Genomic DNA, 124,154 nt, shown 5'->3' with positions numbered 1-124,154 from the left:
AACATAATTAAAAAGGGGAAGGAGGGAGAGGGGGGTGGGGTTTGTTTTTAAGCCATAACAATATATGTCAAATAAAATATTTCCCTCATTAAAAAAAATAAAAATAAAAATTCAAGTATCTACACTAAAATAAATTAGTTTCGATAATTTCAACATTCGATCTACTTCCAATAGCACATATGTACAAATAAAGCTTGCAATTGCCGGATTTCCCACACAATGCATATAAATATATGTTGCTCTATAAATTGAGACATCACTTCACTTCAGGGCCCAATTGTATCAGTTTCCAACTACTACATTCTAGAGCAGAATTATATATTAGGAGAGGAGCTAAAATTAAAGATGGTTAAAACCATGAAATTGAGTGTGATGATTCTTCTTGCCCTAGCAATGGCAGCAACATCACTGGTGTTAGATAGAGCAGAAGCTGCAGAATACGTAGTAGGAGACGACCTGGGTTGGACTATTCCTCCAGATGGCGCTGCCACTTATGCTTCATGGGCTTCCAAGCATACCTTGGTGGTTGGCGATATTCTAGGTTCTCAACTACTACTCTAAGTTTGTCAGACTTGCTTTTTATCTTTTTATTTTAGTTCAACAATGTTATTGGAATATCATAGATCCTATATATCTATACTGTATTGTTTTTTGTTTTTAGTTTTTTTAAAAAAATTTATACAAATGATACTACTTTAATTTAATTTAAATTACATGGTGGGAGATTCTAACTCAGATTCAGAGTGGGGAGCATATCCGCTCTACCCAACGTGACTATGCCCATATATGCTATTGTTGGAATTTAGGAGATGTGATATGTGTTGCTCTGATACCACTTGTTAGGTTTGCACATTCATTCAAATTCTAGACTTTTCTATATCATTCAAGACCTTTCTATATTATTATTCAAGTACAAATGTGCATTACTTTTTAACAGCTATCTATAATATATTATTAAGAAAATGTAATTTTTTTTCCACCATAATTTATGAAATGTCACGTCACGGGTACCATTTTCAACCCAATGAAAGCTAACATAGTTAATAAACTCCATTTTCTTTTCTACATCCTACTTTTTTTGACGATCATGCTAGAAGGTTTAATTCATATTGAATGTGAAAAAAATCTAATGACTGGCTATTAGTCTATATCCTAGTAGAGAATCGTAAATCCGTTAATCTAATTGGCTAAAATTGCGTTCACATACAAGAAAAATTAACATTGTAGAAAAATCCATATACGTATAACATGTTTTAATGCTTCTAACTACAAAAATACGCTAGATACTCGTTTACTTATTATATAGGGCTGTTTGGATTTGCAGTGTTTAAGTTTGAAGCAGGAGAACAAGACTTGGCTTTCGTAACCAAGGAAGATTTGGCCAGTTGTGACACTGCAGATACCCTGCATGTATTCGAGAAACCAACAACAATTAAATTTCTTGGAGCCGATACGTTTTATGTCACCTCCACTTTGGCAGGGCACTGCTCCAAAGGGCAAAAGATGGCTTTTGACATCTCACCCTCTTCAACCTTTTCAACCAGTCCAAGTCCAAGTGCTGACCAAGAGTCCCAGCTCCCTCTCAACTTTGTTACTCAGATCTCTGGGATTGGCTTCTAGTTCGTTTCTCCTAGGCTTTGCCCTAACTACTAATTTGATAATTCAATTTAGATATCATATTTGTCAAATTAATTTTTTGTTTCAAGTTTTCTGATGTAACCAACTATTTCATTTCATCAGCCAGTTCTTAATATAAGAATGTGTAATCAGCTGTTTCATGATAATGAGAGGATGAATTACCTCTAAAAAGGATAAGTAAAGCTTCGTTTTATATGGAAATTGTTATGAAATTCACGTACGGAGTAAAATATTTGTGTTTCAAAAATAAGGGAGTCATTCTAACACGACATCAAAATTTCATCGCCAAAATAAGAGGGCCGAGTCATTGTATGCGTACTTGGCTCATCGATATTATTTAAGATAACCACATTGTGTGTGAGAGAGAAATTCCTCTCCTCTTTAGTTTAGACTATCACTTGTACTCAAAAAAAGATGACCACATTATCAACTATTTTTTATAAACTTTCAATCATACTCCTATGCACGGTAAAAAGTCATGTCTATATGACTTTCGAGGAAGGCATATATGACCGTTTTAAACGCCTAAAACCAACACTGATTAACACATGAGATTTTAGAACACATACTCAAATTGAGTTTAAGGTGAACTAATAGACAAGTCCCTTGACACATATGGCTACTTTTTGTCCTTTATCACAGTGCTCATGGTAGATGTGCTTGTAAAGTAATACATGCCGGGGTGTTCGAATTGATGCATATATGTCGTCCATACCACACATGGTAGGGATTGATCACATTACAATGCTCGAAATCTTCTTTTCCAACTTTAGCAATGTTAGTCTTTGACTAGAAATTTATATTGTTGAGCCCATAAAAGATACATGTTCCAAGAAAAGAAAGTGTCTGGAGGTATACTCCAACCAAAGTCGCCTCCTACTCTATATGTTGTAGCTTCAAGCGTAGGAAGCAAGATTGTAGTTGCTATCACCATTTCAACAAAAAAATGTAACTTCCATTAAGAAAATCACGTACGCAGTTTCCAAGTGAAGTTACAAAATTTGGGGAGAGATTCGAACTTATAAAAAGATGTGAAACTTATTGCCAATACTGCAACCTTTAGGTTTGTAGAATTGCAACAATTCACCGGATTCATGTGTGTTCTTATAGTTTGGTTTAATTAATGCTAGTCATTTTGACACATACTGCTTGAATATGAATATGGTTTGAATACTTTAGGTTAAGTTTTATTCTCCTCCATAAGGAGGTATATATAGGAATTTACATGAGTGTTTTTACAAGGAAATAGATACAGTAATCAATTAGGATAGTATCTCCTAATTATACAATAATTTGTCAACTATATGAAATAATAAAGTAAGGAATGCCCTTCTCAAGTTGGTGCATGCAACTTCTCAAGTTGGTGCATGCAAACTCACAGCATAAACTGACTGACCACACTCACAGTAGGAGGATGATAACACCGGTATCCCTTATGATGAGGTGAATAGCCAATGAAAACACATTTTTCGGTGATCCAATTTGCTTCGTTAGTGATCATGTAAGTGGACAAATACAACACAACTGAAAATCCAAGGTTCCAAGTTTGGGGTAGAAGGTATTTGGATAATATAAATTATCCAATTAACTTGCCTTCACTGGCAAGAAAGAAAGAAACAAATTTGTCACCCAAGTAAGTAAGGGCAAGTAAGGGCAATACTATTCATGTGAATAGTGACTGCCATAGCAATTTTTTATGCATTCCCACCCATTCCCATGGCAACCACTATTAACATGAGAATTGAGGAGAGAAATTTGTATGGATTTTGGTGTGGGAAGTGAAGAACATGGCTAGGTATTTATAGAAATTTTTTTTTGAATTTTTTGGTATTTAAATTGGCCGCTAACGTTAGCTTGCCCAGTTTCATGGGCCCACTTCTTGCCATGGTAACTTTTTCTTTGTGGGGGTTGTTTTTAGAGCCTAGGCCTCTTTTTGTCATAGCAAAAGGGGATGGGTGGAAGTGCTCTAAGGAGTTTATTTAACTTGAGTAGCCCAATTGGCTTTTGTTTTATGGAGGTGGGTAAAAAACCAATCCCAAACACTTTCTCCTATAAGAGTTCCTTCCTTGGGTCTACTTGCTTGCATGATATGTTTTGGGCCTTCTTTGAATTGTCTAAGATTGTTTTTCAATGCATTTTTCTTGTTGTTTGCTCTTCAGCTGTTTAATGTCAAGTTTTGGTCTCATTATGCATTGTTCTTATTTCTTCTGCAATTCTTGCTCTGCTATATTCCTTTCTTGCACATTTCATATTCTCATCAATGCACTTATTTCAGAGTTGCCCTTTGTTGCTCATCTTTCTAGGTCTTTTTTGTTTTGTACGTCTTGCTGTTGCTTCTGTTGTGTTGGGCAGTTTTAAAGTTATTGACACTTTCTTTTGTATGGCATGGCAGTTTGTGCCATTATCCCTTGTGGTTTCTTTTGCACCAGCAGTTGGTTGTTCTTGAAAACTTTTGATTGCTTATACTTCAACAAGTTTTTGATTTCTGCTATATTAAGAGGGAGACAAGTTTCGGTTTTTATATTTCATTTCCGTTTGTCTTCCTGTGGCATCACATCACTGATCAAGAAAATTGTTTGTTCCCAGAAAGATGTAGTGATATAGAAAGAGAAATTATACAAGCTTTTGCCGCTAGCAAGATCAGGACTGGACACATGAAATTGCAAACAATGAGATTTTCCAATCTGCTTGTTGCCTGTCATACAATTCTTCAATGAAACCATGCACAACTCCGTACCCTTGAATCATGATCCACCTTGTGTTGACATTTCACACAGGCAAAACAATACAAGAAATCCCATATATGATGATCAAATTTTCGACAAAATGAAAGTGTTTTATTGGGTATAAAAGAAAAAAAAAACAAGTACTCTACAACAATTTGCCTAAAGTGGCTCAACAAAAAAACAGAGATGGCACCTGAAAATAGATTCTACCAATTTGTCAATCTTTGCTCAACAACTTCTTTCCAGTTTTGTAAGTAAGATAAGCGTCAATGGTGGCGCACTCAATCTGTTCCGGCGTAAGCGACTCCTCAGCCCAGCTCGTCCATATCACATCCTGCGGCCTCTGCTCAACCCCAACCTTCAAAACCTCCCTTGCCAGATCCCTCGGGCCACACGCGAAAAGCCGCGGCTTTCGAAGCACATTGACAGCCAGCTCAGTCAGCTCCACCACATTCCTAATCTCAATCCCAAAATTCTCCTTCAACTTCACCAGATCCTCCCTGATCTGGATCCCGACAAATATCACATCCTTCATGATGAGAAATTTCTTGAGAGACGGGCAAACCGGGCCCGACTTGTGATCCAATCTAATGAGGACGCAGCCAATGCAGGAGAAGAGCTTGATGAGGACGACGCGAGCTTCCATGTTTCCAGTGCCTGCGTCGACGAAAGTCCATTCTGTATCGAACCCAACAACCATGTCTTTGAAGTCGCGGATGTTTTGGGTTATGAGGTAGAGGCAGAGGTGGATGGAGCCGTGATCGGAGTCGGAGACGATCTCGGTGACCACTTTCGTGCCATCGCTCATTACGTTGTGGAAGCCTCGCAGTGGGTCTCCAGGTTTGGAAGATATTTCCATCTTGTTGTTTGAAGAAAGTTGCAGAGTGGAGATTTGGAGCCCTGATGATGAAAAAAGAACTCAAATACAGGGAAAGGCTTGTTTGCCCAATCGGGCTTTTTGCAGTAAAACCTTTTTTATGTTTTATCTTCTAAGAATATCTCCCAATTACAACTTGTATATTTAGGTCCTGTTTTTTTACTTTTTTTTTTTTTTTTTTTGGGTAAAGCATTAAGTTTACATTTGGTCCTGTAGTTTCACTTCGGCTCCTGTGTTTCCAATTTTGTTAATTTTATCCTTGTAGTCTCAATTCAGAGCAATTCAAGGGCATGTTTCAATTTCCGTCAAATTTCTCCAAATTATGTTAAGTTTCGATAACGTGCCCCTCATGTGGAGAGGTATTTCAATTCATTTGAGCCATCTAATGGTAAAAAGAAAAGGATAATTGACAAAAGGCTTTTTATCACAAAACGTCCCTGACGTTTGTGAAACTATCAGATTGCATCCTTAAAGTTTTTTTGTATCACTAATGGTCCTTAACGTCAATATAGGTGCTCTCAAATAGTCCCTCTGTCAAAAGAATTGTTAAGTTCAGGGATATAATCGTAAAATCAATCCAAAATAATAAAAAGTCCTCTCTCCTCTATTTTTTTATTTCCTTTCCTTCTCTCTTTCTTTCTTCTTCTTTCTCTCTTTCTTTTCTTCTTCTTTCTTCTTTCTCTCCACGAATTCACTCTTCTCTTTCTCTGTCTTTCTTTTTTTTCTTCTTCCTCCTTCTTCTTTCTCTCCCCAAATCTTCATGTCTTCCTCTTTCTCCTGGTAGGGTCTGTTTGGCGGTGTCCACTGGCCTTTCTTATTCCTATTCCGATTACCATCGTCGTTGCTCATTTTCCTGCGAATGGGTTTGTGTCTGTGGATTTTTTTGTTCTCTTTTTCTTCAGCTTTTTTCCAAAATAAAAATAAAAATTGAACAAAGGTAGAAGAAGAGGCCAATAGAAGCCGACGTCGTGACTTTTTGCCCCAAACCAACCCTTGCACATTGTACCCAAATCATTCTCAGAGAATGAAGAAAAAAGAAAGATAAAGGAGAGAGAATGGGGAAATGCCCAGTTTTCCAGCTGAGAGAAGAAGAAAAAAAATGCCCATGACAAGAGGAAGAAGAAAAAAAGAAAGAGAGAGAGAAGAGTGAACTCGGGGAAAGAAAGGAGAAAGAAGAAGAAAAGAAAGAGAGAAGGGAAGGAAATAAAAAAGAAAGAGGAGAGATAAGACTGAACTCGGGGAGAGAAGAAAGAAGAAAAAAAGAAAGAGAGAGAGAGAGAGAAGGAAAGGAAACATAAAATAAAATAAAATAAAAAGAGGGGAGAGAGAAATTTATATATATATTTTATAATTTTAGATTGATTTGACGATTATATCCCTGGATTTAACAGTTTTTTTTTACAGAAGGACTATTTAAGAGCACATATATTAACGTTAGGGACCATTAGTGATACAAAAAAACTTTAAGGATGCAATCTAATAATTTCGCAAACGTCAGGGACGTTTTGTGATAAAAAGCCTTGACAAAATTGAAAACTACAAGGATATAAATTAACAAAATTAAAACTAAAGGGACCAAAGTGGTAAAACTAGAAAGCTATAGGCACCAAAACAAGATTAAAGAGCTATGGGTATACAGAAAAGCTAGATTCACCAAATCTGTACATCAAAGTTGTTCATCTAATAATGTGACAGATGTGATGATGGAATAAAAGCAGTTGAACTACAAAAGCCTCACTAATTTTCAGCCCTGTGTATGGGATATTTGTTGACATGCATCCTAGTGCATGCAAATAGTGAAGAATGCACTCTTATTCTTCATTGTTTATTTGTAATTCTAGACTTGAGCTTACAAAGATTGGAAATAAAAAATCTGCAGGCTTCAGGGATGGAAAACATTTTGACCAATTGGGAAAGAAACAGGAAGGTACTAACATGAAAAGCAACCCCAATTGCATGTCCCATGATTCTGACGAAGTGCTGATGGGGCATGACAGCCAAAATCCCTGTTACGAAGGATACTGCAGTGAATTGCAGAGCAAAATATGTAAGAGCAGCAGCACTTGTGAAATAGTAAACATAGGAGGACTTGTTGCAGTTAACAGCTCCCCAGAACAGAAGGCAAGCTGCAATTATTGAGGAAGTCATGGCACTGGTGTCTGCGATGATGAAGAGTTTGAGATATTTGCTTGATTCCAGAAGAGCCACCCCTTTGTCTGGACCAATATTGTTGTTGTAGCCTCCAGGCATTGTGAAGGCCGCTGTAAACGTCACAGTTGTGATAAGTGTTGCAACCATTAAAAGGGTCTGCCCCATTTGTTTGTAAGTTTGCACTGCATTGGCTTCTTCTTGGTCTGCTCTTGGGAGAATCCTGATGCTATCTAACCAAGAAGGCGGTGTCCGGAGATGTCCACAAATGCTTGGGACTATATTCTGCTAATAAATTGATTAAGAGAAACAATGTCCATAAGACTCAAAGTTGTAGTTTGTTAAGCATTAATAACCCAATTTGGGAGATTGATTATGTATTTAGTTACTGCTCTAGTACTCACTCTGGGAGATGTAATTTCTTTGATTGACCTATCAATGTCAAATGCTGTTTGGCCATATTTGTTCTTGGATCTCGGATTCACTCTTCTGTCCCACTTCAAGTAACTCAGAATCCAGGTTTTTCTTTCAATGGTGGCTAGATGCAAAGGCGTATTTCCATCAAAATCAGGCTGGTTTATGAGCTCCTCCAGCTCTTCTGTTTCTAGTATATACCTGACCACATTTGCGTGGCCACCAACAATGGCCATATGAAGAGCATTTCGTCCATAGGGGTCAACAAGTTCTCCCGAATCTGGGCAATGCCGAACAATCTCTCTAATCACACTGGTATGACCTTTGCTGGCTGCAACATGAATTGGTGAGAAACCCTGTTTATCCAAAACATATGCTATCGAAATGTCGAGTTCTAGTAATCGTTGAACTGTTCTATGGTCTCCAAGGGATGCTGCATAGTAAAGAGGAGTCTTGCCTTGGTGGTCAGCTTCTTTGATCAGCTGCTGTTTGAATCTTAGGAGGGCTTCCATGATATCTTACAATCAGACAAAAAATTTAGCTTAATCATAAAAAAAAAATATATATATATATATATTTGCAGAAGTGAGGAGAAAAAATAAATTAAAGAGGAACTAGATAGACGCTTATTTGTTTATGCAAATTCAACTGCCAGAGGTGTCTCTCCGTAGTGAAACTCCAATATAGAATTTGCAACGATATTTATATAATAGTAGTTGCTAAGGGCAACTGCATAATTAAACCATAGCTCAAACATATATATATATATATATATATATATATATATATATATATATATAACTGGGCTAAAGTATGACATACCAAAATGCTTCTCAACCACAGCAGCATGCAGGGCTGTTTGACCATCTGAACCACCATGAGCTGATGAACGACTCGATTGTAAAATTTGATTCAGAGTATCTAACAATCCCTCTCTTGCAGCCAGGTACAATGGAGACTCACCTGCCTCATTTTCAAAACAAGCCAATTTGGGGTCCATCTTAAGTAAAAACTCAGCCACTTTGTTGTGACCATTCCTCACAGCTTCGTGTAAAACCGTGTTGTTCCCCCTATTTCTGACTCTCAGAGTCTCAAACATGCTGCTGCTGCTCATGTTCCTGAACTCTACTTGTGACATGGACATGGACATGGTTTCTCTGACCAGATAAGTGACAATTGAGAAGCGGCCAACCCTTGCAGCCACATGTAAAGGAGTATCTCCATCTAAATTTGGATATGTGAGAAGGGACCTGCATCTGCTATAAATCTCAGCTGTAACATTGTTGTGTCCAAATTGCACGGCGATATGGAGGGCAGTGTTTTCCCGGGGTGTAAGTTGATTCAGTAGCATTGGATCATCGCTAAGAAGTTGTTTAAGGAAGCAAACATCCCCTGATTTTGCAGATTTGTAGAGCCTTGGATCCATGGAACTTTTGGAACATCCCGGTATTACATAATTATGGGGTTGCTTTATACAAGGCCTTGTTATTGTAGTAATTTTGACACAGCATTTACCTTGGCAGCTGGAAAATTCTAAATTCATACCATCTGAACAACCAAGATTTTTGTGCACTGACTTCTAAGTTCTTGTGGTCTATTTTGGTTCATGTGGAGGAATTGAAACTTGACAATAGCCTTCAATAACTGTGTAATTATGACAGTCACGTCTGCTTCAAACAGTAATCTGCGGTGGCTGACTTCAAGTCCTTCAACGGAGATTCTTTTGAACTGCTGTCAAGCATTGCCTGATGAAGTGGGTAAATTTGCGCCTTCTTCCAAGTCTTTCTATTGACTGAAAAGAAAATAACCATGGAATTTTATTTAAAAAATGAAAGAATTTCAAACTCTCCCCGAAGATATGCAGACTTTTTAGTCCTCGGTTTCAGACTTCTGTTCCTTTTTTACTGTTTCGTTTTTGTTTTTGTTTTTGTTTTTGTTTTCATTCTCTTCTTATTGACTGTTGTGTTCTGTTGCTGTGTACTTACGACACTTGCTTCCCCATGACCTAGGTCATAGACTCTTTAACGTGTACTCTACTTCATTCGTGGCTCCACTCCAAAACCAATTGGTAATGGGAGGAGTAGCCAAACTCCTTAGAGCACTTCCAGCAGTTTGCCCCTTGCCATGGCGGGGGGGAGGGCTAGGGCAGCTACTATTCATGTGAATAGTGGCTGCCCTTGCCATATTAAGCTATGTGTGTTTCCAGTAGTTGCCTTTTGCCATGGCAACTACTGTTCATTTTTTTGTTTTTTTCACAACTTTTTTTACTTAAACAATTATTTTGGATAATATTTTCGGGTAAGATTTTTGGGTTCCTACGTGCACTGGCGGATCCAGAAATTTTTTAGCGGAGGTGCAATATTGACTAAGTATGAAAAATGATTTTTCGGAATAATCATTTTCTCAAGATAATTTTTGGCGGCTTTTGTTCCTTACACATCAAATAAGAAAACTTGATTTTATGGGATTTTAGTATGAAGTATATATTGACTTAATGAGCCATCATTTTTAGCCTAAATCATATTTTGCACTAAAACCGACTTTTCATATTTTGATTTGGTGGGAATTTGATTTTCTAGTATTTTTATTTGAATGCAAATGGGGAGTACTTCCTTATTTACATTGTAAACTTAAGTAAATGGAGTAATATAAAAATAAATAAAAGTAAAAGGACAAAGAAATTTACGTAAATGTTGAAAATAAAATAAGGTAATCTGTACACCAGTCGAAAGTGAAGAGTTTTGATAGCTATTGATAGAAAAAAATTTCAGAATTTTTGGGTATTTTTTTTCATTTTTTTATTGCACAAAAATTGGCTGCCGTTGGATTGGAGGAAAAATTCTGATCGGAGAGCCCAGAATGCGGCACTATAGCACGCTGACATCAGCCTTGCCCTTGAGCTGGAGCTCGGGCCAGCCCAGTTCTCCATCTAAATTTGGCTGTGTGAGAAGGGACCTGCATCTGCTATAAATCTCAGCTGTAACATTTTTGTGTCCAAATTGCATGGCAATATGGAGGGCAGTGTTTTCTCGGGGCGTAAGTTGATATAGTAGCATGGGATCATCGTTAAGAAGTTGTTTAATGAAGCAAACATCCCCTGATTCTGCAGATTTGTAGAGCCTTGGATCCATGGCATTTTTGGAACTAGGCAGGCATTACATAATTGTTGGGGTTGCCTTATATATGGCCTTGTTATTGTAGGTAGCAAGTGCGGAAATTTTGACAGAGCATTTACCTTGGCACTTGGAAACAAAAAAAATATCCAAATTCATCTAAATCGGAACAACCAAGATTTTTGTGCACTGACCTCTAAATTGTTGTGGTCTATTTTTGTTCATGTGTAGGAATTGAATCTGCCTCAAGTTTAACTCAGTTGAGTTTATATTTAGACTACACCAGAAGCCTCTAAGTTGACTATGGATATAGACTACACCAGAAGTATAAGATTGAACATCACAACCCCATTTTTCAAAATTATAATTAAGTTGACAATCAAGTCTGCTTCATACAGTAGCCTGCCATGGCTGACTTCAAGTCCTTCAACCCAGGTCATTGTAAAACTAAGAAACTGCTCATAAGCTCTAAAGTGTATGTGACATCCTTGAAACAAAACAAAATACTAAATGAGCTAAAATGAATTTATTAGTTTAACTATAACTATCTGATGATATAATAATGCAAATTGATTTTGAAGCAACCACAACGGTTTTGAAGCAATAAAGACGACGGTTATTTCACCTCACATTTTTCAATTTATTATACCACTACATGGAATGCACTTTAGAAACATACCCAAAAACCATTTACTACATACAAAATGAGTGTTGAATTTCCTATAAATTACATGACTGACACTAACTAACTTAAAAGAAGCCCAATACAAAAAACACAAAAAAAAACCCAAAACAAGCCCAACCCAGATTTTTTTTATAAAACAAACTTAAGTATTAAAAAAAAACATGAAAACCAAGGGCATGTCTCCACGACCCTTCCTTTTCCACCAAATCTGTACAAACCATGTCATTGTTAATACCATGTCATAGAAGTACATTGTTAATACCATGTCATACAGGTACATTGTTAATACCATTTCATAGAAAAACATTGCTAATACCATTTCATACAAAAAGAAAAAACATTGTTAATACCATTTCATACCAAAAAAAACATTGTTAATACCATTTCATACATAAAAACATTGTTAATACCATTTCATACATAAAAACATTGTTAATACCATTTCATACAAAAAATACTGTTCATAACATTTCATACAAAAAACCCAAAAAGGCCCAGCAAGACAACTGATATCCTTTCCAGACACCACCTCCAATTGTCTACAATTTCACCAGGTACAATCGCAAAGGCAAAAGGAAATACATCTACAAGAAAAAAAGTACACTGTTAATACTGTGTCATAGAACTATATTCCTAGTAAAAATCACATCCTGCATATCATAAACTTCAAGTGCACAGCTATATATAGAGAAAAATATAAAGCATGCTTTGTTACTGAAAATCTGTTAATACTATCTCATAGAAGTACACTGTTAATACTATGTCATAGAAATCAATTTAGTTGCAGGGTATGAACAGTATAACAACTGTTCATACCACTTACTAGAAGTTAACAACTACATCATTTCATTTGCATAATAGGTACAATAAAAGTTTACAACTTCATACCACTCAAAATCAACTACATCATTTCATTTGCATAATTGATTGATCATTCATCACTCCACATACCATAAACATTGAATCGGAGTGGCTCCCACACATACTTCTCATGATCATTGTGCTTGGTTGTAACAATGACCTTATCTGCAACAAGAGAAGCACCAGCAGCCAAGGCTTCCATTAATTCCTTGGTGCCACCCTTGCAATGGTACCAAGGTTGTTCACCAAATCTAACAACAAGAAATAAGAACAAAATAATTAAGCACAATAGAATAATTGGAACAACACAGATAACAATCATAAGCACAAAGCGCATAACTGCTAAGGTGAAATAGTATATAGAATTTGAATAGTCTGCTATTTCACTACAAACTACAAGGATAATATGAAACCATTCACTCTCCGCGTCAAAATTTCAATAGATATATGCTGAACCAATAAGAGAATAACATAGATTTTCTAAATTGAACTAAGAAATCCATATTCATATTCATAATTCGAATGACCACCAAAGATTTAAGACACTATGGTCAGATATAATATATGCTGACTTAAATAAGGGGAATATATATCGATAGAGAAAGAGACGGAGAAAGTATGCGTATATGATAATGCAAATTACATCATTGCTATGTCAGCTTCTCATTTATGACAAACGTTTGTTGTAGATATGGAAGACTATGAAATATGAAACTAGCATATGTGTGAAATATGGAGATAATCAAGCAGAGCAAACATATCCTCAACCAGTTAGAAAATTAGGAATAGTAAGGTTCAAGCCATCACATACAAGGCACCACAAACGGAAAGGTAATATTGTGTTTGTAAGTACATTGAGAGAACAAGTCAGACAATATGAAAGCCCTCTAGTGGAATATATATATAAATGTAAAATTCAAACTTCCAGGATATCATACCGAAAATAGTCAATTTGATCATCCAAGAAATTAATATAGGTCTTTGCAGTCATCAAATAAGTTCATGTGTATAACAGATTCTAGAAACTTATTGCTTCAAATGAGAAATTGTTTTGGTTTCAAAACGCAGAAAACAATTCCTTATAGCTAAATCTTACAGCCAGAGATAGAGAAAAAGAGATAGAGAAATTGTTTTTATATATCCATTTTCCACATTTAAACCAGAGATAGAGAAAAAGAGAAAACACAAGTTGTAACCTCCGTTACCACCACCGCTGCTTCCACAAGACTGGGCCTCGTTGATGGTGATGTTACGACCGTCGAGGTTCTGGTCGTTCATGCCTTCGATCACGTCCCTCATGGCCTTCTCGTTGCTGAAGGTGATGAAGCCGAAGCTGAAGCCCCTGGATCTCCCGGTCTCACGGTCGTTGATGATCTGGAAACACAAAAAGAAACCAAATCTAATCAGATCCGTCCATCAAAACCAAAACGTCGGAGTATAATCAAACAAATACACAATAATAAACAAAAATGAAAAGGAATCGATCGATCTTCAATCTTTGGGAGAGAAAGATCAAGTAACATAGAGAAAAAGAAGATCAAGTCGCAGAGAGAGAACCTGCGTCAAACGGCCCTTCAATTCGATGATCTCACCGAACGAAGAAAAGGCCCTCTCCAGCGCATCATTGTCGGTGGTCCAGGCGAGCCTTCAGACGAAGCTTAGAATGATGAGGTTGAACAAAAACTGAGCTGGAAGAACAAAAATTGAAAATTGGGGTTGAAGATGAAGATGAGAGACTGGAGGTCGTGAAATGAGTTTTGATCTGGTGTTGATTAGAACTCCTATTTTATGTTAAAAGGGTAATAAAAGTATTTCATCTTAATAATTAAATTAAAAAATATACAGCTGTCGATTTTTGGGTTTATTTTGGGTGTGTTTATATACATTAAATAGTATAGGGTATTTTTATAGTTTTATGTCTAGGAATGGGTATTTCACTAAATTTCTATTAATTTTATTCCATTTTAAAGATTTTTTAGTCTGGTTAACCCACATGCGGGTCCTTATTCCATATAACATCACTTCAATTAAAATCCATTGTAGTCTTGTTGGTCATGTGTTGTTGTGGTGGTGGTGTTGCGGTCGTGAAGCCACCAGTACTGCTAAGGGGTTGATGTGAATATTAATATGACAGGGTAAGGTCATGATGTTGAAAACACATGAAGAAGATGAAGAATGTTTATTTTTTTGGGTTAAAATTTTTATGTTTTTAACTTGGAGTTGATGGTGTTTGGTTGAATTAATAATTAAAGGGTATTTTAGGAATAATGGAAAAGTAGGATTTTATTTTTTTAAAATTTACATAGTGGGTGAGGGGATAAAATGGGTGAGAAAATAGGACAGGTGGGTGGAAATAGTAGCACTCTATATGTATAACAAATGTTATATATATACAGAGTGAGCAAATTGTTGACACAAAGACGTTTCTAGTTGTGTTGGTTTGTAGGGCCTCAACTTCTATTCAGGGCTCGACTTCAAAACCTGCTTGTGTTAAAGGCTTGTCCGATGTCAACACCAACATTCAATATCCCATCTACTTTCACAACCACAAACTGAAATATTTAATATCTGAATATGATCTATGATGACAAAGACTCATCGTCATAATCATGGTGATTATTCAAAAGTTGTAACATCTCTGACCCAATTTAATCGATTTAATCCAATTTAATTCTTTTGTGAAATTTCAATTTTGTCCTTGGGAATAAGGGTACTTTGGTCACTTCAAGAAAAAAAAACATTCATTGTATGGCATTACGTAATAGTGTAAGTTTGTGTTAGCTTATGTGAGGCCCCAATTTAAGATTCGCACAGGACCTTCAAAATCTCAAGACTGGCCCTGTTTCGCAAAAATAATGCATCCAACTAAGTCAACCAAGATAATTGCATCGAATTAATGATGTTCCTGGAATATTGATACAAAATCAATTAGGTGTTAAAAAATATTTAATATCTGAATATGATCTATGATGACAAAGACTCATCGTCACAATCATGGTGATTATTCAAAAGGTGTAACATCTCTAACCCAATTTAATCGATTTAATCCAATTTAATTCTTTTGTGAAATTTCAATTTTGTCCTTGGGAATATGGGTACTTCAGTCACTTTAAGAAAAAAAACTTACATTGTATGGCATTACGTAATGGTGTAAGTTTGTGTTAACTTATGTGAGGCCCCAATTTAAGGTTCGCACAGGGCCTTTAAAATCTCAAGACCGGCCTTGGTTTACATCAATTGTTTTATGTTCCTTTTTGAATGTTTCGTTTTGGTTTTTTTTCTTCTTCTTCTTGACGTTGTTTCTGTTGCTGTGAACTTACGACACTAGCTTCCCCATGATTTTTTTTAGACTCTTAACGTGGACTCTATACTTCCTTCTTAACGTTGAAACTTTCAAATGAATCAAAGAGAGAAGTGGGGCTCGGTTGACTTAAGAAACAAAAGGTGCGAAAATTCTGTGGTGCATCGGCTGTACCGGTCATCCAAGGGCTCATATTTCATTTTTAAAATGAAGGGCTGAGATTGAATGATGACTTGTTTAGCCATTTTTATTAAGGAGCACGTGAAATACACGCGACTTAGAAAACAAAGCTTCATCTGTGTCCAAGCTTCATCTCATCTCTGCGATCTCTCTCTCGGAAATCCAAGCTTCATCTATGTCCCCAGATCGGAATCTGGGCGTCTCATCTCTGCCCACGCCAAGATGCAACAGCCATCGGAGAGGATATGGAGAGACAGCAGTGCTTCGAAGGCAAAAAAAGGTGTTAGTTCAGAAGACTAGGCCGAAGCTGACCTCGCCTACGTCCTCCGCCACTTCACTCGCGCTTTCAAGTACCGTGGCCTCGGAAACGAGGTCTCATATTCAATTCCACTCTTGTTTCCTTTCTTTTGTGGAAAAAAATTGATCATATTATGCTAAATTGTTTTTTGCAGTTTTTGGAGGTTAGAGATTTGGGGAACTTAATTGGGTTGTACACCGAATGGCACTCACGTTTGCTCCCATATTATTCTTTTGATCAGTTTGTTCATGAGATGAGGTCAAACAGGTTGCCGCCACTAGACAAGTAAAAGTACTGATCTCTCTATATCTCGTTGAGAGTATTTCTTGTTGTTTATTATCACCATATAATTTCTGGTTATTTTTTCATATGTTTGTTACATTAATGAAAGAATGTTGTGCTGTTCAACATTGGCAGAGAAGAACTGAAAACATTTTTCAGTGACGTTGTGCGTTTTGGAAATCATTCTAAAGATCAGATGTGGCACAATTTGGACCTCTATTTTAAGAAGTAATACTAATGAATCTTGTGACTCTATTTTCTTGGTCATTTACAATATTTAAATTGAGATTCTTATGTGTTCCATCTGCAATTTTGTATTATATTAGGATTGGTTCAAAAGTTACACAGCAGAAGCATTTCAAAAGGCAAGCACAGGCAGATATGGAACAATTGATGACTTTAGTTCAGTCAAAAGCAGTGAGTATTTACATGTAACTGTTGTATAGAAAATGCTGATCTCTTAGTTACAGCAGTATCTGTTAATGGTTTAGCTGTGAAAATCCTATATCTGTTTATCACGTTACTGTTGTATCAGTAACAATATCAAAACACAAATTCCTTTTCTCACCCTGCAGAAGATCTATATGTATGCACAGTACATCTTTTCTTTGGTTACATGAATTTTCTACTTAACATTGTACTTCTTTTGCAAGGAATTGGATGGAGAATGCATTCATTATCTCCTTTTCGCACTTCACGGCTTTCCCTGAATTAATGGCAGATATGTATTGTCCTTTAGAACTTAACTGAAGAGAAGAAAAATTTGTTTCCTGGTTTCAGGAATTATGACATGAGTTGCATTTGTTGGACAGACTGGATCAAGATTATTGGCATAGGCTTAAAGAAGATGGTTCAAATGCTGCCAGAAGAGGTAACCTACAGCTTGGTCTTTGACAAATTTCATTTGATTCTGATATTATGGCCTTGTAGTAAAAAAAAAAGAAAATTTGCTTTTAATTTGTGATGGATAGCTTTAGAGAGCTTCAAGTTCATGCAACAGATTTTTAAGTTTTGAGCTGGCATTATTTTTTTGCTATAATTTTACTTGTTTATTCTGTTTGTATCTTTCTTTCTGGCTGGACCTGGACAGTAAGGCACCATTTAACCTCTAATTTCTGTTTTTGTTTGAGTTCAGAACATGAGCTTTCCTAATTTTAAGAGCAAACTCCTCCCTAGTTCTGAATTATGCATCCATATTCTCGAGGGTTGCTATTGTATCTTTGTTGCTATAAGGACAATCAGAACTTTGCATAATATTGTCTAAATAACTTCTTGACATGTAGGAGACAGCCTTGCAATTTTAAGAGCAGATGTAAAGATGCAAGTGAAGTTTGTAAGCAGTTTAAAGAAAAAATCACTCTGGTCAAAGACTTTTGAAGAGGTAGAAGTCAGTTTGCTTTATTTAGCTCTTTTTTAGGTGCATACAGGAAGGAATTATGTACAATTTAATGCTTAGGAGTATTGATGATCAACCTTGATGGCTTTCTTGTCTACAGAAGCAGTATTGTGTGAAGTATTATTCCAGAAACCCTATCTAAAATCTTGTGTTTACAGGTTGTCCAGAAGCTTGTAGATATTGTACACTTTCTACATTTGGAGATCCATGAAGCTTTTGGCAGTGCTGGTATGCATTCGAAATATTTGATGAAATTTCTATTTATGGCCACTATCTGCCCAGCCTCGTTTATCCTTCATCTCTTTATTACTGTCATTGTTGTTATAATGGCTTGGTCAAACCAAAAAAAAAGAAAAACAGAAAAGAAAAGAGGTTATAATGACATTCTGTCCACCATTGATCATCTTGAAGCATTTCATAGGATAACAAACTGTTTTTCTTCTGAAAGAAAATTATTGATTAGCATCTCCTATTTTCCATTTCCATTTTGATTTACAATTCTGATTATTCATCTCTCCTACCTCTCTTTCTGGCTTAAATATAAAGTGTTTAAGCACAAGTTGCTCACGAGTTTAATAAAGTTTTTTATGTCTCCCCATCTCCCTTGCAGATGATGAACCTGTGGAAAGTTCTCGGAGGAACCACAAGAAGTTGGGGCCTTCTGGTATTTCATTACAATATGCGAGTATTATTACACAAATTAACACACTAGTAAGTTTCATTCACTACTTAACCTTGTTATGATGATTATCACTGCTCATGTTTTATAACTTATATCATTTGTACAATATCTTGCTTCTTTATCAAGTTTTATACTTGACCAGGCTGAGAATCTAGTCTTACACACCAGTTCAGTTTCTTCATGGCCTATACTGTCAGTCTACTTATAATGCCTGAAGTATTTTTTTATAAAATTACCCAGAAATTTCATAGAATTACCTTGTAGCCTTGGGACAATGATAAACCTAGACACCTTTTTGTGCTTATGATATATACATACACAAATGCGAGCAAAGTGCTTCTTAAATGGGATTCTGCACTGCAGGATCCCATGACATTCAAACTGCAGGTTTGTTTTTCTTGTCGCCACATTCAACATTGAACCTTAAGCCCTTTTATTTCATGAGAAACAAGTTTCATAAATAATAATCATCATGAAACATGATACAAATATTCAGTCAACAAGAGGTCCAACAACATTTTGATACAAATCTTTAAACCTTGAGCCGTAAACCCTTCTCTACACCTAAAAGTAGTAAAACCATGTCCTACTTGAAAATAAAACTTAAAAGAAATAACAGGACATTCAAATGGCATGGGATCTTCCAATGCGACATCTCGCACCTGAAGCTTGCTTTTATGTTTATCGGGGGACACACATTTTTACACAAATTATGACACATTTTTGTCCATTAGATTAAAATTCATTGAATGGCTGAGATTAAAACTCAAATATTAAATTGATTGTTGGATGAGGTTGGTAATGGTTCTTGTTGACCATTATTATTCAACGAGAAATCTGGACTTAGCACATGTGCAATGTAGGTATATTAGATTTCTTTATTTTACATTACTTTTTACAAGAGTGCAAGGTCTCATTAGGATTATATCTGGGATCTTAGAAGATTTTCAAAGTACTGGTGAAAATTATTTTTTTATTTTTTCAATCCAGATTTTGTTTTTCTATCCAGTGTGAAAGGTAGAACAGATCAGGGTAGGCTCAATCTCGAATCTTGTAGGTCATTGGTCTTGTGCTAATATCTGAATGTAACCAGGTGTCTCTGTCACGATCGAGTTCAGTGCCTCCTTTTCTTTATGAAATAATTTAATTAGAAGTTTTTGGGTTCTTCTTCAGAATTTGTTATAATATTTGTGTTTGATCAATGATATTTGAACTATTCGCTTTGGAAACAACCACTGCATTCTATGTTCCCATTTAAATATTGAATCCTTTTAATTTTATTGGGGTTTATATATAAGCTCGATTTGTTATTAAGTATTTGCTTGTCTTGAGTGTTTACTACTGAAAGATAACCATCAAAGGATTCTTTGAAGAATTATGAAAGGCATTTCATTAGAGAATATTGATAGAAAACCTTGTAAAGTTGACGTTTCACTGAACAATACTGATGCATTTGTTGTCCCTAGTATCTGTGTGCAATAGTTTGATGGTGCTCCTTTGCTTTGCTAATTGTAGGAACCCTCTGAGACTTTGCATGGTGATATGGTTGCTCCTAGTATATCTGCAGCAGGTAGTTTTCAGAAAGAATTAACCAATCAAGTTCCAAATAATGAAGGTAGTGAATCTAGTGAAAATCATATGACAGATGAACAGAGAGAACGAATGAAAGCTAGCAGATTTAAGGTCCTTGAGAAAGATGTAGCTAGGCGCCGCCAATTGCAGGTGGCTTGAGGTTCTGTTTTTCTTCTGTCGTGTTCTAAATTATGTTTCATTGTGTTGAGCTGTGGATGGCAATTGAACTCATGGATATAGGCATCAAGGCAGAACCTTCTGTCTTGATATTCTTTCTTTGTACAACAAAGTTTTTTTGTCATATTTACACAACTCGATCTCTTTAATAGTTGATCCATTACCAATAGTTACATGTGGGTTCTTAATTTGATGTAACAGTTTATTTGCAATTGCATACCCGAATATGTAATTGCATACATTTTATGCAATAATTGATCCCCCTAAAACCAAAAGAAGGGTTGAATGCAATTTCATACAATAAACTAAGAATTGCACATAGAGGTTACGAAATTGCATATTGTAAACTGAGAATTGCACACATGCCCTATCAAATTGTGTAGGTATATGCAATTGCATGACACTACGAAAAATAACTACGGCTGCAAGTTCAACAATGTTCTAGGCTTTCATTCATGCTACAAAAGATGTAATAGGCGTATATGCCCACAAAAACCATTAAACATGGCTAAATTGTTGATTTACCCCTTGAATTTGTACTCATTTTTCAATTTATCCCATAACCTTTTTTTATAGAAAATTAAGGGTATGAATTTTTCTTTTTCGTCAATATCCCCTTGTCGTCTAATCCTAACATTTCATCCAATTTGCCATTAAATATGAGGGCAAATTGGTTATTTCATAAGTTAAAAATAATTAAATAATTAAAACAAAATAATATGAAAAGATGTAAATATATGCCCTAAAGCCAAACATGTGATGTTAATTTCTGGATATTTCACCATCATTTATGGGCAAAATCGTTGTTTTCAACTATAATATATAGTCTATAATTATAACAGTAAAATAACAAGTCCTTGAAACATGATTAGTATGAGGGCTATTAAATGAGATTGGATATAAGAAGACCTCTCATATTTTCACATAATGGTTGATGTTTGTATATCCGAGATGGAGATCAGTGACCTCACGATGAAGCTCAGTGTCTTGGGTTGCCATTACCATTTCGAAGCTTTTATTGGCAAATCTGTAAGTGTATGGTTCAAATGGGATGTTCATGATTGGTATTGGTTGCTGTGATTGCCGTAACTGCTATATATTGGTTGCTTTGGCTAAGGATTCAGGAAAAGTGCAGTTAAGAAAAGTGTATTTTTGTTACACTGAAATATGTGTTTTAAGATACCATCAAAGTTTTTAAATAATCTCTCTCTACCTCCCTCTCATTTGTAGGAAGGTGTATGCTCACTTGGAATTTTCATGCATACTTGGTGAGATTCTCACCTTCTTCTGAGAGTCTAATATTTAGGGGCTAACATTTGTGTACTCTACAAGTTATAAATTGAGTTAAACGTATTACAAAATTTTTTAGGTGAAGTGTTTTCTTTGTTTCTGTTTCTTTTTTGAGATCTTATTTCTTATTTATGTGACATGTAGTCTTGGTTAGAGAAAATAGAAGATATCACATTTAATTTTCTATAGCTTTTAGGTAGTAGTAGATTATCCATATTGTCATGCAAATGAGCACACACAAAAAAGAGGCCCTCTAACCAAAAAGAGGAAATTTGGTGATATTTGCATACATTATAAGAGTGTGAGCCAATGAGCCTTTTAGTAAAAACGAAAAAAGTTAAAAACCAAAAGAAGGGCGGAATGCAATTGCATATTGTAAACTACAAATTGCAAACAGACGTTACGAAATTGCATACATATATATATGCAATTGCATATTGTAAAATGAGAATTGCACATAGAAGCTACGAAATTGCATACAGATATATACATATGCATATTGTAAATTGAGAATTGAACACATGTGCTATCAAATATGCGATATATGCCCACAAAAACCATTAAACATGGCTAAATTGTTGATTTAGTCCTTGAACTTGTACGCAATTTAAAATTTATCTCATGACTTTTTTATTTATTTATAAAATTAAGGATATGAATTTGTCTTTATCGCCAATGTCTCCCCTACCGTTTAATTCCCTAACATTTCATCCAATATGTCATTAAATATGAGGACAAATTAGTCATTTCATACGTTAAAAATAATTGAATTATGTAAAATAAAATAATATGAAATGATGTTAAATATATGCCATAAACAGATGACTAGTCATCATTTTATGAAATCAATTTAATGCAATGTGATGCAATGCACAATTTACCGTTGTCAATTTGCTTGAACCTCCATAGGATAGTTGTCAGTTAAGAACACCTAGAGAAGCTATTCTTAATCTAAACTTGAGTTTGATAAAAACAATAAAAATCCTATTACAAAATTATCAAGGGAAGCCAAAAGAAATATTCAAATGCATACATTAACACTATTTGTTCACGCGAACGCAAAGGGTTGCGTTCGTTGAGTAAAGTCGCCTGTACCTCGGAAAAACTAACTTACTTTTTTAAACAAACAGGCTACTTGTTCCACGATTGCAAGGGGTTGCATTCGTTGAGTAAAGTTGCCCGTTTCCCGGAAAAATGGACCCAACTAAATTACTTTTTCAAACAAACAGGCTATTTGTTCACGCGAACGCAGGAGTTGCGTTTGTTGAGTAAAGTTGTCCATTCCCCGGAAAAATGAACTCAACTGACTTACTTTTTCAAACAAATTGGCTATTTGTTCACACGAACGCAGGGGGTTGCGTTCATTGAGTAAAGTTGCCCGTTCCCTGGAAAAATGGACCCAAACTTACTTTTTCAAACAAACGGGCCTATTTGTTCATGCGAACGCAGAGGTTGCATTCGTTGAGTAAAGTTGGCCGTTCCATGGAAAAATGGGCTCAACTAACTTACTTTTTCAAACAAATGGGCTATTTATTTTGCGATTGCAAGGGGTTGCGTTCGTTGAGTAAAGTTGCCTATTCCCCGGAAAAATGGGCTCCACTAACTTACTTTTTTAAACAAACATGCTATTTGTTCCACGATTGCAAGGGGTTGCGTTCGTTGAGTAAAGTTGTCCATTCCTCGGAAAAATAGACCCAACTAAATTACTTTTTCAAACAAACAGGCTATTTGTTCACGGGAACGCAGGAGTTGCGTTTGTTGAGTAAAGTTGCCCGTTCCTCAGAAAAATGGACTCAACTGACTTACTTTTTCAAACAAACGGAGGGGGTTGTGTTCATTGAGTAAAGTTGCCCGTTCCCTGGAAAAATGAACCCAAACTTACTTTTTCAAACAAACGGCCTATTTGTTCATGCGAACGCAGAGGTTGCATTCGTTGAGTAAAGTTAGCCGTTCCATGAAAAAATGGGCTCAACTAACTTACTTTTTCAAACAAACGGGCTATTTGTTCTGCGATTGCAAGGGGTTGCGTTCGTTGAGTAAAGTTGCCCGTTCCCCAGAAAAATGGGCTCAACTAACTTACTTTTTTAAACAAACGGGCTATTTGTTCCACGATTGCAAGGGGTTGCGTTCGTTGAGTAAAGTTGCCCGTTCCCCAGAAAAATGGACCAAACTAAATTACTTTTTCAAACAAACGGGCTATTTGTTCACGCGAACGCAGGGGTTGCGTTTGTTGAGTAAAGTTGCCTGTTCCCCGGAAAAATGGACTCAACTGAATTACTTTTTCAAACAAATGGGCTATTTGTTCACATCAACGCAGGGTGTTGCGTTCGTTGAGTAAAGTTGCCCGTTCCCTGGAAAAATGGACCCAACTAACTTATTTTTCAAACAAATGGGTTGTTTGTTCATGCGAACGCAGAGGTTGCATTCGTTGAGTAAAGTTACCCGTCCCTCGGAAAAATGGGCCCAACTAACTTTTTTTTTCAAACAAACGGGTTATTTGTTCAGCGATTGCAAGGGGTTGCGTTCGTTGAGTAAAATTGCCCATTCCCCGGAAAAATGGGTCCAACTAACTTACTTTTTCAAACAAACGGGCTATTTGTTCCGTGATTGCAAATAGTTGCGTTCGTTGATTAAAGTTGCCCGTTCCTCGAAAAAATGGACCCAACTAAATTACTTTTTCAAACAAACGGGGAATTTGTTCACGCGAACGCAGGGTTTGCGTTTGTTGAGTAAAGTTGCCCGTTCTCCGGAAAAATGGACTCAACTGACTTACTTTTTCAAACAAACGGTCTATTTGTTCACGCGAACATTCAGTAAATGTTTGGTAAGAAAAAAAAGAGTTTACGAGAAAGAAGAAGACATGAAATATATATATATATATATATATTTTTTGTTTTAAGTCGAAGAAAGTAATTTTTTTTTTTTTTTAAGGAGAAAGCATATGGGTGTGATATATACTATTGTTAAGTTAATTGGATCTTTTCCCTTGTACTGTTCATGTGCTTCTTTTTTAAAACTATTTTAAATTTTGTTCTTACAATAAAGAGCGAATAAAATTACAAATATATTCACATAACTAAGACTCAAACCTAGGCCTTGCACCATGGGATATGCACTAGAAACCAACTCCACTAAATACACTTTTGTGTCAATGTGCTGTACGTTGGAGTATATATACAGTTGTTATAATATTAATATATATTATATAAAGTAAAAAAATTTCGGGGGTTCTCAAAAATCAGGGGCCCTGTGCAGTAGCCCCATTTGCACCATGGCAGGGCCACCCCTACCTACTAGTTGGGTTAATCCTAACTATCCCATATATGGGAGCTCAAGAGAGACCTATGTGCACTATGTTCAAACATGGCTTACAAACTACTCGGGTTCCTCATTGTTTGAACCTCATAGGAGCTCTTCATTTATGTAGATGGACATTTTTCTAAATTGTAATCCAATATTTAAACAAACTATGAATTTATGCATGGTTTATTCATTCTAATCAACATTTTATTTTCAAACTTTTCATTAACGAGTATTACATACCGCTTATATTTCATCATATATATATATATATATATATATATCTTATTATTAGTAAATTTTGAGTTTTATTTGTTCAATACATTCATTGATAATGTACATAACATTTATGAAAATTTTACACCAAAATTATGTATTTCAATGTATATGTTTGTCATTTTTGTTGATTTTTTTCTCGATACCTAAAACGATAACGATATATCCCCCAAAATATCCATAAATTGGAGGCCCGATGTTATCTACACGGCCGATATTTTAATCGTTAGCCTTGCCATTGTGAGGTGATGAAATTGGATTCATCACTATCCATGTTAAGGGTAATGATTAAAATATCGATCTCGAGTACAAGAACCTGAAAAACCATTTGAGTTCCAAGAACTTGAAAAAACATTTGAGTTCCAAAAACCCGAAAAAGTTTCACTTGCTTATTAAATCTACACTAGTTTGTGTATTTCGAGAAAGCAAGAGAGTGAAATTTGTTTGTACAAATGGTAATAATTGCATATATAGGGTCAACTATTGCATAAATGGTATGCAATTGCATATCCTGGTTTAGGTTAAAGAGACTATGCAATTGCACGTCTCATGATACAAAAACTAGACAGCGGTGTACAATTACCCTTTCCTCCATCTGTTTTATTTGCAATCAATCAACAACCAACATAACCAAAGGGCATTGGTTCATTTATGTTAATTCACTTCTGCAAAGCTTCATAACTGATTCAGTAGCAAAACCGAGCTAAACCTAATAATAAAATAAATATATTAAAAAATAAATTGAAAATTGAAATTGCAAACTAATTAAAATAAATATAATTAGATACAATGATTGAATATACAAAGTTACAACCTGCAAATCTATCCATTGTAACATGATATTTAAATCGCAATAAAAATTACATTTAAAACTAAAAATACTCAAAATGAACTAAGTTATCTAGCACTTAGAAGATCACGAGCAACATAGTCTAAGAAAACCTTTCTTTTGTTCTCCACGATCTTGATCTTAAACACAAGCAAAACATAAAGAAAATAACTTCATTAAAAGGCCTTGGGTTTTCATTTATGCAATTAAAAAAAAAGTCTTAATCAAGTACACCAAAAATCTGACCAACAGTAGCTCTATATTTTGACTACCTAATAAATTTTTGTTCACACAACAGATCCCCATCTTCCCTTTCAAGTTATTAAAGTTGAGTTTAAACATATCAGCACCCTTCATGTATTTGGAATTCAAGCAAACACAAACCAACATAAAGGGTACATAAATGATCTCCGGGTTTCTACATGGCACATCTTAAGAGACTGAAACGAGTGCTTCATACCAGGCACTAATGCTTGCAATACAGGCTTCAGATAACCAACAAATTACTGAAACATCTACTTGCTTGCCAAGTCCTGTGTGAAGTTCCCACCACAATTAAATCATACACAATCAGAGGCCTCATGGGTATTTATATATAATCAGATCCAGAGGCATTATAACAACCCAGAAACGCATAGTGGGAAAATAAATACAAAATTTGAATAATTAATTTCCGGAATTGTTAACATGTAATCAGGGTAGAGACCAAACTAAACAGTGAAGTTCATGAACAGTTAGAGAGCAGAGAGCACCAACGAAGCTAACTTTGTAACAATGAAAAAACTGAAACAACAATTCAAAATCACTAGTGATTTGCAATTTACCGCACCAAAAATCACCTCACTCACATCATATAAACATGATAACAAAATCCTTGATTTAATTACCAAAAAACAAAAATGAAAGATGGTTGGCTGACTTAATAGAGATTACTTACTAACAATCATAACAGAAAATAAAAATATATGCGGCAAAATTGGAGTTGTCTATCTTTTGGCACAAAGAGGGAAGACAAATCGATGTATACCTAGAGCAACAAGTTACTGAAAGACAAAAATAGAGCAGTTCGTTAAGTGCATAACTTTAATTTTCTAACTTCTTCAATCAACTGCACAATAATCTACCAAATTCTCATTTACAGCCAAAATTGTAAATCACATATTAAATTTTAAAAGGAACAAATAATTGGCAAAACCCAAAATTTCATTTACAGCCACACCGTTCAAAATTCACACAAAAGAAGAATAAGTGTTAAGTTGACACGATGGAAGAGAGATTACAAATGCAATGAAGTTGAAACATTGCCCCCGAAAAGAATGGCAAAGCCAGATATCGTTCTCGAAATCGTACACATCCAACATCAGTCCCCTCACTCCATTCTAAAAACAGTATCACACAAGTTAAGACAGAGGTTTGTATAATTAAGGAATAAAAGAAGCAATCACAGATAATTTCATTCTAATTTTAAATTCCAAGAAACAAAGTAAAAGAAAGGAATAACATTCCAAACGTATCATACTCTGCTGTTTTCAGTGACTTGATGATTTCGTTTTTAAGAAACTACAGAAACAGAAACTGTAAAGTTCAATTCTCATCTCCTTAGTTTCTCCTCAAACTCTTAGAAACCAAAACTGGCATAAAGAGAACTGAAAGCGCATTAACCCCATGAACATGAATGGAGAGAGAGATAGAGAGAGGTTTCACACGTGTGAGTGATGTGGGATTTGTTAAAGAAAGAGAGAGAATAATAGTAAAATAATAGAAGGAGCTTGTTAAATTATAGGGTCAGGGTCGTCAGGGTTGTTAACTACTTAAAGGCACTTCTCTCTCTGTCTCTCTCCTCCAACTCCCTATACACAGTGTCAGTGAGACTGAGATGAGAGGCCGTGTAGTGTAGGTTTCTGAACACTATTTGCTATTTTTGCTGTTTCTAGTTTTCCTTCTTGCAACACTGCAAAACAATCCTTTCTCTTCCACCAGCTGTCTGTCATTTTTTGCTATAATAATTTTTATTTCCACAGCCAATTGTTTTTCCCTCTTTTCAAGGCCATTATAAGATGACTTTGTAACAGTTCGATGTAACCATTAGCATTTGTGACAAGAAAGGAAATGAAGGCATGGCAAACAATGGTGCTATATATGTAACAGAAAACCCAACCCTTAACCGATTAGTAACAGAGTCTTCTTGATTGTAAAATGAAATCAACACACAAACTTACCGAGATGGAGGAAGCAGCTGGAGAAGACGAAGTGGGTTTCTGGGTTTTGGCTGAAATCTGCTCTTCAGATGGAGAAGACGAAGTGGGGGGAGCTTCTTCAGGCTGTGGAAAGCTGCGCACCTGTTATTTCGAGGGTTTAGGGTTGTGGCTGTGCAGAATTGTGGAGGAGGAGATAGACGAAATGGAGTACGCGTCCTAGGTTTTGAAGGGGTGATTTTTTTTCCTTAATTTAACCGGTTAACCAAAACAACCAGTTTCACTTGTTTTTAAAAAAGCCCACGTGACTGGCATGTGATCGGCTGTACCGGTTCAGCCGATACCATGCATCCGAACTAATACGATTTCTTCTTGGAGTCTCTTGTATAAGTATAGCATTTCTTGGGTGCAATTCACGTATTTTTTAAGAGACAAGTTTACTGGTTTATTGTTTCAGAAGCAGATTGCTGAGATTCTATATGACATATAAAAATACTTTCATTTTTCTGAATTTGTTTAATGGAGAACAAGAATGACAAGTTGTAATCTCTAAACCCAAAAAGAAAGAAGAAAAAAAATTAACGGCATGGAAAGCTATTAGTGTTAAAATTAAGACTAATGCACTTGTTGTAATAATGTAGTTAAGTTTCTGTCAAATAGGTCTTGAAACATTTTGGACAGAAACTTGTTCAGTCTTTGGTTGTATATTCATGCTACTTAATTTTGTATGGCTTAGATGAAGCCACATAGTCACTCTTATATGTGTGGCTTTCCTAGTTTTGGCTGAGTCATTAATCAACATTGACTTCTCATATTTAGCATAGAAAGAGTGCTCAAGAAGCCAGAGAGAAAAAGTTTTCTCCCATATCACATTTCTGGATTTTCTAGCTTGAGATTGATTTCACAGATATTTCTTCTTTGTTTATCTGCTCTCTTCTATCTTGTGTGTGTGTGTTAGTTGAATCATAACACCAAGATATCTCAAAATCCAACAATTTCATACATCAAAAGTGTATAATATTGAATTGTAATCTTTAAACCCTTAAACATGAAACTTTTTCTAATGTGACAGATGTGCTGAAGGAGTAAAAGGAGTTGAACTATAAAGTAGTGCAGAATGCACTTATTCTTCAAGGTTTGTTCTTGATTTTGCACAGGTGCTTACATAGATGAAAAATGAAGAATCTGCAGGCTTCAGGTAGGGAAAACATTTTCACCAAATGGGAAAGAAACAAAAGGGTAATAACATGAAAAGCAACTCCAACGAGGGTTCCCAAGGTTTTGACAAATTTTTGATGGGGCACGACAGCCAAAATCCCTGTTGTGAAGGATGCTGCAGTGAATTGGAGAGCAAAATATGTAAGTGCAGCAGCAGTTGTGAAATAGTAAACATAGAAGGACTCGTTGCTGTTAACAGATCCCCAGAACAGAAGGCAAGCTGCAAGTATTGAGCAAGTCATGGCAATGGTGTCTGTGATGATGAACCACTTGAAATAATTATTTGACTGCAGAAGAGCCTGCCCTTGGTCCGGGCCTACATCATTGTTGTATCCTCCAGGCATTGTGAAGGCTGCTGCAAATGTCACAGTTGTAATAAGTGTTGCAACCATTAAAAGGGTCTGGCCCATTTGCTTGTAAGTTTGCATTGCAATGGCTTCTTCTTGGTCTGCTCTTGAAAAAACCTTAATGTTGTCCAACCAAGAAGGCGGTGTCTGGAGATGTCCCCAAATGCTTGGCATTATATTCTTCAAGTAAATTCATTTAAGAGAAACAATGTCAAGATTGGCAGTTTGTAGTTTGTTAAGCATTTAGACCAATTTTATACAAGGGATATTAATTATGTACTTAGTACTCACCCTGGGAGGTGTAATATTAGCTTCTTTGATTGAGCTATCAATCTCAATTGCTGTTTGGCCATATTTGTTCTTGGATCTCGGATTTACTCTTCCATCCCACTTCAAGTAACGCAAAATCCAAGTTTTTCTTTCAATGGTGGCTAGATGCAAAGGCGTATTTCCGTCAAAATCAGGCTGGTTTATGAGCCCCGCCAGCTCTGCTGTTTCTAATATATACCTGACAACGTTTGTTTGCCCATTGAAGATTGCAATATGAAGAGCATTCCGTCCATAAGGGTCAACAAGTTCTCCTGAATCTGGGCAATGTCCAACAATCTCTCTAATCACACTGGCATGACCATTGCTGGCTGCAACATGAATTGGTGAATGACCCTGTTTATCCAAAACATATGCAATCGAAATATCGAATTCTAGTAATCGTTGAACTGTCTTATGGTCTCCAAGGGATGCTGCATAGTAGAGAGGAGTCTTGCCTTGGTGGTCAGCTTGTTTGATCAGCTGCTGTTTGAACCTTAGGAGGGATTCCGTGATATCTTATAATCACACAAAAATTTAGCTTAGATTAAAAAAAATTACAGAAGACTCTTACTGATTACAGGAGCAACATCTGTATGGAATGGATACTACTATTTTTATTTATGCAAATTCAACTGCCAGAGGTGTCAATAGTGAAAGTCTCATATAGGATTTGCAAGTTAATTGAGATAATAGTAGCATATATTACTGGGCTAAAGTATGACATACCAAAATGCCTCTCAACCACAGCAGCATGCAGAGCTGTTTGGCCGTCTGAACCACCATGAGCTGATGAAGGACTTGATTGTAAAATTTGATTCAGAATATCTAACAATCCCTCTCTTGCAGCCAGGTACAATGGAGACTCACCTGCCTCATTTTCAAAACAAGCTAATTTGGGGTCCATCTTAAGTAAGAACTCAGCCACTTTGGTGTGACCATTCCTCACAGCTTCGTGTAAAACCGTGTTGTTTCCCCTATTTCTGATTCTCAGAGTCTCAGTCATGTTGCTGTTCGCGTTCCCGAACTCTATTTGTGACTTGGACAAGGTTTCTCTGACCAGACAATTGACAATCGAGAAGCAGCCAACCCTTGCAGCCACATGTAAAGGAGTATCTCCATCTAAATTTGGCTGTGTGAGAAGGGACCTGCATCTGCTATAAATCTCAGCTGTAACATTTTTGTGTCCAAATTGCACGGCGATATGGAGGGCAGTGTTTTCTTGGGGCGTAAGTTGATACAGTAGCATGGGATCATCGTTAAGAAGTTGTTTAAGGAAGCAAACATCCCCTGATTTTGCAGATTTGTAGAGCCTTGGATCCATGGAATTTTTGGAGTTGGGCATTACATAATTGTGGGGTTGCTTTATACAAGGCCTTGTTATTGTAGGTAGTTTTGACAGAGCATTTACCTTGGCACTTGAAAACAAAAATCCAAATTCATCCCATATGAACAACCAAGATTTTTGTGCACTGACCTCTAAATTGCTGTGGTCTGTTTTGGTTCACGTGGAGTAATTGAATCTGCCTCAAATTCAACTCAGTTGACTACATATTTAGACTAAACCAACAGCCACTGAGATTGAACATCCCAACCCATTTTTCAAAATCGAAACTTGACCGGAAAAGCTTCAATAAGTTTGTGATTATGACATTCACGTCTGCTTCATACTGTTGTCTGCTATGACTGATTCCAAGTCCTTCAACCCAGGTCATTGTAAAACTAAGAAATGGCTCATAACTTCTACCGTCTATGTGGGAGCCATGAAAGAAAAGAAAAAACAAAATGAGCTTAAATAAATTTACTAGTTTAATTATAACTATCTGATGATGCAATGATGCAAACTGATTTTGAAGCAACCACAACGGTTTTGAAGCAATAAAGACGACGGAGATTTCCCCTCGTCTTTTTGTATTTTTGTAGTAGTTATCCAGTAGAAGTAGAAAGGAATTTCTGTATAGTCAGAGCCCTGCATCATTTTATGCAATGTGAGAAGCATGTAAATTGAAATTCTCTATATGCAGACTTTTCCTTTTGTGTTAGACTTCAGTACGCAGATCTTTCCTCCTTTGTTGTTTCTGTTCCTGTTCCTTGACTCTTCTGTTCTTTTAATTCCGTCACATCAGTTGTGAACTTGCGACACTAGCTTCCCCATGATTTGCGTTAAACGAATACCCAAAAGGCTATCAAACGTGGCCTCACTTGGGCAAATGGTTGAAATTAGGCCTGGGCACGGTTCGGGTCAGGTCCAGATTTGGCCGACCCGTGGAGCTGAACCGATGGTGACTTCGGTTCTCGGATCGGGTTGGGTCCAAGTGAAAACCCGAAATTGAGCCAAACCGGAAATGGACTCGGGTCTCGGGTCGGTTCTGCCTTTTGATCGGTTTGGGCTTGGGCCCAATTTTATATTTTCAAAAGCCCAAATTATATTTAATTTCAGCAAAAAAAAAGCCCAAATCGAATTATCTTTCAGCCAAAACCCTTTTTTTGTTGTCAAATTTCCAAAACCTAATAAGTTCTTATTAACAAGCCCAAATCACATTTTCACCTCTCTTTCAAATCCTAAAATTATGCAAATTCAACCTATAAAAATCCATCATTCCAAGCATGCAAATTCAATGTATAAAAGCAATCCATCATTCCAAGCATGCAAATTCAATGTATAAAAGCAAGCAATTACAAAATGAAACTTACAAACCATTACAAAATGAAACTTACAAACCATTACAAAAAATAACTTACAAATAAAGCAAGCAATCCAAATGAAACTTATGAAATATTACAACCCATCACAAAAATACACATAAAGTCTAAAGATAATATCCTTGCAAAAAATCAGCTGCCTCCATTCTTCCAAAAGCCTTAACAAAGCAACCTACATAACACTTAAAAGAATTAACACAAAGTTTCACCATAAACAAATCATAATTACAAATAGATTTTCCTATCCAAAGTCAGATTACAAACAGATTATAAACACAGTACAGATTATAAAAACATATTATAAAAACATATTACAAAAATAGATTATAAAAACATATTATAAAAACATATTACAAAAACATATTACAAAACCAGATTTAAACATATTACAAACACATATTACAAAAACAGATTTAAACATATTACAAACACGGATTTAAACAGATTACAAGAACCTCAACCACCAAATCAACAAGCCTAATTTAAAAGAAAAAAAAAACCATATATTTAATTTAGAATAAACCCTAAATTCAAAGGAAGATGATGCTAGAATAAACCATAAATTTAATCACCTTTCACTGATATGAGAGAGGAAGAAATCGCAGGGCTGAAGGATCGCAGGGCTGAAGAATCGCAGGGCTGAAGGATCGCAGGAGAGGAAGAAATCGCAGGGCTGAAGGTGGCGCGATCGAGAGAGAGAGAGAGCTGATGCGGGTCGAGAGAAAGAGACCTGAGGCGGGTCGAGCTCGAGAGAGAGAGAGAGGTGAGGCGCCGATCAAAAACGAAGAGAAGAAGATTGAGGCGCCGCTTGGTCTTAGGTCAAAAACGAAGAGAAGGTTTCAGACTGAGTGAGAGAGAGAGAGAGACTGAGAGAGTAGCGTAAGGGTTACAGCAAAAAAAAAATTGCGTAAGGGATCTGGTGCAAGCACCCTCACACTTCCTCTTTTTTTGGCCAATCACACGAGGCCACGTGTAAATTATATATATATTTAAATATTACCGGTTCGGTTCAGGTCCACCGGTTCTGAAAAAATTAGAACCGAGGGCCGAACCGTGGACCTTCGGTTCGGTTCAGGTCCAGGTTTGACTTTTTCGGTTTAGTCAAAAAACACTCTTTTTCAGTTTGGTTTGGGTTGGTTCGGTCGGTTTGATCGGTTTATCGGTTTTTATGCCCACCCCTAGTTGAAAATTGAAAATTCAAATGAATCAAAGAGAGAACTGGGGCTCGGTTGACTTGAGAAACAAAGCTAAAGTCTTCTTACGTTGAGTTTCAAAGGGAAAATGGGCAAAGGCAAACTTACGTGTTGTGTTGGTTAAAAGAGCCAATAGAGATATATATATATATATATATATTATTTATGGATATGCCCCATGTGCTTTCAAAATAGTCTCAGATTACCATCTGTTCTTTGAAATGTCTCAATATACCACCTATACTTTCAATAAGTATCTCACGCTAGCTATTCTGTCATATTTGAGGGAAGTTTCGTTAATTGATGTGGCTCCCACTTCTTTTCAATCTCTTAATAAGGGAGAGGAAAGGTTAGTCAGGTTGAGAAAAGAGTGAATTTAGGAGAAAATGGGGAATTTGGGAGAAGGGTTTAGGGTTGAGGTAATTTTATATTTGGGAATCTGGAGGTTCATATTTGGGAGAAAATGATGGATTTGATTCGGGGATTTCAGTAAGGGGAGTGAAAACAATGATTGAAAATTTGATCTTAAACATTCTCCCAAATATAAAATCCCCAAATCAAATTCCCCCTTTTCTCCCAAATCTGAACCTCCAGATTCTCAAATCAGGAATTCTCTCAACCCTAAACCCTTTTCCCAAATTCCCATTTTTCTCAACCTGACTAACGCTTCCTCTCCCTTGTTAAGAGATTGAAAAGAATTGGGGGCCACATCAGCTAATGAAACTTTGCTCAAATTTGACGGAATAACTAACTTGAGACGCTTATTGAAAGTATAGGTGGTATATTGAGACATTTCAAAAAACATGTGGTAATCTGAGACTATTTTGAAAGCATAGGGGTATATCCATAAATAAACCCATATCGTAGTTTCTTGAATTGGATTTTGCTTCCCTGGTCAAAAAGCTCATGAAGAAATTGGTCACTTCGAGGCTGGGAAGAAATTGGGGTTGGAGAGAGAGGGGAAGGGGGGGCGGGGGAAGAAATTGGGGTTGGAAGAGAGATTTGATATATTTTTTAAATTTTTTGTGTGAAAAGATATTTTTACCCATGCCAAGTAGGACCTGTCATTGCCATGTCATCATTTTTAACAGAAAAGTTGACTGAGATGACGAAAAAGACAATTTCTGAAAGTGGAGGCATAATTAAAGTACTACTGTAATAATTTAACAATATGAGGGACGAAAAGTAAAGTTTGGTCTTAGTCTAGGGACCATTGCTACAATTTTGCCTATTTTTTTAAGTGGCTAACTTTCGTAGACTCAGAGTTTTAATGACTTTAATCTCAGTGACATACTTTCATAGAATTTTATAGACTTTCATAAAGTGTGTCATACAATTTTACAGACTTTTGTTATTCTTAAATTTCAATTCATTACAAACCTTGATTGTGTGTGTGAGAGAGAAAACCCCCTTCACTTTCCTTAAAGGATCGGGTTTGGACTAGAGGTGGCAATTTCCAACATGACCCACACGGAAAATTAGTAGGTCAACTTGCACGATTAAATTTTCAAGTTATTTTCAAGTCAACCCACCATGACTCGTTTAATAAATGGGTAAGTTTTGGGTCAACTTGCCAATCCACTAAAATACATGTGTAAACCCACCAACCCGTTTCTTTGGTTCTTTATTTTCTTCATTTTTCTAATTTTTTTATTATTATTTATCTTTCTCAATCTTTCATATATTGAGATGTGGGTCTTTAATGTTTTTTTATTTATCTTAAGTAATTTACACATGTATCCTTGCGCGTCATAACCAATTCTCACATTATTTTGATCATGAAAAAAATTTCTTTAAATAGTCATCTCTTTCTTTACCTTTTTTTTTTTATATATATTTATTTACATTTTTACCTCGCTAGTTACTAGTTTCTACCACTTAGCGGGTCAACTCGATATGTCACTTGAAATCCGAAAATTAGAAGTTTACCACTTAGCGGGTCAACTCGATATGTCACTTGAAATCCGAAAATTAGAAGTTCAATCCGTATCGGGTTAGGATTGAGCATTGTTAACATGTATATGATCCTCACAAGACACGAACTCGGCACGACAAGAGCCATTGCCAGCCCTAGTTTCGACTTGGGGGGAGAAACAGAGAAAGCTGTTTAATTTGCTCCTCCGCAACAAACAATCACTGTTTCTCTGTAACCTCGAAACTACTTACTTGTAAAGTCTTTGATGTTTGCAACTCCTACCTCCACAAACCCAAAATCCTATCACAAATTTACAATGGTCTATACCCTTATTTCACTTTACACCCAAGGTTTCATCACTCAGAGACACATTCACTCCCTCTTTCTCTCTCTGTCTTTTCGGGAAATTGGCAAGGTTTCAGACCAACCTCTCTCTGGTGCTTTGCATGGCAATTTACAGCCCGAGGTGTACAATTTCCACTTTTTATTTATTTGACCCCAATTTAATGCTTTTCTTTCCTTCGCAAATGCATGCGCTGTTTACCTTTTCTGCCTGCCCTTTCTTCAGTTACAGCAATACTCTGGGTTTGTTAATCAGGAAATATCTCAGCATTGTTTGTTTTCTAAATTTAGGCTGAATGTTTTAAATTTGGTATTCTTGTAATGGTTTTATATCACTCTTGTATTGCTAATGATGCTCATCTAATACAAATATTGGAAAAAAGGAAGCAGGGGAACCCGCAAAGTTCAGTAATTTTTGCCCATTATGATATTCAATGACAATGTTTATTCATATGAGTGCCATGGATCATGCCCATTTAGAGTAAGGAAATGGATTTGTTAGGTTGGAGTGAAAATTAAAGGATTTAACCTCTCTCTCTCTCTCTCTCTCTCTCTCTCTCTTTTAAATGTACATTCAAAGTCCTGATCTTCTAATAATCTATTATTAAAGTTAACTAAGGGATTCACTTAACTCCGAAATGCTTTTTGCTGTAGTGATGCAACATCTAATTTTATCTGAATGAGACATACTGTAGATTTCTGTATAATGAATCAATGACTTCATGAGTTATAAGCTATGAATGTCAATCTTACTAATAGATGCCCATTGTATATGTTGTAATGATTTGCTGCCTCTCTTACTAGGACTACAATTGGTTCATGCTAAGAGAATAATATCTTTATCATGAGCTGTTGGATTTATTGTAAGCAACCATGGATGAAAAGAAGCATTTATTGCATTATTCGTGTTTCTTTGTTTTGGCTATAAATTATTTGTGTTTCTTTTCTCAAAGAAAATCAAGGAATGTGATTTGCAATGGCTTCTAAAATCAATGATCATGGCTACTGAAGTTAGCATTGCTAGATCATGGAGTTCATCACTGAAAGCCAATTATGCATTGTTTACATAAAAGAAGTTCTCTCGTTGGGATTTGTGTGAGTCCTGAATATGAAGACACCGGAAAAATTGAAATTTAAGTGATAAAATATCATTACAAGCACCATGTCCAACCAGAAGTAAATGGTAAGTTTACAACTTTCTCAATGTAAATGTACCAATGAACTGTATTCAAGTGAACTGTTGTGGCCACAACTACCACTATTGCTTCTTGGACTCTCATGTATAAGATTATGCACTGCTATAGCTTACATGCACAGCATTTCTTGGCAGATCTTATCTCAACCTTGGCATCAGTAAGACCATGTTAACATATAAATAGGATTTAAGCAGTATGCCTAACTTGCATTTGATTACACCTTCTACTTGGATGAATTACTATTACAAAATTATTTCTGCATCCTGTTATAGTATTCATCGTATTTAGAGTATGTTTTTGGATTATTAGTCACTATTATCATGAAAGGTAACAAGTTTATTTACTTGCTAAATATTGCAACTAGGTCATGACTAAATTCCGAAAGAATTTGCATACTGCGGGAGCGGGGTAAATGAATAATATGGAAATCTATATATCGGTACCCTTTATTTATTGGGGTCTCGCTCACTTAATCTCATTTCACCTACCACTTGTTGCAATGCATGAAGGCTTGAATTGCCAGGTTGACAGAAACTTTGCTGGTTGATGTGCTTTATAAGTTATCAGTTTCGTTCGCCTTCATTCAACAACAAAATTTCCGGTCTCTTTCCAAAGAGTGGCCTGGAGGGTTAATCGTAACCGGTGAGTTCCTTTGTTATGTATCTGGATAATCTTTTCAATTACCAATACTTTCACAATGTATGGCTTATTTTCACTTCATGACTTAAACCTAACAATTTGTCAACAACAGATTATATGTTGAAATAGGGAAAAATGCCTAAGCATTTCATCATATGAATTGCAAAATTGTGTCATCATAAAAAGTATATCTCCTTCCCTCACAATTTTATTAGAATGCATAATTTCAAGATACATTCAGAATTTGATCTTGGTATTATATGAAGGTAATCTGATTTGTTGTTCATCCCCAATTCCTTTGAGGGCTATAATCTTCCAAGCTGATGCATGTGGGCATACCTTTTCTTGCCCCAATTTAAGAGGGATCTTGACTTGTATTTTTCTAATTTTTTTGCTTTTTTTTTGTCCCCCCGATTCTCAGTGATTTTCTTACAATATACATGTTTGTTTCTTATGTGACTATCTCTTAGTAAACAGCACTGTCCAGCTTTCACATCATTAATCATATCTTTATCTAATCTAATCACTTAAGAATTCTATCTGAATTTTGTATGGTTATGATTGGATCTAGTTGACCACATGAATGAATTGTAGGAGCATTGGTAAATAAAATTTCAGCGTTTGACGTTGTGCCCTTTTGTATTAGTTTACTTTTTCCTCCTTTTTTAAATTCTTCATTGTCTTCTTGGTTACTTTGTTTTCTTTTGACCTTTTGTTCTCTATGCCTTTTCTTCTAATTATCTGTTGAATTATCCAGACCTAATATACATAGTTTATCTATGAAATTTAAAAGCTGCCTTGATAAGAAGATAGTTCAGTATGGTTAGGATGTGGCTTATTGGCTTGATCATGTTTGTGCTTGTTCTTCACTGGTTCCATTTTCATTTTTGTTTCTCTATTTTTGCTGCCTAGATATCTAGTTATAGGTTCAAACGTCTTATGTCACTGTGAGGACAGCTCTCGGGTACATTTACTTCCCAAGGGCACAGCCTGGGTTCAATTGCAGGCCATGTCCTCAGTTGCTTGTTTTATGTGCTGTTTATGATTTCAGAAGCATTTCTACGTGTTTCCTTTTAAGTGCTTTTACAAGTTTTGATAATTATTTAAAGTGTTCCTAGCTTTATGTTAAATGAACCAATGTACATGTGCTGTCATATACGTTTTCTGTATTCCAAAATTCCGTAATATCATTATAAAATTATTAGCTCAGAGAATGATATGCATGACTAGGAGAATAACTTGCAAGTGCAGTTTTACATGGAAGTATGCTGGGTCAATTTGATTTGGTTTTAAAATGATAATTGGTTATTGTAAGTGAGAATTGGAACTATTTTCCCAACATGAATATGGTATTAATTTTTAGTCAGTTTTGAGTACTGATATTGCTGTAAAAAGACAATTGTTTGTTAAGATTTTGTGTCAAGAGACATGGACAGGGAGCTTTATGTGTATCTACTATCGACATCTTGTGATGCCGTGGAGCATCTCCATTTGTAGAGTGTTTTTTTTTGGTCCAGACTTCAGATATTACAACTGTTTTGGAAATAGAAGTTTGGAAAAAGAAAGAACCTAAGCTGAAGTAGATCTCTCTGTTTTTCTATGCTCTGGATGTTGATATTTTTTCCTCCATTATAAGATACGACACAAAAACTTGACCTATTCGTATTGCAGGCGGATGCTTTTGGAAATCTGTCAAAGTGGTAGAATAGTGGGTTTCTCTTGAAGCAAAAGCCGTTAGAGCGCTTGGATAAAAGAGCCGTAAGAGCAGATAAACAATGGATAAATCTGTTGCGAAGTGTATCCCAAAACTTTCACGGAGGCAGAATGATAGTTGGTCTGATGTGGAAACTGTGGAAGATGTGCTTGCCAATATTCTTTCAAGGCTTCCAGTCAAGTGCCTCATACGTTCTAAGGCTGTTTCTAGACTTTGGCACAAATTGATTAGCAGTCCATATTTCACTAAATTGCATTTAATGCGGTCAAGAGAAAATGTGATCTATATACTTTATCCTTATATGGACGATATAAAAGAATTGCATTTGGTTGATGGTGATGGGGTAACCACCGAAGTAATCACTCTTCCTGGTTTTGAAAATGTTTCATCTCTTAGTATGATTTGTTCCTACAATGGGTTGATATGTTTCACCATTTACCCCTGGTTTCCTCACTTATATATGAGTCAACCGGTCGAGGAAGACTTGGAAATCCTAATCTGCAATCCCGCTACTCGTGAAATTCGGTTACTTCCAAGAGGTAGCCCAGCAGAACAGGAACTAGGCATTGGGGTTGCCTTTGGCCCAGGAACCAGTGATTATAGAGTATTTCGGTTTTTCTCCTCCATATTTGAAAAGCCAGTAGTCAGCCCTCAGTGTGAGATATTTTCATCAAGCACTGGAACCTGGAGAGGCATAGGTTTTGTTCAGCAATATCCTATGGGTGCAAATCACGTATTTTTTAATGGACAAGTTTACTGGTTTATTGCTTCAGAAGAAGATCATTCTACCCCTGGAAGCATTCTTTCAGTGGATATGGAGGACAGCTTTAAAACCATTGAACTTCCAGAAGAAGTCACTGCACACTCCTTCCTAATTATTCTTGAAGGTTTCTTATCGTTAGTTGCTGTCTATGATGATGATCTAATTATGGATGTATGGATGTTAAAGGATGCAAATGAATCTTATTGGGAGAAGAAGTGCAGTGCTTATATTGAACACGCTGTTGAAGAGTGCATTGACTCTGTAGCTGGAAGGAATAATGAATTTTTTTTCATAACTACAGAACATTATTTTATCTTTAATACCGACAGGACTACCTGGGAGCAACTTTATCTTCAGGAGGGGTTTGGACAGGATTCTCCTGTTGTTTTTACATACACAGAAAGCCTTCTCCCCTGTAAGTACTATAAATGCTTTCAATTCATAATATTTTCTAATGGTTGAAGTTCACTGACCATTATGTATCTTCTGCTTTAAACTAGTGGGTATTTATCTAAAAGCATTTTGATATTGCGAGATTTATGCAGTAGAATCTTATCTTAATCTGAACAAGTGGATGATCTTAACTTATAGATAGTGCAAACATTCTCAAATTTAGGCATGGCATGAACTACGCAGTTTCTTGGGTTTGTTTACTTATGAACTTCATCATCTTCTGACATGTCTTTGCATATGTTAAACAGGTAGCTGATTTCTGCATTTTGCAAGAGAGGAGGCAAATAAGCGAGAAGCATAATTTTGGTCATTTGCTGTTTTGTTTCCAGTTTGACAACATTTCTGGTGGGACTCTTATTTGTTTTGAAATTCTCTTTCTTTTGTTTTGTTATTTTACTTTTGCTCTTATGTACTTGTTGAGTAACAGATGTTTATGTATGGTTGTGTTGCTTCCTGGATATGTTGCCCTGTTAATTCTAACATGTGCTTGCTAGTTGTCTTTTCCATGGTAGTTCACGATGGCTAAGAATTCTACACGTCTGACATTTCGTTCTTTGGTTTCACAAGTCAGTTTTACAAGAGCGATAGGTTGTTTTTCAAGATCTCCCGCAAGGAAAACTAACAATATCCATCATGTTAACACCAACTAGTAATTCTTGTTTGCAAACCTATTAATCTCAATCAATTAGTTGGTGATCAACCGGGGTCCAAAAGAAGTCACCTTTCATGATAAAGTTTTCTAGATTACAGGTTAATAATTAGCCTTCAAAAGTTTACTTGAAGTGGTAACAAATTACTCAAGTATATGATGACATACTTGTTTCGGTATGACCCGTGGTCTTTTAGGAAAACTACTTCTTCTTTTCCACACTGATTGCTTCTAGAAGTTATAAGTGATAAAGAAGCACTCTCTTTAAACTACTGCAGAATGGGGAGGAATTTCCCTATGCAGAATGGTCGAGTACTGACTGGTCCCATGTGAGACTTGCAACTTCTTAAAAGTCGGGTCTTCCATATCACTAAGCAAACAGTAATCAAAGCAAAACACCCATAAATTTTTAGGGTTAATTATACTTTATTATTATGTGGTTACACCCTTAAGACATGTTAGTCTTTACTTTCTCAATTTTTACAATAACATACCCCGGTCTTTTAAATTTGTTATAATGTGGTTTTGTCGTTAGGGTTTTTGTCAGATCTCGCCATTAGGGTTTTTGTCAGATCTCTCCGTTGTCAGATCTCGCCTAAACCCTAGCCGTGTTCACAGGTTTTTTGTATTCTTTAAACTCCTCATATCGAATTTCTCGTATTTTTTCCCAAATCCAAATCCCTCAAATCTAAATCCTCGTATCGAATTTTCTTGAACCACAAACCTTGAATCAAATCCCTCATCTTGTATTCCTCATATTTCCATATCTAAATCCTCGTATCGATGTTTTTTTTGAAACACAAACCCTGAATCGAATTCCTCGCATCGTATTCCTCATATCCTTGTATTGTATCCTCGTATCCTAAATCAAATTCCTCGTATCCTCGTATCGTATTCCTCATACCGCCTTGTTCAGATTCAGATCTTCATACCCACATCCTCATCTACTCTTATCCTGAAACCCTAAACACATCTTTTTTCTCTTATTCTTAAATCCTTCCGCTGCCATAGATATCGTTTCCCAAACCAGCGAATTCACTTCCTCATCCCCCCTTAGTTCTTCGAACATGGAGAAACTGCTTCAAAACTACCAGTCGTCAGTGGAAAGCGACTGGTAGTCAGAGAAGCTGTTTCAAACCGACCGGTCGCCAAAATCCAGCGACCGGTCACCAGAGGAAAACGATCAGTTTTCTCCACGCTGTCAAAATCGGGAGGAGGAAATTGAACCGTCTTATGAGATTTTGCCCGCTTAAGCTCCAGTACCACACCACCCATTGAGATGAATCACAAGTTGTGTGAAGACATGGACCAAGAACAAACCAATAAGGAACAGTATCAAACGCCTTGTTGGAAGGTTGATATACCTGACACACACAAGACCAGATAGTGCATATGCTGTGAGTGTGGTTAGTCAGTTTATGCATTCACCCAATATTTCTCATATGAATGTTGTTGATCGAATCTTAAGATACTTAAAGTCAGCCCTTGGAAAGATTTTAATGTTCTCAAAACATGAAGATCTTGAAGTTTTCGGATATACATATGCTGATTGGGTTGGGTCCATTACAGATAGAAGCTCTACTTCTGGTTACTTTACATTCGTGGGAGGTAACCTAGTCACTTGGCGGAGTAAAAAATAAAATTTGGTCTCTTGGTCTAGTGCAGAAGTAGAGTATAGAGGAATGACTCAAAGAGGTTGTGAATTATTGTGAATCAGAAGACTCTTGACAGAATTGGGTTTCAAGCCAGAAAAGCCAATGGAGTTACTTTGTGATAACAAGTCAGCCATTGATATTGCCCATAATCCAGTTCAACATGATCGAACCAAACATGTTGAGGTGGATAGACATTTTATCAAAGAAAAAAATTGAGAAGAAGATCATCCGCCTACCATTCATAAAATCAGAAGATCAACTGACAGATATCTTAACCAAAGCTGTTTGTGGCAGAATATTTCATGACTCACTTACCAAGTTGGGCATTTGTGACATATATGCACCAACTTGAGGAGGAGTGTTGAAGTGAGTCTCCTAATTAATCAAGGAGATTTATTTTCTTAATTAATTAAGGGATTTACTTTCCTATTTTATATAGTTGTCAAATCATTGTATAATTAGGAGATACTTTCCTAATCCTTTACGGGATCTAATTCCTTGTAAAGCACTCATGTGAACTCTTATATATACCTCCCTATGGAGAAGAATAAAATAAGAATGTAACATATTCAAAACCATATTCATATTTTAGCAGTAGTCATGGGGAATGGGGGGAAAAGAAAATCGAGGGGGGGGGGGTGGGGTTGTGGCACTTGTGATCTGGGTGGTTGCAGGATGGGGTTCGTGGGGGTTGAAGGGTGGTGGTCATGGGGGAATGCAGGGAGGAGAGAGAGAGAGAGAGAGAGAGAGAGAGATTTTTTTTTAAAAATAAATATTTTATTCGTATTTCAATCAATTTAAAATTAACAAAAATTGAAAAATGTGAGATCCACAGTGCCACGTAGGCAACTAACGACGAGATTTGATGGAAACCCTAATAGCGAAATCACATTGTAACAAATTTAAAAGACTAGGGTATGTTATTATAAAAATTGAGAAGGTATGGACTAATATGTCTTAAGGGTGTAACCACAAAATACTAAAGTGTAATTAACCCAAATTTTTATCAATAAGAAATTCTGCAATGTCATTGGTATGATCATTTTGGAGATCATTTTGGCATGACACTCAAAGGTAAACCATCATATATCAAATGGAGCTGGCTTTGGGACAAAGAGGTTGGCCTTGTATTCATATAGCCCTTCAGCATAGCATTGCTTGAGAGCAAGGTGGTCCTTCATTGTTTGTTCTTAAATTTGCACCTGAGCTTACAGAAATGAGAAATGAAGAATCTGCAGACTTCAGGTAGGGAAAACATTTTCACCAGTTGGGAAAGAAACATGAAGGTAATAACATGAAAAGCGGATCCAACTGAGTTTCCCAAGGTTTTGACAAATTGCTGATGGGGCATGACAGCCCTAATCCCTGTTTCGAATGCTATTGCAGTGGATTGTAGAGCAATATATGTAAGAGCAGCAGCACTTGTGAAATAGTAAACATAAGAGGACTTGTTGCTGTTGACAGCTCCCCAGAACAGAAGGCAAGATGCAATTATTGAGCAAGTCATGGCAATGCTGTCTGTGATGATGAACCACTTGAAATCATTATTTGACTGCAGAAGAGCCTCCCCTTGGTCTGGTCCTACATTATTGTTGTAGCCTCCAGGCATTGTGAAGGCAGCTGCAAATGTCACAGTTGTGATAAGAGTTGTAACCATCAAAAGGGTCTGACCCATTTGCATGTAAGTTTGCACTGCATTGGCTTCTTCTTGTTCTGCTCTTGGGGAAATCTTGAAGTTGTCCAAACATGAATTTCGGGTACCAAGATGTCCCCAAATTTCTGGGATAATGTTCTGCAATTTCTACCAGATGAACAGTTGTAGTTTGTTAAGAATTATAACCAATTATACAAAGGATATTAATTATGTAGTTATCACTCACCCTGGGAGATGTAATACTGGACTCTTTAATTGACCTATCAATGTCAAATGCGGCTTGACCACATTTGTTCTTGGAACTTTGATGCACTCTTCCATCCCACATCAAGTAATACACAATCCAAGTTTTTCTTTCCATGGTGGCGAGATGCAAAGGCGTGTTTCCATTGACGTCGGGCTGATTTATGAGGCACTCCAGTTCTGGTGTTTCTAGTATATACCTGACCACATTTGCCTGGCCACCAACGATGGCCATGTGAAGAGCATTCTGTCCATATTGGTCACAAATTTCTCCCGAGTCTGGGCAATGTCGAATGATCTCTCTAATCACACTGGTATGACCTTTGTTAGCTGCAACAAGAATTGGTGAATGGCCCTCTTTGTCCAAAACATATGCAATGGACGTATCAACTTCTAGTAATCGTTTAACCATTCTATGTTGGCCAAGGGATGCTGCATAGTAGAGAGGAGTTCTCCCTTGGTGATCAGTTTCTTTGATCAGCTGCTGTTTGAACCGTAGGAGTACTTCCACGATATCTTACGATGACAAAAATTGATTTGAGTTTAAATAAGAAAATACAGAAGTTGTGAAACTAATACGCCCCTATGTGCAAAATATATACATATATATATATATATATATATATATATATATATGTGTGTGTGTGTGTGTGTGATTGGAATTTTATTCTATGCAACTTCAAATACGAAACGCATCTATCTGAAGTCAAAGTCCATAAAGAATTGCAAGGAGTTGGATATTATAGTAGTTGCTGAAAGTGTGTGCAAATTTAAAGCATCCATTGCTAAAACAGTTAGAACAGAACTGGGCCAAAGTATGACATACCAAAATGCTTCTCAACAACAGCAGCATGCAAGGCTGTTTGGCCATTTGACCCGCCATGAACTGATGATGCAGTTGATTTTAAAATCTGATTCAGAATCTCAAACATTCCTCCTCTAGCAGCCAGGTACAATGGAGACTCGCCCGCATCATTTTCAATAGACGACAATTTAGGGTCAATTGTAAGCAAGAACTCAACCAATTTAATGTGACCATTCCTCACAGCTTCATGTAAAACTGTGTTTCTCCCCCTATTTCCCGTTCTCAGTGTCTCAAACATGCCATTATTCTCATTCCTGAAGTCTGTCTGTGACATGAACGGAATTTCTCTGACCAGATCATTGAAGATAGAGAAGCAACCAACCCTTGCAGCCACATGTAAAGGAGTATCTCCATCTAAGTTTTGCTGTGTGAGAAAGGATCTGCATCTGCTATAAATCTCAGCCACAACCTTCTTGTGTCCAAATTGCACGGCGATATGGAGGGCTGTGTTTTCTCGGGGTGTAAGTTGATATAGTAGGCTTGGATTTTCATTAAGAAGTTGTTTGAGGAAGCAAATGTCACCTGACTTTGCAGATTTGTAGAGCCTTGGGTCCATGGAATTTTGGGAATTAGCAACTAGTACATAATCTGTGGATGGTTTATTCATGGCCTTGTGATTTTAAATAGCAGTTGTGAAAGAATATATAAACTCACCAACCCATCTTAGTCTTGCTGTTGACAATCAAAAGTGTGCAATGGTTCATTGACTTCTAGTTTCTTGCCGCCTTTGAAAATGGTGATGTGATTTTCAAGACAGGTGGAGGAACGAAATACACAGTAAAATTCAAGCCAAGCTGACCACCACATAGTTTTCACTGAGGCAGGAGCAAGTCAAAGTCTGTGAGGTCTACATGAAACTTTCCAAGAGGGTCATGTGGTTGATCAATTCAACTCCAGTCATTCTAAAACTAAGAAATTGGTCATAAGTATAACTAACTGGTGTAATGTAAGATAGCAACAGAAGTATTTAACCAATTAGGTTATTTATAAGCCAGAAGTAGAAAGCAATCATTTTAATATGCTGGAAGAGAGTTAAAAGTCAAAGCCCTGTATTATTATTTTCTGCACTGTGAGAAGCATGAAACTAAAATAATGTCCAGTCGAGGAAACTTTGATCCTTTTGAAGAGGTCAAGCTTGCTGCGCTTGCTAAGCTTAGGATTAAGCCTAGATGCTTTATATAAATATAGCTTTTCTATGTGACTCTGTAATATCTAACCCATCATCATTGCATCCCATAACATAAGTACGCCGATTTTTAAACATTTGATTATATCATGGATAGTTTCATTGTTTAAAGGAAATCTCTTTTGCCGATTTTTTAATCACAGTTAGATGACTAAGTGTTATCTAATTTGGCTAATTTTTTGCAAGGGTGATCCCTGAATGTTGACCTAAAAAATTAACATTCCTAATCATGAGAGGACGTTGTGCACTGGACCCAAATGAGTGGTTAGTGTCGTTTAACTTACTAATCTGTTAACTGTCAAGAGCTGATGTAATACTCTTTTTTTTTTTTTTTTTTTTTTGAAATTCAGCGATTTGGGGAGGGGGGCACTTTTCGAGATTTTCTATTTAAACCCCACACTTCTCTTTCTTCACCCGATGTTCTAAGTTCACCTCAACTTCTAATTTAAATTTTCACAATTTCTAAGAAAACCCCACTATCTTCCCAAACTACCCTTAAATACACCCCAAGTTGGGGAAAAAAAAAAAAAAAGAGTTTTTCTATTTAAACCCCAGGGGAGGAACCCCTTGGTCGAGCTAATGTATCTATATATATAAAGCAAAAGGCAGAGAATGGTGAAACATTCAAAATACATGAAAATACCCTTGGTTAATGCAAACATTAAGAATTGAAATTATTAATTAAATGAGGATAATATGGTAAATTCACACTTTTTCATATTAAAAAATTTAAAATTAAAAGAAAAATCAGATAATGCATCCTTTTTTTATGGAACACAACTAACCATTATCTTTTTTAATTCTAAAATAAATTTTAAAAAAAACCTCTCGCAGGCACGGAAGTGCGTGCGGAGAGGCTAGTACTTATTAACAGTATACTTCAAAGTAGAAACCCGTTGCAATTGAACTTAAGCCATGATTGATGCAGCGGCACTCGAGCAAGGATGTTGGAAAACACGAAACATGAACCACCAAGCCCCGTTTAGTCTAAGAATACCCGAAACTTGGCATAAAAGATAGAATAAAATACTCAAACCCGTTAATTCTAAGAATACCCAGATTATGAGCAAAGATGAGGGAACAATCTCTTTGTTTTCAATTTCAATTATCAACAACCACTCCCTTGAGAAATATGAGCATACAAGTATTTAAAGACTTAATCTCTCATTGCATACATTGAACTAGCACCTAAATTAATAACCCATTAATCCAGAAACATTAAGCCCCATCCAAATAATTACGACTCTAGCTATTCCATTCCAAACACATGGAATTTATTAGAAGCCAAAACAAAACGTTCATGCATTGAACTTATTAATGCTTTTGATTCAAATGCCCCATAAACTTTAATGGCTCTTTATCTGCATCAGATTTTCATTAAAATAATTAACAGCAGCCAAACATTTGCACTCTCTCTTCTAGGATCCATATTTTTCCTAATAAAGCAGCCAAATATGCCCTAAACAAAAGGTTTGGATCAGCAACCATATAATTTTATACACAGATGACAGTCTTTGAGTGGTTCGGTTAAAGAACTGGGAACAGTTGAGATTCTATTTGACATACAATTACATTCTTTTTTCTGAAATTCGTTTATGTATCTTGGAGTACAAGGTTCACAACTTCTAATCTCTAAACCCGAAAAGAGAAAAAGAAAAACATCAACTACATGAAATAATATTGAGTTACAAAATACATCACAATTGTATAATATTGTGGCAACTTGTAATCCCTAAGACCTTATACAGCAGAATTTTTCATCAAATAATGTGACAGATGTGCTGATTAGGAGTTGAACTAAAAAGTAGTGCAGAATGCACTTATCCTTCATTGCTTGTTCTTAATTTTGCAACTGAGCTTATAGAGATGAGAAATCAAGAATTTGCAGGCTTCAGGTAGTGAAAGCGTTTTCACCAGTTGGGAGAGAAACAAGAAGGTACTAACATGAAAAGCAGTTCCGACTATGAGTTCCAAGGTTTTGGCAAATTGCTGATGGGCCATGACAGCCTTAATCCCTGTTTCGAATGCTATTGCAGTGGATTGTAGAGCAATATATGTAAGAGCTGCAGCACTTGTGAAATAGTAAACATAAGAGGACTTGTTGCTGTTGACAGCTCCCCAGAACAGAAGGCAAGATGCAATTATTGAGCAAGTCATGGCAATGCTGTCTGTGATGATGAACCACTTGAAATCATTATTTGACTGCAGAAGCGCCTGCCCTTGGTCTGGTCCTACATCATTGTTGTAGCCTCCAGGCATTGTGAAGGCAGCTGCAAATGTTACGGTTGTGATAAGAGTTGTAACCATCATAAGGGTCTGACCCATTTGCATGTAAGTTTGCACTGCATTGGCTTCTTCTTGTTCTGCTCTTGGGGAAATCTTGATGTTGTCTAAACATGAATCTCGGGTACCAAGACGTCCCCAAATGTCTGGGATAATGGTCTGCAATTTCTACCAGATGAACAGTTGTAGTTTGTTAAGAATTATAACCAATTATACACAAAGGATATTAATTATGTAGTTATCACTCACCCTGGGAGATGTAATCCTGGACTCTTTAATTGACCTATCAATGTCAAATGCTGCTTGACCACATTTGTTCTTGGAACTTTGATGCACTCTTCCATCCCACATCAAGTAATACACAATCCAGGTTTTTCTTTCCATGGTGGCGAGATGCAAAGGCGTGTTTCCATTGACATCAGGCTGATTTATGAGGCACTCCAGTTCTGATGTTTCTAGTATATACCTGGCCACATTTGCCTGGCCACCAACGATGGCCATGTGAAGAGCATTCTGACAAAAATTAAGTCTCAGTTTAAATAAGAAAATACAGAAGTTGTGAAACTAATATGACCCTATGTGCAATATATATATATATAGGGGGCAGATCGGCTCCACATATATATGCATTTGTGTGTTTGTGTGACTGGAATTTTATTGAAACTTCAAATACCAAACGCATCTATCTGAAGTTAAAGTCCATAAAGAATTGCAAGGAGTTGGATATTATAATAGTTGGTGAAAGTGTGTGCAAAGTGAAAGCATCCATTGCTAAAAAAGTTAGAACAGAACTGGGCCAAAGTATGACGTACCAAAATGCTTCTCGATAGCAGCAGCATGCAAAGCTGTTTGGCCATCTGACCCGCCATGAGCTGATGATGCAGTTGATTTTAAAATCTGATTCAGAATCTCAAACATTCCTCCTCTTGCAGCCAGATACAATGGAGACTCGCCCGCATCATTTTCAACAGTCGCCAATTTAGGGTCCATTGTAAGCAAGAACTCAACCAATTTAATGTGACCATTCCTCACAGCTTCATGTAAAACTGTGTTGCTCCCCCCATTTCCCATTCTCAGTGTCTCAAACATGCCGTTATTCTCATTCCTGAAGTCTGTCTGTGACATGGAATGAATTTCTCTGACCAGATCATTGAAGATAGAGAAGCAACCAACCCTTGCAGGCACATTTAAGGGAGTATCTCCATCTAAGTTTTGCTGTGTGAGAAGGGACCTGCATCTGCTATAAATCTCAGCCACAACCTTCTTGTGTCCAAATTGCCCGGCGATATGGAGGGCTGTGTTTTCTCGGGGTTTAAGTTGATATAGTAGGCTTGGATTGTCATTAAGAAGTTGTTTGAGGAAGCAAATGTCCCCTGACGTTTCAGATTTGTAAAGCCTTGGGTCCATGGGATGTTGGTGTTGAGCAACTAGTACATAGTTTATGGATGGCTTTATTCAAGGCCTTGTGATTTTAAGTAGCAGTTGTGAAAGGATATATAAACTCATCACCCCATCTTAGTCTTGCTGTTGACAATCAACAGTTTGAAATGGTTCATTGATTTCTACTTTCTTGCCTTGTTTGAAAATGGTGATGCAATTTTCGGGACACATGGAGGAACGAAATCTGCAGTAAAAGTCAAGCCGAACTGACCAACATATAAACTACAGCAGAACATCACAATCCAATTTGAAAATATACATAACTTCTGTTGGGACGAGTTTTCACTGAGGCAGGCACAACTCAAAGTCTTTCGTGAGGTCTACATGAAGCTTTTCAAGAGGTTTATGCCCATTTCATTCTCTAATCTGTCATGTGGTTGATCAATTCAACGCCAGTCATTCTAAAACTATGAAATTGGTCATAAGTATAACTAACTGGTGTAATGTAAGATAGCAACATGAGTATTTAAACACCAATTGGTTTCTTTAGAAGCCAGAAGCAGAAAGCAATCACTATAATATGCTGGGAGAGAGGTAGAAGTCAAAGCCCTGTATGATTTTCTTCTGCAATGTGAGAAGCATGAACTAAAATAATGTGCAGGTAGAAAAGACTTTGCTCCTTTGGAAGAGGTCAATCTTGCTAAGCTATATAAATAATATACCTTTTCTAGGTGACTATGTAATCTCTGACCCATAATCATTAGATCACATAACATAAGGCCTCATTCCTCTAGAATTAGAATTCTCTCTAGTCAATCAGAAAGTTGTTCGGTGTTTTTTCCCCTCATGCTCGAGCAATTTTTGGGTGGTATTTCCTTGTGTCGTAATTTTACCAATAATATAACACGTATGCTTGTTGAGGAGTGCTAAAGCTCTAATTAGTTAGTAAGTTTTTTTTTTTTTTTTTGAAAGAGAAGAATTTCATTGAACTTGCATCAACACTTACAGTAGAATCAATTGGCAAAACAGAGGGCTAAGAGTGGCCTCATTAAAACCTTGCCATATAAAACCCCCAAAGGAGGAAAATCCAGTCAAGGAAAAAGAGTACCACAGCACCTCCAAATAAACAACAGAGGAAACCATTAAAAACACTGTTAAGTCTGCATCCTATCGCTCTCTAGCACCTGCTCCAGCCAAGGGGGGGCAATATCTTCCCAAAAAAACAGCAGACCTTTCTTCAATCCAAACTGGGCCAGTGCATGTGCAGCCCCATTGCCATCGCGAGGTTGAAACACCACATCAACCACCCCATGATCTGCCATTAATCATCTAATATCCTCCACCACATTACCCAAATTACTCCGCCATTCCAAAGCTCCCTTGAGCATCGCCACTGCTTCTTTGGAGTCAGTTGCAAGCACAAACTGAGTATAGCCTTTAAACCCCATCATCAATAACCCTTCCCTCAATGCCACCAACTCAATGCCTAATACATTCAGCCCAAGTGGACCAAAGGTAGCAAACCCACATATGAATCTCCCTGCATTATCTCTACAACAGCCCACAAACCTCTCATTTCTCCTTCACGGTCCAAAGCACTATCACAATTAAGAATAATGGTATGCAGAGGCAGTCGATCCCATTTGATTTGCCGAGACACCCCAGACAGCTGGGGCCGCGCCAAACAAAATTTGTAACTTCCATATGGCTCACAAAATCGTTCACTTTTTAGGTCATCATTTGAAACTGTTAAACCACACGCACTCATCTAGGAAGAAGAATCTGAAACGGATTCTTCTCAATCACAATAGTTGACTTCCTCTCCAAATATTTTGTATTTACTGCCATTCAAGGCTTTTACCGTTTATATCTTTATTGTGCAATTATAAATATTGTAATATTTACACAAAGGAATACAATCAGAATTCAAACTTCTACATGGTATCAGCCTAAACGATCCCTTTTTCTCTTCCAAGCGATAGCCTCTTCCCTCTCTCTCTCTCTCTCTCTTCAGCCGAACCCTCATGGCCTCTCTATCTTCCTCCTCCTCCCTTCCTGGTCCCCACTCCTCCCATTTCATCAAGCTCATCGACACCAACTACCTCCTCTGGCTTCAACAAATCAAACCTTTTCTCATTGGTCACGGCTTGTGGAAATATGTTGATGGCTCCTCTCCTCAACCTTCTCCCTTTCTGCCTCTACCTGCATCCTCTCCTACCCAAGAATCTGCTCCTCCTCAACCTAATCCTGCCTACGAAACATGGTTTCAACAAGACCAACTCATTGTCAGTTACCTCACCAGCACTCTATCTGAATCAGTGTTGTCTCTCACCATTGGTTGTGACTCCTCAAAAACAATTTGGGACTGCTTACAACGCCACTTCTCTCAGACTTCGGTGGCCAGCGAATCCATCCTCCGTTTTCAACTCATGGACCTGCAAAAAGGAACACAAACTGTGGACCAATACCTTCGTCAAGCCAAATCTATTGCGGACTCTCTTGCTGCCATCAATGAGCCCGTCTCCAATAAGGATCTTGTCACTGGCGTTCTTCGTGGCTTGGGTCCTGATTACAAAATGCTGGTAACTACTCTTTTAAATTTTCCCCCTCTTCCTGATTTTGCTGACCTGCATGCTCGATTGCTCTCATATGAAGCTCAGACTCCTCGCACCGATCCTGTTCACACCAGCCAATCCACGGCTCTCATGGCCACTCAGTCTCAACCATTTTTCTCTCACCGTGGTGGCTCTTCTAATCATGGCACTGGACGTGGCCGCAACGGTGGTCGTGGCGGTCGCGGCGATGGAGGTCGGGGTTGGAACTCACAGCAGCATCAGTTCCAACTGTGGTCTTCCAATGGCTCCTCTAGCCCCTATCGTGATTGGCAGCAGCCGTCCAATCCCGCCTGGGCCACTAACTGGCAGCAGCAATCCCAGTCCCCTCCCTCATGGCCCACTGTCAACAGCACCCGGTCCCAGGCACCTGGCCTTCTTGGGACCCCATGGTGCCCCACATGCAACACTGCTCAACACACTCACGCAACATGTCCCCATCGCTTCCGTGGCCCTGAAACTTTTCCTCCATTTGGGGGTGCACAATTTCTCCAACCTCCTGAAAATACCTGGAATCTCGACACCGAAGCAACCCATCATATGACTAGTAATGCCACCAACCTTCAGAACCCCCAATCCTACATGGGTAATGACTCCATTTATTTAGGTAACGGTGATTCTCTACCTATTTCATCCACCGGTACTCTTCCTATTTCTTTAGGCTCTTCTGCATATTCTCTTCGTAATGTTTATCATGTTCCTTCCCTCCATACAGTGGCGGACCTGTGCAGGCGCAAGGAGGCGCGCCCGCACCTCCGGTCGCTGGAAATCGCCATTACAGGTGCTGGAGTTGCACCTCTGCTGCAGACCAGCGACGCACAACAGGTGTTTGATGAAATGCGCAAAAGACTTGGGCGCTGCGCAGCGCGCGCGCGCTCCTTTTTTTTTAACGAAGCCTGGCCAAAACGACGTCGTTTTGGACCAGGCTGTTTTAAAACACGCTGCTTGTTTTTTTTTTAAAAAAAAAACCTGGCCAAAACGACGTCGTTTTGGACCAGGGTTTTTTAATTTAATAAAAATACCGAAAACTAAGCTGTGCGTGGGCTTTTTGTGGGATTTTTCAAATGGGCTTCTATTTCCTTAGTTAAATGGGATTTAATTGGGAGTTCTCTTTATTCAATTGGGTTTTGGGAATTCCTTAATTAAGTAGAATTGGGAATTCTCTTTATAAAAGACCAATTTAACATAACCCAATTTCATCAAAGTGTGTGTGCATCACAATAATTTTTTTTTTCTTATTTAGCTCTCTCTATACAGTTATGGAACGATACTTTCAGAGAAAGAGTTCAAATCCTCCTTCAAATAATCCAGCTAGTTCCAATCCTTCTTCAAATAATCCTGCTAGTTCAAATCAACCTTCAAATAATCCGGCTAGTTCCAACCCTCCTTCAAATAATCCGCCTACTTCACATCCTCCCTTGAATAATTCGGGTAGTCCAAAACGATCAGAGGTTACTGAGTTGGATGAAATATTGGCTACTCTTCCTGCAGACCCTGGACTTAGACCTCCAATGACTTATTATAATCCCAATTTTCGAGAACAAATCCGAAGAGCCTATCTACAAAGGGGTCCTTGTCAGCCTAAAAGCCAAAATGACATGCCTCAAACACTCATGGGTCCTTGTAATCGACGTTTTCTTGTGAATTGGTTTGATTCATTTGTTTGGTTGGAGTATAGTAAAGAGAAAGATGCTGCATTTTGTCTTCATTGTTATCTTTTTAAATGCGTCTTTGATAAACAAGGAAAGGCTGGAAGTGATGTCTTCACTGAGAAAGGGTTTAAAAATTGGAGGAAGGGACCCGAGAATTTTAGGGACCATGTTGGACAAGTTGGAAGTCTTCACAATAAAGCTACACAACATTGTACAGATTTAATGAATCAGAAGCAACACGTTGAAACCATTGTGATCAAGCAGACAGACCAAGCTCGTATTAATTATCGCATTCTATTAACTGCCGCACTTGATTGCACTAGATATTTATTACGACAACGTCTCCCTTTTCGTGGTCATGATGAAAGCGAAACATCTAGCAATAAGGGTAATTATGTTGAGCTTTTGCAATTTCTTGCCGATCATGATGAGAAAGTTCGTGCCGTTGTGTTTGAGAACGCTCCAAAGAATCTCAAGTATATTGCTCCTAAAATTCAAAAAGAGCTTGTCAATTCTTGTGCCGCTGAAACCATTGATGCAATTATTAGTGATATGGACGATGCATTCTTTTCTATATTGGTAGATGAATCACATGATGTTTCAATAAGAGAGCAAATGGCAGTGGTGTTGCGTTATGTGAACAAAAAAGGGCAAGTAATTGAAAGGTTTGTGGGTGTCCAATATGTCTCTGATACGACTAGTAGCAAATTGAAAGAAGCAATTGAGCAGTTGATTTCTTCAACAAATTTGAGTATGTCCAGGCTACGAGGACAGGGGTATGATGGTGCTAGTAATATGAGAGGTGAGCTCAATGGTCTTAAAACACAGATTTTGAGAGAATATCCTCAAGCATATTATGTCCATTGTTTTGCACATCAACTACAACTAGCTCTTGTAGCCGTGGCAAAGGGAAATGAAAACATTGCTACTTTCTTCACAACAGCTAGTAGTGTCGTTAATATTATTGGAGCATCGTGTAAGCGTCGTGATGCACTTAGAGAGCAACAACAAAAAGATATTATGAAAGCTCTTGAAATTGATGATCTTGAAACGGGGCAAGGGTTAAATCAAGAGACTACTCTCAAACGCCCTTGTGATACACGTTGGAACTCACATTATGATACTTTACTTAGTATTAATACTATGTTTCATCCCGTGGTGAAGGTGCTTGAATGGATTGTTGATGATGTCAACCAAGATAATTTAGGTGAAGCAAATAGGTTGTTAAAAGAAATACAAACTTTTGACTTTGTGTTTCACCTATATTTGATGAGATTTATATTGGGAGTCACAAATGATTTGTCAAAGGCATTACAAAAGAAAGATCAAGATATTGTGAATGCGATGATGTTGGTCCAAAGATGTAAGCAAAAGCTACAATCCGTGAGGGATGATGACTTTAATAATTTGCTTGGCGAAGTATCAAGATTTTGTGGCAACAATGATATTGACGTTCCTAACATGGATGATTTATTTGTACCACAAGGGAGATCACGACGTAAAGCTCAGAAAATCACAAACCGCCATTATTATCGCGTGGACCTATTTCTTACTATCATTGATAAGCAACTAGTGGAATTGAATAATCGCTTTACATAGGTAAATACTGAATTGCTCATTTGTATGGCATGTTTGAGTCCGGCTTATAATTTTGCAGCTTTTGACAAACAAAAAATACTTCGTTTTGCTAAATTTTACCCACAAGAATTTAATGACCGAGACCTCATGAAGCTTGAAGATCAACTTGGGCTTTATATTGTTGATATGCAGAGCAGCACAGAGTTTTCATCATTGAACGGAATTACTGATCTGGCCGAAAAATTGGTGAATACAGGAAAGAGTAGAATATAGAACTATGTGTATTTACTTGTTACATTGGCTTTAGTTTTACCTGTTGCAACTGCTTCGGTTGAGAGAGCTTTTTCAGCTATGAATATTGTGAAAACACCATTGCGTAACAAAATGGGGAATCAATGGTTGAGTGATAGCTTGGTTGTTTACATTGAGAAAGATGTTTTTTCTTGTATTAGTAATGAAAATATAATGCGACGTTTTCATGATATGATACCTCGTCGGCAACAATTGTAGGTTAATTGTAATGTTATTTTTTTAATTAATTATGAATAACATTAGTATTGTTTAAATGATAAGGATGTTTCGTTTTTTTTTTTTTTTTTTTTTGAGCTCTTAGTTTTTAAAAATTGCACCTCCGCTGAAAAATTCATGGGTCTGCCGCTGCCTCCATACTAATCTTCTTTCCATAGCTTGCTTTACTCGTGATAATTCTGTCTCCTTTGTATTTAATCCCAATTCTTTTCAAATTTATGACTTACAAACTGGTATTCTTCTTTTTCAGGGCCCATGTAAAGATGGTCTCTATCCTATCTCATTTCCATCCGCCTCCCCCGTCAAGCATGCCTTCGCTTCCATTAATTCCACTGCTTGGCATCGTCGTCTTGGTCATCCATCTTCCGCTGTTTTGTCTCGTCTTTCTTCTTCATTAGGTTTCAAATTAAATAAGGAATTTTGTAAGACTTGTGCCCTTGGCAAATCTACTCAATTACCATTCTCTACTAATGAAATTCATGCCCACTCCTCTTTTTTAATTATTCACTCTGATGTTTGGATGTCCCCTGTTCCTTCTACAACAGGTTTTCGGTATTATGTCTTATTTACTGATGAATATTCGCGGTGATCGGTTCATAATTGTATATCATTTTGTACCCTTCTAGCTTATGATTTGGTTATGTTTTTGAGTTAAACTTGTGCTTTTAATCTTTTTTGTGTTTATCTTTCAGTTTATTGAGCTTTAGGTAACAATGATGGCTTTGGATAGGAAATGATGCAATCCATGCATTTTAAGGCCTGATTTGGGTGAATGGAAGAAGAGCTTAAAGACAAACTAATTTTGGCTACAAACCCTTGCCAGCCCAGTTTCGTAGGTCAACTTCTTGGCCTTGGATCAGCATGCTCTGGGGCTCGGATGAGATGAAGATCTTCATACAAGTTGTTCCAATGGGTGTGTACTATGACATATCCAAATTTCAGCCCAATTTAACATATCTGGAGTCCTTAGCCCGTCCAACACTGAACCCTGCTCAGGAGGATTTGCAGCTGCCAGCTTTTAGCCATGTGCCTCCTTTTAGCCATAACTGACTTTGTACCCAACATAATAAGTGAAGTAGGGAGGCTTTGTACCCAACATAATAAGTGAAGTAGGGAGGCATTCCAGCTATGAAAGTCTAAAGGAGCAAGTTGGTACATGCTGGAGCTATTAAAGAGAAGCATGTGCATGCATGTGAAGCAAAAAGAATGAAATGAAATGAAATGAAGTCAATTCCAGTCTCTGTTCGGCAGCCAACTTGCAAGGCCCAAAACGCAAACTTCTACTGCTCCGATGGGAATACTTTCTTCATAGAAGTTGTTTCAATGGGTGTCTACTATAACATATCCAAATTTGAGCCCCATTGGATACGTTTTGAAACCTCTGGCCTTTCTACACCAAGTCTGGTTCAGAAGAATCATTTCTTTTCAGCAACCAAAAGAAAACCACATGGGTTGGCAGCAAAAGGCAGCCACAATTGAACACCTTTGAAAACCCATGTAAAGAAAGCTTCAAGAGCAGCAAAAGAAGTATGAGATGGAATTGATTCCAACCACACTAACATAGACAAGATGAAGTGAGAGTTATGGATTGTATTAAAAGAGGAATTGTGGTGTTGGAATTCATCATGATGTTCCTCCCTCTTAGCCCTATAAATAGAGAAGTCTTCAAGCTTCAAAACACACCCCAAGGGGGGGAGCTCTCAAACACTTCTCTAGAGCTCCCCTCCCTTCTCTCCCTCAAATTCTCTTAGTTTCCTTTCAAGTTGTCAATTGTTGTAACAAAATGATTTTACTAAATTTTCCTTCAAGTTTTCAAGTTCTACTTTAATTTTATTTGTAATGTACATTCTTTCTTAAGTATTCAAGTTTAATTAGTTTCCAAGTTTCAATTATGGTTTTTGTTCTTATTCATTATGCTTATAAGTTAATATGCTAGTTTGAATGATTGATCACCATTTAGGCTTGCATGTTAGCTATCTTGGTTTGAATTAAGAGTAGACACCATGCTTTAATTCGAATTGAACTATGGATAGGAAGAGTATGTATGGACATTCGACAACAGGGATTAGATACATACTTGGTTGTTTAAAATGTTCTTCTATGCTTAATGGGTTCCTAATGCTTAATTTTAGGTTAGACAACAAATGATCAAATTAGTGAATTAGGAACACAAGGTTATGACCAAACACCATGGCTTAATCATACTTTAGCTAGAATCAATCCGTTAATCTAATTGAACTTGGGAACTTATCTACTTGAGTTATTTCTTTTTTTTCTTGTTTTATTTATTTTCTTTTTCATTTCTATTTTGTGTAGGGGAAACAAATTGGATCATTCAATCACCAATCCTCGTGGGATCGACCTCGCACTTACATATGCTATACTACCAAACGGCTCGTGCACTTGCGAGTATCACAAGTTGAGGATGCAGCTGAATCCATTTTGGTGCAGCTGAATCGACGCAACACGCGGTATACATGGATTTATCCCATGTGTCGCAAAAGTTAGGTCTTTCACCATTTTCAAACTCTAGTTTCCATGATACATAACATCTTCAATTCCTCCATCAAATTTCTTCAAAGTGACAATGGCACAGAATATGTCAACAACTCTTTCACTCACTACTGTCACAAATTAGGCATTCAACAACGATTCTCATGTCCCCACACCCCATAACAAAATGGACTTGCTGAACGTAAACACCGCCATATTGCCACAATAATTCGAACCCTCCTCACTACATCCCATGCCCCTCACACACTTTGGGTTGACATGGCACTCACTGCTGTCCACCTCATCAATCTCTTACCCACCCCAATCCTATCCTGGCAAACCCCATACACCAAACTCTTTAACCAACCTCCTGTCTATTCTCATCTTAGGATTTTTGGCTGTTCTTGTTACCCACATCTAGGTGCTTACACAGAAAACAAACTCTTCAACCGTTCCATTGAATGTGTGTTCCTTGGCTACAGTACTCAACATAAAGGCTATCGCTGCCTCGATCCCTCCACTGGTCGTGTATATACCTCTCGACATGTTTTATTTAACGAAACAAGTTTTCCTTTTCAGCATTTGCAGGTCTCATCCTTCCCGGAGTATACTGACATAAATTTTCATCCTGTGGTCTCTGCCTCTTCTTCTCCAGCACATGCGGCCACTCCAAGACCACCTCCACTTGTGCACATACCACCGACGCCCACACAGGACGTGGCCACTTCCAGCACCACCATCATTCCACAAGCTTCCGACACCTCTATCCTTCCACAAGCTTCCGGCACCTCCATCTTTCCATAAGCTGCAGTCCCCCCACCACAACCCATTACCGGCCCTGACTGCGCAGCACCATCTAATCCACCTGACGCGGCTTCTTTTGTGCCAGTCCAGCCCCTACTTCACACATATTCCAGAAGACCCCGCATACCATCTATGGAACCTGCACAAGCACCACTACTTCCAGCTCCCCTTGCCCCTGCGGACCCAGCTTCTCCACCACCTATCGAACCAGCGCCACCAGTGCCTGCTCATCCCATGCACACACATCTGCGTGATGGCATCTCTCAGCCTAAAACCCTCACCGACGGCACAATTCGATACCCGGTCCCTCATGCTCTTTTAACTATCCTTGACGATGTTGAACCCACTTGTTTTTCTCAGGCCACCAAACATCCACTATGGCGTGCAGCAATGTCTGAAGAAATCAATGCCTTGTTGTGAAATCAGACTTGGTCTCTTGTTCCTCCATCTCCCACACATACTCCAGTCGGCTGCAAATGGGTCTTTCGCATCAAGCGTCACTCTGATGGCACTATTGAACGCTACAAGGCCCGCCTAGTGGCTAAGGGATTTCATCAACGCCCTGGTATTGACTACTTTGAGACCTTCAGCCCTGTTGTCAAACCAGCCACAATTCGCACTGTTCTCAGTCTTGCTGTTTCCCGCCGATGGTCCTTACAGCAATTCGATGTCAAGAATGCCTTCCTTAATGGGTTCCTTCAAGAAGACGTATATATGGTCCAGCCCCCTGGTTTTGTGAACCCTGCTCATCCCACTCATGTCTGTAAACTTCACAAGTCTCTTTATGGCCTCAAACAGGCTCTGCGTGCATAGTTTAATCGTATCAGCACCTTTCTCTTATCCCTTGGTTTTTCAAGAAGCTTGGCAGACTCTTCACTTTTTATCTTTCAGCAGGGATCCCACACCATCTTTCTCCTCCTGTATGTTGACGACATTGTGGTTACTGGCAGTGATCCTTCTCTTTTACAGAATTTTATATCTCTTTTAAGCCGCCAATTTGACATCAAGGATCTTGGTCCTCTCAGTTACTTCTTGGGTTTACAGGTTGTTTCTCATGATGGTGCTCTTCATCTCAATCAACTCAAGTATGTTCATGATTTGTTACACAAGAGTAATCTCCTACATGCCAAGCCAGCTTCCACTCCTATTGCAACCAAGTCTGTTCTCACTGCCAGTGATGGTGACTTGCTCGCTTCTCCCACAGAATACTGTGAACTTGTATGCTCCGTTTGGATGAAGGAATTGCAAATTACATAGAATTCTAAAATGACGGAATTTAGATTTCCGTCATTTCAATTTCTGGCAATTGAAGATTTCAGTGTTTGGATTTATGTATGTCAAATTTTGTAATTGACAGAAATTGAAAATTTCATTGTTTGGATAGCTCATTTAAATTGTCAATGATAGAAATTAAATATTTCGAAAGAACAAAAAAACTGATAACTAACATAGAAGATATTCCTCGAAGTATAAAATAACATATCGTTTGATGAACTAAATAACTCAACTTAAACAAACATAGCATATTAGCAAACCAAATCACTCCCCACGTGTAATAAACATCAACAACATACTCTTTTTTTTCTTAATTGGGAGTGCCTTCAGCATCTGAAATTGTTTGTCATTTTCAATCAGCCAAGCACATGCTTTGAGTTGTTCATTTTCACTAAGACCTGGTACTGCTTGTACTACAACATATACCTTTGCTGGATCAAGGTTCTTAGTATCAGCACGGATAAACTCTTCAAATGATAAAGCCATTCTAGCAATCGAATCAGCAATAACATCTTTGACAGCACCTCTTTTATTTGTAGGAAGAATATCAAAAGAATTTGATGCACTATTTCTTCTCTTTTGACCATTTGTTGAGGTTGGTGAAATATCATCAATAACATGAATATCTTCTTAATCTTGTGTATCACATTCAAATCAACATGATCAACTTCATTAGTAGGAGTCCTAACCTCAGTTGCATCTGCACCTATTTTTGCGCCCTCTCCAGTGGCTCTATCTTTGCCACACAAATATACTATATCATCCCTATTTTCTATAACTTTAAATCGACAACCTCTAGCATCGTCATGAGACTACCAAACAAATAATCAAAGTGAAATAAGAATGAGAGAAAACCAAAATCGATTTTCAGCAGCATATAACAATCAACAAAGCTTTTCGTTTCCTTACATAGTATATAAAAAGCTTTCAGCAACATAGGCTTTTTCTTCAGAGTAAGGAATAAAACTTGAACAAGGCGATAACACAAAGCGATAAAGCTAGCAAACAACTACAGAGCTGTACCATAAACACAAATCACACACCAATATCCATGGGCATAGAATATTTTGTTAAAACTTCCCAAAATCCAGCCATAGTGCCGCAAAGATCACAAAACCCATTCAACACATATTCATAAATTTAATCAGAAACACCCAATTTTGATAGCCATTTAGAAACCCTGGTAACCCTAAAATAGAAAAACATAAATTGAAGGAGAGAAAGGCTTGAAGACTAACCTTCAAATTTGATCCAGAGAGACGTGTACTTTTTTTTTTTTTTTAATTAATGAAAAGTTTGGCAGTTTTTTTTACTGTAAGTTTTGGCACACTGGAAAATATGAATTCCCGCACTATGGAAATTGTGAAATGACGCCTATTTTGGTGGAAATTAAACTCGGGAATTTGATGCCTCAATTTCCACGATTTTTTCCGTGCGTCATTTAATAAATTCCGCGCTTAAGTTGCCAAACAAGGGAATTGTCAATTTCTCCGCTTAAATTCCTGACTTTTAGCTAAATTCCGAGTTATTTTCCCTCATCCAAACGGAGGGGTAGGGAATTCAATACCTCACCCTTACCCGCCCAGATATTTCCTTTGCGGTCAACACTGTGGCCCAGTTTATGAGCTCTCCTCGCTCTCCTCACATGGTTGCCGTCAAGAGGATTCTCCACTATGTTAAGGGCACTATTGACTTCGGCCTCCATTTCACACCCCAAAGTCCTTCCACTCGTCTCATCGTTTACTCAGATGCCGATTGGGCTGGGTGCCCAGACTCCCGCCGTTCGACAACTGGCTACCTCATCTACTTGGGCTCCAATCTTATTTCATGGTGCTCCAAAAAGCAGCCAATAGTTTCACGCTCCAGTGCGGAATCTGAATACCGTGCTCTTGCTCATGCCTGCGCCGAATCATCTTGGCTCTGTTCTCTATTACATGAACTCGGCATTCGACTGCATTTCCCAGTTATCATGCATTGTGACAATCTCAGCACAACTTATATGGCGGCAAACCTGGTATTTCATGCTCGTACTCGCCACATTGAACTTGACTACCACTTTGTTCGTGAGAAGGTGGCCCTTGGGAGTCATCAAGTCTGCTTCATCCCCTCTGTTGATCAACCTGCAAATCTTCTCACTAAACCACTTCACAAGCCACGCCATCATCTCTTATGTTCCAAACTTGTTCGTCCAAGGCCGCTCAGTTTGCGGGGGGGTGTTAAACCACACGCACTCATCAAGGAAGAAGAATCTGAAATGGATTCTTCTCAATCACAATAGTTGACTTCCTCTCGAAATATTTTGTATTTACTGTCATTCAAGGCTTTTGCCGTTTATATCTTTATTGTGCAATTATAAATATTGTAATATTTACACAAAGGAATACAATCAGAATTCAAACTTCCACATAAACAAAAAGAAGACCAAATTGATTATCATCATGAATATTTTTATTGTTTATAGAAAGTATCCTAATATTCTTTATACTTTTTTGTTGAAACTTTGTCAGTTGCTGAAATTTGATGAGTGTCAAAACCCCATTGGTTGTTAGGAGGAGCTCCTCCTCAATTTTAAGGAGCCAAGTCATGCTCTTCTTTTAATCACAATTAGATGACCTTATGAAGTGGGTCCAAATGAGTTGTTAGCATCATTCGCAATGACAAAGGGGAAGTTATGGTGGCAATGGATGCAGGCTTTTCTACTTCAAAACATGCAAAAATTTTGGCTTTTTACTTCAGATTGAAAATGTCGTTGGATGCAGGCTCTACTTCCATCTTGGTGGAAACAGATGCTCAAGCTGTTATTTGTCAATTGCAAAAATAAGAGGACCTTGCATCGGATGGCAATCTCATTGAAGAAGTTAAGGGGTATCTTAATCAGTTTTAGAAGATTTCTATTTCTTATATACCAAGAGATTGTAATATTGTTGCTCATAAATTAGCTGCTCATGCTATCAAATGTCAGAATGTGAAAATTTGGCATGAAGATGTTCCTCCCTGGTCGGAATCCTCTGTATTCGATGATGTCTGTAACCCTTGACTTCTCTCAATGAATTATATACTTGATAAAAGAAACTAGGTAACGATTAAGCTCTACTGTATGTTTATTAAAACTATACTTTAAATTATAAACCCTTTGCAATTGAGGTTAAACCATGATTTTCACCAAACATATGCACTCTCTCCCTCTTCTAGGATCCACATTTTTCCTAATACAGCAGCCAAACATGCCCTAAATAAAAAGGTCAGTATCAGCAACCATATAATTTTATACACAGATAGTGACAGTCTTTGAATGTTTTCGTTAAAGCACTTTGAACAGTTGAGATTCTATATGACATACAATTACTTTTTTCTGAATTTTTTTAATGTATCTTGGAGTACAAGACTCACAACTTCTAATCTCTAAACCTGAAAAGAAGGAAAAGAAGCATCAACTATATGAAATAATATCGAGTTACAAGACAAATACATCAAAATTGCATAATATTGTGGCAACTTCAGAATTGTTCATCAAATAATGTGACAGATGTGCTGAAGGAGTAAAGTTGAACTAAAAAGTAGCGCAGAATCCACTCATTCTTCATGATTTGTTCTTAATTTTGCAGCTGAGCTTGAGATGAGAAACGAAGAATCTGCAGGCTTCAGGAAGGGAAAACATTTTCACCAGTTGGGAAAGAAACAAAAAGGTACTAACATGAAAAGCGTTTCCAACTACGTGGCCCAAGACATTGGCAAATTGCTGATGCGGCATGACAGCCTTAACCCCTGTTACAAATGCTATTCCAGTGAATTGCAGAGCAATATATGTAAGAGCAGCAGCAACTGTTAAATAGTAAACATAGGAGGACTTGTTGCTGTTAACCGCTCCCCAGAACAGAAGGCATGCTGCAATTATTGAGCAAGTCATGGCAATAGAGTCTGAGATGATGAACAACTTGAAATAGCTATTTGACTGCAAAAGAGCCAGCCCTTGGTCTGGGCCTACATCATTGTTGTAGCCTCCAGGCATTGTGAAGGCAGCTGCAAATGTTACAGTTGTGATAAGTGTTGCAACCATCAAAAGGGTCTGGCCCATCTGCATGTAAGTTTGCACTGCATTGGCTTCTTCTTGTTCTGCTCTTGGGGAAATCTTGATATCGCCAAACCATGAATGTTGGGTAACGAGATGTCCCCAAAAGTTTGGGGTTATGTTATGCAATTCCTATAAGATGAACAGTTGTAGTTTGCTAAGCATTATGACCAATTATGACCAATTATATATACAAGGGATATTAATTATGTATTTAGTACTCACCCTGGGAGATGCAATACTGGATTCCTTAATTGACCTATCAATGTCAAACGCTGCTTGACCACATTTGTTCATGGAACTTTGATGCACTCTTCCATCCCACATCAAGTAATACATAATCCAAGTCTTTCTTTCTACGGTTGCGAGATGCAAAGGCGTGTTTCCAATGACATCAGGCTGATTTATGAGGCACTCCAGTTCTGGTGTTTCTAGTATATACCTGACCACATTTGCTCTGCCACCAACGATCGCCATATGAAGAGCATTCTGTCCATATAGGTCACAAATTTCTCCCGAGTCTGGGCAATGTTGAATGATCTCTCTTATCACAGGGGTATGACCTTTGCTGGCTGCAACATGAATCGGTGAATGACCCTCTTTGTCCAAAACATATGCAATAGAAGTATCAAGTTCTAGTAATCGTTTAACTGTTCTATGCTGGCCAAGGGATGCTGCATAGAAGAGAGGAGTTCTGCCTTGGTGATCAGTTTCTTTGATCAGCTGCTGTTTGAATCGTAGGAGTGTTTCCACGATGTCTTACTATGACAAAAATTGAGTTTGAGTTTAAATAATGAAAATACAGAAGTTGTGAAACTAATATGACCCTATGTGTGTGTGTGTGTGTGTGTGTGTGTGTGACTGGAATTTTATTCTATGCAACTTCAAATACCAAACGCATCTATCTGAAGTTAAAGTCCATAAAGAATTGTAAGGAGTTGGATATTATAATATTACTGAAAGTGTGTACAAAGTTAAAACATCCATTTCTAAAATAGCTTGAACAGAACTACGCCAAAGTATGACATACCAAAATGCTTCTCAATCACAGCTGCATGCAAGGCTGTTCTGCCATCTGACCCGCCATGAGCTGATGATGTAGTTGATTTTAAAATCTGATTCAGAATCTCAAACATTCCTCCTCTTGCAGCCAGGTACAATGGAGACTCGCCCTCATCATTTTCAATAGACGCCAATTTAGGGTCCATTGTAAGCAAGAACTCAACCAATTTAATGTGACCATTCCTCACAGCTTCATGTAAAACTGTATTCTTCCCCTTATTTCCCATTCTCAGCATCTCAAACGTGCCATCATTTGCATTCCCGAAGTCTTCCTGTGACATGGATAAAATTTCTCTGACCAGATCATTGAAGATAGAGAAGCAACCAACCCTTGCAGCCACATGTAAGGGAGTATCTCCATCTAAGTTTTGCTGTGTGAGAAGGGACCTGCGTCTGCTATAAATCTCTGCCACAACATTTGAGCCCCCAAATTGCACGGCGATATGGAGGGCTGTGTTTTCGCGAGGCGTAAGTTGATATAGTAGGCTGGGATTATCATTAAGAAGTTGTTTGAGGAAGCAAATATCCCCTGACTTTGCATATCTGTAGAGCCTTGGATCCATGGGATATTGGTAATGAGAAACTAGTAAAAACTTTGTGGATGCTTTATACAAGGCCTTGTGAAAGAAAATAAAAACTCATCATCCCATAGCTTAGTCTTATTGTTGATAGTCAACAGTTTGGAATGGTTCATTCATTGACCTCTATATTCTGGCCTTGTTTAAAAATCGTGACGTGATTTTCAGGACTAGTGGATGAAAAAAATCTGCAGTTCAATTCAAGTAAAGCCAACCTAACTCAAAGACTGTGTGAGGTCTACATGACAATTAGTTGCACATAACTTTCCAAGAGGGTCAATGCCCCTAGGTATCGTACTCTTATTTGCTATGTGGTTGATCAGTTCAACTCCAGCCATAATATAGGGTATTTTTATAATTTGGGCCTCCATATTGGGTATAAATTATAATAGTGAATCTCCCTTTAAATAACTCATCACTTAGTTTAAATTATGAACAACTTCTGGCTTTAAAATGGCGGTGGATCCACTATTATACCCAATATGGGGGCCCAAATTATAAAAATACCCTATATGAAATGGACTTTAGAAACACACACAAAGCTCATTTACAACTTAACAAAGAGGCCTTTAACTTCTTATAAATTACAAAACTCCCATCAATTTCTTAAAATAAGCCCAACCCCAAAACCTCATAAAAAAATCAAAATACTTAATAGGGTATCAAAGTAATTTAATAATCAAAATTAAATTCAATAGGGTCAGCTATCATTTTTTGGGTTTTTTTTGGGTTTGTTTATAGAAATTAAATGGTGTAGGGTTTATCTATATTATTAGTGCTAAGAATGGGTATATGACTAAATATCTCTTTTCTTTTTGCAAAAATAATCTGCAGTTGCAAAAATAGTCAGAAAGTAATACCGACCCTATAAAATTCCATGTGGAACAAAGTCTGTCGTGTTCTTTTTTTCTTGCGCAACAAATTTTCTTTTCTTACGTAGTCAGAGTCAATGCAATTGCTTTCACTTAATTTTTTTTTCTCTAATGGTTGAAGTTCAAATGTCTCTTCTGCTTTAGAGTAGAATTATATTTTAATCCGAACCGAGCCAATGATCTTAACTTATGGAAACCTTTTGCTCTTCTTTTTTGCATTTAATTTTTTTTTCTTTTCACCCTTCTCCAACTCCAGTTTTTTTGACTGATTTTCCTTCTTGTGTGCTGTCTGGTGTAAGAGCTCTTCCTCCTATTGTTGTTTCACATAAACAATCTCATTGAACATTTCAATGAAGTTGTTATCAAAATTTCCTTTTGGAGCAACTCAACTCACAAGAAATATTGAGTGCAAAATCATCCTATATCAAAAGGAGGGCAAAGAAGGTTGGCCTTGGATTCACGTAGTCCTTCAAGAAAGTTCTTGTTTTGTGGTTATTTGGCTACTTTCTTGCAACAAACCTTCATTCTTTTGCTTGCAGCCAATTTTCCTTTTGGTATCCGAAGATCAAATGGTCTTAGACCAATTACAATGTTTTTTAAGTTCTGATTGCATAGATAAGCTCCCAAAGAAAATGTATTACTCTCACCTAACAATGCAACAAAATGGAAATGGAAACTCTTTTTTGCACAGCCTTAATATATGGAAATGGAAACTCTTTTTTGCACTCAGCCTTAATATATATATATACACACACACACAGAGCTTCCATTGAGGGATCCCTCAAATAAGCTTATTTGAGGGACACCCTTGTAGGGCCCACTCCGCATTGTATTTCCCTAATCCAAACCGTCTATTTTTTAGATAATCATTCAAAGATCATCTCTACAAAAAATCACTTGAATCCGATATCATTTGACCACTCAATTGAGTTATTGAAATTTTAGTACTTTCTTGAAGCACCGTGTTCATTGATTTTGTAGGACACAATTGGATGTCGAAACGGTTTCCGATTTGCCTAATTTTTTGCAAGAATGATTTATGAATGTAGACTTAAAAAATAGATTGTTTGGATTGTTGAAATTTTTTTTGTAAGGGACCCTAAAAGGGGTCTCCCAATAGAAGGGGACCAATACATATAATATAGGAGGTTGAATTTGAGCAAATAAGGGATAAGGGGTTGAAATCAAATGAAACCATCCAAATTTCATATGAATGTTTAAACAGAAAATCCTAGATAGGGTTTTCTATGCTAGGATGACCTTCGGTTATAATTAAAAACTCACATGGGTGACACCGTAATGACTATTTAAGGAAGAATTGGGAAACCCTAATATATCAATTCATGATCTATTCATATTATTATGTCACGTGATGGAGTTACGGTCACATTCTGAAGCTTTTCAATGGGTGAATTGGGTACTTTTGAGAAGCAAACACACACACCCTACTTTGCTGCTTCCTACCCTGAATGCACCAAGATGCATTTCTAGAAAGCACTTCCTGGTAGGACTCACTAGCGTAATGGTTTGGAGCAATTGCTCCCCCAGGCAAAGTCATGAGTTCAAATCCTATCATTCATTTAGTGTGTGTGACTTTAGTGTATTATTGCCTCTCTCAATAGAAAAGGTTCTTAAAAAAAAAAATTTATCATGTGAATTAAATGGAAAGAATGGTCCAAATATGTTTAGTTTTTCTTTCATGATAATGAAGGGAGTCGAATCCTAAACCTTTTTTGTTTTTGTAAATACAAAATATAGTCTAAATTAGGGAGATTACTAGTCTACAAAGGCTGTCCTCCACCTCTCAATTCTAACTAGAACTTTTATTTTAGCTAAAATATAAAATAAAGAAAAATAACAAGCCTCTAAATTAGACATGGCATTCGTGTCGTGTTATCAGTATTCGTGTCGTTTTCGTGTCAACCCGTTTTTTTTAACGGGTTGACACGACACGACACGATAAGAAAACGGGTGGAAAATATCAAACACGAACACGACCCGCTCTAATTCGCGAATCACACGACACGACCCGTTTCACCCGTTAAGAAAATAAACTTTTTTAATAAAAATTTAAAAAACCTATATTTTTACATGCCCACAAAATCAAAATCATTCCAACAAAAGCTAATATTCTTGAATTTAATCCAAACTTCAACATCAACATCCGTGAACATGATCCATCATAACAAAAGGAAAAGGCAAAATAAATATGAAGTAATCCATGAAGCTCTGCACACAAAAAAATCCATTAAAATGATCCAAACTTCAACATTTCACCATTGCAATTTTCCTGGAAGAAAAAAAAAACACAGAAATTGTTAGACAGCAGTTAGTATGAAAATTCCAAACTCACAGAAATTGTTGTGAACTGCACATAAAAATTCTTCTCTAATATTGCTTTTAATATCAATTCTATACATAAAAATAAATAATATTAATACAACCCAAAACCATACAAAGATCAAATTGTTTGAAACTGTAACACTAAATCAAAATACAAGGTTGATTCTTCTTCATGCTTTATTGTTGGTTTGAAACTGTAACACTAAACATATATATATATATATATATATATATATATATATATATATATATAATTAAAAAAATTGAAGTTGGGCCATTCCAACGTTTTTTGGTCAACACGGAGCTTTCATAAGCAAACCTGGAGAGGGCCAGAACCACAAACATCTGGGGATGAAGCATCCACCAGGACAGCACAAGGAAACAGAAGAACTGTAATAAACAAGACAATCACAATAACTTTAGAAGGACAAAAGTCCAGCAGCAGGGGAAAAAGCAAGGCCCCAGACAAAGAAGAAATGTGAAGAGCAAAAACACCATGAATTATGGAGGGCCAGGGAGGCGTCCAACTCCAATGAATGGGAATAATCTGAACATTTGTTAATGTTTCTCTCTCTCTCTCTCTCTCTCTCTCTCTCTCTCTCTCTCTCTCTCTCTCTCTCTCTCTCTCTCTCTCTCTCTCTCTCTCCTCATTTCCTCTTTCTTCTCCCGTGCACTCTGTGTCTCTAGCAAATACCAAGTCAGAAGCCTCTATATCTCTAATTGACAGCATAGTAAATTAAGAAAAATCAAACCTGTCCAGTACATCAATATATAATTTCCAAAGTCCACATAAATATATAATTTCCATACTGAAAATCAAATAAATTTACCGAATCAATTAAGAAAAACATTCATACCTTAAGATAGGATTTAACAGCAGAAAAGATCTTCAAAGACAGAGAGAGGAGAGATCGCAAGAAGAAGGAGAAGATGAGGACTTGAGAGAGAAAGAAAGAAAACTGCAAAGAAGAGAAAGAAAAGAAAGCGGCTGAATGAATGAAGAGAAAGAGATGCTAGGGTTTTTTTTTAGAATAGAAAATTACAAAATTACCCCCACTTAACGGGTTGGTTCGTGTATTCGCGAATGGACACCGAAACGACCCGTTAGCTTAACGGGTGGCTAACGGGTCAACACGATAGCAACACGACACGATAACTCCAACCCGAATACTGATTTTTTCGTGCGAATTCGTGTCGTGTTATCGTGTCGTATGGGATTTTGCCATGTCTACTCTAAATAGATCTATTTGGCCAGGGAAGCTATTCATTTATTTATTTATTTTTGTCAAGTAAGGAGATGCTAATCTTGGCGTGCATGATCTAATCCTAACGCGTGGCACAGTCCTATTGGAAATCACCTTTTATGATCCCGTAATTAAGTCGGCAATTGGTCCTATAAATGAAGGCTTCCCCAATACCAAACCCTTCATCGTTAAGAATTTCAGATCCCTTAAAAACCAGAGGCAAACCCAAATTCTTTGAAGCTCTTGCAAGTTCTCTCTCACCTCTAAGGTTAGTATTTCTGTATCTTGCAATTCCTTTGCTTCTGTATTTTTTTCTTTTGATTATTTGATTGTTGATGTAATATTTAATTTATTGTTAATATTTAAGATCTGTTTGAAAATCTTTTATGAAATTGTGTAGATCTATCTGTGTTTAATTGATTACCTTGTCAAGATCCAACTTTGATGTATGAATTCCAGAAAACATCAATTCTAATTTGGATTAATTTGTTTCGAGTCGTTTGATACCAAGATTTTGTTTTGTGTTAGATCCTGAACTTTATGGGATACTATTTTGATTTAGGTTTGTGTATTCTATTTTAGAATTCCAAGATCCAACTTTGATGAATGAATTCCAGAAACCATGATCTCCAATTTGGATTAACCTGTTTCTAGTCGTTTAATACCGAGATTTGATTTTGTTTTAAAAATTCTGAAATTTATCGGATACAATTTTGATTTAGGTTTGTTTTTGTTTGATTGTTTAATTACTGATTAAATTGTTAGCTTATTGTTGTTAATAATCAAAGATCTGAATGGAATGATTTGCGATCATCAAGGTCTATAAAATAATTTTTAATTCTGTCTGACTTAATCAATCATTTTCCAAGATCATGTTTTGTTTTTATGAATTCCCAAGAAACAAAATTTATTTAGGGTTGTTTTGCGTGAACAGATGCAGATCTTTGTGAAAACCCTCACAGGCAAGACCATCACCCTCGAGGTTGAAAGCTCTGACACCATTGACAATGTCAAAGCCAAGATCCAGGACAAGGAAGGCATTCCCCCAGACCAGCAGAGGCTGATCTTTGCTGGCAAGCAGCTTGAGGATGGCCGCACCCTCGCCGATTACAACATCCAGAAGGAGTCCACCCTCCACTTGGTGCTACGTCTCCGTGGTGGTATGCAAATATTTGTCAAGACCCTTACCGGGAAGACAATCACCTTGGAAGTTGAAAGCTCGGATACTATTGACAATGTCAAGGCAAAGATCCAGGACAAGGAGGGAATTCCCCCAGACCAGCAGAGGCTCATCTTTGCTGGAAAGCAGCTTGAGGATGGTCGCACCCTTGCCGACTACAACATCCAGAAGGAGTCCACCCTGCACTTGGTGCTCCGTCTCCGTGGTGGTATGCAGATCTTTGTCAAGACCCTTACAGGGAAGACAATCACCTTGGAAGTTGAAAGCTCGGATACTATTGACAATGTCAAGGCAAAGATCCAGGACAAGGAGGGAATTCCCCCAGACCAGCAGCGGCTCATCTTTGCTGGAAAGCAGCTTGAGGATGGTCGCACCCTTGCCGACTACAACATCCAGAAGGAGTCCACCCTTCACTTAGTGCTCCGACTACGTGGTGGTATGCAAATCTTTGTCAAGACCCTTACTGGGAAGACAATCACCTTGGAAGTTGAAAGCTCAGATACCATTGACAATGTCAAGGCAAAGATCCAGGACAAGGAGGGCATTCCCCCGGACCAGCAGAGGCTCATCTTCGCTGGTAAGCAGCTTGAGGATGGACGCACCCTTGCTGACTATAACATCCAAAAAGAATCGACTCTGCACTTGGTGCTCCGGCTGCGTGGTGGTATGCAGATATTTGTGAAAACTCTGACTGGGAAAACCATTACTCTGGAAGTGGAAAGCTCTGATACTATTGATAATGTGAAGGCCAAAATCCAGGACAAGGAGGGTATTCCCCCAGACCAGCAGAGGTTGATCTTTGCAGGCAAGCAGCTCGAGGACGGAAGGACCCTTGCTGACTACAACATTCAAAAGGAGTCCACTCTGCACTTGGTGCTTCGACTGCGTGGTGGGATGCAGATCTTTGTGAAGACTCTGACTGGCAAGACCATAACGTTGGAGGTGGAGAGTTCGGATACAATTGATAATGTGAAGGCCAAGATTCAGGACAAGGAGGGCATTCCTCCAGACCAGCAGAGGCTCATCTTTGCCGGTAAGCAGCTTGAGGATGGGAGGACTCTTGCAGATTACAACATTCAGAAGGAGTCTACCCTTCACCTTGTCCTTCGTCTCCGTGGCGGTTTCTGAATTCTGAATGATCCTTGTGGTTCCATCCTTCTCTGATCAGTGAACAGTGGCTTTGTTAAGTATTTTTTGTTTTGAATTCTCGTACTTGGCCGATGGATGATGGGTCACACTAAGACTATCTAGTTAATAAATAAACTTGCTTTGTATGTATCTGCTCTGTTTTTTATTAGCATTTGAAATTTCTGTTAATACATGCATCTATATTGCTCTATAATATTGTGTTTGGAACTTTGGATGGTCGGATTGGAGATGTGGTCTGGTTAAAATCGAAGCAAAGGATTCGAATCCGCGGTTGAAATCTAGTCTATGTACCCCCAGTTGCTAGTTTGAAATGTCCCTGTTTTTATTTTAGAAGTACTTTTACTTGTTCCCTTTGAAGTGCATTAACGAGATTGTTTTGGTTTCTAGTTTTATGTCTTAACAGTAGCCTCTGATCTGTTTCTTCTTCCTCTGTTTGCTCCTTGTCTTTACCATTGTGTATGCAGGCAAGAATTGTTTTGGGGGCAGTCCAAATTTGTATGATGTGTTTTACTAATCATAAAACAATTTTAGAAATTCCATTTCTCTCTTTAACCCTCCGATTGGGAGTATTTGATTATAGAAGAAGCTCATTTTAATTAAATACATACTTTAATTTACTCAAAATGATTGTTTGAAATGATTTTCATTTCAAACAATGCAAATTAGAAATGAAACAAGTACCAAGGGGCTTTTGGGTAGAAACCATTATCAAATAATCTTGCATTTGGTGTAACTCAATTATTTGAGTTCATCTTTTATGTAAACTGGCTTGGATCTTATATTTCATAAAATTCGATTCCCAAAAAAAAAGAAAATCAAATAATCAGAACTGGATTTAAGAGCATCCCAATATATAAACTAGGAGATATATTTGACATTCCCATTTGTATTCCCGGTAAATGTAAATATGGTATTTGCTTCAATGCAAGAACGCAAACCAGTTTTTCATATGTTAATTTCTTTTATTTTAACAAGTTGTCTTTCTTTTATTTTTCCAACGAATGAACCCAAAAAAAATTCAAATTTCCAATAAGATAAATTTCATCTAACACTATATGTCGTATCATAAAGTACATTAGTCACATTCGTTGGTTTCTCATCACGTATTTACACAAATCCTATGACGTATTTACACAAATCCAAAATTTCAACAAGATAAGATTTCATATCACGCCAATCTTTGGATTAAAAAAGTAGATTCAATCTCATTTTCAAATTATAATATTATTATTTATGCTTTGCATAAAATTCAATATTCATACAAAATAAGACTTCATCTCACACTAGTCGTTGAATTTAACTCTCTCATCCTCATCTTAACTCACATAAATGTCGTAGACTAGATTATCTAAATACTCCATTTCACACCCTTCTTTGAATATCTTTCTCATCCACCATACTACAATGAACCAACAAAACATAGGTTTTACCCCCAAATGACTCATTTTAAGTCCAAAATTAGAAAAATGCTGGCTACTTTAGTCTGTTTGCAATCAAATGGGGTTCTTTTCTTTCTTTTCTTTGTTTGTTGTTGGTGTCTGTGCGCTTCCATTTTTCAATCATAGAGGTGAAATCTTTGCACATAAAATCCTAAATAACACACACTAGGATCCCAACAGAAAAATAAATAACACACACTAGGAGAAAATGACCCATTGACAAACTCAAAGTGAAAGGAACGGTAGAGACTCATTTCTGGGCACATGTGTCCTAAAGACAAAGATACAAGGGCAACATTCGCTGGCGCCACCTCTGAGAATTACATGAGAGAAAAACAATGAAAAAAGATGATATCAATTTGCTTTATTTTATCTTATTTGGACTGCAGATCCCTCAAGCATCAGCACAAATAATAATAATTATAAATAAATAAAACAATAATCTGGTTGCTTTTACAAAGGGTAACCTAAGAATCTAATGTCCTAAACATGTTGAATGCACTTGGCTTTATGTTTGGTCAAGGTTGAAAATTGCAGGCATTGGCATATAATTATTGAAAAGAAAACAACCAGATAGACCTTGGCCGAATTGAAATGTGTGACTTTTATACATAGCCTTATGTAACAGCTAATGCAAAAGGCAACAGAAAATTACAAACCAATGACAAAAGCCGCAACATTGTCGAAATCAGTCTCATTCTCAGATGATGCAGATGCATAATTTTACTGTAACTCAAATGGGGAATAATTCATATCAAGTAGTATGAATGCATGAAGACAAATTTTACAGTGACCAAGTCAATAGTAACTCTGGCTTGCCTTCATTGCTTGCCAAGATACAAGATGAGATAGCCGGCTTGTTTATTTTAAAAAGAAGAAAAAAAACCAATAATTGTAATTCACTCAATTTGCATAGCATCAGCAGAAGTGCATAAACAAGACAATATAACAGATAACAAGCTGCCGATATTCTGCCAAATTAAATTAATAAATTACTTTGAGGTTAAATAGGTGATGAAGTTGTATAAAGTCTAGAGCTTTGAAAGCTGTACATTCAATCCTCCAAGAAATGGGGCTCAAAAAAAGCATGTTTCGCTATGCAGACGGCACGGACAAGCTGTTGATGTTGTTTGGGACTTTAGGCAGCATTGGTGATGGACTGCAGAACCCTCTCATGATGTACATTCTCAGTGAGGTTATCAATTCTTATGGAAGAGCTAATGGAGGAGGTTTGACAAATGCTGATGTAGACAAGGTAAGCATAGTTAACTTTCTCAGTAATTCTGCAGTACAAGGCATTTTACCTGTTTTTGGTTAGAAGAAAAATGGCACCCCTGACCCAATATGCTGCAACAGGCACATAATTTAACGTTGAAGAACATGAATTTGATAATGAAAAGTAAGCTTTTCAATATATCAACAGGGTTAACTCAGAAATACTAACCCTCTGTCTGCTTCCCTCTCTCTGATTGTGGAGGAAGGAGAGAGAAACTTTTGAGAGCTAGAATAGGAGCATATAAGTTGAGAAACAGATAAAGCGGTGTTTGGTTTGGTCGGTCCAGGGATTTGTAAAACTATTGAGATTTTCTATGGCCTGGATAATTTGATTCTTGCGTCGTAATGTCTTTTGAGCATTTGCAGTGAACGTGCTAACTTTGATTCTCATTTTGCCAGTTTGCACTCAGGCTCTTCTATGTTGCCATTGGAGTTGGACTTGCAGCATTTGTTGGTACGTAAATTTTTCTGTTGATCTATCTTGCATATTTTTGGGAGAAGGAAACATTAAAGATTTTGATAAGAACAGGAACCTGACCTATTTTCATGCTAACTACTTCTACAGAAGGGTTATGTTGGACACGAACAGCGGAGAGGCAGACTTCCAGAATGAGAATGGAATATCTGAAATCTGTTCTTAGACAAGAAGTTTCCTTCTTTGACACCCAGACTGCCGGTTCTTCAACAACATACCAAGTTATCTCAATCATCTCCTCTGATGCCAACGCAGTCCAAGTTGCCTTATGCGAGAAGGTTAGAGTTAATTTCATAAGAAATCCACCTAAAGATTAAAAGCAGTATCAAAACAACATATCCTTGAGAGCTTCTCTTGGCTCAAATGAAGCATAGTCAGAATGCCCATGAATTTGGTGATAAATTATCAGTTAAATGCAAGGAATTAACAGGCTTGTTTTCGTTCACATCCATTTAGCTAAATGTGTTCCTTTCCTTGATGTAGATACCTGACTGCCTGACATACATGTCAACTTTCTTCTTTTGCCACATATTTGCCTTCACGCTGTCATGGAGGTTGACATTGGCTGCTATGCCGCTTTCAATCATGTTCATAGCTCCAGGACTTATATTTGGAAAGATTCTGATGGGCCTGGTAATGAAGGGGATTGAAGCTTATGGAATTGCAGGGGGATTTGCCGAACAAGCAATTTCTTCAGTAAGAACTGTATACTCTTATGTTGGAGAAAATCAGACACTAAATAGGTTCAGCACTTCACTTCAGAAAGTTACTAAACTTGGAATCAAGGTAGGTCTTGTAAAGGGATTGCTGATGGGAAGCATGGGAATCATTTATATTGGTTGGGGGTTTCAGGCTTGGGTTGGCACTTATTTGGTTACTCAAAAGGGAGAAGATGGTGGGCATGTTTTTGTAGCCGGTTTCAATGTCCTCATGGGAGGCCTGTGAGTTAACTTTTTTCAAGAACTAATTATCGCTTACTGCCACTGCATTGCATTTCTATCTTGAACTTATAATTTATCATTGGTATTGCAGGAGTATTTTAAGTGCTCTCCCAAACTTGACTGCTATCACAGAGGCATTGGCAGCTACAACTCGAATTCTTGAAATGATTGATCGTGTTCCTAGTATCGACACTGAAGACAGAAGAGGGAAGGCTTTATCACATGTCAGAGGAGAAATAGAATTCCAAGACATTTACTTCAGTTACCCATCAAGACCTGATACCTCAGTCTTACAAGGCTTGAATCTTAAGGTTCCAGCCGGTAAGAGTGTAGGTCTAGTTGGGGGCAGTGGTTCTGGCAAGTCAACAATCATTGCATTGCTTGAGAGATTTTATGACCCTATTGAAGGAGAAATACTCTTGGATGGACACAAAATTAGAAGACTTCAGGCAAAATGGTTGAGATCCCAAATGGGTCTGGTTAATCAGGAACCTGTTCTGTTTGCAACTTCCTTAAAAGAGAACATTCTTTTCGGAAAGGAAGGAGCTTCAATGGAAGAAGTAATAAATGCGGCTAAAGCTGCAAATGCACATGACTTCATCGTTAAGTTACCAGACGGATATGAAACTCAAGTATGCTTTCTTCTACCATTTGGAATTTATTTTTGGCTTTCTTCTTTTTCTTTTAAGGTCTCCAAGAAACATGCAACACTTAACTGAGAGTTTTCAATGCCTGAATAATATTTCTTTCTTATGCAACAGCATCAAAAACGGAGTTAAAAATAGTTGTATGACATCAGTGTTCTAAATTGAGATAGTTGTTGGGATCCCAACGCTATCATGATATATTGTTTTAAGGCATGTACAAATTTACCTAAACAATCTGTTAGCCGAGATTTGGAACACGAATGGAATTCAGTTGAACATGCCCCTTGAGCATCCACAGTGGGGGGGTGTAAATTCGGGGGTGTAAAGCCACTTTTACATCCCCTTTACACCTCCGGGGGGTGTAAATATGTTTTTTGCTCCAGTGGGGGGTGTAAATTCGGGGGTGTAGCCGTGGGTCCCAGCCTTTTATGTTGACTTTTCTTCATTTTTGTTCTCTTTTCTCGGGTGGGTCCCGCTTGCAAGGGATGTAAAAATGGATGTAAATATACATTTTATTTTACATCCCCATGGTGGTGATGTATATTTATATACATTTACATCTCACCATTGGAGACGATTCCGATGACTCAGGGTGTATATTTAACATACACCCCCATATACACCCCCCACTGTGGATGCTCTTAGCCTCCATAACAGTCATCATGCTACAACAGTCTAATGACATTCAGTTGTAACTATTCTTAGAATAACTTACCTACCTAGGAAATGAATTAATTCAATTTTGAATTGTCTAATGTTGATTTGTTTGAAAATAATTATGAACTTCTCAGACATTGTTCCTGTGATTTCTACTTACAAAAACATGATGTTTGGTTTTCCCAGGCTGGTCAATTTGGGTTCCAACTTTCTGGCGGGCAAAAGCAGCGAATTGCTATAGCGAGAGCTCTGCTAAGGGATCCAAAAATCCTACTTCTTGATGAAGCAACTAGTGCACTGGATGCACAGTCTGAAAGAGTAGTGCAGGAGGCAATTGATCAGGCGTCAAAAGGGAGGACAACAATCATAATTGCCCACCGCCTTTCCACAATCCGAACAGCAAATTTGATTGTGGTTCTTCAAGCTGGGAAAGTAGTTGAATCAGGCTCACACAATGAGCTGATGCAAATGAAGGGGGAGCAGGGAGGTGAATACTTCAAGATGGTACAAATGCAGCAGATGGCAAGCCAAAATGAGGTTGCTGATGATTCCAATTCTCAATCATATGAAAAATCTCGCCGTAGCAGGAGCGTTACACCAAGCCCCATTAGTTACAGATCAACTGCTCCTTCTCCAGCGTTCAACCCCACAGCGATGTCTATGTCCATGGGGACACCCTACTCCTTCTCTGTCCAATATGATCCTGATGATGAAAGTGATGATGAAGACTTCAAGCGCCCAACTTATCCTCCTCCTTCACAATGGCGTTTGCTGAAAATGAATGCACCAGAATGGGGACAAGCCTTACTTGGGTGCTTGGGTGCAATAGGTTCTGGGGCAGTACAACCTATAAACGCCTACTGTGTCGGATCACTTATATCGGTTTACTTCCTCCAGGACAAAACTGAAATTAAGTCCCAATCCAGGGTCTTGTCCCTTGTTTTCTTAGGCATTGGTGTTTTCAACTTCTTCACCAATCTCCTCCAACACTACAATTTTGCAATTATGGGAGAAAAGTTGACCACAAGGGTAAGAGAGCAACTACTTGAAAAGCTGATGACTTTTGAGATTGGGTGGTATGATCAAGATGAGAACACAAGTGCAGCCATTTGTGCAAGGTTAGCCACCGAAGTAAACATGGTTCGATCTCTTGTTGGGGACAGGATGTCATTGCTGGTCCAAGCAGTTTTCGGGGCTACCTTTGCTTATGCAGTAGGACTTGTGCTGACATGGAGGCTAGCCCTTGTGATGATAGCAGTGCAGCCAATAGTCATTGGGAGCTTTTATGCAAGGAGTATCTTAATGAAGAGTATGGGAGAAAAAGCCCGAAAAGCTCAAAAGCAAGGGAGCCAATTGGCAAGCGAAGCTGTCATCAACCACAGAACTATAACTGCCTTTTCTTCTCAGAAAAGAATTTTGGGGCTGTTTAGTGCAACCTTGAAAGGTCCTAAGAAGGAGAGTATCAAACAGTCCTATGTTTCGGGTGCTGGCTTGTTTAGCTCCCAATTCTTCAACACTGCTGCTACAGCTTTAGCTTACTGGTATGGTGGGAGGCTACTGGTGCTAGAGGAGATAACTCCAAAGCATCTATTTCAGGCGTTTTTGATACTTCTATTTACCGCTTATATCATTGCAGAAGCTGGTAGCATGACTTCTGATATATCTAAAGGAAACAGTGCCATTCAATCGGTGTTTGCCATTTTAGATAGGAAAAGTGAGATCGATCCGGATAACAAATGGGGACTGGAAATTAAGAAGAGGATAAAGGGTCGTGTCGAGTTCAGAAATGTTTTCTTTTCATATCCAACAAGACCTGACCAGATGATACTGAAAGGACTGAGCCTCAGAATTGATGCAGGCAAGACAGTGGCACTAGTTGGGCAGAGTGGTTCTGGAAAATCCACCATTATTGGGCTCATTGAGAGGTTTTATGATCCAATGAAGGGATCAGTCTGTATAGATGAACAGGATATTAAAAACTATAACTTGAGAATGTTGAGATCACGTATAGCATTGGTTAGTCAGGAGCCTACCCTGTTTGCTGGAACTGTCCGTGAAAATATTGCATACGGGAAAGAGAACGCAAAAGAATCTGATATCAAGAGGGCTGCAGTTCTGGCCAATGCTCATGAATTCATAAGGTATGAAATTACAGTTGACAAGTTACACACCAAAAAGATTATGCTTATTTGCAGCTTCACAATATGTTAACATTTCTGTCTTTTTCTAAATTTTGCAGTGGAATGGATAATGGTTATGATACATATTGTGGAGAGAGAGGAGTTCAGCTATCAGGAGGTCAGAAACAAAGGATTGCAATAGCTCGGGCAATACTGAAGAATCCGTCAATCCTCCTACTGGATGAGGCTACCAGCGCGCTTGATAGCGTGTCGGAGAAAGCAGTTCAAGAAGCACTCGAGAAGATGATGGTCAGTAGAACATGTATAGTCATTGCTCACCGGCTATCCACGATACAGAAGGCCAACTCCATTTCTGTGATCAAGAATGGTAAGGTTGCAGAACAAGGTTCACACAATGAATTGATTTCCTTGGGACGCAATGGAGCATACTACTCTCTGATAAAACTACAAACTGGTAGTTCACCTCCCAGGTAAAAACCAGAGAAATGGTGACCAAAGCGTTAAGGATGTTGCATATGATATGTAGACTGGTTTTGAATTAGTTACATGAACTTTTGTCAATATGAGGAGTTTGTATTTAGGTTGCTTTTTACATGGAAGATGGATATTATTTAGGCTTTGCTCATATTTTCTGAATTTTATAGTTATGTTAAAGCCATTTGCAGCACAGTGGTAAGCTGGGATTTTACCTTGGTTCTTGGTTTAGTTTTGAATAATTGGGAAACAAGAAAATTCTCATTCAAAAATTCAAGATGGTAGATGAAAACCAGCAAGCAGATGAGATCATAAATGAGAATCATGAGATTGAATTGCCATTTAGACCCTAAAATTTGAGTAAAGTGGTGCAATGGCTCCACTTAATGTCTGGCCTTCACAGCATGGAAATCTGATTCCAAGAACATCACAAGTTGATATCTTGTTGAAATCTAACCACGTTCTTACTTGTTATGTAGGACCAACCTACTTTAACAAAGTTTATCAAAGAAAACAGCAGGAATTTTTCAAAGCTATATCTTGCTTATTGGAATACTATTTCGCTTTCAAAAGCTATATGTTGGCATCATTATTTTCCAGCCAATTCATTTTCCCACCCGAGTCGGGGTCGTATCGGAAATTGCCACCACACTTCATTAACTCCGGGAACAAAAATGAAAGAAAAACACATCAAAAAGTGATGAAAAACAACAAAATTCAAAATATCAGATCATTCAGACAAGCCAAATAAATAGCCACCAAAAATTTGAACTTCCATTTCAATATTTTAGTACAAAAAGTTAGCACCAATTTCTTCCTTCTTAAGTTAAAAAAAGAACAGAAAAATAATAATCAAAAATAAAAAATAACACTGAAATGCAATTCAGCCAGTGGAACAAAATCACAAATTGAGCAAAATCAAGACCAACAAATTGGCAAAAACCCCCACCTGCCCAAGAAGGCACTTAATCATCTGATGATCTGATGCAGCAGAGAGCTTGATATCCTTCTTGTGCTTGGGGTTGACGTAACCCCCAGAGGCGTTGACCACCACATCTGCCCCAACCATCACCCTGTGCCTCTTGGTCCTCCAGAACATGATCTTGAACCTCACAGCGGTGGTCAAATCCACCCTGAAATGGACAGTCCCATTAGGGTAGGTCGCATTGGAGACAGCTGTCCAGTTGACCTCCTTGGGCTCCACATCTTTTGTGGCCTTCTTCTGATGCCCCTGGTAGAAGCTGGACACAGCAGAAGTAGCTATGGGCTTACTGGCGTTGGGCAGACTGAAAGTGAGGTTGAGGGCATCGTAGTAAATGCCCTTGTCCTTGTTGCGGTTCTCCAGCCTGAGGGTGACGTAGAGGGTCTTGTTTGTGGTGTCGTTTAGTGTCCTGTTGAGGGCAGGAATGTAAAATGAGCGGACTTTGCAGGTGGGTTTTGAGGTGCGAAGGCTGAGCCACATGAAGAGGGCTGTGAGGCCAAGAGTGAAGATGAAGCTGAAGCAGCACCGGCAACAGCCGCTTGATTCTGCCATTTTTTATCTCCCAAGGAAAAATTGATGTAAATAAAAGGTCCAGGGTTTAGAGAGAAACAGAGTGAAAGGAGATGATTTGAGACTGTCTGTGTGTTGGGCAATTATTAAGTACTATAAATATATTATATTATTAATATTCCTTGGTGAGTGGGTGTGCGTGTTGGTATTTATTTCTTTAAAAAAGTGTTTTTTGGTACGTGTTTTGGTTTTTGTGTGCATTGACTTGAATTTGTCTGAGTCTTCGACGGTAAAACCATAGGAACTTTCTTGGAGGCGTGTGGGCCGCTTTCTCCATTATTTAATGGACTAGCTTGCTATTGGGTGTACCTCGGACGAATTGGATTGGATGGTCAACTCAATCCTACCTCATCCTTTACAATTTTGGGTTTGGTTTCGAATTTGGTTCCTTTCAAGGCAATTTTGGATTTGATTCAGGTTGGATTTGGGTTGCCAATTTCATTGCAGAGAAGGTTAGATTGGGTTGATTTTAGTCTTAACTCGTAATCCAATTCGATTTCTTACTATTTATGATTTTTTGGACGTCCTCAGTATTAGGTCAACTCAACTTAACTCAATTTTTTTGTGATTGAGTTATGCGGTTCAATCGAGTTAACTTCAAATTAAACCTATTTTTAAGTTTTGGTTTCGACATAGCAGTTTATAATTTTTTGAACCCAAGATCCGCTCATTTTTAAGATAGCCCAAACCACTCTAATCGAGTTGAACGATTCGGTTGAATTAACCCGAAATCATGCCCACCCCTAACAGGGAAACTGTAATTAGGAGATATAACCAGAGTTCAATCGAGCTAGACCTCAATGCCACCCCAAAAAATAATCGAGTTGAGTTTGAGGTCGGGTTGAGTTTGGGTAGGTTTTACCTAATTATACCCACCTAATCAGGCCAAAAGTCAGGTTGGATCCCCAAGTTGCAAGCTCCAGCAACTTCCTGGACATTGCTTGGATCCTCTTTTAAATTCACTGGGAAAAGACCTTGGGCACTTTCTTCGTTTTTAAATTATATTTTAAACTTCCAAAAGTGCTATAAGTCCTTAATTTATTGTAAGTAAGAAAAGATAAGCTCCCAGGTTCTTTTAAAAAAACAAAAATTGCAATTGTGGATGTGGATATCTCTTTTAAAGACAACAAAAAAAAAGACAGCAAAGATTAATACAAACACTAAAAATACAATCCTCACAAATAAAACCAATCAACAAATAGATTGAATTGGATCGGTTTGGCTACTAGCTTGAGACCAAAACCTACTCTCACTTTTTGTGCTTGTTTTTTTAGGTCAATGAACCCTAACAAACTTAAACATATAAAATATGCAAAGTCGAGGATGTTAAGGGAATCCAATGTTGTGCTGACGAATAGAATCTTGCATGTGAATACATCAAACTCATTATTTATTACACCAAATAAAAAATAAGTATTTATAACAACTCTTTTTCGGGTTCCTTCAATAACATGAAATGGTGGATGAGGTTATCAGAAACAAGGGGTTTGGGAACATGCTACACTTATAAAATGTACTATCAAGGAGAAAAATATTGCATATTCATATGGAAAAATAAATAACGGGCTACGACGATGTCTTTCAAAGTAGGGGGTACCTTGTCTTTGGCTACTACATTATTCCACAACTGATTTATAAGATCAAACCTTTGATGGCATGCTTGCTTCAGCCTCCTTCTGACCTTTTTCCTCCTCAAACTTATTTATAGCCACTTGCAATTCATCTGTGCCTCCAACAGCTCTCATGGTGTAGAAATATACTCCAAAGACAAAAGCTGACAGCCCCCCAGCAACTATAGCATTCTTTGTTTTAGGTGCAAGGCTCCTATATCCTGAAATCCCAGACATCTCTACCAGCAAAATTCTGCAGCAAGTTCTGATTTATGCTTTCAGTCTGCAAACACAAAAATAAAAATATAAAACAAGACTCCATAGAGTGGTTGAAGGATTATGTCCAGGTTGAAGAAAATAAATTCGACTGCGTTTTGAAAGAAAGTTACTTTTTCCAGGTTAAAGAAGACTCCAATGAGTGGTTAAAGAAGACGCCATAGAGTAGTGCTTTATGTTTTTGGATAACTTTGGAATGAAGGCTCGGACAAACAATTAAAAGGACAGAGAAAATATATGTACAACAAACATGGAAAAGCAGGAACATTACACACAGCACTGCTGTAACAAGAGCCCAGAGTACCCCATTTTAATCCACTTCCAATAAGAGACCGAAAACAACCATTCAAGATTGAGGGGGCACAAATAATGATCCATATCAAGAACATTGAAACACAACTTTAAATTACTAAAAGAAAACTGTCATATAGATTTCTAACTTTGAGCATAAGCAGAACTTTTACAATCAGACAAAGTGATTTTATATTCCAAGAGAAATGATAATGAAATGTAAGATATGTTGATAAGATGACTGCCACTAGTATATTTTTGTTGCATAAATATATCTATCACCACCAGTATCTTTGCGTCGCAACACCATACAAATTTCCTCTACTATTTACTTTTTCTTCTTCCATTTTATGCCAAAGGAATGCCCGTTCTTAGAGTTTCTCCTAATCTGATGGTGATGCCTTCTTTTCTTTTTTCTTTGTTTTGTTATATATGGAAACTGATATGTTTCTTTTTTCTTGCTAAAAGGTTGATGAAAGTTGTTTGATTTATTAGAGGAAAATATCAAAGAAGAGAATACGTGTATCTAAATCATCCAAAGTTTCGTTTGAAGAATACAAGTGAAATTCTCCTAGCAAAACAAGAATGAGAAAAGTACAAGGCAGTTTGAAGAATACCTCACTTCTCAAATTCACCAATCTTTTTGCCATTTTACTAACTCATTCTTTTATGGAAACAGAAAACATTAAACCCCATACATTTTTCAAAGCATATGTCCCGTCTCTCTCAACTTCACAAAATTGTGTATTTCTCCAACAATCTCAAAATTAAAGACAGCAGCATAATTCATCATCCCTATTGTACGAGTTACTTTCAGTTAACAAAGCAATAAAATTTTGCAAATCGGAATTGAAACCTTCACTTTCAATCCCAAAGCTCCAATTTTTCAAAGAAATAAGGGGAATTATTTCTAACAAGACTGATTTCCCATTTCCAAAATTCCTTGAAACCCAAAACAATTTCATCAAAGCACAATATTCCGAGTACCAGTTAAGCTTGCCAAACTCCATTCCTCCAATTATCTATTATGAAAGTTGAAATCAAAACACAAGTGGAGAGAGAAAGAAAGCCAGAGAGAGCATACCTGAAAATCAAATCAACTGAGACGGAGAGAGGATTCTGTTCTACTGTTTTTCTTTAGGTCGTTTCATTTGTATTCCCGATTTGGGCTTATGATCTTTAACCCGGGTTGTTCATTTTTGTTGTTGGGTTACAGTTTGGGCCAGGTTCAGTTCCTCGTCTTTGGGCTTTGTATAAATGTATTTACTTCTGGAAAAAACACATAGAAAAGAGGGGGCTTCTGTAAACAAATTATAGTGAGGCTCAATCCAACAGTCCAATAATAACTTTACTAGATTGAACCGATATTAAGAACCCCCTTATTATACTCCTAATAATAACCCTTCATTCTAGTCTCCTTCTAAAAAAGAGTGGTTTTTAAATTAAAAAAACAAATAAAAAAAAGTACTTATAATTCTATGAGAAAGTCTTGGGTGAGTCTCTCATGCGGCAGCTCACTCACAAATAATGAAATCAGTTGAGGCCCAAATACGGAGGCCTCAATTTCTGGTGAGAGAGCTACCGCATAAGAACACCTCACACACGAGCTCTGGCATAGAGCAGACATGGAACAAATCAAGGGTCTAACAATCCTAATGGGCACCCCAAAAAAATATTTAAATTAGCTCATATATACAAAAATTTATTTATTTCTCCTAGAGCGAGCTAGTTTCAATCATTGCAATCCGCTTGTTGCCAAGTTGATACGTGATTCTCTTTGGTTTAAAAAAAACTTAATGTAACTTATCAATAAAAAGTCATAATGTATAGAAAGATGTTTTCAATTTGAAAGCCACTACTAAGTCTAAGCATCGATCGATATTGTTTCCATCTTAATTATTTAGGTTCATACAATGGGCTATGTTAGGCCCAATAAACCTCTAGATGTAAGATTTTAACTCAAAATGCATCGATAATGGACCACCTATCTACCTTTAAATTGTAAATTATTATTGTACTACTTTGATGTAGGGCTTATACATCATAACTTGAATCGAGCCGACTACTTACGCCAACACAGAATTATAATTGTCTAGTTTTACATTTCAAGTACAAATACATTTTCCTGCATTTTTAAAACATCTTTTTTCAAAGGAGAAATCTTGAGAGCCCTACTTTCTCACCAATTTCCCGAACGTCAATTTCAGTTTGCTGTTTATATTCCCTCAACGTGAACTGCCTATAAAGTGCTGGCTTACCGCAGCTCTTGATGACCACATCGTAGGAAGGACAGTAGAAGTAGGCCACAGAAAACCTCTCAACTTTTTGGCTGGTAACCACTCGGTGCTTGATGCTTTTGTAAATGCCATTGCTCAAGGCCTACGAACATATCATATAAAAAAAATATGACCAGATTATACACATGGTATAAGGATATCCTAATTTGAGAAAGTTAAATATATTTTAGATCTAAATTGTATTTCAATGATCAAAACCGTCTCTTTCGAGGATCTTTCATGGAAAAAAAAATCAGAAATTTTCTCTTTTTTGTGAGGATAATCCTTAAAATGGGCACTTGTACCTCAAAGAAGTCCCCAATGTTGACAATCAGAGCTTCAGGATTAGGTTTAACACCCAACCATCTTCCATCTTTATATATTTCGAGACCTCCAACTTGGTCCTGGTACACTATGGTTAGGAAATCAGTATCAGTGTGAGAGATGAGGCCATACACTTGGGAAGAAAATGGACATGGAGCATATCGATTTAATCGAAGATAACTTGTTCTCGCCGGACAGTTCTCTTCGAAATAAACGGGTTTGATCCCCAAAGGCTGTGCCAGAATTTCAGCTAAGCTTCTAGCCAAACCAGACACAGTCTTCACGAATGCTTCAATCGTTGACCTGCGCAAGATAGTATCGATACCAGAGGCAAATATTGAAGAAGAAAAAAAAAAAAAAAAAAGATTAATAAATTTATGTAGTGTGTTTCTCTTGGATTAAGAATTTGGCATATCTATTTAAAATTGTCACATGACCTCACCTCTTAAAGAAACTTGAAATCATTATTATTATTTTTTTATTGAAGATTTTGGTTTCGTTTCCAACCTAATCTAAACTACAAGGGTATGATTGCATGTTTCTAAATTACATGGATGAAACCGAAAACCCTAGAAAACTACAGGGGCGAAAATCGTCTTCGGGCCTGTGTAAAATGACATGAATGCCAACCAAATTTGCCTTATTTTTGTATATGAATTGGAATTTAAAGTGTATAGGCTATAGCATCCCCACGAAACATACAATTGTGCCATTTTGTCTTGTTCCCACAAAACCAAATAGATGTCTCAGTACGGGCAGTTTGTTTTGTGAATGACTTGTGGAATCGTGCAAAGACGCATTATAGTTTTGTTCAGTCCACAAACCAAAAGGAACCAAAAGCCTGTCGGGCCGTGCACGCATGTTGCGTAGCCCCCCACTTGCAAGTTGCAGGTTCTCCTTTAACTACGTGGCAACCATGCATGCGATGAAGACTGGTCTAGGCACGTGGTACACCATGCATGCAGGGCCAGATATCATATGGTGTTGTTGGGGAAGAAAGTAAACTGAGTCTTGACCAAAAGAAAGTGAACTGAGAGACAATCTGTGGTTCCTCTAGCTTCAGACGTCTTGTCTTTCTGAACCAACATATATATATATATATATAATATATGCTTGGCCCTTGGGCAGGTAGGGTACAAAGCTTTAGCATATAATGCCAATCTATATAGTATATACTATACGTACTCAAAAACATACTACATATATCGATATTCTTCAGTTCCTAAAATAGACGTAATCAGAAATATAGTCCCCAAAAAAGGAAATATCTGTGATCTAACTTGAAATATCTAAGACCAGAAAAACAAAAGAAAAATAGAAATATCTAAGAAGGTGATGACAGATAGGCTTGAGCATATAATAATAATAATAAGGGTTATTGACCGAAATGGTCTTTTAATTATTGCTCAAGTTTCATTGATTTACGGACTAAATTTTTCATTTTAATAGTCCTCCAATGCTCCATTTAGTATCAAAACTATCCTACTGTCAAAGTCTTTCAATTGTTCCGTGAAATTGAGGGGCAAAACCGTCTCTCTCTGCTCCTTATTCCCTCCCCGACCCACCCCATGGCTGCAAATTCTGATTTTAAAGATGAGAGAAGGCTAACCATGTTTATTTTGTCGCATGTCCATTTAAGAAGCAATCAAATTTCTTCTCAAATAAGACAATAATGAATGTAGCGGAGAAAGCAACAAGGATCCACATAATTGGGGTCATATCTAAGTGGTTTTGCCCAGAGACAAAGACCACAAAGAGAGAGATATTCTTTTTAGTTTTTTTTCTTTTTTTAGATGGTTTGGCCCCTTGATTTGATTGCACGGAACAATTGAAAGACTTTGACAGTAGGATAGTTTCAATACTAAATGGAGAGTTGGAGGACTAATTAAATGAAAATTTCAGTTCGTGGACCAAAATGAAACTCAAGCAATAATTAGGAGACTATTTCGGTCAATAACCCTAATAATAATCTATACTACTGTCTTTAATCTTTTTAGGTTTTTCTTTCATAGAGAAATGAATGATTTATTGAGGAGGTAAAGACTGGTACACAAAAACTCGACTAAGCCCTAAGGGATTAGGCGAGGATATCTATACATAAGGTTTCGGTTGTCAGTCTAACCTCTTAGCCCTCGTCCCCTTAGTGGTCAAAACCAGTAAAAAAAAACCTACAAGTTATAATCCTCAAAAAGAATATATGCAACACAATCAGGAGCACAGTCTTCAATCTTTAATTGTTCATTAAGGTTTGTAGTTAATATTTGAAGTCTTATGATGTCGTATTTAGAATTCGTATTCGAAAGATAATTAAACGGAGGTTTGAACATACCACATCAGTGATGCTTTTCTTCTTGTAAACATAAGATTGTGCATATATTTTTGTTTGTTTTTCTTGGAAAAAGGTATAAAAACTAGTGAAAATGAAATCATAAAAGTATAATTAGGACGTACCTAAGGCTCTTGTGCTCAGTCCTCATTGTTGGAATTTCTGTGGTAGATATATGAAAGGCTTCTGACCATGAGAACTGCTTCAAACAAGTAGCTTCTGGGTTACCCCAACGGTAACTATTTGCAGATAAATTCAAAAGATTATTTTCAACTTTTTTTGGAAAAGGCTGACGAAATAGCCTCTTTTGCTCATATTGCATGTTGTTTACAACTTCCTGTGAAACCCCATGATTCACAACTTGAAAGAAACCCCATTGTCTTGCAGCTTGAGCCACTTCACTCACACACTTTTCTCTCTCTATATGCCCAAAATTTAGATTGTTAAGATCGATCACAGGCAGCTCACATTCGTCAACATCAGAAAGCTTATCATGATAATGGGTGGGATTTTGCAACAGGGTCTTGCAGGTTCCTTGAAATGGAGGCTCAAAATCCATAAGGACTGCCTTGGATTGGAGAGCGCTTAGACCCTGAGAATTTGCAAAATTTTGAACCTAACAATAATAAAATGTAGAAAATATGCATCCTATTCAAACTTATAGGAAAATTACCCATTCACTTCAGGCATGAAGAAATTTAATGTTTTAATATGCAAGGCATCAATCAACAGGTTTTACAGTCTTCCTACATCACCTTTCCTTTCGAAACATAGAGTGAAAAATCCACAAAAGAGAGTAATGTAAAAAAGAATTATCCTTGCAATACATTAGTTAATTAGATTTAAAACTGTATGATCATATAAATTGTGCGAGTTTTTATGACAAAACACTCTTTAAGGTCACGAAACTATCATGTTGTGTTTTTTATTTTTTGTCACTAATGGTCCATAATCGTGCTCATAAGTAGTTCATCTTTCCTCCAAAAGTCTGTTAAATTGCTAGCATGACACTCATATGAGGTTCACATATCCAATGATATCCCGTCACACGGATTAAATAAAAACATATATTTTTTAAAATAATTTAAAATTGTAACCCATAAAAAACTAAAATAAACCAAAAATATTAAAAACCAAAACAACCATCACCTCCATCGCACTCCACCCCCAACCACCGCCACACCCCCTCCCCTTGCCTCCCCCTCTCTGCCTCTCTCTATCACTCTCTCTCTCTCTCTCTCTCTTAATCCCATAATACCCTGTTCTAGGGCTACTATTATAATTACTTAATTAATATCAGATTAGCAATTGAAATTTACCTGGATTCATGTATCTTCTAGGATTCTCATAGGCCGATAAAAACTTGTGAACCTTGGAAATTGAATTTATTGGTTTTTAAAAAAGAAATAATAATCATGCACTGAGGAGTTGAAGCTTTGCGCGTGAACCTCGTGATCCTCCAGGTTGTTTTGGCTGTACAAGTGATCATATTATTATTCATTCTCTCAATACCCTACCCTACTGGAGAGAGAGAGAGAGAGAGAGAGAGAGAGAGAGAGAGAGAGAGAGAGAGAGAGAGAGAGAGAGAGAGAGAGAGAGAGAGAGAGAGAGAGGGCGGTGTGGCAGTGGTTGGGGGGTATTTTTTTTAAAATATTTTTTTATCTAATCTATGTGGTGTGATATTATTGGATATTTGAATTTCATGTATGCTATGTCAGCAATTAACAGACTTTTAGACGGAATAAGACGGCAAAGAGTACTTATATGCACGGTTGTTAACTTTGAGGTTATTACAAACACCAAAAAAAAAAAAAAACAACCTAATAATTTCATTAACTATAAGAACGTTTTGTGATTAAAAAAAAACCTATAAACTGTAATCTGCTAGATAAAGAGACATGAAAAATGATGGAAATTAAATGGCTAAATCTTTTTTGTTTTAAAAATAAGATATTTAAATGATAGCAATCAAAGAAAAGTCACCAGACCCACCACCAGCATTTGCAGGTCAACTACTTAACAAGAAAAGTCCCCTTTTAACACTTGTATGTATATGACCACCCAAAAAGGAGGGTCAAATAATAATATACCTGAAGAACTAGTGTCGAGCCCCAGTCCCATGTTGCCACGTTAGTTGCCTATAAATATCCCAAAACAGAATATTCTGTTTCCCTCTCCTTGTGGAGGGACCTGAGATTTTAGCCCATGGTGTTCATGGTTCTGATTCTCTTGTTGAGCTTTTGTTAAAGCTCAACTTATATGTATGTTTTATAGTTCGAGACTCGAGAATGCGTTTGGTAGCTTAATTAAAATTCAACAAATCGAATAAAAAACCCTAAACCAAAAAGTACATATACATCGGACAACGATTTCTTAAATGATCTTAAGAAATTGTGTTTTAACTAAATATTAACATATAAATCAAATAATTAGAGTAAACAATTTAATTAGGCTTCTTTTCAACTAAATATATTATTCTCAAAATTCATGACAGCTTGGTTAATCAAAACACGAACAAGTTCTTATTACTGCAAGTTTCTAAACTAAGATCATTGCTGCCAAATCCACATCTCTATCCTGCACAACATCTATAATTTCTTCATCCTCGGATCCCACGAGGATAGAGAATATACACCAACAATTAATAGATAATTTAAATTTAAATCAACAGCCTTGTAACCCTTTGAAAACAAGAATTCAGCAGCTCAGATGGTGATTTCGACGAGTGGGTCTCATACTGGGGTTCGGAGGGGTCCTGTGTGCAGATATTGAGGGTTTGGAGGGCCAAATAGTGAGAGGAGAGGAGGCAAAGAGAGAAAGGAAGAGACAGTGGGAGGTGAGAATGGAACAGAGCATGATGATGTCCTTGTTCCAGCTGATACTCTCTCTCTCTCTCTCTCTCCCGTGTTTTCACTTTCCTCTGAAAACGAAGAAAACATCTAAAAGTTTATTTTCTCATTTTACGAACAAAGTTGATATCGTTTTCATTTCTTCGTTTTCTCTGTTTTCAAACTTAACAGCACCGATCGGAAAACAGAAAACGCGGTGCCAAAAAAAAGGATAACGAAGGGCCCCTAACGAGTGTTCTACTCATCACTTGTATCAATTAATTACTACCCAAATTAAACTTGACCAACTTGAAAACTTCCCGTAACAAATAAGCATGCAAGTATTTCTAGTCATTGATGGGAATGTGATGAAGAAGTGCACTCACCTGTGAAGAACCTTTGATGTAATTCTGATAGGTTTTTCCTCTTCAAATTAACTCATTCTTGCTCGTCAAGTATATATGAATCATATAACAGCAAATATATGAAGAAATAGGGTTTACTGGAAACTAGGAAGAAATATATTATATATGGTGATATTGCATGAAGTTTATATATATATATATATATATATATATATATATATATATATATAGGCTGTGTGTTCAGTACTGAGCTGGTTGGGAATCTGTGGCTGATGTCTTGAACACGCGTTTGAAAATGCCGACACAGTTCATTTGTACAATAACTCAATAGGGCAACATGTAGACTAGGGGGCTATAAGGTCATCTAGGTTACCTTTGAAAAAGCTTACTATGTGATAAGGTAACACATCGAATGACATGTTAATCGAATGACATGTTGAGCTGTTTGATGTACATTTTGTTATTAAGTCAATACACCATAATGTATTCAAATAAACGAAAGATTATTTCGTGTGTCGCCTAGTGCTACCTATTGTCACCTCGGAAGACTCTCACCGCACATTAATCTGAAGTACAATCAATAACTCTAAAATTTCTTAGCTATATAATCTTTGAAAGAATATTGCCAGACAAAAAAATAAAATGTCGAAGTCCATGAATGAATCTTCCTCTCTTTTTTGGTGTGTTAAAGTCTTTGAATGAATTAGTACCTCACATTCCTCACTACACTACCCCCTTAGCTAATTCCTTTCTCTGCGTTGTAAATGGAGGCCACCCCCGACCAATGTTGACATCCCTTCACTATTATATCCATGCTGGAAGGTAGGGACACCATTCAGAGACACTGACTGTCCTTTGAGATAACCTTGCTTTATATATTTTATATATATATTTTTTTTTTTTATCGTTTAGTTTGTCATATCAAGCAAGAGACACGTGGCTAAATTAGGATATATGCTTCCCTTTATTGAAGTATTATTAAGTAGGTCTTCATCAAAAATGGAAACTGAATCGGCCTTGATTCCCTCCAAAAGTATCTCACATGCAATGCAACCAATTAAGTATGTCGGCATTTAGTTTTGAACAGGTGATGCTACAAATAATGTTGGAAATGGCGGTTTGCATTATAGTGCTTTTTGACGAGGAATCTAAAAATATATCTTTTCTTGTGTTATTGTGATCTGAGAGGATTCATACCCTTCGTTCATAGTGTACAATATTGTAATTATTCTTCATTCGATTACCCGTGTTTCATCTCTTATAAAGTTGAGATAAACCGACTCAAATAGAAACTTAGATACGATTCAGACTGTGCAATTGAAGAGACGAAAGCATAATAAATCATCGTTATCAATCATCATCGAACGAGAATGTAGTCCAATTTTATTTTAAGAGAATCTCGTAAATAAATCTTGTGTTGTTTGCTTGATTCTATTTTGTTAAGGGGAATGCTAGCAGCCTTCTCTCTAACCTTCCCCTTTGGACCTTCTCCATTTTTTGCTTGACATGTGTCATTCTCTTTACACTTAAAACAATGTCATTAATATATTATACAAGCTAACTTTTGATTTCCAAATTTACCCTTATTAAATGTATTCAATTTATCCAAAAAAAATTCACAACTTTCTTACACCTCATTAATTTTTTTTACGTCAATTATTTTTTATTTAAAGAAATGTCTACTTTTAAAAATAATTTAATTTAATTTTTTTAAAAAAAAGAAGAGGAAATGTCCATTTTTTTTAACACAAGGGGTTTAGATAGAAAAAAAAGGTCTAAATTTGACGTTAAAAAAAAGGGACATCCTCTTTTTTTAAAAAGCATACATTTTCTTTATAAAAAAAAATAATTGAAGTTAAAAAAAAATTAATAAGATGATAAGAAAGTTGTGAAATTTTTTTGGATAAATTGAATACATTTAATAAGGGTAAACTTGGAAAGCAAAAGTTAGCTTGTATAATATCTTAATTACATTGTTTTAAGTGTAAGGAGAATGACACATGTCAAGCAAAAAATGGAGAAGGTCCAAAGGAGAAGGTTAGAGAGAAGATTGCTAGCATTCCCCTTTTGTTAATTGATCGGGTGCATTTTTGCTCACCACTTTAACCATAGGTGTACCCTCACCACCCTCCTCAATGCTTGACACGTGTCCATAGACATAACCATAGTTAACTTTTGCTTTGTATTTATGGAATCATAGTTATTTCTATGGACACGTGTCAAGCATTGAGGAGGGTGGTGAGGATACACCTATGGTTAAAGTGGTGAGCAAAAATGCTCCCTAATTGATCACATTATCTGATAAGATAGTTAATGAAGTTAATTGATCACATGATGATATGATGGGATGGTTAATCTGTTAATTAATTATTGAACATGCATAAACATTTTGTTAAGATCGTAACAATAGGTTGCAGATATTTCTTACCTATGCAAGCTACAATAATGTGCTTCATACACGTGGTGCGATATTATTTGATTGATTTCATATTTGACAGATTAGCCCGAAGTCTTTTCATCTGCTTTAGCTTTTTTTTAAACTTCTTTTCTTTCCAAGCTTTAGCTTAAAGTGCAAGCAAATAAGGTACGGACGGTGGAGTGTGGGGTGCACTAGTCCTCATGAACGGTCCCTTCTTTTAATTTTACATTCGTTTTCTTTATTCCTCAACTTCAAATTGTGATATTATCATAGTTTAAAATATCAATAATATCGACGAAATATCTAGGATATTATTGTTTTTTCGAATCACGGATATTTCAGAACGTATCCATACACATATTGTATAAATATCGATAATATCGGAAAATATCGATGTCGATAATTTTACTCACACTTTAGTAGTATTTTGTCAAAATATCGCTATGATATTGAAAATATCGAAAATATCGATGTAATGGGAAAAAAAAAAAAACACAAAGCACACATGCAAAGGGGATTCGAATCCCTGCCATTTCACTCCTCCAACGCCTTAACCACCATGTTGCTTATGTTTTTGTGATAATACGCAAAAGGGAACTCTATGTGGTACTAAGTCACTCATGTATTATGCAATGTATAAAGTGTAAAATATTGTAGTAAATCATTATATATATAAATGATTATTATGTGTTTAATCTGATTTCATTAATTACTACATATTTTCTACACTCACAGTGTTTGTCAGCTCACTATATAATCAACTTAAATAAGTTAAACTCATTATGCAATGCATTTCCTTCCAATTTTTTGTGATAAACTAATAGATAATTGACTAAATAAACATCCTCTAAATTTTCAATAAAAATTTTCAAGTTTTTCTTACAATTTCATTGGTTTTTATTCAATTTTTATCGATATCAATAATATCCTGATATTTCCATCGAAATTTCCGTGTTTTTGAACTACCGATATTTCCGATACCATCAATATTTTAGACCTTGGTCACACCCCAAATTTGAAATTATAAATTGGGTGTCGTATTAAAGCGTGAATTACATCTCATTATAAACAACATATTTTCAAGAATTTGAAATATTTTTCTTCAATTTAGTTTCTAACAAAAACCAAAGTCTCAAATTTGTTCCATAACCGGTACCTTATTTGAAACAGAAGTTGCTAAAGGGATCATAGTTTTCTTATCACATTAGTTGCTAAACATATGGTTAGCTAATAGGATTGTGCCTCTAGGTTACAAGATTTTGTTTGGTTACAAGCATTACTCTACTTTAAAAAGAAGCCAAATTAATAATTGTTTTTAGTTTTTCTTTTTCTTTTCTGAATTCATTTGGATAATGCTTGCCCCCTTACCTGTAAGGAGATACTCCTTGCGAATCACAATTTGACACGTACGCAAAAATAATTCATCGAAAGCACAAAAAGAAAAACTTATGCACACATGCTACACTACTGTTGCCAGGAATGTAGGAACTCCTACTTACATTGTAAGAGGGAATTATTTTCCTTATTTGATATCTTCACTGGTAAGTTCATATATTCCACATAATTTTATTTTGCTGTGCTTAGCAAGAAATAAAAAGTTTTTCTGGTTAGAGTTGCTAAGTCGGACGGATCAGATGATATTATTAAGGCTCTTAATGGAAAGGGCGAGCTAATCTTCGCAAAACAACAGGAATTGCTAAAATTCAATGGGAATTATGACGCCCACTAGAATATTATGATATGCTTATTCTTGGTTAGTAGAATAACTCTAGTAGTCTATAGATTCGATGACTGTTCTCACAACCAAACAGGAACAAAACATGCAGCATTCAGTGGTTTGCCAAATTGCCATGCTAGCCCATGTTCATAGCAACCGTAAAAATAAAATGGCGAGTAAATGAAAATACAGTTATCTATTCAATGCGCCCTGCGAATGTGCACTACAGAGAAAACAAGCTGCTAGCATTTGATTTCAAGGAAAGGTGCAACCAAAAATCACAACTGTGTACATATCATGTTACGTAGCGCCAGCATTTCACTCATCATCTTTGTATGGGTACTCCTCTGGAACTTGCTTGAGTAGTTTAACTTGCAATTCAAATGCATCATCACCTCGAAGCATATCACGGATCCAACTGATTTCGGTCTTCATCGATACCTGACCATGGAATCAACATAGCACAACATCAAATTAGCCTTTCCACCAGCCTTCAACTTTTTAGGTTTTCTTGGAACCTTGGAATCTCCAAAAAAACCCCATACTACCACCAAGAAGTAACTTTTAGACTTGGGAACCAAGTGTATCCCCTCAAGCTACAGTACTATACATCTTCTTAGATACTATCAAGTAAAAACGCACAAAGAAATATAAAATAGCAATCATTCCCTAAGAGAAAAATGGAAAACTTCTAAATCTTTCTTCCAATGTGTTGTATCAGAAAGGGAAAATAAAACTAATCTATGTCTGAAGCGGAAAAGATCAATACAGGGTAGAGTTGTGTAAGAAATATAAATCCTACACTTTTGAAAAAATATAAATAGATAGATAACAATTTGACTAGCATCGAGCTAGCTTTCTCAGCTACAGGTTATATAACTAATGTTTTGAATGGAAGATGATAAGATTGAAACCTTCGGCAGACAATAGCAATAATCTGTGCAAGTAGCAATAAAAACCAATACAACTGAGTATGTACGAGTATAAGAAGTTATCTTATATTATATATATATAGCAATTCAATCAAAATGGAAAAAGAGTACCCAGAAGTCATATAAAATGGGCAGATGTCAAAAGCAGTGTGATAGACGAGGTTACAACTCACCATTTCTAAGGCACCTCTTACAACTCCACTCAAGATGTTGCAATAGTACAGACCCTGACAAGTATCTGGAAGCTCAACAAAGTCTACCAGAGGATTGTCCTCCAGAACAATGCTGCAACATGTTCCATCAGCATCCCAATTCGTTACAGATGCAGTGACCCCCAAGAACATTTTAAAACCAATCTGTAGAGAAGTATCAATAGAACAATAATGACACAAAACTACTTCAGAACTTCGTCGAGAAGTTTGTGGCAATAAATAAATACAACAAAACAAGAAGTTAAAATTTTAGATATAGCGAAGAATGCAAAGCATGCAGCAAAAACTCAGCTCTGTAACAGTCTTATGGAAACCAATACATGTACTTGCCAACCAACCGGATCCAAAAAAAATACAGTGAAACTACAACAAGGCAATGCAGTCCATAGAGAAACAAAGCAACCCAGCCCAATTCCATTTGTCAATCGCACTACAGTCTCAACCCCAAACAAACTGATATCTTAATTCTTAACCCAATTCCATTTCTTAGTGATTCAAATTGGATATTGTCTGGCCTTACTAATATGCTTTGTTGCACGATTGGTGGACAAGGATTTACCATCCTGCATTTTGACATGGAAACAAGAACTAGCTAAACTCTAAATAAAGAGACATGACTATTTATCAATCTTATATACCAAATCTACTAATCTATTATTAACCTTGATTCCAATTCGTTATTTTCATTAACAACCCTCCTCTGTCACCTCAAGAAGGGGAAATATAGAACGAGTGGATTACAGTTTCACTAATATTTTAGTAAAAGATGATAATTATCAATAGGTTGAGAAGACTACGGGAATCAATGTAAGCTCCAATAACACCAGGAAACAGGTGATAGACTCGAGTGAAATTTGCAAAAACCCAATAATGAGAACAAAGGAAACAGTTTACCAGGTTTTACAACAATTAAGAACCGCAGGATATTTAGTTTTGAAAGGAATCAGACATAAATGACAAACCTTTGCAATCACTTCAGCGGTTTCTTTGAAGTCAACACATCTAGATACATTAGATTTGGCGAGAAACTCATCGATTAATCGAATTCCAATATTATAGCCCCTGAAATGCAATTAAATTGTCACATGATCAGCAAAACCAAAAATAAATGCATATGAATAGTTCATTGGCCGTCAAACATCGCTTTGAATCAAGGAATTGCACAAATCAACAGCCAAGAACAGAACTTTAGATCCAAGAATAGAAGGAAATTTTTTATGCCCAAACTCACACCCACATATATACTGTAAAAAGTAGAGCTGAACTTCAAAAAATTGCATAATTTTTAGAAAAATAAAATAAACTAACATCAAATTTGAATTTAGAGAATAATATAAAAATTATAAAAAATTTACATTTGGTCGAGCTGCTTGTTAACCTCTTCAACCTCCTCAAGGTCCGTGAGCAGCTGGCGCACGATTGCACCATACGTCAACGTAAACAGCTCCGCATTCTACAACCAATTCAATTTCAAAGTTAAGTGGGTTAAAAAAAACATAATTCAGAGATTCAAATCATGTTTGGATGCCGAGAAAATTCGAAATCCAAAGACAGGGGGGGAGTTGGGGTTTCGCTTACCACGCGTTCAACGTTAGCAAAGATTGCGTCACCGGATCGAGGGCCAACAGGAGGCATGGCGATCTGAGCTGAGAGTGACAACTTCAGAGGTTTCTGTGTAAATCACACACAAATGGATTATCAACCCAATTTTTAATTGTCGATCGAATTTCAGAAGTCAGGCTAAGCCTTCAGACTATTGCAAGCAAAATGTCGAATCGACCCTTTTGGGAGAATAAAAGTAAAAATCTGACAAAATGCCATGTGTAATAAAAACGTTTCAGTTTATTGAAAAAATACAAAGGAATGGGAAATGAAATAGAAGGGGGAGGATGTGGCAAAATAAATATATAAAATTTAGAGCAAAATTTGTTTGAAGTTTGAGTGAGAAAAAGTTTGGTAATTTTGAATTGTAGTCAAAGTAATGGTTAAATGAGCAGGTTCTATTCTCCATAAATCATTAGAAATCCATAACGAAACCATATTTTTAAAAATATATTTTTGTTTAATTGTTAATGTATGTGTCAATAGTGGCGGTCCTAAGGTTTTGGAGGCCATAGACAAACTACCAAAATGTGGCATTCTACTCTCTATGTATATTTATGCGATCCACGAATCCACTCAAAATTATCAGTATTTGGGTTGAGCTTAATGGGTCGGGTTGAAAACGGGTGAACCCGTTAGCCACCCGTTAAAGAGGTTAATTTTGTAATTTTGCAAAATAATTTTTTTTTTCTTTTCTTCTTCACCTTTTCCTCTTTAGTTTTTTTTCTTTCCTTGGTGTCTTTTTCTTCTTTCCTTTTTTCCTTTTCTTCTTCCTCTCCTTCTTCTCTTCTTCTCTTCTTCTCTTCTGCTCTCCACTCAACGGACTCCGCCAACCCAACCACTAGAGTCCACTGACGAGCCCAACTAGGGATCAAGGAGGAGGTATCTAGGTCGGGTTCCACTTAGGGTGATTGGTTCTAGAGTTGTTGGTTTTGGTTCTCTTAGTCAATTTTGAATTTCCTTTCTTCCTCGGTTTCTGTTGTTGTTGGGTTTTAAGATATCTGTGAGAGAGATATATACTGTTTTGGGGTGAAAAGACTGAAATGAAGAGGGAAAGAGGGAAGAAAAGTTAGGGTTGGCGTTTCGGGTAAAAAGGATAGAGAAGGTGTGTTGGCTGGCTGGGTACAGAAGCCGTGCTGTGATAGTTTTTTTTCTTTTTTCTTTTTTTTTTCTTTTGGTTTATTCTTAACGGGTCGTATCAGATATTCGCGAATTGTAACGGGTCGTGTTTGGGTCTTGTATTTGTCACCCGTTAACTTAACAGGTCGTGTCGTGTTAACTCGTTAACTTAACGGGTTGACACAAACACAACCCGTTTGCCAGGTCTAGTCCTAATTCCTAGGGGGAGGGGGGTATATGGCAATTTACTCTTATTAAAATAATAAAAAAATATTGTACCAATGTCTCTTACTTTTTGGGTTTTGATTTGACATGCTTAACCTCACTTTTGACTAAAAGTACTTCCACCCATTTGCCATGGCAAAGGGCAAAGGGAGGTAAGGGCAGTTACTATTCATATAAATAGTGCCTGCCCTGGCAAAATTTTTTATACATTCCCACCTAGTGCCGTGGCAACCCAATAGTAATCACTATTCATATGAGATATGAGGAGAGAAATTTGTATGGAGTTTTGGTGTGAGAAGTGAAGAACATGGTTAGGCATTTATAGAAAAAAAAAATCTAATTTTTTTGGTTTCTTTCCCCTTATTTTCAATTTTTTTGGTATTTAAATTGGTCGTTGACGTCAACTTGTCCATTCAAGTCTTGCCTTTAGGCTTGCCCAGTTTCATAGGGCTCACTTCTTGTTATGGCAATTTTTCCTTGGCTAGGCCCCCTTTTGCCATGGCAGGAACAACTCTAAAGGGTAAAAAAGCAAGATTGAGAAGTGGGAAACACAAGAACAGCTGCTTAGGACGTGAGAAAACTCATAGGCTTCTTAATTGGGCCACACATTTTTTTTTTCTTGTCGGTTTGGTTCGGCCCGATTTGATTTTTAAGAGTGTCAAACTAGACCTGAAATCGACCAAAACCGGTTCGATTTGGTTTTTCCAACAATTTGGTCTTTTTCACATTTTTCTCTACCCGATTTAATTCGGTTCTTCAGTTCAAAACCTCTAATCCCCGTATAGTTTCCCATGGAAGGGATATTGAAGATTTGTTTTCCCATGTTTGATAATGCTGGAAAATAACTCAGAAATATCATTTTATGTCCTTTTCCATGTCTAGTGGGCATCAATCTGTCTGAACTGACTAAACCGGCCGATTCGAACTATAATTACCAGTTTTGTTTACAGCTTTGATTTTGACTCCTCATAGTTTCCGTCCTTATTAATGATGTTATAGTTTCGATTATACTGTATTTTTAATTTATGTTCTTATTTATCATTTAAAGTTTTCCATTTTAAAAATGAATATAAAAAACTTTCCCATTTTAATGAGTGCTCTTTAATGGGTTGAATTTGTTGATGGGCTCGAAAGGTTTGCTCTGTTGGGCTTGCAGGACCTGAGCGATGATAATAAGATGATCTTCGATGAGGAAGGCGACGATATATTTAAGAAAGAGTAATGCTATTTGGACACACAACATTGACACACTTAGTGACACCCGCTGATGTGTCAATGTATCATTTACTCTTCTTTTCTCCTCATAGCAAACCAACAACAATATGCACACATTTGTTTCTCTCTCAACCAAGGTGCAAAATCTATAACACTAAATTGGTGCAGATCACACAATTAATGTGGGTTAAACTTCCAAGAAAGGCAAAGAGATCTTCAACTCCCAACAAACAATCCAAACACATAATTAAAAAGAACGATGGAAATATATTACGAATAAGGAACAAACGGCAAAACAAAGCACATAAAAAAAAAAACATTATTCATTAACTAATTAACATGACAAAAATGAAAAACTTTCTTGGTGGGATGGTCACACTGTGATATAATGTTACTATTTGAAGTGTTATAACATTATGTTAATACGAACGTCATTTGGTGTCATCATAACATGTGTATCCGTTCTTAAATATTTATGATGTTATTGTTATTATCAGAATATAGGAAATTGAAGTGTTATAACATTATGTTAATACGAACGTCACTTGGTGTCATCATAACATGTGTATCCGTTCTTAAATATTTATGATGTTATTGTTATTTTCGGAATATAGGAGTGGGATTGTGGGATGGAGCATTCGATATTCTCTTCTTAAATATTTTGTGGTTGAGAGGATAAGTAGGTGGTGGAGTGAGGAGTTTGAGAGTGATAATGACGCTATTTTATTGAGCGCCAATGATTAAGAAATGACAATGTTTACTAGCTTTTAGCATTTATCGAAAGCCGTCTATGTTCGTACGGAGTCACCACTTTGGCCAATACTTTACCCCTTACGGGCCGACCCGGTGTGAGTGGGGATTAGTCTGAGTTGTGGTTAAGGCTTAAAGGTGCCACCCATAGTTGGGGCCCATCCAGAACCACCTCATGGTTCAGACCCAAAAAAAAAGCCGTCTATGCCAAAAAGGTTGTTGCAAACGCTGAATGAAATTCAACACCTTCTAAAAGCCAACTCTCCATCTAGTCCTCCATTTCCATGGTCATAAATACCCCATAACCAGACACTCATGAGCTTACCAGTTTTCGTCCATTTGCATAATCTTCTAAGTTAACAAGATCCAAACCAAAAGCTAACCCCACTGGCAGTCCTCTATCTTCTTCACAACCCTAATCTTTATGAGTATTATTTCCACTCATGAGCTGCAGTATTTTTTCCAGTCGAACTGCACTGAGTATCACCAAATCGAGGAAATCAACGAGTGCGAGCGATTGATCACAATTCCATGCTCTACTGAAGAGCAATACATAAAAGTTCATGCAGCATGCTGCCATCAGTTGCAGGAAATTCCCCACCAGTGTCGTTGTAAGGTGTTGAAGAAACTAATCCTCAAGTACAAATATATATATAAACGCGGTGAGCTCGATCAGGCAATGACGTTACCAGCTAGTTGCTCCAAAGGACCTCAACCATGCTAACATTATTATTATATGGCTTGTTTAAGTGCTCTACTTAGAGGCATTAATCTACATAATTAAGTTTTCTGTTTGTCCCTTTGACTGGTTTGAGTTTTGCCCTGTTGGGTTTGAATGAAAGATGAAGTTTCTAGCATAAAAAAAGGAGAATGTTATCTGTCAAGTAATATATATTTTGTGATGAGTTGGATACCTAGTTGTGCGCTTAGGTTAGAAAACTCAAGAACTGCAAATAGAAATCTTGAATCCATCTTGAATCCCAACAAACATCCCACATACATGATGAAAGAACACTGTAGATATACTTATAAGAAAGAAAAAAAAGGAAAATGCAAACAGCAAAACTAAGCATATGCATCAAAACTTATTCATTAACTGAAGAGTAATGATTTAAGTCATCCCTTGGAGTAAGAAAATAAAGAACCATAAAAATGAACTTTAAAGCCACAAGCTAACTACTCAGACCAGGATGACTACAAAAGCATCACTCAAATTCCGACACCCCCGTACATACGGAGTACAAGGTGAAAGGGTGGACTCCTCCTGAATGTTGAAATCTGGAAGAGTCCTCCCAACCTCCAGCTGCTTCCCAGCAGCAAATATGAGCCTCTGCTGGTCTGGAGGAATGCCCAAATATTAGCACTAATTCTACCGATTGCAACCGTTAAGTGTAGAGTGGGTATTTCTGCTATGAACATTGTGAAGAATCGGTTACGGAATCGAATTGGGAATTTATGGATGAATGATTGTTTGGTTGGATATATTGAGAAAGACATTTTTAATAGTATATATGACGAGGTTATTATGCAACGATTTCAGAATATGAAAACTCGTCGAGGACAACTATAATTGTAATGAATAGGCACTGTGATTTTTGATATGTGTGATATACATTATGTTTTGGTCCTATTTGTTAGTTCGGTATGTATTGTGTGAGATCAAATTTTTTATTTTATTTTTTATTTTGTGAGAGGCCCCCTCACAAATGAAATCCTGATTACACAACTGATCGATTCAAAGCAGTTTAGTTCGATTTTTGAGCCTAGGTTGACTTTTTGGGTCGACAGTTTTTGTTTTTGTCGTTTTTTTCGAAGCAATGAATGTGAATAAACACACCTCCATTGATCTAGTCCAACAGCGTGGTCATGTCCTCAATGACCTTTGCAATGATAGAAGTGCAGTCACTCTAGCGCCACCTTTTCTTGCTGCCAATGCTTCTCACAGAGATAGGGAGAAGAGACGCTTGCGTGGTGGCGGAAGGGGTGTAGTAGACGAGTTGACTAGTATGGGTGATTGGTTATAAAGGAGTGTATGATGACCTTTTTTGAGTGTCAATAACTTCATTCAGAAATTGTTATATTTATAATTTTAATTTGTAATGAATTCATTATTATTTGTCCTATTAATGAAATTGCTCAAACAGTGACACAAACGCCCAACACCTATTGATTTTTCACTGATGATTAGAGCACTTCTACCCATTTATCATGGTAAAAGTCAAAGGGAGACAATGATAGTTACTATTTACACGAATAGTGTCAACCATGCTCTCTATCCACCTCCTAAAATAGAGAGACCTCTAGGAGCTCTTAAATTTAAAGAGAGAGAAAAGACTCTTAATGACTCCCTATAATTTAATGATACTTTGTTTTATGTATAGTTTAAACTTTTAATTAATGCTAACAATTTTTTATAGAGATGGACCAATCATGTTGAATTAAAAAATAATTATAGTATTTATGACACCCTAAACTAAAGAGTATGATTGGAATTCAAATTTTATAGAGAGCTTCTAAAATAACTTGCGTGTTGTTTTAACTAAATTTAAACTTAAAAATAGAGAGCATGATTGTATATGCTCTAAGAAAGTAGTTTAGGAAGCTCATTATAGATGCTCATTTAAAGGTTCGTCTTATATATTGGCAAATCTTTATTTAGTTTGAAGATCTAATTGGCTAGAATAAAAAATAAATAAATAAATAAATAAAGAAGAAGAACCCATTGAGAAGTAAATTGACATTACCAAAACATTCTTATAGTTGTGATATTAATTTCCTGCGACTTGTCGGAGTTTCTTGTGTCTAGAAACACAAAAGTTGTTATTATAGCTAATGCTGCTGTTCAAACAACTATGGCACCACACGCATCAATGAAAATCTAAAAACCGCCGCGGAAGCAGAGGACTAGGTGAAGGGTGGATTCCTTCTGAATGTTGTAATCGGTAACAGTCCTCCCGTCCTCCAGCTGCTTACCAGTAAAGATGAACCCCTCTGCCGGTCCGAGGAGGAGCAATATAGATGCATGTAAAACAGAAAAAATCCAAATGCAAAAAGAAACAGAGCATATGCATATAAAGCATTTTTATTTATTAACTAAATAGTTTCTGGTGAACCATCCATTGGCCAATTAAAGAGTACGAAATATATAACTACAGAATTTAAAATAGTCACTGTTCACTGCTCAGACAAGGATGGAACCACAAGCATCATCATTCAGAATTCAGAAACCGCCACGGAGACGAAGGACAAGGTGAAGGGTGGACTCCTTCTGAATGTTGTAATCTGCAAGAGTCCTCCCGTCCTCCAGCTGCTTACCCGCAAAGATGAGCCTTTGCTGGTCCGGAGGAATGCCCTCCTTGTCCTGAATCTTAGCTTTCACATTATCAATGGTATCAGAACTCTCCACCTCCAGAGTTATCGTCTTCCCAGTGAGGGTCTTCACAAAGATCTGCATCCCACCACGCAGACGGAGCACCAAGTGCAGGGTCGACTCCTTTTGAATGTTGTAGTCGGCAAGGGTCCTTCCATCCTCCAGCTGCTTGCCTGCAAAAATCAACCTCTGCTGGTCTGGAGGGATACCCTCCTTGTCCTGGATTTTAGCCTTCACATTGTCAATAGTATCAGAGCTTTCCACTTCCAAAGTAATTGTCTTCCCAGTCAAAGTTTTCACAAAGATTTGCATACCACCACGCAACCGAAGCACCAGGTGCAAAGTTGATTCCTTTTGGATGTTATAATCAGCAAGGGTGCGGCCATCCTCAAGCTGCTTACCAGCGAAGATTAGCCTCTGCTGGTCCGGGGGAATGCCTTCCTTATCCTGAATTTTTGCCTTGACATTATCTATGGTATCCGAGCTTTCAACCTCCAAGGTTATCGTCTTCCCAGTAAGTGTCTTGACAAAGATTTGCATACCCCCACGAAGACGAAGCACTAAGTGAAGGGTTGATTCCTTTTGAATATTGTAATCAGCCAGGGTGCGGCCATCCTCAAGCTGCTTCCCAGCAAAGATGAGCCTCTGCTGGTCTGGTGGGATGCCCTCTTTGTCTTGGATCTTAGCCTTGACATTATCAATCGTGTCGGAGCTCTCAACCTCCAAAGTGATGGTCTTTCCGGTGAGAGTCTTAACAAATATTTGCATTCCACCGCGGAGTCGGAGCACCAGATGGAGGGTGGACTCCTTCTGGATGTTGTAGTCGGCGAGGGTGCGGCCATCCTCAAGCTGCTTGCCAGCAAAGATCAGCCTCTGCTGGTCCGGGGGAATACCCTCCTTGTCTTGGATCTTGGCTTTGACATTGTCGATCGTGTCAGAGCTTTCAACCTCGAGGGTGATGGTCTTTCCGGTGAGGGTTTTCACAAAGATCTGCATCTGTATATGGAAATCAATCATGAATCAGATTTGTTTCTTGAAATAAACAAAATTGCATCTTGGAATGTGATTTGTTAAAATCAGACAACAATATACAATTTTATCAACAAAACTTATTTCACACATATATGGAATGATTCGAAACAAAAAAATTGATACAAAATTTTTCTCGGAGAGCTGCAAATTATATTACAAAGCAAACCCTAAAATCAAAATTGCAACTTGTATCTGATAGATTTCTATTGTTCATTGGAATTCATACAATTAAACATAACTTGTTCCTCGAAAGTAATTGATTAAATCAGGCGAAGATTTAGGATTTCATACAGATCTACAAGATTCCAACCAATTTTCGTACACAAATTGATTATAAAAAAATGGCATCTTTATTATTAACAACGACAGGATTAAACAATCGAACCAAAGAAAATATTGACGAAATTAAAAACAACAAATTGGCATCTTGATTATTAACAACGATACGATTACAAAATCAAACTGAAGAAAATATTGAAGAAACAGATCAGCAACATAGGAAATACGAACCTTGAGAGAGAGAGAGAGTTGGAGAGAACTTTGATGAGCTTCAGGTATTTCGCTTTGCTTCTGCTTTCTTCAACGATGAAGGGCTTGGCATAGAAAAGCGCCTTCATTTATAGGAACAATTGCCGACTTAATAAAGGTAACATTAAACCCCCAACCCAATGGGACTGCGCCAAGTGTCAAGATTGATTCATTTCTCTGGCGGGCACGGCAAGGTTCGCGAATTTTCTTATCAGAAGATAGAAAAGTTAGGTGGAGGGCCTCTCCTGTCCACATTGGTATTTTAGCAAAGCACGGAAAGGATACTGCCAGGCATATTACGTTGTGTTTCATCTCTACTAACTGGGGAGCCCATCAATACAATAGGGGCCACTTTTATTAGAGAGGTGGTATATAATGTGGTATGATTAGCATTTTTGTTTAAATTTTGAATCCTATTAAAACTAAAAACAGACACTACACGTAAGGTGTCTTCCTAAATATGACAATTAAAGATTAAATGGTCCTAATTTGCTAATGCATCAACAACAAAGTCTGCCTTTCTAAAATTGTGTCGAAACTGCACAACATCGAAACGTTGGTAAATGAACTTGATGTCTCCAATGATCATCAGTGCTCGCCAACGAATCCAACAAGCCCCCAATAAGCAATCAATCAAAAGTTTGAAATCTCCATTCCTCAAAGGCTAAAGAATGCTTTTCTTACCAGCACAAAGTAAACCATCTCACAAAGCAATCAACAACTAAAACATTATTAAATCCTAACTTGGTTGAATAAACAGAAAACCCTAACTGCTAAGAGAGAGAGAGAGAGAGAGAGAGAGAGAGAACGAACGCTCCAAATGGATCTCATTGGATCTTCGGTGTGCTTCGGATGTTGGTAGACCTATGTCAATATACTCTTCTTTTGGCAGATCTATTGTCTTAGACATGGGCTTGCTTTTGTTGTGCCTCATCTTGCTAGGCTGCTCATTGAGGTGTTTTAGCTTGGTCATGGTAGATCCACTTCTCATTAATGCGTTGAGGCCCTGGAGTAACAAGGTTGCACTCTCTATTTCATGCCCCGAAGAAAGATTAGGGGCGGTTGGTCTTACTTTTGTTGACGTTGTAGTTTATTATTATTATTTTGGTTTAGTTTGTCAATAAATTTCAGAAACTTAGTTGAGTTTGTTGGGTGTTCATATTCTCTTTAAGAGAGTCATGTCGGTTAGCTGTTAGTTTTTGTCTTTTATGTCATTGGACTAGATTTAGGGATATTATGGTGGTTGAAAGGGGTTTTAGAAAAATTATTTTAGAGTGTGGTTCTCTCCAGATTGTTTTAGCTTTTCGGCTGGCTTGGGTCACTAAAGAAGTTTTACCCATAGTTGCCATATTGTTATTGGTATGGCTCCCTTTATAGTCTATGTCCTCTGTACTCTTTATTCTTATTCATCTAATAAAATTCTATTGCCCTTTTATAAAAATCATAACTTGAAAGCACTAAGCACAATATATCCTAGATTTTATTTATTTATTTTACTTTATGCTTATCAGTACATAATTTTTTTATGCAAATGAACACTTATTGTCTTCTTCTTTTTTCTTCCTAAATTCAATTGTTTGTGTTATGAGAGAGAGAGAGAGAGAGAGAGAAAGAAGAAGAAGAAGAAGAAAGAATTTTGGAGTCAACGAAGTCTAGTCTAATGGTAAAAAGGCATTGACTTGCAGACTAGAGATCTTAGGTTTGAACTCTCATGACATCTTGGTTGTGTGTGAGAAAAACTTTCCTTAGGTGTTTCTTTCCTTATTATTTAAACTTAAACGCCCAAATTTAATCATTTTACATCATTAAGGAATTTAACTAAAAATTAATTACATAACGGGACCAAGTGGAACCCCCTTACATGACGGGACCGAATGGACCCTCCCCCTCCATATTTATTGATATTTACAACACTTTTTTTTTTGTCGGCACAATGATAAGTTATTCCCAAATTGCATATATAGAAAGAAGAATATGTTCATAGAGAGTTTTGAGTTTCTCTTTGGATCTTGGATGGGCTGGGGTATTAATGTTGGGCTATAAAATATCAAATCACCTGCGCTATAGCCCAGGTTAGCATATACACTGCATTAGGTGAAATGTTAGAACAACTTATGTCACGACTCACGAGCTAAAGTAAGAAAAACTTGCATAATAAATTATATATTCTATAATTATTATAGTTTTTGGCCACTTTTTTTTTTTAACAAATGTTATTCCACTTTAATCTAATCTAAACCAGAGGGTGTGAAAGATTCGAATTCAGGTGTAGAGTGGGGAGCACATTCGTTCTAGTCAACTTGACTAAAGCCAATGTCTGCACTTTTTGGCCACCTTAGTTGAACATATTTAGATCAATTATTATATGAGCAGTTATAATTTGGTCATGAAAATTAATGTGATTCCTCTATCATTATTTGAACATGCATTTTCTCTTCAAAACAAAACTCAGTATAATAACTAGAAAAAGAGGCTATGCCGAAAGAAAAAAAAAAAACAAGTTTGATTTTGGAAAGTTTAATTAATTGTGGTAAAACAAGACTAATTAGCATAATTTTTACCTAGGGGTTGATCTATCCATATATAATGCTCTGAGATCAGCATAGCTCGTGAGACTGACTGAGATAGCAGAGTCATTGAAGATGGCGGTGCCACTGCCAGCACACGTTATGGGCTTAAATTGTTGTAGATATTTCGTTTTGGTTTATATATAGCACTAGTGCGGTTAAATCTTAAGAATTTATTTTAACTCCAAAAAACATTACTTGCTAGGGAATTCAAGTGAAAAAAGGGACCTATATATGTTCCTCTCAGGCACACACACCATTTATGTACTCAGAGAGAGAGAGAGAGAGATGGGGAGGAAACCTTCCGGTGATAAAGACGGGCAAAAGAGAGGAGCATGGTGTGCTGAGGAAGATAAAGTCCTTGCCGACTACATCAAAACACATGGAGAAGGAAAATGGAGCCATGTTGCTAAAAAAACTGGTTCGTATCGTGTGTGTATATATATATATATATATTTCGAGATCGATCATTTTATTTTATTTTATTTACGTATATAAAAGTATTTAGTTTCTTGTTGTAGGGTTGAACAGGAGTGGGAAAAGTTGCAGACTGCGATGGTTGAATTATCTTAGGCCTGATGTTAAGAGAGGCAACATTTCTCCCGAAGAAGAAGACCTCATTATCAGAATGCACAAGCTTCTTGGAAACAAGTATGACATATTGACACGTCATACGGTCTTCCAAGCTATTAATACTTATTTATAATTTCAATGCAAACAAAGATAAACAATTAATAATGTTTATCTATCTGAATTAACATTATGGTTATGGTGATGATCAGGTGGTCCCTCATCGCGGGAAGATTACCAGGTCGGACAGATAATGAAATCAAGAACTTCTGGAATATTAATTTGAGCAAGAGGGTTCTAGAGGAAGGACGATGTGGCATCAAGATTAACCCTAATAATCAACGCGGCATTAAGACATTCAATTGCACAAAGGCTTCTCCCATGATCCCATCGCATGATGATCATGATCATGATCAAATGGTTGAGAATGCAGCAGATGCAACTCTTCCTGGTTCTGTGAGAAAAGATCATCATGAGAACTCGTTCTTAAGGGATTTGGATGATTTCATCAATGACCTTTTGCGTGACTCCGGAATCAATGGAGAGTATTGAAAGGAGGATATTGCCGGCCAACTTTCACAATAACGGGATAAATTTCTACTTTTATGTCAATCACATTTTGATATGTGTGCAAAATACTATATTTTTTGTGTTTTTGATAAATCATTTTTACTTATGTATGAAACTGTAATCGGTAGGAGTAAGGCACGACAATGAGACAAAAGAGTGTCCATATTTAGATATTAAGAAAAATACCTTGTGTGAGCAAAATATTTGTACGACAATAATACTATTTGAACTATATTTATTAGTCAATTAGAAAAGTGATCAGTAATGTAGTCAGTAAATGAAAAAAACCGGTGGACTCGAATCACTCAACTGGAATTGGAACCAATCCAACCATCCATCTCGACTGTTAATGGATACGTTTAGGAACTTGGACAAAGCTATGTATTTATACAAATTTAAAATACTCTTCTTACTCTTTTATACATATTATACAGATTAATATTAGGACTTAATTGTAACGTATGCATGTGGCATGTACTAGCATCAACAAACCTTCAGATAAAGGAGCAAAGGATGATAATGGCTAAAAATAAAGGAAGCGGGGTGCGGACCATTACTGACCAAGTTCTGAAATATTGGCGGTGACTGATTTAGATAACAGTCAATATTTATCATAATTGAATTTGCAGAGTGGCTCTGTGTTGGTTGGTTGATCTCCAGACTCTATAGACTGTAGTTGTTGTGGCATTAATTTCTTGGGACATGTTGAAGTTTCTTGCGTTGTGGGCTAGAAACTTGTATAAAAAATGCATTCTTTTGTTCTTCAGTGTAAATTTATTAAACAAGAAAGAAAACAAAGAAGAAAGCTTTGTTTTTCTGCACCATCCATCCACAGAGAATTAGTACTTCAAGGGTTTGGTATGTAAATGGTAATTTAATTTTTGTTGCAGCAAGCTAGAAACAATTGTGGTAGAGACTAAATATCACTAGACCAAATAGTCGTCGGCCTTGATTATAAGTCGAAAAAGCACCTTCTAAATAGCCAACTCTTCCTATCCTCCATCACACAATTCATATATATATAAAATACCCATCAATGCACTCATAACCTTACACACCAAGTCTTCACCAATCCAACACAACAATGCCAAAGCTAACCACATTAGCAACTTCCATTTCGATTCTACTTTTCTTCAGTGCTTCCACAACTGCAATGGAGGAAGAGGGTAGCCGCGAACAGCACCAGATCAAGGAAATCAATCCGTGCGAGAAATTTGTTACGTCACGATGCTCAAAAGAGAAGTGCATATAGAAACTTTTGCAGAATGCTGCAACCAATTGAAGATGGTACTTCATGAGCAGTGTCGTTGTGTGGTGTTGGAACAATTGGTCCACAAGCACCAGGGTATGCTTAAGCCCCAGGAGCTAGAAGAAGCAATGGTGTTACTTTGTTCGTTGCTTGACTGGACCTAAAACCTGCTGATAGTATGTAGCTTGTGGAAGTTGTTCTTGGTTTTGTAAACTCTTTTCTTCTTCTGTCTCTATTACCATTGTTAGCATGGTATCAGAGCCCTTCGTGGTTCTAAGGGCCTGATTTCTTGCTTCCGCTACCCTATTCTTCCTATTCTTTCCCTCTGTTTTCTTCACCTTCATTGTTTCTGCAAATTTCTTCGTTCTCTTCATGTCTGCCATACGATTATGTAATTTCAATTTCTTCGATCTTTGATTTCTGTTCTTCCGGTTTCTTCGATCTTCAATTTCTTTGTTCTTCGATTTCTGTTCTTCAATTTCTTCGATCTTCGACTTTTGTTCTTCAATTTCTTCGATCTTCGACTTTTGTTCTTCAATTTCTTCGATCTTCGATTTCTGTTCTTCAATCTCTTCAACCGATCTTCGATTTCTGTTCTTCAATCTCTTTGATCTTCAATTTCTGTTCTTCATTTCTTCGATCTTTCATGGCGACTTCACATCTCAAGATTGACGGTATTCTCGGTCTCATCACGATCCGGTTGAAGGATGATAACTTCTTGAAGTGGCGTTATCAACTCGAGTCGGTTCTGGACGGGTACGATCTCTTTGGCCATTTTGATGGCTCGAATGTTGCACCGCCAAAATTCGCAATTTTGGATGAGGAAGGTGTTACTTCTGAACTCACTGCAGCCTACAAGGCCTGGGTGCAGGCCGACAAAGCACTTCTTAGCTTGTTGATTGCCACGCTTTCTGATGAGGCGCTAGAATATGTCATCGGTTGCAAGACGGCGCATGATGCCTGGTTGAATCTGACGGATCGTTATGCCACGGTCTCTCGTGCTCGTATCAATCATCTCAAAACCGAGCTTCAGACTGCACATAAAGGCTCTGAATCAATTGAGAAGTTCTTGCTTCGCCTCAAACACATTCGCGATCATCTTGCTATCCCTGGTCTTTCGGTGTCCGACGATGATATGATGATTGCAGCCTTGAATGGCCTTCCTTCTAAGTATGATATGATTCGGACAGTCCTGGTTGCTCGTGACACTTCGCTTTCCTTCAAAGACTTTCGCAATCAATTGCTTGCGGCTGAACAGGCTGCAGAGGCACGCGTGCTTTCTTCTCATGCACCTATGGTTGGCATGCTAAGTCAATCCTCTCCCTCTGCTTCTTCCCATGCCTTCTCTGGTTCTGGTCATGGTGATGGTCTCCTTCCTACTCCTTCAATGCCTCATACTGCCTATATGAGTTCGCAGCCTTTTGGTCGATCTTCTTCTCATTCTTTTGGTGGCCGAGGCAGATCTTCTGGTTCTAGACCTTTTGGTCGTGGTTTTCAAGGCAGGTTTCAAGGTCCTCCTAAGTCTAGTGGTGGTGTTGTTCCTGAGTGTCAAATCTGCAGCAAGCGAGGTCACACCGTAGTCAATCTCTACTTTCGCAATTCGAATTCCTCTTCTCCCGGGTCCTCTTCCACAATTGAATGTCAAATCTGTGGCAAAAAGGGCCATGGGGCTCTGGATTGTTATCATCGCTCCAACTATGTTTATCAAGGTTCTCCACCACCTGCCTCCATCACAGCCATGGCAGCTCAAACTTCTTTATCTCCTGATGCTGTCTGGATTGCAGATAGTGGGGCCAGTCATCACATGGTGCCTCTTATGACCACAATGGATTCTGCTTCACCTTGCACCTCTTCCGATCAAGTTAGAGTGGGAAATGGGGAAGGTTTGCGCATTGATCATATTGGCTCCGCTCATATTCCCACTACAACTTCCTCTCTGTCTTTATCTTCAGTTTTTCATGTGCCTCAGCTTACGGCCAATCTTTTGTCTGTGTATCACTTGTGCCGGGATAATAATTGCCGTATGATTTTTGATCAATTTGGATTTTCTATACAGGACAAAGTCACCAACAGGGTTCTGTTCCACGGCAAGAGTGATCATGGCCTGTATCCCATCCCATGCTCGGTTCCTTCTTCAACTCGTGTAGACAATAAGCAGCCACATATGGCTTTTCTTGGACAACAAATTCATTCCTCATTGTGGCATAGGCGATTGGGTCATCCTACTAATGAGGTTGTTCAACTCATGCTTAAGGAAGCACAACTTCCGGTAGTTTCAGATTCCATTTCTCAGATGTGTTCTTACTGCTTGAATGGTAAAATGCATCATTTACCTTTTTCTGCAAGACACGATAAGGCACTTCTTCCTTTCTGTAGGATTCATAGTGATGTATGGGGGCATGCACATTGTAAATCAGTTGATGGTTATCGATATGTTGTAAGCTTCATTGATGAATATACTGGTTTTCTGTGGCTATACCCTCTCTGTGTCAAATCTGAGGTGTTCTCTCTATTTCTCAAGTTTTTTGCCTTTATTACCAATCACTTTCATGCCTCAGTCAAGTACTTTCAAAGTGATGGAGGGGGAGAATATATGAGTCATCAGTTTCAGGATTTTTTATCTACTCATGGCATTGTTCATCAAATCTCATGCCCCTATACACCTCAGCAAAATGGACTTGCTGAAAGAAAAAATAGGCATTTTGTAGAGACTGCTATTACTCTCTTGACTGAAGCTTCTATGCCTGACAAATTTTGGTTTCATGCCATGGCACATTCAGCTTACCTCATTAATCGAATGCCTAGTAAGGTTCTTGCCAATCAATCTCCTTATTTTCGACTTATGCAAAAAATTCCTGATATCCGATATTTGCGTGTGTTTGGGATTGCTGTCTATCCGTGCTTAAGAGAGACCAATTCTCATAAATTGCAATCTCGTACTTCTACTTGTGTGTTCATGGGATATCTTATGGGCTATAAGGGTGTGTTGTGTTATAATTGTACTACTCACAGATTCGTCATCTCTCGCCATGTCATCCATGATGAGTCTGTTTATCCTTTCAAGCTTCCCAGCCCTTTACATTCCAATATTGTGTCCACTGCGTCTCCAAATGTTTCCATTCCTCTACCTTCCACTCTTATCATTTCTTCTGAGAACCTTGTTCCACATGCCAATCATCCCTCCTCTTCTCCCTCTCGTAGAGAGTTCTCTCCTGCTGCTCCTTCGCATCTCCTTTCTACAGATGCCTCTTCTTCTTCTGTTCAGCCTCTGGCGGACTCTTTTCCAGTTTCGACAGGTCAGCATATGCTTCCTCTTGCTCATGCCGATTCTGATTCCTCTTCTAGTCTCTCTTCTTCTTCAAACATCCATCCCATGACTACCAGGTCCAAATCTGGTCTGTGTCAAAAGAAGTCTTTTGAGGATTATCAGTGTTTTACTTCTTTGCATGATTCTACTACACTTGATGAGCCTTCTACATTTCGTGTGGCTTCTTTCTCTCCTGCTTGGATTAAGGCTATGGAGGAAGAGATTTCTGCCTTAACCATGCAGGGTACTTGGTGTTTGGTTCCTCGCCCTGCCAATACAAATATTGTTGGCTCTAAATGGATTTACAAGATCAAAAGAAATTCAGATGGGACAGTTTCTCGCTATAAAGCTCGACTGGTGGCACAGGGGTTTAGTCAAGAGGCCGGCTTTGACTACGATGAGACCTTCAGTCCAGTGGTACGTCATACCACAGTTCGTCTTATTCTCAGTTTGGCTTCTATTAATGGCTGGTCTTTGAGGCAGCTTGATGTCAAGAACGCTTTTCTTCATGGCGATCTTGACGAGGAGGTTTACATGAAACAACCACAGGGGTTTGAAGACTCTTCTCATCCTGACTATGTGTGTAAATTGCAGAAATCTTTATACGGCTTGAAACAAGCTCCAAGGGCATGGAATGCCAAGTTTACGGGTTACTTACCTTCTCTTGGTTTCAAAATGTCACACAGTGATCCAAGTCTATTTGTGAAGTTTTCATATTCAACTATTGTTGTATTATTGCTCTATGTTGATGATATTATTCTCACAGGTTCAAACCCTCACGTTATTCAAGAGGTTATTACAGATCTTGGTTCAGTGTTTGACCTCAAGGACTTGGGTCCTCTTACCTTCTTTCTTGGCTTACAGATTTCGTACAGGTCAAATGGTGATCTTTTTATCAGTCAACAGAAGTATGCTAAAGATCTTTTAGTCAAGGCTGGGATGGAGTCATGTTGATCCTGCCCAACTCCCTCTAAACCACACACACAGGTTCTTCCCACAGATGGTGAACCTTTAAAGGAACCTTCAGTATACCGCAGTATAGTGGGTGCTCTTCAGTACCTAACTTTTACAAGACCAGACCTTGCCTACTCCGTTAATACTGTCTGCCAATTTATGAACAGCCCCACAGAGGTTCATTTTCAGTTGGTTAAAAGGATTTTGCGCTACATTCAAGGGACTTTGCACTATGGTCTTATTTATTCTTCTTCTGTTCCAGTTTCTTTGTCTGCATATAGTGATGCAGATTGGGCTGGGGACATTACCACTCGACGATCAACCACAGGATTTGTTGTCTTCTTGGGTTCCAATCCAATTTCATGGCAATCTAAGAAGCAAGGGTCTGTCTCCCGTAGCTCCACTGAAGCTGAATACCGTGCTCTTGCTAATGCCTCAGCCAAGGTAGCTTGGGTTCGTCAGATACTTGCAGATCTTCATGTATTTCTCCCAGAACCTCCACTGTTGTTTTGTGATAACATGTCTGCATTGGCTCTCAGCTCTAATCCCGTGTTTCATTCTCGTATCAAGCATTTGGATGTCAACTTCCATTTTGTTCAAGAACGTGTACAACGTAAAGACTTCTTGGTGCAATACATTCCTACTGATGATCAGATTGCCGATGTTCTTACTAAGGGACTTCATAGCCCAGTATTTGTTAAACATTGTACCAATCTCAATTTAGGCACCCTAACTGAGATTTAGGGGGGGGGGGGGGGGGGGGGGTTTACCCAATGGTTAGAGTTGGTTAGAGCTGTTAGAATTGTTAGGATGTTGGTTAGCTTAGCTATCAGCTGTTAGCATGATTACTTACTCATTAAGCAAAGAGACTAAGTAATCATATATATACTGTACAGTGAAAACAATTCAGTAAGAAATATATAGCATTCACTTTTCTCTTCTGCTCTCAGAAACTTCTTGCAAACTCTTTTCTTCTTCTGTCTCTATTACCATTGTTAGCAGACTGTTCGTGGGATTCGACTTAATCAAGTTCGTTAATCTTGTAATTATGCGGGAGATTGAGGTAGAGATCATTCTATGCATGACTGCGTTTGTATATTATTGGGAAATAACAGCTAGCTCTCAACATTGGCATTCATTAACTAATTACGAGTATCAAACACAAGTAATACAATGAGAGTTATGCAAATACAGAACCAAATAAAATCGGTTTTTGGTTCTAATTTTTTTTAAAGACATGGTATAGCCCGGGGGCTATACTCGGTTTTTTCTATTTTTTTAAAAAAGAAACCGTATAGCCGCCCAGCTATAAAAGATTTTTTTTAAAAATATTACGGAGTCGGCTATACTAGGTTTTTCTATTTTTTAAAAAGAAATAGTATAGCCGGCCGGTTATACTCCATTTTTTTAAGGGTGTTTCTAATTTGTTTTTTAAAGGAATAGTTCCGCCGGGTGGCTATAGTACTCGGTTTTTAAATTATCTTTAAAGAAATAGTATAGCCGACGGCTATACTCTGTTTTTTAAAAATATCAATTTTTTTAAAAATAAATAAATAAATTGTGTAGCAGCGCGGCTATACTCGGTTTTTCAAATTTCTTTAAAGAAAGAGTATAGCCGGGCGGCTATACGCTTTTTTAAGAAATATCGGTTTTCCTAATAATTTTTTAAAAGAAATCGTATAGCCGAGCGGCTATACGATGTGTTTTTTATGAAACAGTATAGCCGCTAGGCTGTACCCGGTTTTTTAATTCTTTTAAAAATAGTATAGCCGGGCGGCTAGACTCTGTTTTAAAAAAAAAAAGATATCGGTTTTTATAATTTTTTTAAAGAAATAGTATAGTCGATCAGCTATAGTCTGTGTTTTTTAAGAAATGGTATAGCTGCGGGGCAGTACTCCATTTTTCTAAATTAAAAAAATAATAATAATAATAGCCACGCGACTATACGCGGTTTTTCTAATTTTTTCAAAGAAATAGTATAGCCGTGCTTTGTATACATCTTAAAAACTCTGTAAAATTCTCATTTTTGAAAAAGGCAAACATTCAAATCTCGTATTGAACATTTACATACGTATTTTTCCTGTTTAATGCACGTATTTTTTACAACATTTTCAATAATACACAAAAGATTCACATATTATACAAAAAATTCTCACATATTATTGAATACAAATAATGTATGTGAACATTTTAAATAAAATATATTAAAATATTATATAGTGGCCGAACTTTAAATTTGTAATTTGCCAAATTTTTGCCGCGCGGCTATACCAAATTAATATCTATAAAGGTTAAACTAATGCAACCAAAGGGTCTTTTTGCTTAAATTTTATTAAATAGTATTGCTGAGTGGCTATACTAGGGTTTTTCAGATTTTCTTTAAAGAAATAGTATAGCCGGTCGTCTATACTCTGTTTTAAAAGAAATATCGGTTTTTATATTATTTTTTAAAAAGAAATAGTATAGCCGATCGGCTATACTCTGTGGTTTTAAGAAGTAGTGTAGCCGCACGGCTGTACTCGGTTTTTCTAATGTTTTTCAACGAAATAGTATAGGCGCGCGGCTAGACTTGGTTTTTTTAAAAGAAATAGTATAGGCGCGCGGCTAGACCCGTTTTTTTGGGGGTAACATTATTGCCGCTCGGCTATACTCGGCTTTTCTAATTTTTTTTTCAAAGAAATAGTATAGACGTGCTTTGTATACGATTGGTCGAATCACTCAATTGGAATTGGAACCAATCCAACCTTCCATCTGAACTGTTAATGGATACGTTTAGGAGCTTGGACACAGCTATGTATTTATACCAATCACTACTACAAAAACCACTTTGCGCGACGAATGATTTTTGGTCGCGCAAAGGAAAATTTCGTCGCGCAAAGTTTGCGCGACGGCCAAAATTATTCGTCGCACAAAGCCACTTTGTGCGACGAAGGATAATAACTTGCGCGACGAATCATGACGACTTTGCGCGACGAAAACAACAACTTTGCGTGACGAATATTAATTACTTCGCGCGACGAATCCTGAAAACTTTGCGCGATGGACAATAACAACTTTGGCGACGAATATTAATTACTTTACGCGACGAATATTATATACTTTGAGCGACGAAAGTTAATGTCGCGCAAGTGTACTTTGAGCGACGAATGTGATCGTCGCGCAAAGGTTTGCGCGACGAAATATTCATTTTTTTTAATTTTTGTTTTTTGAAAATTTTAAACTAAAATAAACTAATTTAATAGTTTGCGCGACGAAATATTTTGTCGCGCAAGGTTTTTGACATTTTTTTTTATTATTTCTCTTATATCAATTTCATTATATTAATTTTTTTAAATTTAATTTAATTGTATGATTTTATTTTTCTTAATTACTTTAATTTAAATTGACATATTCAAAATAAAATTACATAAGAAAAATAGTGGTCAAATTATCCAATATACATAATATTCAAAATGTACACTTAAATTAACAAAGTACAATAATAAAATCTACAAGCCTCTTATATCAAATCCTCAACTTTAGCCATCAAAGCCTCAACAATTTCCTACAAAAAAAATAAATAAATATTGTCAAATAACAAAACAATAACATAAAATAATGACAAATAATTGGCATAAACTCAAAACTAACTCCAAAAACACATATCAATGAAAAAAATTTAAAATTTACAGAGAAGTGAGTGTGAGAGAATTAGAGAAGATAGTGAGAGAGAGATGAGAGAGTGAGTGAGAGTGAGAGATGATGAAAAGAGAGATGAGAGAGTGAGTGAGAGAGAGAGAGAGAGATAGTGAAGAGAGAGATGAGAGATTAAGTGAGAGGAGTGAGTGTGAGAGAAATGGTAGGATTTGGGGAGTGGGAAAGAGAGAAATGGTAGGATTTAGAAGACATTGAGAAAATGGTGGAGGAGTTATTTTGCTTTTAAAGAATGTATCACTTTGCGCGACGAAACAATATATTGGTCGCGCAAAGTGTTTAAAAAAAATTTTAAAAAAAATTCCTATTTTCGGTGCCCGCCAAATTTTTTCAGTTTTGCGCGACGAATTTCTGGTCGCCTAAATGATCGGTTCATAATTGTATATCATTTTGTACCCTTCTAGCTTATGATTTGGTTATATTATTGAGTTAAACTTGTGCTTTTAATCCATTTTCTGTTTTGATAAGTCCATAATTTCATACACTTGCTTGCCTTCTTTACTTAGTGATTTTGCTTAGTTTCTCTTTATTTTGAGTCACTTACCTCTATTTGTGTGTTTTGTAGGTTAAGATAGCAAGAGATCACATTTGATGCAATCCATGCATGTTAAGGGCTGATTGGCAAAGAGCAAGAGCTTAAAGACAAAACCAAAGTTGGGCCACACTTCTTGTCAGTCCAGTTTCGTAAGTTACCTTGCAGGTCTCATTTCAGCAATCTGCACAACTCGGATGAGGAGACATTCTTCATAGAAGTTGTTCAATTGGGTGTCTAGTATAACATATCCAAATTTGAGCACCATTGGATACGTTTTGAAACCTCTGGCCTTCCTACACCAAGACTGGTTCAGAAAACTCGTTTTTCAGCAACCAAAAGGCAACCACATGGGTTGGCAACCAAAAGGCAACCACATGGGTTGGCAGCAAAGGCAGCCACAACTGATCACCTTTGAACCCATGTGAAGATGCTTGAGGTGCAGCAAAAGATGAAGGATGGTGTGGGAGTTCATCATGATGTTCCTCCCTCTTAGCCCTATAAATAGAGAAGCCTTCAAGCTTCAAAACACACCCCAAGGGGGGGAGCTCTCAAACACTTCTCTAGAGCTCCCTTTCCTTCTCTCCCTCAAATTCTCTTAGTTTCCTTTCAAGTTGTCAATTGTTGTAACAAAATGAGTTTACTAAATTTTCTTTCAAGTTTTCTTAGTTCCACTTTACTTTTATTGTAATGTACATTCTTTCTTAAGTATTCAAGTTTAATTAGTTTCCAAGTTTCAATTATGGTTTTTGTTCTTATTCATTATGCTTATAAGTTAATATGCTAGTTTGAATGATTGATCACCATTTAGGCTTGCATGTTAGCTATCTTGGTTTGAATTAAGAGTAGACACCATGCTTTAATTCGAATTGAACTATGGATAGGAAGAGTATGTATGGACATTCGACAACAGGGATTAGATACATACTTGGTTGTTTAAAATGTTCTTCTATGCTTAATGGGTTCCTAATGCTTAGTTTTAGGTTAGACAACAAATGATCAAATTAGGGAATTAGGAACACAAGGTTTTGACCAAACACCATGGCTTAATCATACTTTAGCTAGAATCAATCCATTAATCTAATTGAACTTGGGAACTTATTTGCTTGAGTTATTTCCTTTTTTCTTGTTTTATTTATTTTCTTTTTCATTTCTGTTTTATGTAGGGGAAATGAATTGGATCATTCAATCACCAATCCTCGTGGGATCGACCTCGCACTTACATATGCTATACTACCAAACGGCTCGTGCACTTGCGAGTATCACAAGTTGAGGATGCAGCTGAATCTATTTTGGTGCAGCTGAATCGAA

At 37.2% G+C, this 124,154-nt stretch overlaps 16 protein-coding genes, 3 long non-coding RNA genes and 2 pseudogenes across 25 annotated transcripts; 6 read left to right on the top strand and 15 right to left on the bottom strand.

The window, feature by feature from the left end:
* Positions 1–4,414: 4,414 nt before the first annotated feature.
* LOC110774099 (protein RISC-INTERACTING CLEARING 3'-5' EXORIBONUCLEASE 1) lies at positions 4,415–5,335 on the bottom strand. The gene has a single exon (XM_021978629.2). It carries the CDS (start codon positions 5,221–5,223, stop codon positions 4,582–4,584), a length of 642 nt encoding a protein of 213 aa, XP_021834321.1. The 5' UTR covers positions 5,224–5,335; the 3' UTR covers positions 4,415–4,581.
* Positions 5,336–6,689: 1,354 nt separating this feature from the next.
* LOC110748345 (protein ACCELERATED CELL DEATH 6-like) lies at positions 6,690–9,531 on the bottom strand. 3 transcript variants are annotated; one of them, XM_088251385.1, is made up of 4 exons: positions 8,626–9,531; positions 8,261–8,320; positions 7,794–8,134; positions 6,690–7,677 (listed from the first exon to the last, which is right to left on the bottom strand). In XM_088251385.1, exons 1-4 carry the CDS (start codon positions 9,344–9,346, stop codon positions 7,060–7,062), a joined length of 1,740 nt encoding a protein of 579 aa, XP_088107511.1. In that variant the 5' UTR covers positions 9,347–9,531; the 3' UTR covers positions 6,690–7,059. The 3 variants fall into 3 exon arrangements, with proteins under 3 accessions (XP_088107511.1, XP_088107509.1, XP_088107510.1); XM_088251383.1 differs by having other exon boundaries at positions 7,794–8,320; positions 8,626–9,521; XM_088251384.1 differs by having other exon boundaries at positions 6,690–7,674; positions 7,794–8,320; positions 8,626–9,514.
* Positions 9,532–11,993: 2,462 nt separating this feature from the next.
* LOC148295043 (uncharacterized) lies at positions 11,994–14,413 on the bottom strand. The gene is made up of 4 exons (XR_015835035.1): positions 14,020–14,413; positions 13,659–13,836; positions 12,553–12,713; positions 11,994–12,185 (listed from the first exon to the last, which is right to left on the bottom strand). It is a non-coding gene; the product is annotated as an uncharacterized LOC148295043 (long non-coding RNA).
* A 1,622-nt stretch (positions 14,414–16,035) lies between these two features.
* On the top strand, positions 16,036–20,523 carry LOC110774108 (protein PSK SIMULATOR 1-like). The gene is made up of 10 exons (XM_088252364.1): positions 16,036–16,526; positions 16,659–16,751; positions 16,850–16,940; positions 17,177–17,222; positions 17,276–17,288; positions 17,336–17,394; positions 17,807–17,904; positions 18,078–18,147; positions 18,530–18,630; positions 20,117–20,523. The coding sequence occupies exons 1-10, from the start codon at positions 16,375–16,377 to the stop codon at positions 20,330–20,332; spliced, it is 939 nt and encodes a 312-aa protein (XP_088108490.1). The 5' UTR covers positions 16,036–16,374; the 3' UTR covers positions 20,333–20,523.
* Positions 20,524–26,204: 5,681 nt separating this feature from the next.
* LOC110774117 (uncharacterized) lies at positions 26,205–28,651 on the bottom strand. Of its 2 annotated transcripts, XR_002529428.2 has the most exons (3): positions 28,265–28,576; positions 27,326–27,424; positions 26,205–26,578 (listed from the first exon to the last, which is right to left on the bottom strand). It is a non-coding gene; the product is annotated as an uncharacterized LOC110774117 (long non-coding RNA). The 2 variants fall into 2 exon arrangements; XR_002529427.2 differs by having other exon boundaries at positions 26,205–27,424; positions 28,265–28,651.
* A 667-nt stretch (positions 28,652–29,318) lies between these two features.
* Positions 29,319–31,605, bottom strand: LOC110774111 (protein ACCELERATED CELL DEATH 6-like). The gene is made up of 3 exons (XM_021978650.2): positions 30,841–31,605; positions 30,097–30,629; positions 29,319–29,985 (listed from the first exon to the last, which is right to left on the bottom strand). Exons 1-3 carry the CDS (start codon positions 31,454–31,456, stop codon positions 29,371–29,373), a joined length of 1,764 nt encoding a protein of 587 aa, XP_021834342.1. The 5' UTR covers positions 31,457–31,605; the 3' UTR covers positions 29,319–29,370.
* A 4,381-nt stretch (positions 31,606–35,986) lies between these two features.
* LOC110774114 (F-box protein At5g49610-like) lies at positions 35,987–41,489 on the top strand. The gene is made up of 4 exons (XM_021978653.2): positions 35,987–37,447; positions 37,825–38,102; positions 39,771–40,991; positions 41,278–41,489. Exons 3-4 carry the CDS (start codon positions 39,875–39,877, stop codon positions 41,283–41,285), a joined length of 1,125 nt encoding a protein of 374 aa, XP_021834345.1. The 5' UTR covers positions 35,987–37,447; positions 37,825–38,102; positions 39,771–39,874; the 3' UTR covers positions 41,286–41,489.
* Positions 41,490–44,186: 2,697 nt separating this feature from the next.
* On the bottom strand, positions 44,187–46,722 carry LOC110774112 (protein ACCELERATED CELL DEATH 6-like). Of its 2 annotated transcripts, none has more exons than XM_021978652.2 (3): positions 46,057–46,722; positions 45,214–45,746; positions 44,187–45,125 (listed from the first exon to the last, which is right to left on the bottom strand). In XM_021978652.2, the coding sequence occupies exons 1-3, from the start codon at positions 46,700–46,702 to the stop codon at positions 44,511–44,513; spliced, it is 1,794 nt and encodes a 597-aa protein (XP_021834344.1). In that variant the 5' UTR covers positions 46,703–46,722; the 3' UTR covers positions 44,187–44,510. The 2 variants fall into 2 exon arrangements, with proteins under 2 accessions (XP_021834344.1, XP_021834343.2); XM_021978651.2 differs by having other exon boundaries at positions 44,188–45,134; positions 46,057–46,696.
* A 2,386-nt stretch (positions 46,723–49,108) lies between these two features.
* LOC110774101 (protein ACCELERATED CELL DEATH 6-like) lies at positions 49,109–50,971 on the bottom strand. The gene is made up of 3 exons (XM_088252363.1): positions 50,357–50,971; positions 49,814–50,077; positions 49,109–49,723 (listed from the first exon to the last, which is right to left on the bottom strand). The coding sequence occupies exons 1-3, from the start codon at positions 50,969–50,971 to the stop codon at positions 49,109–49,111; spliced, it is 1,494 nt and encodes a 497-aa protein (XP_088108489.1).
* Positions 50,972–54,815: 3,844 nt separating this feature from the next.
* Positions 54,816–57,296, top strand: LOC148295042 (uncharacterized; annotated as a pseudogene).
* Positions 57,297–62,150: 4,854 nt separating this feature from the next.
* LOC148295041 (uncharacterized) lies at positions 62,151–64,047 on the bottom strand. The gene is given in 3 exon segments (XM_088252362.1): positions 62,151–62,533; positions 62,536–62,698; positions 63,898–64,047. Coding segments are annotated over 3 exon segments (696 nt in total).
* Positions 64,048–65,343: 1,296 nt separating this feature from the next.
* LOC110774103 (protein ACCELERATED CELL DEATH 6-like) lies at positions 65,344–67,619 on the bottom strand. The gene is made up of 3 exons (XM_021978634.2): positions 66,986–67,619; positions 66,181–66,713; positions 65,344–66,087 (listed from the first exon to the last, which is right to left on the bottom strand). Exons 1-3 carry the CDS (start codon positions 67,578–67,580, stop codon positions 65,467–65,469), a joined length of 1,749 nt encoding a protein of 582 aa, XP_021834326.1. The 5' UTR covers positions 67,581–67,619; the 3' UTR covers positions 65,344–65,466.
* A 2,889-nt stretch (positions 67,620–70,508) lies between these two features.
* On the bottom strand, positions 70,509–72,033 carry LOC148295040 (uncharacterized). The gene is made up of 2 exons (XR_015835473.1): positions 71,130–72,033; positions 70,509–70,757 (listed from the first exon to the last, which is right to left on the bottom strand). It is a non-coding gene; the product is annotated as an uncharacterized LOC148295040 (long non-coding RNA).
* A 129-nt stretch (positions 72,034–72,162) lies between these two features.
* LOC110774107 (polyubiquitin) lies at positions 72,163–74,512 on the top strand. Its single transcript, XM_021978640.2, has 2 exons — positions 72,163–72,322; positions 72,989–74,512. Exon 2 carries the CDS (start codon positions 72,989–72,991, stop codon positions 74,360–74,362), a length of 1,374 nt encoding a protein of 457 aa, XP_021834332.1. The 5' UTR covers positions 72,163–72,322; the 3' UTR covers positions 74,363–74,512.
* A 2,345-nt stretch (positions 74,513–76,857) lies between these two features.
* LOC110774105 (putative multidrug resistance protein) lies at positions 76,858–82,792 on the top strand. Its single transcript, XM_021978639.2, has 7 exons — positions 76,858–77,077; positions 77,497–77,551; positions 77,663–77,850; positions 78,056–78,513; positions 78,605–79,145; positions 80,004–81,958; positions 82,057–82,792. Exons 1-7 carry the CDS (start codon positions 76,892–76,894, stop codon positions 82,430–82,432), a joined length of 3,759 nt encoding a protein of 1,252 aa, XP_021834331.2. The 5' UTR covers positions 76,858–76,891; the 3' UTR covers positions 82,433–82,792.
* A 392-nt stretch (positions 82,793–83,184) lies between these two features.
* On the bottom strand, positions 83,185–84,096 carry LOC110774096 (protein NDR1). Its single transcript, XM_021978626.2, has one exon. It carries the CDS (start codon positions 83,964–83,966, stop codon positions 83,334–83,336), a length of 633 nt encoding a protein of 210 aa, XP_021834318.1. The 5' UTR covers positions 83,967–84,096; the 3' UTR covers positions 83,185–83,333.
* Positions 84,097–85,353: 1,257 nt separating this feature from the next.
* Positions 85,354–87,386, bottom strand: LOC110774118 (cytochrome oxidase assembly protein). Its single transcript, XM_021978656.2, has 2 exons — positions 87,246–87,386; positions 85,354–85,877 (listed from the first exon to the last, which is right to left on the bottom strand). The coding sequence occupies exon 2, from the start codon at positions 85,829–85,831 to the stop codon at positions 85,625–85,627; it is 207 nt and encodes a 68-aa protein (XP_021834348.1). The 5' UTR covers positions 85,832–85,877; positions 87,246–87,386; the 3' UTR covers positions 85,354–85,624.
* Positions 87,291–94,463, bottom strand: LOC110774097 (gibberellin 2-beta-dioxygenase 8-like). Of its 3 annotated transcripts, none has more exons than XM_088251651.1 (5): positions 94,302–94,463; positions 91,213–91,679; positions 88,743–89,064; positions 88,420–88,540; positions 87,291–87,430 (listed from the first exon to the last, which is right to left on the bottom strand). In XM_088251651.1, exons 2-5 carry the CDS (start codon positions 91,644–91,646, stop codon positions 87,390–87,392), a joined length of 918 nt encoding a protein of 305 aa, XP_088107777.1. In that variant the 5' UTR covers positions 91,647–91,679; positions 94,302–94,463; the 3' UTR covers positions 87,291–87,389. The 3 variants fall into 3 exon arrangements, with proteins under 3 accessions (XP_088107777.1, XP_088107776.1, XP_088107775.1); XM_088251650.1 differs by lacking the exon at positions 87,291–87,430 and adding an exon at positions 92,407–92,560 and having other exon boundaries at positions 88,151–88,540; XM_088251649.1 differs by lacking the exon at positions 87,291–87,430 and having other exon boundaries at positions 88,151–88,540; positions 94,302–94,462.
* A 4,130-nt stretch (positions 94,464–98,593) lies between these two features.
* Positions 98,594–101,300, bottom strand: LOC110774115 (Transport protein particle (TRAPP) component). The gene is made up of 5 exons (XM_021978654.2): positions 101,139–101,300; positions 100,916–101,013; positions 100,523–100,622; positions 99,522–99,704; positions 98,594–98,857 (listed from the first exon to the last, which is right to left on the bottom strand). The coding sequence occupies exons 1-5, from the start codon at positions 101,193–101,195 to the stop codon at positions 98,735–98,737; spliced, it is 561 nt and encodes a 186-aa protein (XP_021834346.1). The 5' UTR covers positions 101,196–101,300; the 3' UTR covers positions 98,594–98,734.
* A 6,237-nt stretch (positions 101,301–107,537) lies between these two features.
* LOC110774095 (polyubiquitin) lies at positions 107,538–109,520 on the bottom strand. The gene is made up of 2 exons (XM_021978625.2): positions 109,384–109,520; positions 107,538–108,837 (listed from the first exon to the last, which is right to left on the bottom strand). Exon 2 carries the CDS (start codon positions 108,835–108,837, stop codon positions 107,692–107,694), a length of 1,146 nt encoding a protein of 381 aa, XP_021834317.2. The 5' UTR covers positions 109,384–109,520; the 3' UTR covers positions 107,538–107,691.
* Positions 109,521–112,256: 2,736 nt separating this feature from the next.
* Positions 112,257–113,090, top strand: LOC110769700 (transcription factor MYB1 pseudogene; annotated as a pseudogene).
* The last annotated feature ends 11,064 nt before the right edge of the window (positions 113,091–124,154 follow it).

This window comes from Prunus avium, chromosome 4, assembly GCF_965620075.1.
Source record: "Prunus avium chromosome 4, drPruAviu1.hap1.1, whole genome shotgun sequence".
Lineage (NCBI taxonomy): Eukaryota > Viridiplantae > Streptophyta > Magnoliopsida > Rosales > Rosaceae > Prunus > Prunus avium.
The sequence above is the reverse complement of the archived record's forward strand: the minus strand, read 5'-3'. Positions and strand labels throughout refer to the sequence as shown.

What these genes read in the sequence shown, in the direction of transcription:
- LOC110774099 (XM_021978629.2), bottom strand. Translation starts at nt 5,223, where the DNA reads ATGGAAATATCTTCCAAACCTGGAGACCCACTGCGAGGCTTCCACAAC.
- LOC110748345 (XM_088251383.1), bottom strand. Translation starts at nt 9,346, where the DNA reads ATGAATTTAGAATTTTCCAGCTGCCAAGGTAAATGCTGTGTCAAAATT. An exon ending in TGTGGTTGAGAAGCATTTTG is followed by an intron (nt 8,321 to 8,625) that starts GTATGTCATACT and finishes TCTGATTGTAAG; the next exon opens with ATATCATGGAAGCCCTCCTA. An exon ending in AAGAAATTACATCTCCCAGA is followed by an intron (nt 7,678 to 7,793) that starts GTGAGTACTAGA and finishes TCAATTTATTAG; the next exon opens with CAGAATATAGTCCCAAGCAT.
- LOC110774108 (XM_088252364.1), top strand. Translation starts at nt 16,375, where the DNA reads ATGCTAAATTGTTTTTTGCAGTTTTTGGAGGTTAGAGATTTGGGGAAC. An exon ending in AGGTTGCCGCCACTAGACAA is followed by an intron (nt 16,527 to 16,658) that starts GTAAAAGTACTG and finishes CAACATTGGCAG; the next exon opens with AGAAGAACTGAAAACATTTT. An exon ending in TGAAGCTTTTGGCAGTGCTG is followed by an intron (nt 18,148 to 18,529) that starts GTATGCATTCGA and finishes TCTCCCTTGCAG; the next exon opens with ATGATGAACCTGTGGAAAGT.
- LOC110774111 (XM_021978650.2), bottom strand. Translation starts at nt 31,456, where the DNA reads ATGCCCAACTCCAAAAATTCCATGGATCCAAGGCTCTACAAATCTGCA. An exon ending in TGTGGTTGAGAGGCATTTTG is followed by an intron (nt 30,630 to 30,840) that starts GTATGTCATACT and finishes TGTGATTATAAG; the next exon opens with ATATCACGGAATCCCTCCTA. An exon ending in CTAATATTACACCTCCCAGG is followed by an intron (nt 29,986 to 30,096) that starts GTGAGTACTAAG and finishes ATTTACTTGAAG; the next exon opens with AATATAATGCCAAGCATTTG.
- LOC110774114 (XM_021978653.2), top strand. Translation starts at nt 39,875, where the DNA reads ATGGATAAATCTGTTGCGAAGTGTATCCCAAAACTTTCACGGAGGCAG.
- LOC110774112 (XM_021978652.2), bottom strand. Translation starts at nt 46,702, where the DNA reads ATGAATAAACCATCCACAGATTATGTACTAGTTGCTAATTCCCAAAAT. An exon ending in TGTTGTTGAGAAGCATTTTG is followed by an intron (nt 45,747 to 46,056) that starts GTATGTCATACT and finishes TGTCATCGTAAG; the next exon opens with ATATCGTGGAAGTACTCCTA. An exon ending in CCAGTATTACATCTCCCAGG is followed by an intron (nt 45,126 to 45,213) that starts GTGAGTGATAAC and finishes TAGAAATTGCAG; the next exon opens with AACATTATCCCAGAAATTTG.
- LOC110774101 (XM_088252363.1), bottom strand. Translation starts at nt 50,971, where the DNA reads ATGGACCCAAGGCTTTACAAATCTGAAACGTCAGGGGACATTTGCTTC. An exon ending in GTACGTCATACTTTGGCCCA is followed by an intron (nt 50,078 to 50,356) that starts GTTCTGTTCTAA and finishes AATTTTTGTCAG; the next exon opens with AATGCTCTTCACATGGCCAT. An exon ending in CCAGGATTACATCTCCCAGG is followed by an intron (nt 49,724 to 49,813) that starts GTGAGTGATAAC and finishes TAGAAATTGCAG; the next exon opens with ACCATTATCCCAGACATTTG.
- LOC110774103 (XM_021978634.2), bottom strand. Translation starts at nt 67,580, where the DNA reads ATGGATCCAAGGCTCTACAGATATGCAAAGTCAGGGGATATTTGCTTC. An exon ending in TGTGATTGAGAAGCATTTTG is followed by an intron (nt 66,714 to 66,985) that starts GTATGTCATACT and finishes TGTCATAGTAAG; the next exon opens with ACATCGTGGAAACACTCCTA. An exon ending in CCAGTATTGCATCTCCCAGG is followed by an intron (nt 66,088 to 66,180) that starts GTGAGTACTAAA and finishes TTCATCTTATAG; the next exon opens with GAATTGCATAACATAACCCC.
- LOC110774107 (XM_021978640.2), top strand. Translation starts at nt 72,989, where the DNA reads ATGCAGATCTTTGTGAAAACCCTCACAGGCAAGACCATCACCCTCGAG.
- LOC110774105 (XM_021978639.2), top strand. Translation starts at nt 76,892, where the DNA reads ATGGGGCTCAAAAAAAGCATGTTTCGCTATGCAGACGGCACGGACAAG. An exon ending in CAAATGCTGATGTAGACAAG is followed by an intron (nt 77,078 to 77,496) that starts GTAAGCATAGTT and finishes TCATTTTGCCAG; the next exon opens with TTTGCACTCAGGCTCTTCTA. An exon ending in CAGACGGATATGAAACTCAA is followed by an intron (nt 79,146 to 80,003) that starts GTATGCTTTCTT and finishes TGGTTTTCCCAG; the next exon opens with GCTGGTCAATTTGGGTTCCA.
- LOC110774096 (XM_021978626.2), bottom strand. Translation starts at nt 83,966, where the DNA reads ATGGCAGAATCAAGCGGCTGTTGCCGGTGCTGCTTCAGCTTCATCTTC.
- LOC110774118 (XM_021978656.2), bottom strand. Translation starts at nt 85,831, where the DNA reads ATGTCTGGGATTTCAGGATATAGGAGCCTTGCACCTAAAACAAAGAAT.
- LOC110774097 (XM_088251650.1), bottom strand. Translation starts at nt 91,646, where the DNA reads ATGGATTTTGAGCCTCCATTTCAAGGAACCTGCAAGACCCTGTTGCAA. An exon ending in ACTGAGCACAAGAGCCTTAG is followed by an intron (nt 89,065 to 91,212) that starts GTACGTCCTAAT and finishes TATCTTGCGCAG; the next exon opens with GTCAACGATTGAAGCATTCG. An exon ending in ACATTGGGGACTTCTTTGAG is followed by an intron (nt 88,541 to 88,742) that starts GTACAAGTGCCC and finishes ATATGTTCGTAG; the next exon opens with GCCTTGAGCAATGGCATTTA.
- LOC110774115 (XM_021978654.2), bottom strand. Translation starts at nt 101,195, where the DNA reads ATGCCTCCTGTTGGCCCTCGATCCGGTGACGCAATCTTTGCTAACGTT. An exon ending in TTGCTAACGTTGAACGCGTG is followed by an intron (nt 101,014 to 101,138) that starts GTAAGCGAAACC and finishes AATTGGTTGTAG; the next exon opens with AATGCGGAGCTGTTTACGTT. An exon ending in CCGCTGAAGTGATTGCAAAG is followed by an intron (nt 99,705 to 100,522) that starts GTTTGTCATTTA and finishes ACTTCTCTACAG; the next exon opens with ATTGGTTTTAAAATGTTCTT.
- LOC110774095 (XM_021978625.2), bottom strand. Translation starts at nt 108,837, where the DNA reads ATGCAGATCTTTGTGAAAACCCTCACCGGAAAGACCATCACCCTCGAG.